The 112,980-nt window shown below is 43.4% G+C and overlaps 1 protein-coding gene across 1 annotated transcript; it reads left to right on the plus strand.

Annotated features, from left to right (window-relative positions):
- Window positions 1-12,282: 12,282 nt before the first annotated feature.
- On the plus strand, window positions 12,283-101,771 carry Col6a5 (collagen type VI alpha 5 chain). Its single transcript, XM_051205706.1, has 40 exons — window positions 12,283-12,384; window positions 14,528-15,187; window positions 18,826-19,458; window positions 21,617-22,177; window positions 23,546-24,100; window positions 26,567-27,142; window positions 29,363-29,938; window positions 31,852-32,192; window positions 32,301-32,382; window positions 35,118-35,260; window positions 37,709-37,801; window positions 39,630-39,683; window positions 41,865-41,936; window positions 42,226-42,252; window positions 42,679-42,723; window positions 42,816-42,869; window positions 45,708-45,770; window positions 47,005-47,070; window positions 47,481-47,534; window positions 50,933-50,968; window positions 51,978-52,040; window positions 53,397-53,459; window positions 54,437-54,499; window positions 56,234-56,296; window positions 58,746-58,796; window positions 58,898-58,933; window positions 60,604-60,666; window positions 62,295-62,357; window positions 65,194-65,229; window positions 65,351-65,387; window positions 68,083-68,094; window positions 68,711-69,198; window positions 75,471-75,564; window positions 76,070-76,726; window positions 79,671-79,764; window positions 82,547-82,755; window positions 93,675-94,361; window positions 95,658-95,754; window positions 96,375-96,610; window positions 100,552-101,771. The coding sequence occupies exons 1-40, from the start codon at window positions 12,318-12,320 to the stop codon at window positions 100,569-100,571; spliced, it is 7,890 nt and encodes a 2,629-aa protein (XP_051061663.1). The 5' UTR covers window positions 12,283-12,317; the 3' UTR covers window positions 100,572-101,771.
- Window positions 101,772-112,980: the final 11,209 nt, after the last annotated feature.

Consider the following 112,980-nt stretch of genomic DNA (forward strand, 5'->3'; position numbering starts at 1 on the left):
TCATCCAATTCAGCAGCTATCAGTGCAGATAGCTTGGGTTCAGGTTAGCATCACAGAGTGTGCTGGCTATGGGCCATGAGGGTAAGAAGACTAACATTAGTTCATTCTTCTGCAATACTGGTAAATTAAGGCACATACCTAAGGGGAGCAGCAGAGACGGAGGACGGAGAACACTGATAACCACATAAGAAGAGATGCCCAAGTGTTTCTGCTCTGATCTCTTGCAACTAAGGGAATCAGAGGGAAAGATGAAGATGAAAACTGAGCTACTCAAGACTGCTGGCTAGGAAATAAATCTAGAAAAAAGCCATATTCATTTGTGTAAAGCAACAGCAAGCACTTAGTGGTACAGTGAGGGGAAATCTCCCATTCCCTGATTCTTCATTTTTTTTGTAGTAATTATGCAGTCAACAATTATGAACGTTAAGTATACAGAACCAACTTTTGTTTCGTTCCTCAATGACCTCCCTACTACAATGTATCCAAAGGCTTCACAGAAAACCCATAGCACCAGAATAAACCTGATCCATAAGTGTTTCAAAACCAACCAAAGCAAACAAGAAAAACCAAACCCACAGGGTTCAAACATTTTTTCTGACACTACAAAGCAGGAAACTTGGTTCATAGTCTAGCAATTGGGACATCTAGTATTTTATCTCTGTAAATTGTGCTGGTTCCTTAAGTGGCTTGATCTCTTTCTCTTTGTGCATAAGACACCTTGGTTTTGGAAAGTGAACTCAAAGGCCCAGTCAAGGTCTATGTGGTGCAGAGAACCATCCTTTTCATGAATCCCAAGAATCTCAGTACCCTCTTCTCCCAGCCAAAGCCAATCACTGGCTCACAGTTGCCAATAGAGTAAAGTTGTTTCTTGCAAAGCTCCCTAGGGCATCTGAAGCTTTCACCACCGTGACCTCTCAACCTCTCAACCCTGTCTTTCCAAATTGTCTTCTAAACCCCCTACATGTCCTGGACACAGCCTACACAGAAGCCTCCAGTTTCCAATACAGATACACACACACACACAGACACAGACACACACATGGACACAGACACACACATGGACACAGACATGGACACACACACGGACACAGACAGGGACACACACACGGACACACATGATAGGCTAAATCTCTGCTCTGGAGAAGTTTGTCACTCAGAGGGGCAAACAAAGAGAACAGAAATTTTTGTGCAATTTTTTTGTGTGTGTCTATTTTCTCCCTGCTAAATCTAAACCAACTTCAACAGTGCCAAGATTATATATAGTAGGCATTCAACATAAGTTTGCCGAGTGGGTAATCTATCAGAAGTATACAGTGTGTGTGTGCATGTGCGTGTGTGTGTGAACACATATGTACATATACATATATGCTTGCATATATAAATATATATATGGACTACATAAAGTTTAGTGACACAACAGAGAAGAAAAGATGGCTGAGTGTAAAGCATGAGTTTTTAAAAGTTGTTTCATGAAAAGACTTGGTCTTTATATTTTTGGTCCTATGTTGCAGGCTAAACTTCCTTCCTGTTTCTCATACCCTGAGCCAGCCTCTTGGCCTCTTTTATTGCAAAGGCAAAGCTAGGATTGTCTGTATGCAACTCCTGCTAGATTGCCCCATGCCCCATGGGTGGGTCAAGAATGGTCCAGTATGCTAGGATGGTATATTAGTTACTTCATTTGCTGATGCGGTAAAACACCTGAAGAGAATCAGCCTCCCCAGTGCTGGGATTACAGCTGCATACTGAAACTGACCTCGGGTCCTCATGCTTGCAATTCATGTGCTTTGGCAACCGAGCTGTCCTTCAGCTCCGTAGTTTCCCCCTTTTATTTGTCCTGGGACTCCAGCCCACCATCTACATCCAGGTGGTCTTCCCACCTCATTTAAACCTCTGAGAAACACCCCCAAAGACAGGCTCAGAGATGAGTTCTTTAGTGATTCTAATCCAGTCAGGTTGACAATGGAGATTACCTATCACATATGGGCTTGGTATGGGATGCTTAACCTGGAGAGTTTGCTTCTCATGCATTGGGCATTGCTTTGTCAATCTCAAGACACTCAAAACAAGTTCTAGAAGTGCCTGGCTTGCTGCAGTTGGAAGCCTGAAAGACCAGTGAGTGGAAATGGCTGGCTGGCTGGAGCCTCTTACTATTTTATGAATAACTAACCCAGTTTAAACATATTTTTCTTCTTTGGTTTTTCAAGACAGGGGTTTGTCTGTGCAACAGCCATTGCTGTCCTGGAACTTGCTCTATAGAACAGGCTGGCCTCACACTCACAGAGATCCACCTGCCTGACTCCCGAGCACCACCATTGCCCAGCTCACGTTTTTCTTGAAAACCCCCTTTTTGTGAGCAGACACTGAACTAGACAATTGAGATTTTCAGTGGTGAGAGTGAGGTAGCCAATCCTGCTGTCAGCAGCCGTGCAGGGTAGGAAGAAGAGATGGGCTGAGAAAAATCCTGTCAAGAGTCACAGTCCATGGCACAGTGAGCCCAGTGTCTGGTAGGAGGATGGACTTGGCTGTCCGAGAAGCTTGGGTGGGCACTGGGTGTGTTGATGGACTTGGGGGTGTAGAGAACTCACACATTCTCTGAGGAGGGGAGCTAGGGAAGAAACAAGAAAACCATGAAAGCCAAAGAGAGCAGAGCCACGTAGCTCCTACAGGAGGACAGGGAAATAAGGCTGGGCCCCTCACTGTTCTACTGACCAAATATGCATTCCCGATGCTCCCAGAGATAGGCCAAAGACCAGAGGCTGTGTGACCTTGGACTTGCCCTTCAACTTCAATAGGCCTCAGATTCCCAGCTGGAAAGCCAGGCATGTGTGGTCTGGGGCTGTCACCAGCTGGACTGTGGTTCCTAAAGTTGTGACCTTTCCCCTTTTGCTTGAGCTCTTCATTCTGGTCCAAGCCTGGCCCTGGTCTGCATGTGGGGGGCATTTGTTCCAAATGAGGACTGTTGAACCAGAAAGAGAGGAGTAAGGTACAGGGAAAGAGACTCGGTGGCAGACGGAAGGGATGGCCTGACTTATTTTCTAGTGTCATTCATTTCTTCTTGTTCCTTAAACTGCAAAAGGAGAGAAAGAAAAAGAAATTAAGCATGGTGGTTCCAGAATGCTATTTAATAAGATGATTTAGAGTTAGGATTTAGCTGAGTAAACTTCCAAGTAACTGTTTACACAAGCAGTTGCAACCCAGAGGATTCAAGACACCAACGCCTTTGTTGTGTTAAGTTATTAACTAATTTCTGGTTTCTTTAGTGTCTGTGTGACTTCTGCCAGAATATTGCAAGCCTGACCATGAGATTTTAAAAAACCTTTTTAAGATTCTCTTTTCCTGATTTACTGAGTCACCTCAAGACCCCAATTGCATGTTATAGAACAGACCACCCCATAGTGTGACAAGAGAGAAGGGCTGGAGAATGAACCATCAGAATTAACGTTTGAGGGAAGCCAGCTGGCAGGGAACCAGCTAGAGAGCCTTCTCAACCTGGGCTTCACACATTACACAGAGCATGCTCAGTCAGTATGAAGGGGAAGCTGGAAGCCTGCCCTCACCTGGGCTTCATCTAATGAACAGAGCATGTCTGAGAAGGCTGAAGTACCAACCAGAGAGCAGGTACTGTATGAAAGTTCTGTAAAGTACTGCCCGCCTTGCAATCAGGGCTTTCTAGGCCGCTTCCTCATCCCACCAGGCCACTGTCATTCTTGGGTATGCTTTCCCTCTCAGATAAGCCATCTCTGTTTCTAACCCTGTCCCTGGTGCAATCCCAGGAACACAAGTTCCTAGACTCGGTGCCCTCTGAACTCAAGACTTTTCCTTTTTCCTTTCTTGAGGTCTTTTTCAGATACTGGCCAAAATCCTGAGCAGGCTTTCCCTGGCAATCCAGTTTCTTTCCTTCTTTCTCAGAAGACTTGCCTCTCCTTTGGCCATTGGTTTCTCTCTCTCCCTTCTTTATCTCTCTCCTCCAGGAAGCTTGTCAAGATTTGTAGTTTTTTTCCCGTTGTTGTTTTGTTAGAGCCCCAATAGAACTGTCCTCTAGCTTCCTCCTGAGTGGGTCTCTAGATTCCTTTATTAATGGGGTGGGGAGCCCAAAAGGAAACATTGGTTTCCCTGGTATCAATAGGAAGTGTAGTTGCTGGTCAGAGCAATCAAATGTATGGACTCTTCTCTCTAGATGTGTGGTTTAACTATTCCTCCTTAAGTGACTTGGGGTCCCCCTCTCAGGGCGATGATGACTGAAATTCCTTCCAGCCTCCCTGAGTTGAAAAGTGTGAGGATGATTGAGTTCTCTTGGGAGCTATTCGAACTTGGCATTTCTTTGAGTCTCCAGTCTGGTTTGGGTTATATCTACTCTAGAGTCAGAAATCTCTAAAATAGAATTAATTTGTTTATGTCACTGTTACAAGTAAGGTTTTCCCCGACGGTCTGGTCCCACCGCCACACCAGCCCCAATTAATGCACACAAACTCTGTATTTGATATTATGCTGATGGCCAGTTACTAGTTTCTTGTCAGCTAGCTCTGTCTTAAATATTAACCTATTTCTATTAATATAAGTACTTCCTCGTGGTCTCATCTTACCGGTCAGAGGGGCTGGCGTTCTGCTCTCTCCGTCTGTCTTCCATCTTGGATCTCCTCCCTACCACTTCCTCTCTCCTCCTTCTCTACTAGTCCCACCTATCTTGCTTTCCTATTGGCCAATAGTGCTTTATTCATTAACCAATAAGAGAAACATATTTACAGAATGACATCTCCCATCATCTCCTCTTTTCTGTCTAAATGAAAAGAAGGGTTTTAACCTTGACATAGCAAAATATATAACAAAACAGTTATCAAATAAGAACCACAGTTAACAATATTTAGTCCATTAACATTTAGCAAGATTTAAATAAAATATTTCATCATCTATCCTATCTTTGTGAGTCTATATGTAACTTAATCTTTAATCCTAACTAAGGAAAACTATAACCATAACTATCGGTCTTTAACTCCATCAAAGACCACAGAAGGATAATATATAAATTCTAGAAATGACAGAGACAACTCACTGCCTGGTCAGTCACCCGAAGTTCTTCTGTAATGTTCCATCTTCAGCCTATAGGCCATAGTGTGTCTGGCAGACTCCTCAGCAAAGCAGGATACTTTAAACTGTCTGCCTGTATTGGCAGTTTGTCAGTCACTTTTCTCTGTGTCCTGCAGAATGTGTGACAGACTCTTTCATAAAGCAGGAACCCTGTAGCAAATGCCCATCTTGTATCAGCAGTCATTTTCCTGTGGGTCCTGCATGTCTAGTTTATAGAGCATAAAGTCAAACAGTCCAGGCAAGAGCAGTTTCTTGCTCAAATGGCTAGTCTTGCCATATTGGGAGTAAACTCCATAGCGTGTTTCCTTCGATGTCTATCTTCCTTTCTGAGGCAGGTGGTGTTGCCAGGAGCAGTTGTGCCTCATTGTTAAGCAAAACCCTAAAGCATTTTAAATGCCATACTCTGTGGGTCTTTGAAGGGTTTGAAGAATGCCTATCCATCTCAAATACATCTTAAATACATCTTGAAAACCTAACTAACTTAACTCTAAGTTTTGACTATCATAGTAACTATCTATAATCTGTGCTAAATTATACATTATATTTCTAAATAAGCTATATAAACATAATACCTAAACAAGAGAAATATACTTATCACAAAATTGACCTTAAATTGTATCAATAAATGAAAATCCATTCCAAAACAAAGTATTCATATCTATAACATAATCCCCTTTTTACCTTTAAAAAGATTGGTTGTGGTCGTTAACCATTTATAACCAACCCCATTTAAATGAAAACATTTATAAACAATATTTGGGAATTTGGGTGTCATTCTTTCCAAACTGCTTCCTGCTGGTCAGGTGCCCTGTCATGGGGATCCGAAGGAGATGCAGAAATCCTGGTTGTAGTCTTGTAGTCTGTAAGGCTGCCTTGTCCTAACTGTTTTGAATGTTGGATCACCTGGGACTCTGTTTCAGGGGGTCTGGCTTGATCAAACCACATTAATCTGGAAGGAATCCACAGCTTTTCATTTTCTGTGGAAACAAAAATAGAAATCCTTTTCCCCCAGTAACCTGTCCTTGAACTTAAATTTTGAAGTCAAAACATTTTTTAAATATATAAATTGGATTGATCCAGTAGTATTTGTTTTAACAGTTGTTATTTCCTCAGCAGTCAAACGATACAAAGGCAATATAATAAATATGGTACAGTATCCAGATTCTCTCCATCTTTACCTGGCTTTTTTTTTTTTAATTACTCTGTTTCTTTTACTTCTGCTTTTTCATTTTTTGAGACAGGGTTTCTCTGTGTAACTCTTATCTGTCCTGGAATTAACTCTGCATACCAGGTTTACTTTGAAATCACAGAGATCTCCTTGCCTCTGTCTCCCAAGTGCTGGGATTAAAGGCGTGTGCCACTACACCCAGCTGTTCTCTGTCTTTTTTATTCTTTTTAAAATCATTTTATCCTTTTTCTTTTTCTCTCCCAAGCCTATGTATATTTTAAAACACACTGTAAACCTTTAGAGGTCTTTCTTAATGTGAATCTGTCTTTACTGTAAATCTTTATCTTTTTCTGGCCAGGAGTCTTTATCTGGTAAACAACATTGCTAAAATGAAAGCCACAGCTGTGTTAGCCACGGTCTATCCAAGATGGCAGCGGGTACTTTTACCGCCAGAACTGAGAGCTGTGCTCACTGCCTTGGTCTATGCTGCCATCCAGCAGCATGCTGCCAGCTTGGAGATGGGGTCAGTGCCATTGCCAGCTCTCATACACAACATTCATTTGTTAGCAGAGCTCTTTAAAAGTCTTGAGGTTTTTTTTTTTTTTTTTTTTTTTTTTTTTGCCGTTTATGCTGAGTCAGGAAACCTCCTTAAAGGAGCCGTGCAAGCCTCTGTTTGTCTTTAGCAAAACAGAGCCCAACTGAGATAAAAGCTTCTACCCTTTTTAAAGCTTTTCTTAAGTTTTAGGTGGAAGCTCTTATTGACCACGTGGGCGCCAACAGTGCTTTATTCATTAACCAATAAGAGAAGCATATTTACAGAATGACATCTCCCATCATGTCACTAAATTCTTTCCAACACGAGTCATTAAAGAATTACAGAAATTTAGAGTTGGGGGAATCTTAGAAATGTAATCAATGCACTCCTAATTACAGAGATCCTGCACTGTGATAGCTTGTTACCAATTGACTGGCTGTATGCAGACAGAAGCTCACCTTCTTTCTTCTTTCATTGTTGGCAAGGTTGGTGCTGAGTCTGGATTGGTGACTCAGAACTCACTTCAAACTGTGAAAGCCAAGGGCTTATTGCTCCATGCTTTAGAAACCAGATAGGCCCTGATACTCAAGTGTTAGGTGTATTGTTCTAGGAGGGGGTGTACCAGCCACAGCTCAGGCTGGCAGCTATTGTCATTCTTGCTTACAGCAGCAGCAGATAACAGCAAGCAGCTCATAAACAGGTATGGGTGTTAGCTCAACAATGACAAGTGTCCTTAGGCCTACCATGCTGTGATCCTTTGACAGTGGCTGGTGAAAGTGGCTGGCCCTTATAGCTCTGAGCCTCTGTGTCTGACACCCTTGGTCATTAAAATTTAGCAGCTCTCTGGGACTTTTCCAGTCATCCCCACTTTGTGTCACCATGGAGGTGGGCTTTGAGGTCTCTCATTCGCAAGATACTTCCCAGTGTTTTAGTCTACTTCCTGTTATCCACATATTAACATGGAGCAGCTCCTTCGCCAGCACCATGTCTGCCTGCATGCCACCATGTTCCCATCACGATGACAATGGACTAAACTTCTAAACGGTAAGCCACTGCCTCAATGAAATGCTTTCTTTTATATGAGTTGCCATGGTCATGGCATCTTTCACAGCAATAGAAATCTTAACTAAGACATCCCCGTTTTCCAGTAGTCTCTTTAGTACATGCTCCTCACAACCTGTTCACTCATGTTCCTATCCTTCACACATGCTGTCCACTTGTGAAACCTCTTCTATTTCCCTTCCCAGGAAGACCCTGGTGTCCCCCTTGAGGCCTCCTTGTTACCTAGTCTTTCTGGGTCTATGGATTGTAGCATATTTTACTACTAATAGCCACTCATGAGCGAGCACATGCCATGTTTGGGTCTGGGGTCTGTGGTACATCACTCAGGATGACTTTTTTCTTAGTTTCATCCAAAACATAAATCTTAAAAAGCATAAGCAACAAAACTCAGACAAATTGGACTTTATAAAATTTGAAATCACTGTGCCTTAATGTATGTCTTAAGAAGGTATAAATATAATCCACAGGATGGGTGGAGTCTTTGCAAGTCATTTATCATCTGCTAAGTGTCTAACATCAGGATATATTAGCATCAATTACCTCTATACAGCAGTAAGAGCCCACTTAAAAAGTGGGCACAGTATCAATGTTTCTGCAGGAAGATATATAAGTGCCCAATATGTATGTGAAAAGATATAATCAGTTTTCATAGGGAAATGCAAATCAACACCACAATGAAATGCCATTTGTGCTTACTAGAATGGGCATATATATTGTCTCATGTAGCTGGGGCTGACTTTGAAATCATTATGTTGAGAATGAACTTGAACACTAGATTCCCTTGCCCTCCCCTCCTAAATTATAGGATCATAGGCATGTGCCACCATACTCAGCAAGTATTTGTTGTTGTTGTTCATTTTATGCATATGGGCATTTTGTTTGTGCTCACGTGTGTATGTGTGTGTGTGTGTGTGTGTGTGTGTGTGTGTGTGTGTGTGTGTGTGTGTACCACTTGAATTCAGTGATCACAGAGGCTAGAAGAAGGTATCAGATCCTCTGGAACTGGAGTTACAAGCCATTGTGAGCTGCCATGTGGGTGCTGGGAATTAAATCCAGGTCCTATGGGAGAGTAACCAGTACTCTTAAATGCTAAACCATCTCTCAAGTCCCTCGGCAAGTTTTTGTTTTTCTATAATAACAAGAATATGGAAAGACTGGAGTGTTTATACCCATACAAAATTTGTACAAAAATGTTCATGACAGCCTTACTCACAATAGTCCAAGTGCCAAAACAATCCAAATGTACAGAACTGGCTGCAGATTTTAGTATCTTCTTAAAGGTATGCCTATTTGAAAGCATTGGTTGTTTTGATTTCTTCTTTTGTCTTTTTTTTTTTTTAAATAAAGAGCAACTCAAATTTGATGGGATTTCTGTGAGATTTTAATTCCCCATGAAGATTTCTGATTAAATGTGAACCAGGTGTAGACAAATGATGAACTTGTATTACTTTAACACTTGCCACGTTGTGGTTTGGATGGGAAACACCCCTGGTTGTACAGGACTAGCCTTTGAGCCAAACTGCTGCTCCTTTCAGGTTTTTCCCCCTCCCAGGAGCATGACAGCTGGGCTTGATGACTGTTGATTCTACTTCTTGGAAAGAGGGAGTGGGAAGGGTCCTTGGACCCTCACCTGAGAATTTAGCCACTCCTGCCAACCAGCTGCATGCAATTCTGCCCAAATCGCAGGGAGCCCTGGGGTCTCTGGGAAGGGGAAGGGGAAGAGACTACAGGTGTGGAAGGGTGAGGAGAGCCAAGGGGATCATCTCCATCCCTGCCAGGTTCAGACCTTCCAGTGTGGCTGCTCCCACCTGTAACCCCTCACCCACTGACCGGTAAGTAATACAGTCATTGGTTCCCCAGAGAAAACTTGGATGGGATCCCATCTTGGTTTGTTGTGGGAACCATAGGAAGAGTCAGTCACTGTTTATGTCTACCCCAGTGATGGAATTTCAGTAAGATCCCCCAAGGCTCACATTTGCACACTTGGTCTGCAGCTGGTGGTGCTATTCGGAAGGTTGTGGAATTTTTGAGAAGTGGGACTTAGCTAGAGGAAGTGTAATGTCTGTGGTTCCGCTGTACTTCCTGTTCCCTCTCTTCCTCCTCGATCACTGAGATGCCAGAACAGAGTTTTATACATGCCTGCCGCACCATGACACCTCACACCACCTCAACCCATGAGTCTAAATACACTCTCCTTCTACTAAGTTCTTATTTGGTTGCAGTGATTAAAAAAAAAAAAAAAAAATTAGCTAGTCAGGACATCAGCAGCAGCTCTGTGCCTTGCCATCTGGCTGGGGTGAGCGGGACCCAACCAGGCATTGTCTCAGGCCACCAGAGAACTGTATGTAGTAAGAGGCTCTGGCATCAGGCAGTTGGGCACTATTATGCTGAGCAAGTACAGGGTGGGGGTTGGAAAAGAGAGAGGTGAAGAACCTGAGGATGCTGAGGAACAGGCTGACATGATGACCTGCCAGCCACCCCAGTCCGAGTTGATGTCCAGGCCTGGGCTCAGGAGGCCTGAGATGATCTCTGTGGCTCCTGTCACCAAGGAGGGCCTTGCAGAGGCCTGTGGTCTAGGCTGCCACCTGGGACCATGTTGGTGTGTGAGGTGACGCTGACACAGGGGTCAAGCCAATCTGAGCGGCCTGTACCGCTACCTGGGGCCGTTGTGACATTTGAGTTCTGGCTGCTTCCTAGGACCATGTCTGGGACTGTGATCCTACTACAGCTGGAGTTTCTATTGACGTCCGTGGCCCATGTTGCCACTAAAGATCACATGGATGCCAGGACGCTAGGCTGCACCCGTGACCATATGGGCTGTGGTGTCATCCTGGCCAGGGCTGCTGCTGAGAGCCATGTCTGGGTCTATGGCCCTTCAGTGGTCAAGGTCTTAGGTGATATGGCTTCTATTACCACTGAGGGCTTTGTGGATGCCCAGCATCTGGTCAGCTGTCAAGATCCTACTGATCTAGGTGGCCTGTGTCGCCACTGGGGCCACGGTGATGTCAGGCCTGAGCAGCTGCTGAGGTCCGTGTCTGGGTGGGTGATCTTGCTGCAGCTGGGGTCTATGCTGATGTCCGTGGCCTGTGTTATCACAAGGGGTCATAGAAACCATGTGTGTTAAAATCTGAGGTCTGCCCTGAGCTGCCATGTCCCTCACTGGCTGGCCCTTCACAGGATAGCTTCCCTTAACAGCTGTAGGTATTTCCTGACTTCCCACAGTCAGGGTACCTTTCTCTCTGGAGCCCTGGTGAGACCCCCTTGTGTGTGACAGAGGACAGACACCTCAGATCAGACCAGTGACTTGTGGCAATGACATTTGTAAGTGTTGCAGATAAAGATGAAAGGACTAGAGGGTGAAATGTGTGACTCATCAGGCCACACCACAGCTTCTAGATTGAGATTCCTCTTCTTTTTCTCTTTTCTTCTTGTTTTTTGGGAAGGTTGCAAGGGCAGAGGGTAGAGGTGTGTGTGTGTGTGTGTGTGTGTGTGTGTGTGTGTGTGTGTGTGTAAAAGGGGGGATCTGGATCCATGATGTGAAATATGCAAAGAATTAATAAAAGTTAATTAAGAAAATTAACCAATACAGTTGATTCCCAGATCCATGAGAACAGTGTTCATAATCATGTGATGGAGAAAACACCAGTCGTTATTGGCTTCTTGGAAAAAGTGATGAGCATAGACAATTATCATTGTCAGAATAAGAACAGAGGATAAAACATAGTGCATGTATAGTTTGTGGAGACCATGCTTTGCATAAGGTTGGTGGCACTGGTGTGAAAAGCCTGGGCATGGTAATCCCTGAATCCGGGGAAACATTCTGGATCTGCCATCTATCAAGTCATTTTGTGCCTCAGTTTCCCTATCTGTCACATAGCTACAGTACTTTCTGAGATGATACTTGGAAAGTGCTGAGGAAGGTTTTGAGCCACATTCAGGGACCAATGATACACACCAACATCTGTTTTCAGCAAATATCCCACACGCTTGATGGATGCTGCATAAATAAACTTGCTTTTTGTTGAAAATACTTCTTTTCAGTATACTGTCCTATAGGTAGTTCCTGGTCTCCAGTATTGCATACTGGTTTGAATGTAATTGGCCCTCATAGGGAGTGGCACTATTAGGAGGTGTGGCTTTCTTGGGGTGGGTGTGGCCTTGTCGGAGGAAGTGTGTCACTGAGGGGGCGGGCTTTTGCTTAAGCTTCATGCAGTGTCACAGTCAGTCAACTTCCTGTCACCTGCAAGATTCTCAGCTCCAGTCTCGTGTTTGCCTGCATGCTCCCTGCCATGATGATGATGGACTGAGTCTCTGAAACTGTAAGCCACTACCCCAAATAAGTGTTTTAAGAGTTGCCATAGTCATGGTGTCTCTTTACAGCAATAGAAATCTTAACTAAGAAACACATAATTCAGATTGAATTTTTTTTTTTAACAGAATAAAAGTTAAGAAAGCCCCACTAACAGAATGAAGCTTCAGATAACTGTGTTTGTCCTAATCCTCTGGACTGAAGTGCTGGCAGATCAGAGCCCAGGTATTAGTATGCTTTTTGTTCATTATTGTTTGGAGACATGTTAATAAAAAGTGCACAACACTTAACAGAAGCCACAGAACATAACATTAAACAGACTTTATAACTTAAGGGTAGAGAAAGCTATGGATTAAAAAAAAATCATGTTATATAACCCTGGATAAAAAAAAAAAACCCAAATAACCAAAAACTATATTCATTGATTTGTATAACTCTCAACATGTCATGTCTCTGTGAATACAGGAAGTCCACTGTGTATTGAGTAGTCTGAGCCTTATCTTCAGAAATGTTGCAGAAATGGTGTCCAGTGAACAACCATGCAGGCACTTGGAAGACAGCAAGAAAACTCAGCTTTTATTTACATGGGCTTGAACCCAAGCTGATGCTTCATCAGGTCTAGCTCCAACCCACAGTTTCTTCCAGCTTTTATAGATTGGCTAACACTGATGAAATCCTTGGTGATGTGAGCATCTGAGGGTGGTCTTTGAAACCTATCTCCACCAAGGGGAATCTCCATCACAATTACACATGATCACAGGAACAAACACTGCAGGTAGAAGAAGTTAAAACATTCCTGCCACTGCAGGCTGGATCTGTGGAGTGAGCAGATATCTGTGGCAATCATTTCTTACTGCACACATTCACCTTCCTAAGAGGAAGGGGCTCCTACAAGGTTGCAGAGCTCAGCATACAACACTATTTCAGAAGTAAACTTCAATCCCTTCTATTCCTTCATTTCCTCTATGTGTCTCCATCAGGGGTTCTGTTCCTGTGATAAAACTCCACTGGCCAACATCACCTTGTGGAGGAAAGCTTACAGTTACACAGCACAACATGTCAACCTAAGGAAGGAACAAAGGGCAGGAACCTGGACACAGATGATGTAGAGGTCGTGGAAGGGAGCTTCTTAGGGCTTTCTAATACTCTGCCCAGCCTACTTTCTTATAGCACCCAGGCCTACAAGCCGGAGAATGACATTGCCTACAGTTAGATAGGCCCTCCCAAGCAATCATCAATTACAAGAATGTACCACAGGCTCAGCCACAGGCCAATCTGGTGGGGCATTCTTTTCAATTGAGATTCCTTGTTCTCAAGTCACTCTGGTTTATGTGGTGTGATGTTGGCACAAAATCAGCTAGCACACTAGGCAAGGATTATTATGGGGCTATCATAATACAGAGTAGTAGTTTGCTTTTCTAGGTGCATATATATAAAGGTAAAATCTATCCATTTATCTCTCTCACTAATACACACACACACACACACACATATATATATGATATATATGTATCATATATATTCTTCCCCTTTAGTAGGTGGAAGACAAAGAATATCACACAGAAAGTATAATGCAAGTGTTTCTGTGACTAAACCATTGCCTCTTCCCCTTTTACACTATGAAATATACATGCTGAGTATCTCCAGTCTGAACATCACCAATTTATAATGGTTCAAGATCCCAAACTCTTTGAGCCCCAGCCTAGCAAAAGATGCAGGTGCACTACAGCCGCTGGCTTTCCCTGAGCTCCTTTACCAAAGAAGCCATAGCTATACTTTTTTCTTCTTTGCATCTGCATGGAATAGCTGTGGCAATTTATGTTTCAGGCACTTTCAGACTAACCCTGGCGATGCACTGGTGACCTCTCTTTGCTCCATGCCATGTCTGATCCCAACTCTCTTGCTCTGTGGGCCTCAGACAATTCCATGCAACTAAAGTCTTTCTTCACTCTGCTCCTAAGTTCTCCAGCCCAAGGCAGCTGCATATTCTGTGCTGTTGCCAAAAATAATTATTAGTCCCGAGACCACATTGCGATCCTCAGACCACATTGGGACCTTCTGGGGTGCTACCACAATGTCATTGATTTTGTAGTACAATATCATAGTTTGGGGCTCTAGAAATAAGAAAAAAAAGTCAATTGCTTTTAGAAATAGGTCTGAGAAAGAAAAATCTGTTGGCTGACTTTACTACTGCCTCCTTGACATGTCAGGCAAAACAAGTGGTTTCTTCTGTTTGACTTCCAGGGAAGAAAACATCTTTGGAGTTAGGATAAAGCCACGAAGGCACAATAACATAGTCACAAGTGAGTAGTGAGTTCTAAAATATGATGGTGGGAATAAAACTGTGCTTGCTGTCTTTATTGCACAGGGCCAGGCCCCGAGTATGCAGATGTGGTGTTCCTGGTAGACAGCTCTGATGACCTGGGGAGTAAGTCCTTCCCGTTTGTGAGAACTTTCCTCAACAAGCTGATCACCAGCCTCCCCATAGAGGCCAGCAAGTACCGTGTGGCCCTGGCCCAGTACAGCGATGCTCTCTACAACGAGTTCCAGCTGGACACCTTCAAGAACAGGAACCCCATGCTGAACCACCTGAAGAAGAACTTGGGGTTCATCGGTGGGTCCCTGAAGATAGGCAACGCCCTGCAAGAGGCCCACAGGACCTATTTCTCCACTCCCACAAATGGAAGAGACAGGAAACAGTTCCCCCCAATCCTGGTGGTGCTGGCTTCAGCAGAGTCTGAGGATGATGTGGAAGAGGCTTCCAAGGCCCTGCGGGAAGATGGGGTGAAAATCATCTCGGTGGGGGTGCAGAAGGCTTCTGAGGAAAACCTGAAGGCCATGGCCACATCCCAGTTCCATTTCAACCTCAGGACTGCCAGAGACCTCAGTGCGTTTGCCCCAAACATGACACAGATCATCAAAGACGTAACTAAATACCGGGAAGGAACAGCTGTGGCCCCATTGACACCTGCAGCCCCAATAACACCTGGAGTCCCAACCACAGCTGCAATCAATGCTAATATGACAGGTAGGAAACCCTTGAAGAGGAGCCCAGTCTCTATGGGCACACTATGTACCCATCCTTACCCATGGCAGCTCTCACCTGATATTTGTGACTAGCTGTATTGTGCTGTTGGGAATTTCCCCATACCGGCTTTTTTCTTTGCCTCTGCGCCATTTCTCTGGCTCCAATCCTATTGCTTTCCTTTGCCTCCCTTTTGGCAGAACAGCTCCATCATTTAAACCTTAACTCTGCCTTCTTCCTATCTGGGAAGCTTTCGTTTTGGGTCCCAGCATTCTTTGGGCACATCTTATGACAGCAATATTTCCCATAATTCTCCACCTCTGTTTGTCCCTGTCCTATAGCCATGATTGGGGAGTGTCACAGGGGTAGAATTGACAGCCGGTGTTAATCACTATATTCTTTGAGCCCAACACAGTAAGCTGGTGTCCTGTTTCATATTATGAATAAACGAAAGTCTGACTGTCACAGACACCAGAAATCCATGTAGGTGATTCCTTTTCTGTCATATTCCTGACGATGTCAGGCTGATGGGCAGTAATTAATTCAGTAAGTGCCAGTCAAATAGCATGTCACAACTAGCATGTCAAAGCTAATGGGTGTGGCATGACAGGCTTGCCAGTACTTGTTCATGCTTGTGCCATACAGGCAGCACGGGGTAGCCCGGCTGGCCACTAGTGTGGTGGGCTGCACTATTGGGCTGTGTATGCCTAGTGGCATAGCCTTCCTGCGCCAGAGTTTGAGTGTCTCTAATGAGTATCAGTACCTGTTCCAGACAAAAAGGCGCTTGTTACCTCTCCAGCCACAGAGTCAGTGTGACTAAATATTTCATATTTTTCATAGATTTAACATTAGAACGTGTTTCTGTAATGCATCAGTGGTGCTTTTAGGGAGGCTCTGAAGTGCTGCTATTATATAACAATGTCTCTCCAAGCAGAATATATCTTTAAACTGAAGAAATACTGGGAATATTTATTGAAGGCTTATTGGCATGAATGAGAGCCAACTGGAAGCAGCTCAAGTTGAATTGGCTCAGTATCTCCCTCACTTTCGTAATTCAAAACCTTAGTCGTTACCCCTTCTATGTGAAATGCTCCCATTTTCTTTCCCAAAGGCCCTCAAGTGCATCTCATGGGACTGCTCCTATCGCTAAAACCCCACCATGCATGCTGACCACTAAGCACATCTCATGGGACTGCTCTTTCCTCTAAGACCCTGCCATCCATGCTCATGTCTACTGCATTCAGAGCTTCTTGGGATCAGCATTACCCCAGCTGACACAGTGTGTCCTTAGAATGGGGTGATGACCCCAGCCATTGCAGCATGTCCTTAGGCCAATTTTGACTTCCATCTCAGAAGCCATCTCTGTTACCTTCCGACTGCCACCTCGCAGGTGCCTGCTCTGCCTTTCCTTCAGCTACCCCAAAGCCCCCATATTCCATGCAGAAACACTCAGGGCCTCTCTTTATTTTGATTCTTGATCCCCTTGGCCCAAAGGAGGAATGCTAATGCCCCACTAGCTCACACCTTATTGAAGGATGCTGTGCTTGCGTCTTAGGTGGGTTTTCTATGACGATTTCAAAGCAGAATACTCTGGAGTCCAATAGTCACTGGGAGGTGGTCCTAGAAAGCATCAGTGAGAAACAAGGAAAACAGGAGGTTGCACATGCAGTGCTGGTGATGAAGCAAATGGACCAGTCACAGTTCTAGGCAGGTGTGTAGCAAGGATGCTGCGCTGGTGAGAAGATTGGCCACATCTCTGGAGTGCGGTAGTAGAATCCTCGGCTGAGTGGACTTCCCTGGAAAGCTCTGACTCTTAGTCTGGTCTATCAGGGACAATGGAGCTTTGCCACCTTTTAGGGGGCCCCATGTACCCATCAGACTTCTCTTACTCCTTCTTATAGTACAAGGCAGGGTACTGTTTAGAAGGACCCCACCCTTGCTTTCTAGAAGGTAAAGCAAGGGCTGTTATTGGTGAGGTCTGAGTTTAAAGTATGTCTGGGCTGCTTAGGACCTTGGGTAGTTTTCTCAACCTGGGAGTTTCTGTTCCTTTCCTTGTAAAGGGAGGAAAATGGTATCTGTCTTCTAACAATGGAAAAATGACTTACATGACTTGTTTACTGCTGTTGATAGTAACAGCTGTTGGCAAATAAATGCTGGGCTTGAGGAGGTCACACAGAGTTTGATTTAGCCCGTGGTGTAGGATTCTAAGTGAGGTTTATAAGAATTAGTTTTAATTAATTCTCTATAAATATTGTTGTTCTCACACCAGGTGCCTGATGGTAGAAGGGCTGGAGATAAGGAAGACATGTTTTCTGTCTTCTGGGGTCAGGGAAACTAATGGGGTAGCTCTTGGCAAGATTAAGCTTGTCTCTTGACTGCCCTTTGCACAGGTGTGATTCATCCTCCTGTGTTTGAGTAGGTGTGAATGTGGTCTACTTTGCCTTAGACTCCAGATTCTTCCAATCAACTGCTCATGTGACATTTCCTCCTGGATCCTCAGTGCTATGTGAAATCTAGCATGTCCGAGATAGAACTCTTGGATCCTATCTGCAACTCATTCCTACTGTCTCAGACAGACAGGCAGACAGACAGACACACTGCCACTATCCATTCATATGTACAAACTCTATCCCTAGGAGTTTCCCCTATTTCTTCTTTTGTATCCAATCATTAAGTTTTCTGCTGTCTCTAGTCATTTATCAGAACAAATCTTGCCGCTCTGGCTTCCTGATGTTCTCCTGTTTAGAATCAGTGTTTCTTTCCTGGACCAGGGCAGTAGCTTGTTGTAACCTTGAATTCTTCATTTCCCTCCATGACTGCAGTGATGCTTACATTGAAATTAAAACAGATTGTGTGCTTTCCAGGTGATCTGGACCTGCTTCCCTCCGACCTCTCCCCCTTGTTCCCCTTCTCCTACTGGATCTAGCCACTACATATTTCTTGCTTATCCCACATGTTGCTGTTCTTTCTACTGAGTTTTCTATGACTGAATCCTATATTCACATTTTATCCAGTGTGATCCTTTGGCCAAACCCAACTTCACATCTCACGTAGGTTTCTCCCCCAACCACATGACCAGCAGAGTCAGTCAAGCCACCTGCTGTTTTCTTTGTAATGATTGTCACCACTTGGAAGAAGCTTGTTGAGGTCAGGAATATGTCTGCCAATCTGTCACCACATGTCAGAGTGTGAGGATGGTAGTGATGAATGTTGTGGCAGCCACGATGGTCACATCGCTGGTAAAAGGTGGGTGTGGGGACCATAGTGGTGGTAATGGAGTCGAGTTTCATGTGCTGGCCAGGGTGATGACTGTGCTGGTGTCTGTGGTCACACTGACGGTAGAAAGTATATTGGCAATGAAGACGGTTCTTGTAGGCATGGTCACAGAGATGACAGTGGCAGTGGTGGCTGTGGCATGTGGCAGGAAAATTGCTAAGTATAGAAAAAAAGTATACATGAAACTTCTGAATTATTGACCTTGTCAGACTTACTCAGAATTTTGACCTTTTGTTTAGTAAGAGGAAGACAGTCTAACCGGGTCTGTGGTAACTCCATTTTCATCAGTGTCTTAGCCATCCTTGAAGTATCCTTCGCTCACACCAGTGGTTTCTTCTAACCTTACCACTTTTCTATCCCCACAGTTCCCTTTCCCACATCCTGTCAGAAGGACTCCCTTGCAGACATTATATTCTTGGTGGATGAGTCAGTGGGGACCACAGAAAATCTGAGGGCCCTGCAGAACTTCCTGGAGAATGTCACCAGCTCTGTGGATGTGAAGGACAATTGCATGCGACTTGGACTGATGAGCTACAGTGACAGGGTTGAGACTATTTCTTCCCTGAAGTCAAGCACCAACCAGTCTGAATTCCAACAGCAAATCCAGAAGCTCTCCCTCCGGTCTGGGGGGTCTAAAGTTGGGGCTGCCATTGAGCAGATGAGGAGAGAAGGCTTCTCAGTGTCCGGTGGCAGCAGAAAGGCACAAGGGGTCCCTCAGATTGCCGTGCTGGTCACCCACAGGCCATCAGATGATGCAGTGCGGAACGCTGCACTGGATCTTCGCTTGGAGGGTGTAACTATGTTTGCTCTGGGCATCCAAGGTGCCAACAACACACAGTTAGAAGACATAGTGTCCTATCCTTCCAAGCAGAGCATTTCCACACACAGCTCCTACAGACACTTGGAATCGTACAGTGGGAACTTCCTGAAGAAGATCCACAATGAAGTCTGGAGCCGAGTTTCTACCCATGCTGAACAAATAGAGCTTGATAAAACTGGTATGTCTAGAAGAATCGTGGTATTACACGTTTAATGGGAATGGTTGCTCAGGGTTGGGACTGAAGCAGGCATTGATCAAAATTCAGTCAGGGGACTTTTATGGGTTGAGATAATGCTAAAAATATTGAATTTGTGCAATGGCTGCATAGCTATAAATATGTCAAAATCTATTGGATAATATACTTACAATGGATTGATTTTATAATGTGCAAATTGTCCCTCCATAAGATGTAATAAAGCCATATACATGATGCATAAAACATTTTTATAGTGTAGATGGATGTGAAGGAGAAAAAGTATGCTGTTGTCCACCTTCAGATAATACTTGACTTTGCCTGTTTGCTGCTCCCTCCACCCCATGCAGGTGCTGAGGATCAAAGTCCTCGCTCCAATGTAGCAAGCACCCTCCTGACTGAGCTCTAGGTTTGTGTATTAAGAACAGCAGCGACCAATGACGAGTGATGCTTGATGTATATGAGGGTAGAGGGCATTCCTGCTGGTGAATGCTTGCTTCTTCATTAGATTATGCATCAGTTCACTGTGCTTGTTTTCAAGGTTTGCAGGACCAGAGCAACACAGTCTTTGCAGATGATTGCAATCTTAGGCAATCTTCCCTCCCTCCCTCCCTCCCTTTTCTTTCTTCCCTTCTCCCTCTTTCTTTCCTTACTTCCTCTTTCTCCCTCCTTCCATCTCACCCTCCCTGCCTATTGCTTACCCTCTCTCCATCCCCCTTCACTCTTCTTCTTCACGTAGCTCAGGCAAGCTTGGAATTATCTATGTAGCTGAAGATGACCCTGAATTCCTGATCCTCCTACTTCCACTTACAGGTTCTTGCCCAGCTAATTTTAACTTCCTCAACAGGTGATCACTTCTCTTTGTAGTCATTGTAGGAAATGAATGACTTACAGTTTTCAAAATGTCAGCTTCATATGCCATTAAGTAAATAGGCCAATCTTTTAAACACAGGGCAACTGGGCCATTGTAGAATTCTTCCTTCATTGGAAACTTTGGGGCAAGTAATGTTCCCTGACATTACTGTAGACTTTCAGCAACTGTTCCTTAAGAAGTAAATGCTACTGGAAATAAGTATGATCCCAAGATTCAGACAAATATTCTATTCCATAGCAGGATGAGAGGTATTTTGTTTAAGCCAGTTGATAAATTTCTGTGATGTGCCAGGCCTATGTAGCAGAAGTAAGGCTTAGGCAGAGCTGTCTGAAAGTGATTTTATGTGATAAGAAACAGGTTATGCTCATGAAAGCAATTCTGGAAAATGCCACAATGAAAAAAGGGTGATAGAGCCATGTGTGGTCATACATGCTCTCTCTTAATCCCAGCACTCAGGAGGTGGATCTCTGTGAGCTCAAGGCCAACCTGGTCTACAGAGTGGGTTCCCTCTCTCTCTCTCTCTCTCTCTCTCTCTCTCTCTCTCTCTCTCTCTCTCTCTCAAAAAGGATAGAAAGTCCAATGTGCTTAACACAGTGAGGGAATTGCTGGAACCAGGGTCAGAGAGAAAGGTAGGAAGTAAGGCTGAATTTTAATTTAAAATTCTAAATGAGTGATAATATCACCAATCTGATTTGGGCTTTACTGTGGTAGTTGCTCAGGGAAGAAGAGGTCATTGGGGAAGAATAGAGGTCACAGCCAAGTATGGGGTTCATGTTTGTAATCCTGCACCTGGGAGGCAGAAGCAGGAGGATCATGAGCTCAAGGCCAGCCTGGGCTGCCTAGAGATTCTGTTGAAAAACAAAGCAAAGCAAAAGCAGGCAGAACAGATGGTTTCCCATACCATGCTGTTTCCCAGGAAACCATTAAGACATAGACTCTAAAGAGGCAAGTGTCAAAGCTCCAAGAGGATTTTCCTTACAGTGTCTGGGGCCTGGGCAATCTGGTCCTTGATCTTCATCTACTGACTGTGTGACCTTAGATAAACCACTGTGCTTTGCTGTGCCAGTGTTTTCCCAAGATGGTGATAGATTTCAAAGGGTAAAATGGATAGAAAGGTGCCGAGGAAGTGTCCCGGCTCCACACAAACACAGAGGCCCTGTTCTTTAGACCTGCACAGGCTCATGCTCCACACAAACCCTGGGAGAAAGTTCCCTCGAGATGCTCTTTGATTGAAAGAGAACACACTTCCCATTCTCTTTCATTTTTTAGGCTGTGTAGATACAAAGGAGGCTGATATCTATTTCCTCATTGATGGCTCGTCCAGCATCCACAAGAAACAGTTTGAGCAAATCCAGATATTTATGTCGTCTGTGATAGACATGTTTCCCGTCGGTCCCAACAATGTCCGAGTTGGAGTCGTGCAGTATTCACATAAGAATGAAGTGGAATTCCCTGCCTCCCTCTACCTGGATGGCATTGCCTTGAAGAAGGCTGTTTTTAACATCAAGCAACTCAAAGGTCGTACATTCACTGGGAAAGCCCTGGACTTCATACTGCCGATAATAAAGAAGGGGAAATCAGAGAGGGCAAATGAAATCCCCTGTTATCTCATTGTACTGACCGATGGGAAGTCAGAAGACAGTGTTCTAGAACCTGCCAACAGAATAAGGGCTGAAGATGTCACCATTCACGCAGTCGGGATTGGCGAGGCGAATAAAACACAACTGCAACAAATTGCTGGGAAAGACGAAAGGGTCAACTTTGGGCAGAATTTTGATTCCCTAAAGAACATAAAAAATGAAATTGTTCACAGCATCTGCTCTGAAAAAGGTAAGAAAACCAAAATGAAACACAGGAAGGGATGCATAAAAGTCACGTGTGATTAGGGATTTGGCTCAGTGGTAGACCGCTTGTCTAGATCAGATGAGCCCCAGCCCTGCAAAGCAAAACAAAAACAATCAGGTGTTGCAGACAGTGGCTAGGTTGTCACTAGAGAGGAAAGAAAAGGCTGCAAAACATGTGTGACTTTTCTGAGCCACTGGGAATAAAATCAAGCAAGCAAATGGGTGGTACTGAAGATGGAATCCCAAATCATAGACTTCATCTTCCTTCTCTCACCTGTTGCTAACAGTTGTACAGTTGGGGTCCATAAGCAAGATGATGAGAAGGAATAGTCTCTATTGTTGACTGCGTTTGATTCCAAGAAAAGGAGAAAGGCTTCAGGAAGCACAATATAGAGTGTACTTTAGGTCCTTCTTTAGAGAAGAAGGCTCTAGACTGATGTGAGGAGGCAAGCATATATTTTGTAGTTTAGGCATCAGTTATTGATCAAGGAAATGAATCCTAAGTAGTGAGTGGAGAGCAGGATGTTGAGAAACCTAAGCCTGCGATGCTCTAAACTGCTAAGCCATCTCTCCAGCTCCAATAGAACTGATTTTCAATAATGTATAGAAGTTGGTCTTATATGTATGTGTATATACATTTATGTATATGTACTTATGCCCAATTCCAATAAGGACCAACTACAAATTTTATGTATAAATAAGGAATAGTCTATTGTGAATAGATATATGTGTGTACTAAAGCATGTAATATCACCACTAAAATATTTTCACTACAATTTTTATGTATTAAATGACTTATTTATCAAGCCATTTAAAATTATCCCAGAAAATAATGCTGCTTTAAGATTAGTTAGAATTATGTTTTTCAAGACTATGATTAAATCCTGAAATATTAGTCCCATAAATGTTGAGAATTGGTTATTTGGGCTCTGATTAATTTTTAAAATCACCATGACATTTTTAATGTTTAACTTGAGGCTTTGTATTCATGTACATTTAAAAGTTATGATGAAAGAATGATGAACGGATGAATGATGAGTGGATAAATGATATATGAATGATAAACTAATGGTGAATGAGAGTTTGTATGTGTGAGGGACTAAGTATAAAGTTTGGAAGTGGCATTTCCTTTTTAAAATTTCTTGGATCATCCTCAGTGAATTTCTGATGCCTGCAGGCTCTGGTCAGAAGGCTTCTTCTACCAAAGTTGCAAATAAAAAAATAAAAATTTCAAACATAACAGCAATTCCCTGAGTTGATTGTGAATGTTTTCTCGTAGATGCATTTGTTATTACTTACTGTTTCCATGTGCTCGGAGAATCACGCCAATTTCTGATCTTTTCCCACGATGCAGGTTGTGAAGATATGAAGGCTGACATCATGTTTTTGGTGGACAGTTCTGGAAGCATAGGGGATACAAATTTTGAGATAATGAAAACCTTCATGAAAAACCTGGTGGGGAAGATTCAGATTGGTGCCAGTAAGAGCCAAGTTGGCGTTGTTCAGTTCAGTGATTATAATAAGGAAGAATTCCAGCTCAATACATTCTTCACACACAAAGACATTTATGCCGCAATAGACAGGATGTCGTCCATCAAGAGAAACACTTTGACCGGAAGTGCACTAACCTTTGTAAATGAGTACTTTGACCTTCCCAAGGGGGGGCGTCCCCAGGTTAGAAAATTTCTCATCCTCCTCACAGATGGGAAAGCCCAAGATGAAGTAGGGGGTCCTGCCATGGCTCTCAGGAACAAAGGTGTGACCATCTTTTCTGTGGGTGTATATGGTGCCAATAGGGCTGAGCTGGAGGAAATCAGTGGGGATGGCAGCCTGGTTTTCCACGTGGAGAACTTTGACCATCTGAAGGCAATAGAGAGTAAACTCATCTTTCGTGTGTGTGCTCTGCATGGTAAGTGTCCCCGTCTCCCTTCAAGACATCAGTGGTCCCCTAATTTCTTATCTATGTTAGTCATATTAAAACTCCTACAACCTGATGAACAATTTGGTAATTAGTTTGGTACAAATTAGTCTTGCTTTTGGTGAATTCAAATCTATTCTGAAAAGGTCTCTAAATATGATGCTACTTCCAGCTCTAATCCTTACAAACCTGGAGTTTTCCATGGTCTGTTTTTTAATATTAAATTATTTTTAAAAATCAGTTTAAGCAGAAAACTATGGAGGGAAGGGAAGGAGGAAGAAAGAGAGAGAGAGAGAGAGAGAGAGAGAGAGAGAGAGAGAGAGAGAGAGAAAGCAGATTGATTTAGTTGAGTGGGCTGACTCAAAGTGAGAAGAGTAGCCACCTCTCATATGATTTATTAAAAGATTGTTTCTTGGCTATGCATAGCCATTGCCAGGCAGAAAGTAATTAGAAGCATAAATGCATCTGCCTTTTAACTATATTAAATGATCCCCTTAACAGCCCCGATCTACCAAAACATTGCTCATATTTTAAATGCATAGTGCATTTTTTAAAAAATTGATTTATATTCTTAACTTCTGGCAACTAGGCATTTGTCTGTTCATGTACTTGTGAAATTTTATGATGGGACTTTCTACCTGATTGCTTGAGGTTACTACTTTTATCTCATAAATCATAATGCTTTAAAAAAAAAATTATTGAGCAATCTTCAGTTGGAGCCATTTTTTTTCGGTGCTGGGAACTGAGCCTCACAGATGCCAGCTCTGCCACTGAGCTGCATCCCCAGCCCTGACACTATCAAGCTCAACATCTCTTGAGCTAGAACTTGCTGCACAAGGACTGAAGACACACACTTGGATGTATCTGATGCTGTTACCTGTTTGGAAACAGCCAAAAGAGCAAATGAAAACATCAGTAAGTGTGTTGTGTGCTCTCCTGGCAGCATAGAAACAGACAGACATTGGTTTCATTCTTCAAAATCATGTGTTTAGGATTTTTAGAAAGTTAACAAATTAATGGCCCCACTGCAAATGGGTTTCAGGTGCTGTCTCAGGACTTTTCTTCCTCTACAGCAGCGATTTCCCAGACTCCATAGGGTTGAGGTGTACTGAAGGGCCAGACCTTCAACTTTAGAGTCTTCCTTTTGATAAATACTAACACTGGCAGCGCCCTGTCTAGAGCATGAGGTGAACTTCAGCTGCCTCATATGGTAGCCAACTCCAGTTGTGCCCTGTCACCAAGTCTCAGGGAAGCCTTTGCCTCAGGCTTTCATGGGGGATAGCTTGAGCTCATCCATGGTGTCTGGGACTTGAAAACTTGATAACCTCGCTGGCAGAAATGAAAACTGGAGAGGTAAAACAGGCTGGTGGGATGTGAAGGAGAAAAGGAACTTTGGATGGCAAATGCCTAGGTTATTGAGGAAAGGAAAAAAAAAAAAAAAAAAAAAAAAAAGACCGAGAGTCTAGATAATCAAGCCCACCGGAGAATGACCTGTTGGCTTTGAGAATGGAAGAGGACTTGGGACCAGGGAAGAGGAGATGAGAGCTTTCACTCTACCCTTACTTGTGTCCATCCCTTTACGAGTTTGAATTCTGGAGGCCTGAGTGGAGTGCACATAAGTGGGCCAATGATGCATGTGGGAGGCTTGGGTACTGGGGACACAGGGCAGCTGGAGCCAGATAGAGTGGAATGCAACCCAACCTATACAATGAGCTCCTGGATTCAAGGCAGCAGTTTGTTTCGGCAAGCTCTAGTAAAACTTGCCATCATATTGTCCTTGAATTGGCTTCTAACGTTACTTTTCTGCTGAAATCTGGTTAGCAAAGGCACCATGAGGCACCAGCAGATCAGTGTGGTGTGGTGCAAGGACCACCAGTCAAAAGGCCCTTTAGGTAAGGGTACAGGTGTCCGTAGAATTCTGTTCTGGTAACTTGCCCTTGAATGTGCTTTGGCCTCTTTCTCTGTAAAATGAAAACAACCACTTTGAACCAAGTGAGACAGGGGCTGGGGAGAATGCTTAGTTGGCAAAGTGCTTGCCACAAGAATATGAAGACCAGAGTTTGATCTCCAGCATCCATTTGAAAAAGCCATATTTTGCCATGTACATGTAATCCCAGTGCAGAGGAAGTGGCGACAGGCAGAGTCTTGGGGCTTGCTAGCCATCTAGTCTTGCCCATTTGGTGGGTTTCAGGCCAGTGAGAGCCCTCGTTTCAAAAACCAAGGTAGTTGGTGTTCTGAGGAATGAAACTCAAGGTTGAATGTTGGCCTCCACATATACACACCTGTGCACATCCATATGCACACACACACATACAAAATGGAAGGGTACCAAGTGAGATGTGGGGGATGAATTGGGAATATAATGTACCTAGAACACTCATGGGAAAGGTTGACAGCTTTCCCTCTTGTGTGTAGGATGCTTGATAGAGTTTATGAGTGACTGTTTATTTTTTTCAGATTGCAAGAGGATCGAACTCTTAGATATTGTGTTTGTGCTGGACCATTCAGGCAGCATAGGTTCACAACAACAAGAGAGCATGATTAACCTCACCATCCACTTGGTGAAGAAGGCAGATGTTGGTAGGGACCGAGTCCAGTTTGGAGCTCTCAAATATTCCAACAATCCTGAGATTCTTTTCTATCTTAACACATACTCAAGCAAATCAGACATCATTGAGCACCTGAGGCGGCCCAGGGCCACCTCAGGGGAAACCTACACTGCCAAGGCTCTTCAGCACTCCAACATCCTGTTCACAGAAGAGCATGGCAGCCGCCTGAAGCAAAATGTGAAACAGCTGATGGTTGTCATCACGGATGGCGTGTCGCATGACCGAGATAAACTCAATGACACAGCGTGGGAACTAAGGGACAAAGGCGTCACCATCTTCGCAGTAGGTGTCGGAGATGCCAACCAAGGTGAACTGGAGACCATGGCAGGGAAGAAAGAAAACACTGTCCATGTAGACAATTTTGACAAACTGAGAGATACTTACCTGCCTCTGCAAGAAACTCTGTGCAATAATTCACAAGAGAGTAAGTTGCTCTATTACTTATATAATAGTTTATTCTTTGAGAGTGACATTGTGTTTTGGTCATGTTCATACCCACTAACTCCTCTCAGATCCCGTCTCACATTTCCGCCCCCAGCTTCATGTCTTCTTTTCCAGTTTGGGTTGCCCATATACTTACAGATGTGGTGTCAACTACTGGAGCTATACCCTTAAAGGAAACTGAGTCCACCTCCCCCAGAAGCTATTTACTGCCAATAGCTTCTCAGTTATAGGGGTAGAAACTTGGGATTTCCTCCCACACCCACAATAGAATGTTGACTGATTGATCTTATGCAAGACTCATGCAGTCACAGCTACTGTAAGTTCAAGAGTATAGTGGTCTTCCCATGTCGGAAAGCCACTGTTTTATATGGTCCTCTTCTACCTCAGGCTCTTAAATCTTTCCACCCCCCCCACTCTATGATGGTGTCTGAGCTTTGTGGAGTGTGACATGTGCATGTGTACTTATTCATCTGTTTGCTCAGGTGTGTGAACCACCCCCTCCCCATCCTGTTGCCATGCAGGTCACTCTCAACAATCTTGCACATACTGGACTGTGTCACACCACTGTGTATAGTGTTTTGGAAGCTTTCTAACTCTATCTAACCGTTATGCACTTCTCCCATCTCACCTGTTGCCCATGCCCTTTTCATGTCTCCTTTATTTTCTAAAAAAATTTCCACATCTTTGTGCACATTGTTCTACCCACTACAAATACTCAAGCCTGTCACCCACTTGCCTGTATCTAATATACCTAACAACTTTAAACTTTTGTTTGCTTCATGTTCTCTAACTCTGGTGCCTTCTATTTCTCTTGGGGTTAACGTTTAAAGTTTATTTTGCTGTCTTCTCATCTCTATCAATCAAAAGACTGAGTTTATTGGGCTCTTGTTCATTTATTGGATTCCCACCAAATCTAGTACGTTACTAAGACTGGTCTTGTCTTAGAAGTAAGGGTACTACTTTATTCTCATCTCCCACATTACCTTTTGGAAGTGGATGCTGAGATGGGATGCATCATGGGATGCATGATGTTTATTAAGGAACCACACTTGGGGAAATAAAAGGAAAGGCAAGGTAGGCACAAGTCAGACAGTGATGCATATCCAATGAAACTATAAACCAGAAGCTCCAGACCAAGCACTTCCCAGGATAATTGCCCAGCATCCCACTAAGATGGCAAGCATGGGGTGAGAAGGGAGTGTGGACTTCTCTGGGGAAGGCACATCATTTGCAAGTCATCTCTGTAAGGAGGTGAATGCTGAAGGAGCTGGAAGCTGGAGGCTCTACTAACTGCAGAGAGCTCTATCTTCCTTGAAGTCCTGTCTGGGCATTGTGGCTTTGTATCTGGCCCTCTGCTTTTCAAGGAATTGTGTGATATTGGGCCACTGGGGATTACCAATTGTGATTACCATTCCACTGTTCCTACCTGAGCCAGGGATTCTGGCTGGAACTTGGAGGAAATTATCCCTTGGGTTTTAGAATATTTCACACTGAACTTCAGGGAGATGAGCCTGTGCCCTATTTCTGAACAATGCACACTTGTCCCATCTACTTCTAATATTGAGGTCATGACATAAAAAACTGCAGTAGAAAAAATTATATTTAAGTTTCTAGAAGTTCAGGTACACTCCTTCCTCCATAGTAATTATTTGTTCTCATGAATTACCCTGAATTCCATTTCTACACATACAAAACTAGAATAATGTGTCATAAACAGGTGTGGGGATACTTACTGTTTTATTACATTCCCAAAGTGTTTGATACATGTGTACTCTGGCAACACCAACACCAGTTAACAATAGGAGTTTCAACAATAAAGTGCTATTGCTACATAGACTATTCTGATCATCTGCAGACATTGAAGAGACTTCCAGGCTCATACAATATCTCTTCAGGAAAATATTCAATCTGTACATATTATCTACTTCCTTTCTGAATAGCCTGCAGTATCTTTTCCCGTAACTCATGCAACTGTAATTACACTTTGAAAAAAATGCCTGCTATCCTACCCTTTCCTGCTGATTTTTCCTTCTCTTTGAGGTTCAATCAGTGTGCCTCTCTTCAGTTAATTTATCTCAATTTGCTCCTAATGCAAAACAATTTAAGTATTTAGCAAAGCAATTTAAGTATCCCAGTAAAGGAACAATCTAGAATGATGCATGAAGAAAATAATTTATTCTTTTTTTCCTTCTTGTTCCAGCCTGTAACCTTCAGGAAGCCGATGTGATTTTCCTTTGTGATGGCTCTGACATGGTGTCTGATTCGGAGTTCGTTACCATGACAACTTTCTTGTCAGACTTAATTGATAATTTTGACATTCAGTCTCAAAGAATGAAAATTGGGATGGCTCAATACGGGAGCCGGTATCAGGAAATTATTGAGTTGGAAAGCTCTCTGAACAAGACTCAGTGGAAGTCTCAGGTCCAAACTGTGGCCAGGAGCAAGGGCTTTCCACGAATTGACTTTGCTCTTAAGCATGTGAGCGACATGTTTCATCCCTCTGTCGGTGGAAGGAGAAACAATGGTGTCCCTCAAACTTTGGTTGTCATCACGTCCAGTCATCCCCGCTATGATGTGGCAAATGCAGTGAAAGTCCTGAAAGACCTCGGCATCTGTGTCCTGGCTTTGGGCATAGGAGATGTTTATAAGGAACAACTCCTGCCCATCACAGGCAGTTCGGAAAAGATAATTACTTTCCGAGACTTTGATAGATTGAAGAGTGTGGATGTGAAGAAAAGGATGGTCCGTGAAATCTGCCAGAGCTGCGGGAAAGCCAGTGAGTGTCCTGCTGTTGTTTAGTGTTATTTGATGGTGACTTCCTTTGCCTCCATTTCCCAATGCTGTTGTATGGGCTAGCCCCTGTAGAACCCATTTAGAATAATGCAGTGAGGTGAGACATTGATTACTGCTTCTCCCTGGAAGCTTGTGCTTAGTCAGCCGTCCTCAGTGACAGGATTGGGAATAGAGCGTGAGGGAGTAGGGTAGGGTTATATCCTGTAGGCATCCCTGTCCCCTCATGATCATTCAGAGTTTATGTTCCTCTCAGTATGGGAGCTCAGTCTCCTGTATTTGCTCCCGTACTTGCAAGTCCTCTGAACAATGTCCTTCATTCAGTAGGGTATAAGGAAAATGAACTTCGCTATTGAAACTTTGTTTCAACATTGTTGACCGAGTGTGTATATGTATATGTGTGTGTGTGCATTTATGTATATGTATATAGTCTTCTTAAAATTTTTAATTTAAAACATTTTGTATATGGTTGTTTTGCCTACATGTATGCCTGTGGACATGTCTGCAGTGACTTTAGAGGCAGAAAAGGGCATGGGCTCTTCTGGAATTTGTGTTTGTGTATGTATGCAGCATGTGGGTGCAGTGCCCACAGATGTCAGAAGAAGGTATCAGATCCCCTGAAACTGGAATTACAAATGGCTATGAGCCAGCATGTGGGTACTGGAAACCGAACCTGGGTCCTCTGCAAGAACAAGCGCTCTTAATTACTGAGCAATCAGTCCAGCCCTATTTTGTTTCGAAGAATAACATCTACATGATTGTAACATACTAAAAATTTCAGTTGTCTTTCCAGGCTTTTCAGCCCACAAATGTAAATGGCTACAAAGTCCTCTTGGATATGGTAGGAGGAGTCAGCTTGACAGGGTGTGACGTCGGCAAACTGGGAAACAGTGATCCATCCAGCCGGCATGCCGATAACCAGCTGCAGCCGGCAGTAGCCACAGGGGCTCAGTTCTATGCACTTGGACCTGTGCAGTGTCTGTGCAGCTGGGAAGGCAGCACTGCAGCAGGTATTCCTCCCTGTGTGGGATTTGTGCACGGGCAGGAACTCCCCGCTACGGCCGTCTTCAGAGCTCCCTCCTCTATGGCATGTGTTAGGCTCTCCAAGGGTTCCAGTTCTTTTATGTCCCTTTGAGTACTTGTGTAGAGGCAAGTGACAGAGGAAGGAAGGGCCCTGGGTCTGGAATTGGAAAGCCAGGGCTCTGGAGTAGAGCCACAACATAAGACTCACTGTTCCTTAGTCTGAACAGGAACAGCTGGCAAGGATCAGAGCAACTTGCTCGTTCCGCTAGCCAGGGGTAACTTGTTAAATTAGTTGACAGCACATACAGACTGGAGACTTTGCACTAAAATATAGATTTGCATTAAGAATGGATTTAACCACATGGGGCTCTGTTTACCACTTGGCCACTCTCAGCTGTTGCTGGGCGTGAACAGGACTGGGATTCAGTCTGCTCTCCAGGTAACTGTCTTCACTTTCTGGCCATTTGACTTCTCTGCAGTATCCACCTGGCCTTTGCAAAACTTCACACTAATGGCTGCTAGACGTCAAATAATCTCCAAGACAGTTCACATGTCTAAAGTGTTATGATTCATAGGACTCAGAATATGTCACCATTGAGAGCAGGAAAATTCACCCATACATATAAAGCTGCTAGCAACGAGCCTAAACCATGATGTGAAGCTCAAATAACTTCTGGAACTTGTTGCATATGAAAGGGGACAGAGGAGAACCCATGCTCTATATTGATAGAGTAGTCAGTACCTTTGTTTTTGAACATAGTCTGGGTACTAGACATCCCTGGGCTCCAGTTCTGGAGCTGACAGAACCTTTTCTCTGCCTCCCCCCATCCTCACTCTGTTTGCTGATTAACCTGGTCTTGTTTCTTTGGTCACCAGATTGCTTTGTGGATGTCGTGATCGGGTTCGACATTTCCACTCACCATCAGGACCAGCCTTTGTTCCAGAGCCATCCCCGCTTAGAATCATACCTCCCAAACATCCTAGAGGACATCACCTCCATCAGAGGTGTGAGCTGTGGAGGAGGTGCGGAGGCACAGGTGAGCCTGGCCTTTAAGGTGAACAGTGACCAAGAGTTCCCAGCCAAGTTCCAAATCTACCAGAAAGCAGTGTTTGACAGCTTGCTGCAAGTCACTGTCCGTGGGCCAACTCATCTGAATGCACAGTTCTTGCAGTCACTGTGGGACATGTTTGAGGATAAATCTTCATCCAGGGGCCAGGTATTCTCCCTACAGTCTTCTCCCCTTTCCTCATCCCCCATCTATTCCTCCTTTCCCAGTTCCACCTCTGGCTCCGCCATCATCCTATTTTCTTCTCTCTTTCTGTAGGTGATGCTTATCTTCTCAGATGGTCTCCATGGTGAAAGCATCACCACTTTGGAGCAGCAGTCAGACAGGCTCAGAGAAGCAGGTATCGAGTTGAAAATGCAAACAGTGGAGATGGGGCATGTGGACAGGTTTCTGCCACGTGTGTTCTCCATCTTAGGATCTGTGCAGCCATTTGCATGAGATGTTGTTGGGGACTTGTGCAAAGTACTTTGATTTACCCCCATTTTTCTCACCTTGAGGCAATGATATAACCAAGCAGTTACACCTGTGACCTTCTAATGACACATACTGTTGCCCAACCCCTGCTGCTTGGACTGAGGCTAGTTTGCTGGTATGACGTAGTTGAGGAAGGAGTTTATTTTGGCTCATGTTTGGGTAGATACAGCCCATCATGGTGGGGAAGGTGTGGTGAAGGCTTCATGGTGGCAGATGCTTGCTCATATCTCACCTGAATAGGAAGCAGAGGATGAAGTCTGGAGAGCAACAGGTTTTCTATTTTTCTCCAGGACATGGGTCCATTAGGTAGAACTGCCTGTCTTCATGGCAGGTCTTCTCACCAACTAGAAACATTCTCTCGAACATACTGTTATTTATTAATCCAATCACATTGACAACAAAGAGTAGCCATTACAGGTGGGGCTAGACTAAGTCCCATTCCAGTGAATGTGGCTCTCAATGATAGAGGCATGCACAAATCCAGTGCTCTTGCCTCAACTGTGTAAACTCTGGCACAGTTAACACTTCAGAGTCTCTCACGACTCAGGCCAAACTGAGTCTTTGCTGAGATAAAACCCTGCCATAGCTTCCCTTTCTCTTCACTGATTTTCCTTCTCAGTAACACACACACACACACACACACACACACACACACACACACACTTTTCCTGCTGTAGGGTGTCTGACCTAAGATGCCTTTGCTGTCTCTTGCCATCCATGTGAAAGGTAGCAATGTGGGCTAGCACAAGCACTTCTCACCCAACATCTATATCTGCCAGTTTTGGACCCGAGGAACCTTCAGTCTGTTAACTGTCAGATGGGGCACATCTTGTAAAGGTGCCTTGAAGGAGCCCCAGCCTGGCTTTTGAGATTCAATCTTCACGACTCACAAAGTTTCCTGCTTTATTGCTGGCTGGTGCCACCTTCCTTGCTTAGATCCCTTCAGCACCCTCTCGTGGTCCTTGGGTTCTGTATCAACTTCCTTACTATGGCGCCCGAGACTGCAGACGCCTATCTCTGCTCCAGCCCCGGCCTGAGCTCATTCCTCATACTTGGTGTTCTAGCACACAGAACTTCCCTTAGTCAAGGTGTTGATATTCTCATTCCTTCCAGTCTTCATTAGTCAGCGTAGCCACCACTGTCTCCAATAATCTTCCATAATCCTGAGAGTGTCCTCTCACAGTGCCCCACGACTGTCTGGAGCATCAAGTAAGACTTTCATTAGTCCCCAATGGTCTCCCCAGAGAACTCAGAATTTTCCGTCTGTCCATCTTATCCATTAGACCGTGAACTCTGACACAGGACGGAATGTGCCTGATCCCCTCACTCATTTTGTCATCCTGGTACAACTGGTACACAATGACAAGGTGGATGAATCAACCAGCTAGTAGATGAAGTAATGAGTGAATGAAATTCATTCATCTGCAATAAGAATCACCCAGAATCTGGGTTCCTGGAGGATAACTTGTTAATATGTATTCCAGTAAATTCAGAACCCCACTCCAGAGATAAACAATGCATTCATAAAAATAATGTTTGAATGCCCAAGAGCTGCATCAGAATGGGTTTGAGATATTGAATATTCCTTTCTGCTGGCTTTGTGTGTGTGTGTTGTATGTGTGTGTGCATGTGTGTGTGTGTGTGTGTGTGTGTGTGTGTGTGTGTGTAGCTTTTTTTTCCTCTTTGGGGGCCTGTCACCCAGAACCCAAATAAAAACACAGAAACTTATTCTTGCTTATGAATGCCTGTTTCTAGTCAGGTTTTCCAAATTAAAATGTTCCGTTTCTCTTTAACTACATTTTGCCTTCGGGCTTTTTGCCTTTCTTATTAATATACCTTATTTTCCTTCTTACTCCATGACTGGCTGTGTGGCTGTGTGGTTATGTGGCTAGCTGTGTGGTTGTATGGTTGTGTGGCTGTGTGGCTGGGTGTGTGGTTGTGTGGCTGTGTGACTGGCTGTGTGGTTGTGTGGCTGTGTGGCTGGCTGTGTAGTTGTGTTGTTGGCTATGTGGTTGTGTGGCTGTCTGTGTGGCTGTGTGGCTGGCTGTGTGGTTGTGTAGCTGTGTGGTTGGAACCTGAGTCCTCATCTCCTTTTCCTTTGCTTGCTCCTCACTCCCACTCTAACTTTCTCATCATATTTATTCTTTGCTCACCAACCCCACCTATTTCTCTCTCCTATGTAGCTATCAACTGTTCAGGTTTTTCTTAGACCACCAGGTGTTTTAGACAGGCAAAGTAACACAGCTTCACAGAGTTAAACAAATGCAGCATAAAAGAATGCAACATGTCTTTGCATCATTAAACAAATATTCCATAGCATAAATGAACATAACATATCTTAAACTAATATTCCACAACATTTTTTCAGCTGAATGGTCATTAGTTTCTCTGTGATGTTTTACTTTGGGGGAATTTCATGTGTTCTCAGAAATGCGGGTGAGTCTGCTGTTGGGTGTTTGCATGTTGAGAATCCTGCTTCCTCTGCTGTTTGCCTTTTCCATTTTCTGGTTCTTTGAATGACATTTATCGAGCAGAAATCTTTTGTTGGGTGAACCTTTTGGTTTCACATGTGTTGTTGTTATTATTATTTTTATTAAATAGGACTTGATGCTCTATTGGTGGTGTCTCTTAACACATTCACAAATGGTGAGTTTTCCAGCTTTGAATTTGGAAAAGGATTTGACTACAGGACCCACCTGGCCATTGGAATGACAGACCTGGGCAAGAAGCTTTCACAGTATCTGGTGAGTTGTCAGTTATCTCAAGTGCTCCAAGAACCAAGTGGGAATTCGGTGTTTCCCAAGACTGCTGCTGTTTGTATGATTAAGTTAAATACATGGTATTTAGGATGTTAAAACATGCAAAAGACCACAACATCATATATTTTCCCCAGTGTTCTGAAGCATTGTAACTGACATGTCTTTGGTTATTAGTAAAACTAGGTTTTTTGTTTTTTTTTTGAAACTACATTTGGGTTTTATTATTATGGTTAAAATGTAGTGTTTATCACCTCAATAATTTGATGTATACACTATATGGTTGTATTAGTTAGTTGTCTGACAAAATTATTTTAAGAATAGAAGGGTTTGTCTGGGCTTGCAGTTGGAGGATACAGCCCATCATGGCAGGGAAGTCAGGCAGTAGGAGCTTGAGTAGGATGCTGCTGTAATTCGATTCCTCTTTTTTATCCAGCCTGTGGAATGGTTCTTCAGCAGACTATGTTTAGTGTGGGTCTTTTCATTGCAGGCTTACTTTCCCACCCACAGGTTCCCAAATAACTGACAGGGATACTCAATATCAATTGTAAATGCCCGGTCCATAGCTAAGGCATGTTAGTAACTAGCTCTTTCAACTTGAATTAACCCATTATATTAATTTACATTCTGCCTCATGGCATTACCTCTTTTCCATCTTGCACCTCCTGTTTTCCTCTCCACATTTCACCAGCGACTCCTCTGACTCTGCCCTTCCTCTTCCCAGTGTCCTTAGTCTGGCTTTCCTGCCTAACCTTATCCTGTCCAGCTATTGGCCAGCCAGCTCCTTTATTAAACCAATCACAGTATAATTTACACAGCACACAGAAGGATTATTCCACAGAATCCCACCTTAATTAACCTAATCTAGAAAATCCCTCAGACATACATGCAAGAGGTTTGTTCCATGGTGATGACAAATCTCGTCAAGTTGACAATCGAGGCTGACCACCACACTAGCTAATGTGCATATTGCAGTCCAGTAGACCTCTAGAAAGTTTTCACTTTATGAGATCGAAACTCTGTAACCCTTCAATTGGCAATGTGAGCCTCTGTGCCCCTGCCCTTGCAGAGCCTGGGACTCTCGACTTCTGTTCCTGAAAAGCTTTTCGACTCAAGATTCCTTATATTGTCATTATGCAGCATTTGTCTGTTTGCCACTGGCTCAGTGTAATGTCCTCAAGGCTCATCCACGTTGTCGCATGTGACAGTATTATTCCCTTCTTTGTTGCACTATCTTTAGCCATTCGTCTCCCAACTGACATTTTTGATCATTTCTACCTTGGAATACACATGCGCAAACATCTCTCCAGGGTCCTGTATCCAGTTCTTTATGTGTTTGCATTCACAAATGGGGTTATGGACTATGCTAATCCTGTTTTTAGTGCCTTGAGAAACACATCTACTGTTTTCAGTCATTCAGGTTTTCCTTTCTCCGCATCTTCCTGGACACTTGATGTGCTTTGTTTCCTCCAGTCTTTGGGGTTTGTTTGTTTTGTTTTTTCTGTGAAGAGACACTTTCACAGAGCATGGTGGCATGTTCCCCTCTTGATAGCCAGGCAGCAGGAAGTCTACTGACTCACTGGGAGGTACCCTGAGCTCAAGAAAGGTCAAAGCCTGCCCCCACAGTGACACACTTCCTCTAACAAGGCCACACCCACTCCAATAAAGCCACACCTCTTTATAGTGCCACTCCCTATGAGATTATGGGGGCCAAATGCATTAAAACTACCACACCTCTCCTCCTTCCTGCTTTCCTTCTTTCCCCTTACTTCTTTCCCTCTCTCCTTCCTGTTCCTGTCCTGCATTCCCTCACTCCTTCCTTTTTGGATAGTAGCCATCCTACCACCTATGAACATTCAAGACTTCTGTCTATCTGAGACAGAATCCCATGTATATCCCTAACTGGCCTGGAATCCTCTATGTAAACCAGGCTGGCCTCAACTCAGCGTGATCTGCCTGCCTTTGACACTTGAATATCCTGTAGTATTAAGGGTTTGATTTGTATTCAAAACATATTTTTTTTTTCTGTTGTCATATTGCTAAATGAATGTACAGGGAACCGAAAGATCAATCAGCCTCTAATGTTATTAAAAAGCTCAAGCTAATTCATACAATAGAAATCCTGGGAGATTGTCAACTAGGAATCAATATGTCTCAAGTCAAATTGGCCTGTGGCCATAAATACACTTGGTGCCCTTTCTAGTAATTGATGTTGTTTCCTTTAGAGAGGGGATGCTGCCCATACCAGTTGTTGGCCTAGTGCCCTTTCTGCAGTGAAGTAATAAAGCCCTCTTATTGCTTGATCCCCTGTCCCAAGCAAAGGCAGAGCCTGGGCTTGTAGGTGGTCTATGATGTGTCTGTGTAGGGTTATTACCTAAGAAACTCCCTGATGATCGTCACTCACCTCTTTGCTATTTTTTCCCTCTCCCTCTCTAGGGAAACATCGCAGAGAGGGCTTGTTGCTGTACATTTTGTAAATGCCCAGGGATTCCAGGACCTCATGGAACCCGGGGACTCCAAGCCTCGAAGGTGCCATTTGACCCTATTTTCTCTAGCATGCCTTGCTTTGTCATGAGTGAGGCTGAAATTGAATAGTTGAATTTGCAACCTTTGCTCCATGTAATGTAATTGCCTTGGGCATCTTGGGTAACTTCCACAGCATAGGAACAGGTTCAGAAGGGTTCACTCTGCCATTGCCACTGAGAAGTGCTCCCCCTTTTCCTCCATGTCCCTGGCAAGGTTGCTTTTTGGGTTTGTAATTTACACTTTCTAAATCTGCTTTAGGCAGTCTGAAAGGTGTTGAAACAGTGGAGAGAGCTGTGGTTTTTCAACAATAAGTGAGATTGAGCTGAAAAATAAAAGAGGAAATTACAGAAGATGAATTATACAGTGATAGAATGGAAAATGCATCATGACATTTTCAATGAAAGACAGTGTCACTGCAAACAGATGAACTACATTCATTAAAAAACATGAATGGATTTTTACCCATGCAATAATGACCAGAGAAAGTAGACAAGACAAAACAGGAGAATATATAGGTAGGATTCCATTTATTAAAATGAAGTTATACTGTCTGAGAATGCAAGTCCTGGAAGTATTATCCTTTGTGTTAACAATGCACTTCTGAGCGGGGCTGGGATAGTGGGTTCTGGGTTCATGTGATGGGGTGGCCCAATGTCTGGGACTGGCAATGTTCCATTTCTTGGCCCTTGGTGATAATTGCACAGATGTCACATATAATTACTGCACAAATCTCACTTTGTAACAATTAAACTGTGCATTTATATAATACTTACTTCGCATGCATTTTCAGATGGATTTTAGGTATCATATAGTAAAGTACTTTTTGTGGTAAATGTATTTTTTCTTCTTAACAACTTGAGCCTGCATTTTCCTTCCTCTTATTACAGAAGGACTTAAATTATTTATTTGGGGGTGGGCATGACTGTGCCACGGTGCACCTGTGGAGGTCAGCGGACAACTCGCAGGAGTCAGCTCCTACTTTGTGGATTCTGGGGATGGAGCACAGATCATTAGGCTAGAACAAACGTGTTTAGTCTTCTCGGTACAAAGCAGAGCGACTGTAATACTTGCTGATGATCTCTGCTTTGTCTATCACTGTTGAAGGCCAATCTATACCCAATGTTTTGCCTGATCATGCTATTCCATTTATTGAACTCTCCTCTTGCATGTCAACAGGCTCATGCTCCAGGGGCTCAGCAAGGATCTGTGTTAGATGCTAGGGAAAACAAACCTCATTGAGATCTTTGCTACAAGTTAAGTTTCGAAGCAGAAGCAGCTAAACTATGGCTCAGAGAAAAGTGACTTAGTTTAACTACTGCTTTCAGAAAAGCAGAGGGTGGTACCACCTACAATGGGCTATCAGTTCCCTTCCTTATCAATCATTAATTAAGAAAATGCCTTATAGGCTTGCCTACAGCCCAGTCTTATAGAGGCATTTTCTCAATGGAGGCTTCCTCCTTTCTGAAGATTTTAGCTTATGCCAAGTTGACATAAAACCAGGCAGCAATACACATAATTAAAATAATAAAAATCCATATTAAAAATGGTGGTCACAGCACTGTGTAAGTCCCTTAGATATGGGAATAGCCCCTCATCCATGAGAGGGTTCCAAGGATCGGTGTCCTGTGTCACTAGGAGGGCATTCTGCAAAGGGGCTTTGAGATGAGTCCCAGGAAAAAGCCCCCTACAGATGTTGGATTCTCCCCCAACTCATGGCTGTATTGGCACAAAGTCAACCAGCAGTCAAGGGAGGGCCTGGGGAGGAATGCTATGGTCTCATGAGTTGCACTGATGGAGCATGATTAAATGTGCCTCTCTCTTTGCCTCCTAGGGTTCTTCAGGCCTCAAAGGCAGCAGAGGACACAGGGGAGAGGATGGAGACCCTGTAAGTTAGGACTTCCTCTCCCATAAATCCACATGCTATTCTTTCCGAAAAGCTTTATGGGGTAGAGGAGTCTTGTGTGTGTTACTTTCCTTTAAAGATGGCGCTGTGGAGGAAAGGGCTGTTTTCCCTTTTCCTTCACTAACCCCAAGCTGTGGACATCAGCGGCTCTCAGGCCAGGGACTGTTTCGTTGTTGTTTTTAAGTCGGTGTTAGGGGTCTGGGATTCTCCTCTGTATCTGTAAGCAGGTTGTAGCAGCTTCCCTGCTAGGGAGCTCCTTTTAGGCCCAGTGCTCTGTGCATGGCTCTAGGCAGGAGCTGGAACATGTGTTCTTCATGTAGAGGAAGTGGGCAGGCTATCCCAGAGTATGACTTCATGATTAAATGCTGCCCAGAGGCTTGGAAGGCTCTTCGCTTGGCTCATCACCCATGAGTAAAACTTGGAGGGAATGAAGCCCCTTGGGTGGCTTCTCTAGGCACGAGGAGTGTTCAGTTCATAATGTTTATATTGTTTAAAGCATGGACTCTGGAAAGAGACTTCTAAGGCCTGACCTAGGGGTGAGACCTTGACCAGGATGTTTAACTTCTTGACAATTCTTCTAGGATCCAAGGCTGACCTAGCTTGTTTTAAAAGCACCACTAAGGGAGTGTACTAAGTGGCTCACTTTGTAGCCTCAGTGGGGTCTCAAACACGACCACACCTGTGTAAGTGTGCTTTTGTGTGTGTTGACTCAGCCCCCCTGCCCTACTGAGGACCCATAGCTGGCTGAAAGTTCAGGCCATGGGAAACTGAAGTCTAAAGTCCTCTCAGCCTCTAGTGAGCGTGGGCAACACACCTTGGGCCTGCAGGACCCTGGTTTTCAGAGTCAAGGAAGTGAGACAGGGAAAGGAGGCTTGCATGTCCCCTCCCTCATGAGGAAGCTGTGTTAGTGGTTTTTCTTGTTCTTCTGAAAAGATACCCCACAAAAGCATCTTAAGAAAGGAAGGGTTTGCATTGGCTTATGATGCGAGGGAGTGGTTCATCAGAGTGAGTAAATCATGGGGCAGGAGCAAATCAGTGCGCAGTCTGTGGGGTGGGACCCTGAGGCGTATGGTTACATTCCAGAGAGGGATGAGTGCCCTGCTCAGCCCCTTCCCCTCTAAATGACATTTCTTAGATAACCCCCCTCTCCAGATAGCCCCCTATCCAGATAGCACCCCCTTCTAGATATCCTTCCCTCCAGATAGCTTTCTCCTCTTCAGATGATAGCTTTCTTCTTTTTATACAGTCCAAGACCCAAGCCCATGGAACGGTACGACCCACATTTAGTTTCTTCTTCTTCTCCTTCTTCTTCTTCTTCTTCTTCTTCTTCTTCTTCTTCTTCTTCTTCTTCTTCTTCTTCTTCTTCTTCTTCTTCTTCTTCTTCTTCTTCTTCTTCTTCTTCTTCTTCTCCTTCTCCTTCTCCTTCTCCTTCTCCTTCTCCTTCTCCTTCTCCTTCTTCTTCTTGTACCCTAATCAAGAATATCCCTGGTTTTTTATTTTTTAAGACAAGGGAATCTCATGGACCTGGAGTTTGTTGGAAGGGGCTGGCCTCTAGCAAGAGCCCCAGGGTTCCACCTGTCCTTATACCCATCCCCAGAGCTGGGATTAGACACATACCACTATTCTTGGATTTTTAAAATGTGGGTTTGGGGATCAAACTCAGATCCTTCTGATCATGCAGAAAGCCCATCCCTGCCTGATCTCTGCAGTCCAAGGAGAGGCTCCCCTGCCTTCATGCTCTGTTCTTGCAGTAATGTGTCTTCCCATCTGTCTCTGCTCAGCTCTAGCCATGGACACTGAATGGCTTTTCTATGTCAGCAGCTCTGCCTTCCCCAGGGTGGCATCAGAGTCCTGGGCATGATACCATGGGGTCACTGAGCAATTAGAACTGTGGCTAGGAGGCAAAGTGGCCTCATTCGCTGATGGGGAGTAAAGAGGTTGAGCTCACGTCAACCCATTTGTGACTTGTGAGGGAACCCTAAAGGCTGACAAGGAAAGTGTGTGAAATGGGGATTGTGGGGGTGTGAGAGGTGGGGGGGGGAGTCTGGGGACTGCAAAGGAGGAATTGCATTGCCACAAGCTGTGGCTCAGTGATCCAAAAGCACACTGCGGACAGCTTCCGGTGAAAGCATCTCTTTGGATTCATGTCTGGTTTCACTTTAGGGAAGACGAGGAGAAATTGGACCTCAAGGAGACAGAGGGATCACAGGATGTCCGGGGACTCGAGGCCAAAAGGTAAGCTTTGCCTGGCTCATTGTGCTCACTCTCCTGTGACACCCTCCTGTCTACTGTAACGCTGTCTGGTGTCCTCTGACCCATCACCTCTTTATCTTTTCTGGTTACATGTGCTAGTTCACCTGTCTGTGGACAAGTCTTGAACATTCACTTATTTCCACCCAGAACCACTATGTGGGTGTGTAGCCAGAAGCAATTAAAGAGACAATGCTCTCAAGGGAGGCAGCCCCTTCCTGCTTCACAGTTAGAATCCCCTTCCGCCTTTGACAATGTCTTAATTTTTTTGCAGGGAGTCAAAGGATTTGCTGGAGCTCAGGTACAGTATTTGCTTCTCAGTCAAGTTTTGTCTCCTAGCTTGGATTCTCATTTCCTAACAAGCGCATGTCAGAGACCTCTGTTGATGAAAGTTTTCTGGCCAGTAGGGTCCCTCTGCCCTTGAGAGCCCCAAATAAACATACATCTATGTATTTCCACGTGGTCTTGGCTTACCGGAGAATGCCTTGCACGTCCTCTCTTCCTGGGCTCTACATGATGACTCCATCTGCTTATGTTTCCCAGAATTCTCCTCATCTCCAAGCCCTGCCTATACTATCTGCCTGGCCAATCAGCCAATCAGTGTTTTATTCATCAACCAATAAGAGAAGCATACATACAGAAGGGCAACCCCCATCAGACCCCCCCCCCGACTGATTCAGTCTTGTATTGTAACCAGTGTTCTTGAGAGCTGTCTGTTGTCCCTCAGGGAGAACACGGAGAAGATGGGCTTGACGGACTGGATGGAGAAGAGGTAAGCCATCTGTCTCCTCTTTTTGAGTTATCATGAAGCCATTATGAGGTTGATTTTTTTTCTAAATGAGGTTTTATTTTATGTTTGTTTAGGGATTTTATGGATTTCGTGGAATAAAGGGGGAAAAAGGTGACCTTGGCTCTCAGGTAACTCTCTTCACTAATGAAGTAGTCCCTGGTGACAGATTTAGCCCTGTTTGCTGTGCTTGAATTTAGGGATAAAATTGACAGGTGACTTCACCACTATCTTAGTTATTTTCTTCAGGCTACACTCAAATACCTGACCTTTCTGGATACCCCCAAATCATCTGGACACCCCCAAAAGCATTCAGACACTTCAAAGCATCTGGATACCTCCAAAGCATCTGGGTACCCCCAAAAGCATCCAAACACCCCCCAATATTTGGACATCCCTCAAAGCATCCAGATACCCTCCAAAACAACTTAAGGGAGAATGTTTATTTTGACTTACTCTTCAGAGGAATGTAGTCTATTTTGGTAGGAGGGTCTTAGTCCATGGCCCTGGCCAGGAAACAGAAGGGGAATGGCCAATGCTCAGCCCTTTCCTTTTTACTCAGTCAAGGACCTCAGCCTCTGGGATGGTGCTGCCTACAATCAGGGTGGATCTTCCTTCCTCAGGGTAAACCTTTTGGGATTGGGGGCAACCCTTACAGAAATACCCAAAGGTGTGTCTCATTAGTGTCCTGAGTGTTTATTAAACTCAAGTTGATAAAATTAACTACCACTCCCAGCACTCGGGAGGCAGAGGCAGGCGGATCTCTGTGAGTTCCACACCAGCCTGGTCTACAAAGCTAGTTCCAGGACAGGCTCCAAAACAATACAGAGAAACCCTGTCTCAAAAAATTAATCACCCCAATCATGCAATGAAAGTCTGTGGCCAACAGATACCATTCTTTGTCTTGGGACTACTGTATTAGTTCTTGTTCTATTGCTATGACAAAATTCCCTGACCAAAAGCAACTTAGGCTTTGTTTTAGTCTATGGTTCCAAAGGGAGAGAGGTCTCATAGTGGGGAAGGCATGGCATGGCAACTGGAGCAGGAAGCTGGCTGATCAAATTTCATCCACATATAGGGAAGAGAGTGAATTGGAAATGGGTGAGACTATAACCTCCCCCCCCACCCCGCTCCAAACCAGGCTCCAGTGATGTACTACCTCCAGCAAGGCCCCGCCTACCAAAGGCTCCGCTTCCTAAAGGCTCCGCCTCCTAAAGGCTCCGCCTCCTAAAGGCTCCGCCTCCTAAAGGCTCCGCCTCCTAAAGGCTCCGCCTCCTAAAGGCTCCGCCTCCTAAAGGCTCCGCTCCTTAAAGGCTCCGCCCCTTAAAGGCTCCATGATCTCCCCAGACAGCCCTGCTAACTGGGGTAGGGACAAGTGTTCAAATATATGAGCCTCTGGGGCACTGAGTTTCTCATTTAAACTGCCATAACTACCATGTCATTTTCAAGAACTTCCAGCTAGAAAAATTCAATGTGTGAGGTCTTTCTGTGCTTATGTTTCTCAGAAGTCTGTAAGTGAACATGTTTGGTCATTATTAGCCTTTGTTTTCTTTCATGATACCAAAAACAGAAAGAATGAAAAAGTTGATTTGGATGCGTTGGAGTTATAAATCATAGTGAAATATTTTGCTTATTGTAAATTCATCCCAACAGATCTACTTATTTATTTATCAAAGGTTTTTGAACATCTGTAACATACCAGACACTGAATTACTTTGTCAAGAAGTCAGAGATTGGAGTGGGACCAGTGTAACCCTCATCCTCAGGGATTCTGTGGTACACAGAAATGTCTGGGATCACTTGGGGTCCTTCTGACACCAGTCAGCTTGGTGGGAGTGTCCAGGGAGTCTTCTGGAAACCAGAAATAGTGAATTGCAATTAGCAAGGTGCAGATGTGGAGGAAGCACATTCTAGACAGAGGGTGAGCAAGTACATGAAACAGTGGTCCACTGGAAGAAACAGAGTGCAGGTGGAGGAAGATGGATTTCAGTAAGAGGCTGTTAGACCGTGTGTGTGTGTGTGTGTGTGTGTGTGTGTGTGTGTGTGTGTATGTTCATGTATGTATGTATCTTGGGAAGGGTTTAAGCAAAAGACAATAAAGATGGTGTTTTAGAAATATTATTCAGACGTAGTTCAGGGACTGTTGGCATTGATATAGATATAAGGAGGGATGAGGGGTAGGTTCATAATAATTGACATGAGATGGGATGAAGCCTTCAGGTAAAGCAGTCTCAGAGAGAACAGACACATGAAATATTAAGGGTATGCAGGGACCAGCCTAGGGTGGGTCAAGTAGGCATGTGGGTATAAGAAGTCACCCTCCAATGTAGAGTGAGGCCCACCTTAGTATTGCTCCCCTAGAAGCCTCTCTTGTCCCATTGTAACCACCCTGGACCAGGGACATATGCTTTGCCAATGTAGGAAAACAGGAAATCGGGGAATCAATCAAAATGTCTCTAGGGACTGTAGTCTGAAAAATTTCACTGGAAAATTGTTTGGGGGTTGCAGTAGAAAACCCATGGGGCCACATTTCTGATGGACATCAAATCGCTAAATTGTTGAAATCATCCAATTAGGACAGCCAATGTCAATGCTTAAATTTAAATTCATTGAAGTGAAAATTCTATTTCACTATTTCTATTTCACTAAACTCATTCCAAGTGTCAGCCTATACAAAGATGCTTAGTGGCTACCATGGAATTTTCCCCCACTACCATGGAGCTTCCCCCTAATTGCCGAAAGTTTCATTGGACAGCCCTATGCTAGACCATGAGTAGGTTTCCTGTGTCTTAGCCTGACCATGGCTTAAACTCGAACTTGGGAAATCTACAGGCACCTGAGGGAGGCATTAAAACATGAAATATTTTATCTGATTGCCTGTCTACTGCTTGGCATTTAACTATAAAAGCCACCTACAGGATAACATGGAAGCTTGTCTTATTTGTCTGTTTATCTGTCTGTATTTTCAGGGCAGCCCAGGTTCCAGAGGTACCCCTGGGGAAAATGGAGAGAAGGGCTTCCCAGGGGATCCCGTAAGTTGTTAGACTTAATTAACTCTGAATTTATCTCAACACAATTCTGCTGTCATTCCCCTTATTGACTCCTACTGAAGTACAGGCACAAGTTGGCCTAGGGAGCTGGACCAGTTGGTGTTTGTTACCTAGGGCTTTTTTATTTGGGGGGAAATCTGATATGGGCTGATTACTTGAAAAGCCCAGAAAAGGCATCTAAAGTTCCATTATATGAGTTCTCACGGTGTGTTGAGACTTCCAACTTTCTGTGGTGTAAACTTCATTTTATTTGTCAGATTTCTAATCTTGCATCCCAGAGCTTGATTTATTTATTTCTTGCTTGTTTGTTGGTTTAACAGTGTCGGGACTGAAACCCTGGTCCCGGTGCCTGCTAGGCGAGCACTCTACCATTGAGCTGAATCCCTCGTGAGAGCCTCTCTCTCAGACTCAATTATAGGAGGCTTTCATTCCGAGTCTGAGGGAATGGCCAGTGCCTTTGCAAAGCCACTGCAGGGAATGTTACTGCGTGGCCAGTGCTCTCAGAAAACTGCTTCAGCTATCAAATTGCATTCAAACTGGGGCAAATGTTCCTTTTAAGAGCTTCAAGTTGGAGATTCCCCGTATACTCCATCTCTTAGCTTGAATTAGCCCAGTGGTTCTCAATCTTCCTAATGCTGTGATGCTTTAATATAGTTCCTCATGTTGTAGTGACCCCTCCAGGCATAAAATTATTTCCGTTGCTGCTTCATAACTGTAATTTTGCTACTGGTATGAATTGTAATGTAAGTATTTTTGGAGATAGAAGTGTGCCAACCCACAAGTTGATAACTGCTGAAGCCTAGCACTTAAATATTATACCATCACACACACACACACACAGAGAGAGAGAGAGAGAGAGAGAGAGCCTGGTGGCACAGGCCTGTAATTCCAGTTACTCAGGTTGCTGAAATAGAGTCTCAGGCCACCTGAGAAACTTCATGAGACCCATCTTAAAAAATCTCCCAGTGATAAGAGATGTTCCTGAGATGCTCAAAGCCCTAGGTTTAACCCCAAATACCACACAGGGAAGGAAAAGAAAAAGAAAACGGAATGGGGCACACACTTGTCATCCTAGAACTCAGAAGGCTGAGGCCAGTGGGTCACAAGGTCAAAGCCAGCCTGGGCGCTATAGCAAAGCTCAGTGTCCGAACCGATGAATGAGCTCCCTCACTCTGATGCTTCTGGGTTCTAAAACATTTCTGAAATCATCTCCTAGGGTAACCCAGGACGAGACAGCACCACCAAAGGCCAGAAGGGCATCAAAGGAGACCGAGGAAGACAAGTAATTGGGTCTATGTTACATAGATAAGTTGACTAATTCCATTTTTGAGCTAAATACGTTTAACATGGTATATGAGCAAACGCCCTCCAAATCATCTATAGTTAAAAGAGAATAAGGCATATCTGAAGTAGGCCATACTTTTGGGGGCATTATTAATTTTTGAGAACATGGTAATATATGTCATTAGTCATCATTTGCTTATGGCACCTTGCTAACCCTGTCCTGGTTGATAGCCCTGTCCTCATGTGCTCATCTTATCAACAATGTCACGATACAGAATGACTCCAGCATGACTCCCTGATTCTGCTGTCTTGATGGCATTTGATGTTTTGTGTTGATGGCTTTATTACGTACTCAGGACTTATAACCTACTTTTGACTTATGGTTTTGGGAAATTATTGTGTTTCTAGGGGAGAACTGGGCAGAAGGGGACACAAGGCAGTTCTAGCCCCAGAGGGAGCAGGGTAAGTATCTCTCAGACACTTGTCTCCTTCCTTATCCCTTGTGATGGACACAGAACCATGGTGATCATCCATGGCTGCTGAGGTAGCACACCCATGGCTGGTGCATTCTGAATCTTGGCACTGCTGACCTTTTGGGACCTGAGAAGTCTTTCTTATGAAGGCATGTCCTGTACCTCATAAGATGCTTGACAACAACCCCAGACTCTGCCTTTCTGCCTACCCATTTGTGACATCCAAAAATGTCTATAGCAGGTTGGCCTGGGAGGCAAAAGTCATCCCTGGCTGAGAAACACTGTGCTGCAATCTGCCCTTGCCTTTCTACCTTCAAGGTGTTTTGAATGCCTTTAAAGAGAGCCAATGGCTTGAACACAAGCACTCTTCTCTCCTAACTTAGCATCGGGGAGTTATGTCAGAACATCATGGACTGGGTAGATAGATGGAATCTCATGTTCTTTACACATTGACAAAGGGGAGGGGGCAGAAATGGCTTCTTCCAGAATGGACTCCCAAGCACTGACTACTAGAGCCAACTTATTGGCAGTCTGGAGGCCCTATGGTAGCTTATAGTGTCATGTGATATGAAGCCTACCTCCCCCCCCCAAAAAAAAAACCCTACTTGATTTCCTTCAGTTTTTAAGGACCAACCAAGAAACCACATCACTTTTCGTGAATTACTGAAGTTAGAGATTATGGTTATTTACTTTTCTGGGGGAAGAGACCTCTATGTTCCCCCAGCTGGCCTAGAAGTCACTACGTAGACCAGGCTGGCCTTAAACTGACAGGAAATCCTCCCCCCCCCCCCACTGCCCTCCGTGTGCTGAGATTGCAGCTGTGTCCATCACACCTGGCTAGAGAGGACATTTGTATTAAAAGCTCCATTTCATACTCAACAGGAATGTGATAACAGAAGACTGCTGAGAACCCTGGACTTGGCCCTAACTCGCTCAGGGGGAATGAAAACCCTTGGCTTTGTTTTCCGGGTGTTGGATTGTTCTCATCCCTTGAAGGCAGCAGTCTGCCGCCCTTTTCCCTGGGAGGTTGCTTTTGAGCCCATCTTGCCTTTGTTTATCCTGAAAGGCAAAGCTCCCAAGCCAGAGGGGCTGGGCTTCTCATGCTTCTGGGACCATTCCCTGGGACCCTGCCTTCCCAGCTCAAGAGGATCAAGATGTAATTGGGGGAAGCAGCAGAGCAGTGAGAAGGGCTAAGTGTTGCACAGTTTAGAGATAAATATCTGTTGGCTTGGGAGAAAAGGGATTTTAGTTTGAAATCAGTTTATAACTGACACATAAATCATGCACTTTAAAAACAGATGTTGGGGAGCAGAGCTGGGATTACTCCTTGGACACACTAGTCAGTGACTTTTAAATAAGGACAGAAGGACCTCAGCCCCTTCCCCACCTTTTACCCATTTTCCAGCTTACTAACTTTTCTTTGGAATTAAATAAGGCAACATTCACATTCATGTTCATAGTCATGTTCAAGCAATCTGGGGCTTTTTTACCCTCTCCCCGACATTTCCAACATAGGCCAGAATTTTGTCATGAGACTCAGAGCATCTTAAGTGGATAATGGATTGTAAACAGCACAGCTCAAACCCAGGCATGGGCTCCCCGTGTGACTAAACTTCAGCCTGCAGAAATTAATCATCACACCAGCTGTTACTAAAACAATGGCTCAACACACTGACAACCACACAGGAGGTCACAGTTCAGGTCACATTTTGGTGGCCACTTGCAAATAGTCCTTATAACACTTGCATTTCTAATATATCACCCATTTTGTACCAGGTCCTGATCTAATCACTTTCAAATACTCGTTTAAAGAAGCTGGCTGGGTGGATTATTATCATTATATTCACACTATACATAAGTAAATCAAGGTGGCTTGGGTAACTTGCCCTAAGTCACAATAGATAGTAAGTGGCTGGGGTTTGAGCTTAGACCACCTCACTTCAGAGTCTATGCTCTTAACCACGGTGTGAGGTTTATTGTGCAATTACTCTGTGCCGCCTACACACAAAGCCATGGAACCAAAGACAAGGCCCTGCCTGTAAGGCCGATGTTGTGCAAAGCTACTATACAGGATGAGCATTATTATTCCTTCCGGCCTGCCTTCTCTAACCACCTCTTCTTCTTTTTGACACAGGGTCTCTCTTATCCTGTAGATCAGGCTGGCATTGAACTTACTATGTTGACCAGGCTGGTCTTGAACTCAAGGTCTTTGTGCCTTGGCCTCTCAAATGATGTGATTATAGGCTTGTACCACTGTGACCAGTTCATCCTTGCTTTCTTTTTTATTTTCCATTTGTGTGAGCATGTATGCGTGTGTGTGTGTGTGTGTGTGTGTGTGTGTGTGTGTGTGTGTGTGTATGTGTGTGCGCACTGGCCATTTACAGGTAGCTGTGAACCATCTGCAAGAGCAGCACACACTCAGCTGGGGGGGGGCACCTCTCCAGCTCCTGTCCTGGCTTTTTCATGGAGACAGTCTGTGAAGTCGTGGCAACAGTATCCTCCACCTTCACTGACTTTTTATCCCCTCTATTTTCCTATGTCAAGAACATCAACTAGTCATAGCCAAACAGCTGACGAGTTACTGAGTAACTTCTCCCAGAGGGTTATTTTAAAAGTCTAATACCCAGTGGAGCTGACATTTGGTTGGATGATTTATCCTGGGGAGGTGGGAAACTGAGAGAAAACAGCAGTTCTGAAATCATTCTTACACAGTAAATGAATACATGCAACTGCTTAAAATAATCATAGTTGGTTATCACATTACGTGTGGATTGGTGGTTGAGAATGTTCTGTAGCCATCGCAGTGAGAGGGGATGTAAGCAGATTTTATTGCGGCAGATTGGGGAAAATAAGTTAGGATCTGGGGGCCTGAGGCGTTGTCCCTCTTGGCCCTTCTCTGTCCCCATAGACATGTGACATGAGCTCCCTCCCAGAGAGTATAGATTTGAGAGCCAGCCTTGCTTTTTGTGATAAACCTAATTAGTAGCATCTAGACCACACAAAGGAGCAGCGAGCAGCAGCCATTTTCTACCTGAGGAATCCTCCGGAGCCAGACTAAATGGGGCCCGAGTGACGATGCCCCCCCCCCCCCGCAATTGTGGGATTGCAGGGAGTGAAAACAATTTCTTCGGGGTGACCCAGACCTCCAAATAGCCCCCTCAATAACTTTCAGAGGCTGTTAGACTGCGGCAAGGTTACAGTGACTTTTACATTGGGTTGCCATTGGTTCCCTAAATGTTAATGTGCAATTAAATAGCCAATGTGAAACCTGCCCTGCCGAGGCTCCCAGGAAACCCCTCTATGAATGGGGACTGGGAAGGGCTGGTTTGCCTCAAGGACGCCCTGTCTGGATATTGACTGATACCTTCCTTGCTTTTGGTGTTTCAGGGAATGGAAGGCCGGAGGGGACCCCCTGGTCCCTCGGTAAGTTTTCTTTACTTCCTGTCCTCTGTGGTAGGGGTCTGAGGGCATTTCTTCTGTGTACACGGGGCTGGGCAAATAGCATTTGACAGGGTGTTCTAGGGATGTCCAGCCATGGCCATGAACCACTAATGAGTGGGAAGCACAAGCAGTTATCCAGTCACCTTCCTGAAATGGGACAGGCCTCACTAAGGCAAAGCCTCCCTCAAGAAAAAAACAAAACAAACAAACAAAAAAAAAAACCTCCCGACAAACAAGGAGAACACAGGCAATCCCAAATGTCACACCCTTGACTCAGTGTCACATGTATTGGGAAGCAGCGTGCAAGAAAGTGAAATTCTTGCTACTGCTTCTATCCAAATTATTATTAGCTATATATTGCTGGCATTCCTTCCATGTTTTTCTTTTTTAAAACTTGTTTCTAATTATCATGCAGGTATTTGGTATCATTTATGGCATTTTCAAAGAAAATTTGTGTCTTAGTTACTGTTCTATTGCTGTGAAGAAACACCATAACCAAGGTAGCTTATAAAAGAAATCACTTAATTGGAGTCTTGCTTACCATTTCTGGAGGTTAGCACATGACCATTGTGGCAGGGAGCATGGCATTGGAGCAGTAGCTAGGAGCTTCATCCTGATCCGAAGGCCCCAGGCTGAGAGAGAATGCCACTGGGCCTGGTGTGAGCTCTAGAAACCTCAAAGCCCACCCCCAGTGACATACTTCTTCCAACAAGGCCACACCTCCTGATCCTTCCAAAATAGTTCCATCACGTGGGAACCAAACACTGAAATACATGAGCATATGTGGGCCATTTTCATCTAAACCACCATAGTTTATTTGAGTCAATTGTCCTTCCCATTCCCATCTTTATGAAAATTAAAAACATACTTGCGTTCACTCATGACAGTTGGAAAAATAAGATCCCAGGCAGTAGAAAGGCAGATGAACCAAATGATATACCTGGGAACCATGCAGAGAAAATCTTAACACTGAAAACTCTTTTTTCCTTAGGGGGAAGCTGGAAACCCGGGGCCTCAAGGTACCCAGGGACTAGAAGGACTGCAAGGCCCACAGGTATGCTGGGTATTTCATAAATATGGGAAAATGGCGTGGAGCCGTTCTGGTGGGAAGAAGACAGGTAGCTCATTATAAAATCACACAACAGAGGGGCTAGAAAGATGGCTCTGTGGTTAAGAGCATGTAATACTCTGCTAAAGACTGGACTTTAAATGTTCAGTACCCAGGTGGAATGATTCACAACAGCCTGTGACAGCAGTTCCAGGGGATCTTACGCCCTCTTCTGGCCTCCCTGAGCACCTGCACTCATGTGCACAGACACACATACTTAAAATAAATAATAAAAATTGAAAAGTATATTCAACTGGTTAATTTTTTATTTTGTTCCACCAAATTTGCTCTAACATGTGCAGCTCATCAATGAGTCTAGAGAGGCAAAAAAATATGCTCTGTGTTCACCTTGCATTGTGCCTAGGTATTGGTAAGAATGGGTAATTAACAGATTTATTATTATTATTATTATTATTATTATTATTGCACACTGGGTTGCTGAAGTCACATCACTCCTTGAGGATGGCTTTGCCACACCTGTGTGTTGAGTCACCATGGATCCCACTCTGTATTGAGCTCATTTTAAACCTGGGCTCATCTGAAAGAGTCTGTGTAGAAATGCCTGTTTTTAAGGCTTTTCAGGAACCTCTTTTTTTTTTTTTTTTTTTCCTCAGAAAGTCTGAGGTTAAAAGTAAACTAATTTAGATTCTCATGAGTATTTCTGTGGCCCAGTACATTCTACAGGTTGGGTATTCTGGGAAACAATCTAGACTTGTCCAGATGTTTTTGGCTGGGTGTGGGATGGCAGTCACTACAGATGCTCTGGGATCCTTTGACACTAGTGGCTTGAGAGTCATTCGGTGACTTCTAGTCTCCCCAGCCATGCAAGAGAACTGTGTGAGTCCTATACATGAAACACGGCAGAGAGAGAAACTTCCCTTTGGCTGGCAGATGACCACTACCCTTTGCTCTTCAGTGCCAACTTGGACCAACTGATTCCTGTATTTTACACATTGAGAAAGCATGTCGGTCCAGAGAGACATCACACAGATATATCTGATGGTTGTTTGTATCTCCATGGGTTTATTTATTTCCCTTTTGATCTATTTTTATCTCTCCCTGTAAAAGAAGGATGAGACTCTTATGTCCAGGTGGGGAATCCCTTAATAAGATCTATGCCACTGTGTCTGGGACCATCCCCAGTTATTCTTCTAAAAAAGATGTATCTCACATCAGGAAGGCTGCTGGGAGGGTAGACCATTGCTCTATCTCCACAGGGGGTGTTTCAAAAGCATCTACTAAGAGGCTGAGTTTCATTGACATCACACACATTGTATTTGTTGTTGTTGTTATCACAAAAAGGGGTCCAGTGGAAATCGCGGCGGGAAAGGAGAAGAAGGAAGTCAAGGGTATCAGGGTCCTCAGGTGAGTGACTTGGAGACTTTAGGGTCAATGACTCCTGACTTTTAGTTTCTCTTATTTCAAAAGTCCTTCATATGTTGTGCATTTCATGTCATTATATGAACGTTTATTTCATTTTTTGAGTTACGACAGATACATTTTTAGCCCAGCTCAAGTCCTTTATGGTCCTTTATACCTCGATGGTTCATTCCTCCTCCTCCTTTGGTGATTTCTTTTCTTTTACTCTGAAAGCACACGCTCACTCCCTCAGCTTAAGAAAGCATTTGGAAGACTAAAAAAGAGCATTTCCACTCTGAATGAATTGTTCTTGTACTTTTAAGTTTTTCTATGCATGCATCTGTCTCTCCATGGACCACAGGCATTTGACTGTACAAAGATCTGGGCTTACACAGTCCTGTTTGATTCTTAAGCCTGGTTTTCACATTCAACATTTGAATGAGTTTCCCAAGTGAGGAACGGGAGTTTGGATGGTGGGGGGTTTGTATGAAGCACTTGATTCTATTGGGTCCTTCACTTCTGCCAGTGAGAGCTCAGAAGGCAGGGGATGCTCGACTATGCTCAGTTATATCGTCCTAATGGGTTGGTGAAGGATCTCATGCCCCGTAGTTTTAGATTGAGACATTGAAATATGCCCTGCACTCCATGATAGATGTGTCCATAGTTCTGTGGTATGTGCACATGGCAGAGATGTGTTGCAGGGAATTTCCCCTCACTTGGAAAGAAGGCTGACTGAGTCAAGGAAGCTTTTAGATCCACCACCACCCCCTCACCCCCGCCAAGGTCTCACATGGAGCAGTGAATTCCTGGCAGATGCAGAGCTGAGGCCCATTGCTTACTCTCTCCCCTGGCTCACTGCCTTTTCTGTTAAGGAGGCTTCTGGGACTGTTGGGATGATGTAAATTAAGTGCCACGTTCCTACAAGGTTTCCAGGAATTGCTGCAGGGGTGGTGCCTTTTGCATCTCTTTTTCTTTGTTTTCAGGGTTCTCCTGGGCCAGCAGGATCTAGAGGGAGTATTGGAAGACCTGGGTTTTGGGGGAGAAAGGTAAACATTATTTCTCATTGGTTTCAAATACTGGGGACAAGAGCAGCTACATTTTCTCCAGAGCTGTGTGGAAATCCCTCACATGACTCAACCCAAGCACCATGCTCAACCACTTGCATGCTGGGAATGTGTTCTCTCCCATCCACTGAGCAGAGAATTCCTTACTGTCTACCTCTGTCTAGGAAGCTATCCCGATTACAAGGAGAGTTACCTGCCCATCCCAGAACACTACTGAGAATCTTCCCAGCTCCATATTCCCTGAGCAGGAGTACATTTGTTGACTGAGCTGAATGAATGGATCTGAACTCAGTTTTTGTGTCAGGCCCGCCATGGCTAAGGTAGCTGTGGTGGAGACGGACAGAGTCAACTACTGTCCTCATGTCAACCTGACCCTCTGCTTTCATTCCTCAGGCTCTGGGGTCTGTGTGGCTACAGAGGAGGCCTGCTGGGTTTGTTGCTCTCTTGTCAAGGCCTCAAAACTCTTTCATATTTGAGCCAAGGACCTAAGGTTTCTTTTTCTACAGAGTCCAGAAAACTACACTGACATTTTCCCATTGGGCAGATCTCAAGTTTAACTGCTAACAAGACAGGGCTGGAGCAGTAGCTCAGTTGGTAAAGGGCTTGCTGTACAACATGGGGACCTGAGTCTGATCCTCTAGAACCACATAGAAATCTGGGCACCGAGGTGCTACCCAGCCAGTCTAGCTGAATTGGTGATCTCCTGGCTCTACAAGACTCTGTTTCACAAAATAAAGTGGAAAGAAACTGAGAAGGTACTTGATGTTGACCTCTGCCCTCACACACATGAACACATGTGTGCATACACAGTTCTGAACATACACAGACATCAACAAGAAAAAACTTCAAACCCAAATGGAAGAGTATTAACAAGTGGTAGTGTGAGATGTGTTAGTTAACGTGGCTGTGGCAGTCATTTCTATACATGTGTATATCTGTGTGTGTCTGTGTGCATGCATGCACACATGCTATCATGTTGTACACCTTCAGCTTACTTACAGTGTTATTTGGCCGTCAACCCTGGGGTTGGGGTGGAAGAGAAGCTCCCTGTTTAATTTCAAGGTTTCTCAACTCAGTTCCCCAAACCCCCCCCCCCCCCACACACACCATCTGCTTTTCCAGAGCCAACCTCTCTCCTCTCCTGGGGTCACTCTTCGGCTTGACTGCTCCTTCCTCAGTCCACACAGAGTCCTTTGTGCCCAGCTTCTTTGTCTCTCATTGGTCGCCTCCCTGGACCCTCAAGTCTCTTCCCTGCTCTCAAAGCAGCCCAGCTTCAACACATGGAGTTCTAACTGTCCACCTCCTTCTTTCTTTCCCTAACCACACTGTGCTTAGTGGGGGCAGGACTACATTGATCATATCAGTCCTTCATTTTCCAGAGCAATAAGCATATATTGTGTGAGTAAATACATTAGCAAACGAGTCCGTTTTCCTAGAGTGAACTTTCTACTCTTCCTTTTGCTTCAGTCTGTTGACACTAGGAAAGCAGGAAACACACTGGAAAACTACAGCCTTAAAAAGTCCTCAGAGCCTAGCCCTGAGCTCTGCGGGGTATGTTCTGCTACCCTCTGGGTAGACTGTATTGTGTATTTTATTCTAGCCCTACTGAGTGCTGGCTGCTCACTGAAGACCTTGTGTCCCCTCCTTCAGGGGACAGAACTGCATGTGGAAGGTTTGCCTTTGCTGACCCAAATGTGTTCTTACCTCTTTTCCTAGGGAGAACCTGGAGTTCCTGGAGACCCAGGACCAGTAGGGCCCCCTGGACATCGAGGAAACCAGGTATGAGGCTTTGCATACTTGGTTCTAAGGCAAGGGGAAAAGGGCAGCAAGAGGAAATGGGGGGCTGCATGGGGTTCAGTACCTGGGGTAGGAAGGCATGAGGCAGTTCTCCACCCGTGGCTGCTTTGCTGTGTGCCTGGCCTTTTTGTCGTGTGTGTGTGTGTGTGTGTGTGTGTGTGTGTGTGTGTGTGTGTGTGTGTGTGTGTGTGTGTAGGGGGGTAGGGAGGTGGGGGGCAGGATGGAGGAGATGAGCTGTAGGCAGAGAAAGTAGGAGGTGACTGAGAGCTGGGCATTTTAGTATTTTAACAACCAGAGAGGCCATGCACATACATTTTGGTTGAAAAAACAAAACAAAACAAAACAAAACAGCTTATCTTTCTCCCCTGTAAAACCCTAGAGTGACAAGAAGCAGAGGAATGGGGTCAAGACACAGGCCACTGCTTTTTAAGGCTTGCACTCAGGCCTAGTTGCTCTACTGAACCAAAATCTTAGCAGCAGAACAGCCAATAGAAGGAGAGTTATTTTATGTTAGTCATTAAATTATATGTGGTTATTAAATAGTAGAAAATTTGCCAAGTATAGCTAAGATGGAATCAACCCAGTGCCCATCTGTGGATGAATGGATAGATTAAAAACGCTGTGGCATATCTATGTGATGAAGTGCCCATCTCTGGATGAATGGATAGATTAAAAACGCTGTGGCATATCTATGTGATGAATATTATTCAGGTTTAAAAATAAGGAGGAAATCCTGCTATATGTGACAACATGGTTGAACCTGAAGGATGGTACATAAACAAAAATAAGGCAGGCAAAAAACATTTTTAAAAATCTAAAAATATGATTAAAGAAACCAAAAGAAGGCAGGCATAACAAGGCAAACACCAGAGCACATAATCTCACATATGAAACGTAAAAAGTTGTACTCAGAAACAAAGTAAAATGCTGGACTACGAGAGACCCCCATTTCAAAATAAAAAGTGCCCTTCTTTTGGGGATTCAGTTTGAAAACACAAATATTCAAAAATAGAGACAGTGTGAGTGCCAAAGTTACATTTTAAGTTTTGATCACTGTGTCATAAAGATCCATGACATTAAAAAAAATGTTTCTGATCTGCAAGCACTTTGCCCAAGGACAGATTGTTCCTGAAGTGCTGGAGGCTATGGTTTATGGGAGATAACAAGCTTTGTGTTTTTACTCCTCTAAACAAGTTTGTTTGATCCATTTGCACCCTATACTCCATCACATGTTGGCGGGAGGTACCTAGCCAGGATATTAGTCAGGATATTTGCTTGCCTCTGATTGGACCTAAAAGGAAATGCAGTGAATTATGATTTCCCTTTTTAAATTTCTGCAAAACTTGATTAGGGGCCATTTATTTCCCCCCCTGGCCAAAGTCTATCCACCTAGCCAGTATTTAATTAAAGCTAGCTTCCAATTTCCTTTAAACTGTGGCAGTGGTCTTATTCTTCATTGGTGGGATTAACAAGAGAAAAAGGGAAAATTTAAGTTTCATAGGCATGAAAATGGGAAGCGATAGAAATATTAACCCGTTTTGAAATACTCACCCTTAACATCCTAGACAAAGCAAAGAGAAAAAGAAAGTGCATCTCTGTCTCCCCTCCTGCCAGCAACTCATTCCCAGCCATTGTGTTCTCTCAACGATACTCCAGTAGTTCCAAAATAATTACTTTGAAGACAACTCCACAGCACATAGAGAGAACCGTTAAAAATGAAAGTAAAGGGATCCTGGAGAATCGTGGTGCACAATGTCAAAACGCTGGAACTTGGTCAAGCAGCAGTGGTTGCCATGGAGTCCACGACAACATTTATTGGTCGTTTACAATTCTTTTTAAAAGGATTTATTTTAATTTTATGTGTTAGTATGCATGCCTGCATATATGACTGTGCACCACGCGCATGCCTGGTGCCTGTGGAGGCCAGACGGCATCAGATCCCTGGAACTGGAGTTAAAGATGGTTGTGAGCCACCTACGAGTGCTGGGTATAGAATCCCGTCCTGTGCAAGAACAGCCAGTGCTCTTACCGCCGAGCTGTTTCTCCAACCCCCATTTTTAAGTCTTCGGTTAAATTCATCAGTAATTTTTTTTTTGTGGATCAACTCCTAATTTTCCAAGTAAGAAACTGGCAAATGGACAAATTCAGAGTGACCGCCCTTCTGCCTTCTGCAGTGATTGTAGAGTGGAGCTGGTCAAAGAAGTAGGAGGGTACACAGCAGGAAGTGAGGGGCTGGGCCTGTAGCTCACTGGTAGGATCTTTGCCTAACATACATGAGGTTCTGGGTTCAATGCCTGGGGGGGGGAAGAAAACCAGAAGTGAGATCCTCCCCCCATCCTCCCCCCCCCATCCAGAGCTCATATTTCCTAATACCACAGTCTCCCCATTGAGACAGCTTTGGAGAAACTGAAAGTAACTGATGTGTTTACAGGGAGAGCATGGCATCCCAGGCTATGGCCAGATGGGACGAAAAGGAGTTAAGGTAAATATGCAAGACAATTATTTTCACAATCAATAAATTAAACCTGGATATATGGAGAATTGGTCTGTTGACTTACATATGTTCTCTGCTGAAAATTACAGGGCCCAACAGGATTCCCTGGGGATCCCGGGCAGAAGGTGAGGCATATAAGAATTTCTTCTTGAGAACTGAGATGAGTCATTGGTTTGACTTTTGAGTCCTCTTGCCTGAGAATCCTCCCTGGCCCCCTATTTCCATCTTGTCTCTGTCAGTTGACCCAAATATCATGTTCACTAAATTTGTACCTCCAAAGTGTAATCTAATTATACTGTCTTCTTGATTTCATATCTTCCAAATTACTCATTGTCTGTTAGATAATCTGTCTTGCATGCTGTAGAGCCAGACATGACTATAATATCAGCAGGAGCCGCCCCCATTACATCTGTGGACTCTAGGGTTCTGCACTATGAATTCCCAAACTCCAGACCGCTTCTGTCCCTGTAAGACCCCAGTCAGGATGAGAAGTCTGGGTCTAAAGTAGAATATCTAATGGACCAACCGCAGGAGAACAGGCAAGTTTCAGAACATCTGAAAAGTGCTCTTCGCCGATGGGCTCCCTGAAGCAGACACAAGTTTAGGAAGAGTTTACATAAACAACTCTCAGAAAAAGAGTTCTCTTTACAGATGATCAATTTTCTGATTTATTGACAAAGGGAGAATGTAACAACTTACTGATCGATGCGAAATGAACATATTAATAAATAACTACTACCAAAGTCAGATTGAATTTCTTTAAATGAACCTTCATGGTTTTTAATTTATTTTTACATCTTATTTTCTTTTTTCCTTCCTTTTCATTGGTTGTTTGAGGTTTTTTTTTTCTCCAGTATATCTTGGTAATATTTACTCCTCCTCCAGTTTCTTTCAGATCCATTCCTCTTTCGTACCCACCAAACTTTGCCCTCCTCTCCCACTTAAAAATCCCATCAAGTACATCCTACACTGTCCTTATACTCTTAGATATGTGTCCTTCCACTGGGGCAGGGTCAACCCACCTCCAGTGACACTCTTAGAGAAAATTGTCTCTCCATCTCTCAAAGGCTATCGATTACCAACAGCTCCTTAGCTAGGGGTGGAACTTCCTGACTACTCTCCCTTCTACTCCATGCTGGGGTTCTATCCTGGCCTGAGTTTGAGCGGGTCTTGTGCACACTGTTACAACTTTTAAATCTTGAACTTAAAAATTTTAGCAATTTGCAGAGGGAGGGATGTTTCCACAGGAGTGGTAGCATTACAGATGCATGCGACTACATCTGGCTTTTTCACATGGATGCTAGGCAATTGAGCTCAGGTCCTCAATCTTGTGCCACTAGCATTTTTACCACTTGGAACATTTCCTTACCCCAAGATTATGTATGTATGCATGCATACATACAAACAGCATATATATATATGTATACATATATACATATATATATATATAATCTTCAACTTTTCTAGATAACTCATAGAACTAGAAAGTCATTCTTTAATACTTTAGGTAGTCAGCATTTCATGTTTTCTAGTATATTCTCTGGTTGTTTTTAGCAACTGGGTGGTTATCGAATTGATGTTTATGTATTGATACTTGGATTATTAGATTATTGAAATAGTTTTAAGAATATGTAACTGTGATAATCATTTAGTTCTGAGTTCATGTCAAGATGCATTTATTGCTGTGTTAGCCTTCATTACAGGATGGTTACAAGATCGGTTTAAGTATTGATTGGAGAGAAGTTTTCCACTTTTTCATAGCAAACATTTTAATATCTTGATCTATATGAATCAGGGTGATGCTGGAGACCCTGGAATTCCTGGGGGACTTGGACCCAAAGGATTCAAGGGATTGACTGTAAGTGGTTCATGATTCTAGAAAGAATACATATTTATTTGTGGTAGACCTCAGTTTTCTTACTGTGATAGTAACGTGGATTGTTGAATCATTCCAAGGGTATTTTAAAAGTCACTAGCTAGTCAGTGACCTTTGGCACACCTTAGGGCCTCTATTTCTAGAATATTAGAACTGAACCTAGTGACATACACTGTCATTTCTGGCTCTGCAATTCTATGGTTCCGTGAGTTTTAAGATTTACACACTGGTGATTGGTTGTTGGAGAAATACCAGTGCCTTGCAGTCTTTTGGAACTGAATCTGATGTTTTCCATATGTCCCAGGGGGCTGCCTGATGGTGCCATTATCCACAAGGTGACTGGATGGAGTATGGTTTTAAGGGGGGGGGGATACTGAAGTGTTCTGATTAGTAACGCAGAGCAGAAGATTGTGCTTTCTTAGGTACACATGGCTGAGATTAGCACCCTTTTATTTTGAAGTCTGAGTGCAATGTCACTGTCACTCTGGGTGTGGAAGAGATATAGTTCAACAGGCCCTTGGGTTTGCCTGCATATAGTTTTCTACTATCTCTCCTTTGATTTTGGGGAATAAACATTGTCCACTCATGTACCATCTTATATGTGGATTTTAAAATACTTATTTTTTATTTTATTAAAATAGTTTTTTTTCATATAATATATCCTGATTACAGTTTCCTCTCCCTCTACTTCTCTCAATTCTTTCCCATATCCTCTCCATCCATATCCACCCTCTTTCTGTCTGCCATTAGAAAACAAACAAGCTTCTAAGGGAATATAATAGATATAATGTAATATAATGCAACAAAAGCAAACACATTGGAATGGGACAAAACAAACACACCTATTTATTTATTTATTTAATGTGTATGAGTGTTTGTTCGCATGTGTGCATGTGTACCATATATGTGCCTGGTGCCCTTGGAGGTCCAAAGAGGGCATTGGATCCTTTGGAATTAGAGTTACAGATAGTTGTGAGATACCATGTTGGTGCCAGGAATGGAACAGCAAGTGCTCTTAGCCTCAGAGTCATCTCTCCAGCCCGTATTATTTGATCTTTATAGATGAAGATTTTTGCACAAACTTTGTGTGCCTTTTTTTGTTAGTACAAGTCCCAGCTTATGACTACTTTAAATTTAATTTTAGAGCCAGTGTCTGAGCACTGTATGCCACTAAATAAATGGTACAAGACAGAAATGGGTGTTTCACCAATGGTTAAGAGTTGTCAACTTGTACTATGAGCGAGGAATTTACCTGGTTGAATAAGATTCTACCTTTTATTTTTAAATTTTATTCATTATCATCATTCTTATTTATGATGCTGAGGATGGAACTCATACATTCTAGGAAAGCTCTCTGAGACGGACATACATGCTTCAGTCCAGCTGTTCTTAAGCACTTAGTGTATAGCTCACAACCACCTGTAACTCCAGTTCTAGGGGATCCAATGTCATCTTGCCTCTGTGGGCGCTGCATGTACACTGTCTCCTTCTACAGATACAGGCAAAACACTGACACACATAATAAAACAAAATAACATTTAAACTGGAGGCAGTCTCCATGGACAGAAAATGTAGAAACTAAACTTCTACTTCTGTGTTCCTGTTTTCAGCTCTCTCAAGGCTTGAAAGGTGAGACTGGACTACCAGGCTCTCAAGGCCCTCCCGGACGGAGAGTGAGTATATGTGGGAACTGACCGATATGTGGTGGTTTCTGGTATACCTAATGGAAAGGATGCAGAATTCAAGACAAAAGCACTGGGTTTGAGAAGCCAGTCGCTGTGTCTCTCAGTCTAATATTAAGATGAAGATGACACATCGCTGCCCTAGCCATAAAGGTAGTTGTGGGGATCAGGCAGCTGAGGGCAAACACTGTTGCTGTGATTGATCACTGAAGCCTTTGTAATATGGATGGGCTTGCCTACGTTTCATAGAGGTCTCTTGACAGAGCTCCAGCATGCAAGGCAGGTTGGCAAATAGAGTTTTCCAGAACCACTTATTGTTGCCCTTTTAGTCTTTATTTGGAGTCTAGAAAGATTTGGAAATGTAACCACACTGGTTCCATTACAAGAGAAATGTCTTCTTTGGAAGCATCTCCAGGCAGAGCCAGGCATGCTTCCCCACTCAGACCTGCATCTGTTTCCCTGCTTGTCACGTGGTTGATGACTCAGTGTCTCTCTCCTCCCCAGCAGAGTCAGGGCAGAGCTAAATACAGCCAGCACCTGGTACATGGGGGAGACCCAGATAACACTGTAAAGAGTGCATGAAACACTTATCTTGTTTTAGGCACTGAAGAATTCTTGAACTTGAGATCTAGCAAAGCAAAACTTGCACATGGTTTATTGGCCAAATTATTCCATAGTAGAATAAAGTAATTATTTGTAAAGGATACTCCACTATAAGTATCACAGATGTGGGAGAAAAGCTAGTCTATGGCTCAGTCATCTCTACTCTGGGCTCATCTCTTTTCCAGGTCCTAAGGCTGTAATGAAGGTATCCAACATCGCCTGTCTTGTGCTTGGTTCAACTGGTCTGAATTGGGGTGTGGTCTTTGTCTTGTGGTTCTGTCTGTCTGTCTGTCTATCTGCCTGCCTGCCTGAGGGTATGTCTGTGCACCATGTTCATACAGCAGCCTGTGGAGGTCAGAAGAGGCCTTGGATACTCCAGAACTGGAGTTAAAGACAGCTGGGCATGGGTGCTGGGATCTAAACCTGGGTCCTCTGCAAGAGCAGCAGGTGCTCCTAACCTCGGAGCCATCTCTCCAGCCCCTGGAGTTACTCTTTCAGAATAAACTCTTCTTCTTCTGACCTTCTGCAAAATGTAGCTCCTATTCTCTATATTATTACCCTGAAACTGTTTCTCTGTGTGACTGTGCATTCTTTCCCATTATCTGTCCTAACCTGAAAGGCAGCGAAGACGCTTAGACGCTTAGTGGTTTCTTCACTGGGTAGAATCATGGATAGTACACAGTTCTGGTTAAATCAGAATAATACCACAGGCTACCCCAGCATTTGGCAGACATTTAACTATTATTGGGCGGCTAAATAGATGTATTGCTAGATAGATGGGTGGTAGATGGTTAGATGGATGGGTGATGGGTAGATGATGGATAAATGATGGATGGATGATGCATGGGTGATGTATAGAAGATGGATTGATGATGGGTAAGTGATGGATGGTCAGACAAGTAACTCAGTTGTCATTTAGAACAGAAGTTGGCTATGCTGACATTTTTGGTTAAACTTATTGGAGGAGTAAGTGCCCAAGGGAATGCTTGAGTTTGAGTATGTAATGCTTTTTTTTTTTTCTTTCTGAAATGAACATACTAGCAAATACATTAAAAACCATGCCCAATGAGAATCCTGATCCTGGAAAGAAAAAGCAAGAGAAGCAAAGGGGAAAAAATCAAATGGAAGAAAACCAGAAATGATGTCTTTCCAGAAGCCATCTCTGCTTGATCTCATCTAGCTACTTATTCCTTTATTTTTATTTCTGAGATCCTAGTATAATTACATTTCTCCTTCCTTTATACCCTCCCAAATATTCCTCCTCATTCTCCTTCAAAATTATGACCTCTATGTTCCTTAATTATTAATTGCACATATAAGTTTATATGTATTCATAATATATGTTGTTATATATATTCCATACATATACATGCAATATATACACACATATGTGTATACACACACACACACACACACACACACACACACACACACACACGTATTTAAATATAACCTGTTCAGACTGTATAATGCTACTTGTATGCATGTCTTGGGGGCTGACTGTTTAGCACTAGACAGCCAATTGGTGTTCTTTCCCTGGGGAGGACTACCTCTCCCACTCCAAGCTTTCTTAATTGTCTATAATTCTTTATGTTGGGTTGAGACTTTATGGGCTTTTCCCATTCACTTTGGAATTGGTTGCCTACCTTTCAGTCATACTTGAGCAGTTGTGTTAGTGAGACTTCATGGGTATAGCTTCTGACATTACAAAGAGATGCACTCTCATAGTAAACCCCTTCCCTAGCTATTTATATTCCTTTGTCCCTCAGTCTTGTGCCATTTATGAACTTAGCATATATATTCTTCTTTTGTAAAAAATCTCATTTGCTATGCAATTGCCTTTGGTTCTTTCACAAATAGTGAGACTTACTGTCATTTGCATTTTAAATGTCTTGATTTGTAAGATAATCTACCTCTGCATGCTCAACCCATCCATCTCCTTTGTTCTACCCTGTGGAGAAAGTCTGCTACATATAATTAGAAAAAAGAAACATAATTAAAAAAAGACTCCTTTAAAAAATGTCTTCTAAGGATTGCATCTTCGATACAAATAAAAAATAATATACACTCTTGATAGGAATGGGAAAAGTTAACTGTAATTGACCTACTGGGCTTAACTACCTCCTATCATTTCTACTTCCAATAAAGGAAAAGGTGTTTAAATTTTTTAAAAATTTCTTACTAAAAACTGTGTTTCACAAACTAATAACTTTTCTCCCCTTAGGGTCCTAAAGGCACAGCAGGGCAGCCTGTGTATTCGGTATGTATCTCTTTATTCTTGAAAACAAACAAAACCACTGCCAGTTCATTGGAACTAAACTCCTCCACTAGAATGTTCGTGTCTATACTCATATTTGTTCTCTGTCTTTTAAACTTTCTAGCCCTGTGATCTGATCCAGTTCCTGCGGAACCACAGTCGTGAGTATCTGGACATTATGGTCAAGAGCCTTAGTGGTTGGTGAGAACATTTGGGACTGAGTGTAGAGTGGGTCTATGGAATCAGGAGGCTGAACTCTCTGGTAAGCAGCCTCTGTAATAGGATTGCCTTGGGACTGGGGGCACATCTCTCATTAAAAATGGAAAGAAAAGTATAAGACCTTGGGCTCATAAGGTGTTATGCATACAAGAAGAGACAACATGTGTATAAGAGATAAGACCAGCTCCATTAATAGTATGACAACTCTAAGCAAAATGATGGGGGGCAGAGTACTCAAGGTATGGACCATGGGCTGTAGATTTAGTTGGTTAACTACTTAACTTTTTAGATATTGGAGTCACTCAAGTGTGGGTAGTCCTTGACACCACAGAGAGAATGATGCTCCCAAGGCTGTGAAACTAGATAGACATGAGTTGAAAAGATGAACTCATGAAGTTGAGAATGAAGAAGGGTCAAGTCACACAGAATGGAGTCCCAAATCTTTTAATAAAAGGAAGTTGACAGCAAGGAAGATATGAGGTATATTGATGCATGGATTAAGATACACGAGACTCGGTTTAATAATATAGGTTTATTAAAATTTTATTTGGGGAGGAGTCACTTACACAAGAAGCCGATGACCCACAAGTTCCTGCTCCAAGGATCTACACCCAGGCTGCTCTCAGCGACCTGACCAGATCCGAGAGAGTGAGCCACCTGTCCAGACCCTAGACTGAAACCCACCCCATCACGTCTGCACCTGTGACCAGGCCCAAACGGGCATGGTCAGTGGTACAGGCAGGGTGGATGTCTCACTACAGAGGTGTTGGGGGGGGGTGGACCAATGGCTAAGAGCACTTGTGTAAAAGCACAAGGACTCGAGTTTGGGTCCTCAGCATCCACATAAGCATAGCTAGGCACTCTGTTATGGGCACACCACAGTTTTGTACATCTGTAACTCTGGAACGAGGGTGTTAGACAAAGAAGATCAAAGAACTTGCTGCTGGTTACCAGCCTGATAAGACAAAAACGAGCTCCAGGTTCAACAAGAGACTTATTCCCAAAGAATAAGGTAGAGAGGAAACGGAAGACACAGGATGTCCCTCACCACCTCCCACTCCCAGCAAGTTTCTGCATGTAAGGGGTGGGTGTACCTGCACATATGCATGCCTGCATGCATGTAGGTCAGGGAGAAGGGTTAGTGTAAATGACCTCAAGAACTCCAAGTCTCTTCAGCACAGGAGAGGAGCAGTGACAGGGAAGTGAGTGATCCGTCTGTCTTAGGCATTGCCAGCTTCCCCAGGAAGACCAGATGTCTTCCCCAGGGAGACCTGGGGTGAGAGGAGGGGTAGTCCCTGGAGAGGTTGAGATTTGGAAGGAGAAGAAGTTTTCCCAGCCAGTAATTAGCTGGAGAAGATGGGTCACATAATCCGGTAGAGAGAGTGGGTTAGCATGGAGCTCCCTCAAAGAATGGGGATAAAAGTTGGGTTTCGGGCCTTTGTGGCTTGGTACAAGGCAGCACCAAGGCTATGTTGAGATCGGAGCCTGGTCTTGCATCTGTGGGTCCCCTGTCCTACACCAGCTCTCTTTTACCCAGCCACTGGGGTCAAGTTCTATACTGGTAGCTGGGACTCTCCTGTGAGAAGAAAATTAATCCAGGAATATGGGGCAGGGTGATGACTGAGAACACAACAGGAAGCTGCAAGTGGTTAGCGCTTTGAGGGGAGCTATATAAGGAGAGTTCTGGGAAAATAAAAAACACACTAAGCAAGGTGAAGTGATTTCCCCCCCCCAAGTCACCCTACTTGCCTGTCTCAGAGGTCTGAAGTCAATACATGGAAAGATGTTTTTAGGGTTAGGATAAGGAGGAGGCTGTCGGCTACATGCACTGTCTGATGACCACAGGATTGAAACAAACACTTGGAGCTCATGTGCTATGGAGTTGGCTTGTCACTGGTGTTAATGAACTTGAGAGAGAGAGAGAGAGAGAGAGAGAGAGAGAGAGAGAGAGAGAGAGAGAGAGAGAGAGAGAGAGAGAGAGATTGGAATGATTCATTTGCTTCCCAGGAAGAAGGGAGTCAACTAAACATGGAAACTGTCAGGCCTGTGGTTTCTTAGATTTTTTTTCAGCATTTCCCTTGATGTGCATTAGATTTACAGTGAGACCAGATGCTGCCCGAAATCCTTGGGGAAACCTCTGGAAGTGAAAAATAGCTGTATTTTTAATCAGAGACAAAGTTTATTGGAAAGCCCCCACCCCCGTGGTTCTACAAATAGAGAGGTTCCCAAGGCATTCATTGGGAAAGAAAATCAGACCCCATATTTTAGCCATGTGTGGCTCAATGAGTCTCTGAAGGCTCTAAGAAGACACAAAGCAAATTGGATTTCAGCTATCTGGCAATTTAATCAGAGCCTCATCTATTCACCTTCTACGACAAGTCATCGGCCTTTCCACTCTGCTGAAGTCGGCCAGCTCTGGCACACAAGGGCAAATGTTCAGAGATGCCCCCAAATCAACACTGTTTCGTGGACAGCTCCCTGGTATTCTAACCATTAGCCTCATTTTAAGGGAGGACCCAAATTGTCAGTTTGGTTGGAATTCTATTGTCTAGATTAATTTTTTTTGGTCCATATTCCAAAAGCATAATTGATTCAACTCTCTTTGTCTTCTTTTTCCTTGTTTTGTTTTTTAAACAGCCTGTTGGAAAGGTGAGTGCTCTGACCATACTGTTCTTGATGACATAGCTGCTGAAGACCAGTTTGAAGATAGCCCCTCCTCCCCCAGGAAAAAAGGACTTCCACCTTCTATGCAGACTTTTCTCTTTTAATGGTGACTGTGCCTGTCGGTGTCATGTTTTTGACCTGAGTGTCAACAGTGACTATGCCACCCCTCACTGTTGTTCTGTCTGGGGCCCATGACAGTTTTCTACTCACTGTTTTTACAGAGCAGCTCCCATCTTTCTGGGAGGCAGGAGGAACTGGAGAATCAGGAATCGGGACTGTAACTCATCTATACTGTCCCCATCAACACTGGCTTCTTTGATGTGTTCAGTGCCCTCCCTCCCTCCCTCTGACTCACCCCTCCCACCGCCACCTGCCTGTCATTTCACTAAGTGCTACCCTGTATAAACCTTACCCTGCCCAGGGATGGTCTTGTTAGGGCCTAAACTGTATAAGAATGTCTGAGTCCTTAGGTCCCTGTATGACACAGCCACTTCAGCCTGGGCTTTACCTTTTCTGAACTAACTTCACTCATGTAAAGGGCAAGGGAATAGCTGTGACTTAGTGAAGTCCTTTAATATTTTTTTGCTTTTCATTTCCATAGAAAAGTGTCCTGTGTATCCGACAGAGGTGACATTTGCTCTGGACCAGTCCTCTGGTATCACAGAGAGGAGATTTAATGAAACAAGAGACATCATCACTTCCATTGTTAATGACCTCAACATCAGGGAGAATAACTGTCCTGTAGGAGCACGGGTGGTTGTAGTTTCCTACGACTCAGATACACGCTATCTCATCCGTGGGTCTGACTACCGGAGCAAGAAACAGCTCCTTCAGCTTCTTTCCCAAATAAAATATCAAGTCCCCCAGAAGGCCAGGGACATTGGCAATGCGATGAGGTTTGTGGCCCGCAATGTTTTCAAGCGGACATCTTCTGGAGCCAACGCCAGAAGAGTTGCAGTGTTCTTCAGCAATGGCCAGCCAACCAGTAGAGAGCCCATCCTCACGGCCACCATGGAGTTCAGTGCCCTGGACATCAGCCTTGCAGTCTTTGCTTATAACGAAAGAGTTTTCCTTGATGAGGCTTTTGGGGTAAGACTGTCCCTTGCTCCTTTTGAGGACTGTGGCTTAGGTAAGGCAGCATGGGAGTGGTGTAGAGTCGGGGTGGAGGAGTGGTCTCCTGATCCCCTTGCAGCTCTTAGTGAGTCAGTAGTAGCAGCAGCAGCCAGTTCGTGAGGCTGCGTTCTATGCCAGGCCCTGGAACTACAGCATAACGTACATGCTCATGGAGTCACAAAACATTGAAGGGGATGCAGGTACAATCTCCACATTAAGACTCAGAGAACAGAGGCCTGGGGCATTTCCGTGTAGCTACCAAGTGCCTAACCGAGATAGTAACTCGGGTCCCTCTGAGATAAAGGTGTGTGAGTGGGTGTTCTGCCGGCTCTGTTGCCTAGTATTTCTCAGAACAGCCAGATGCTCACTATTGTCTCATCAGGCAATGGATCTTAACCTGTAATGGAAAAAGCTCAGGGGAATTCTGAGCTCCTGAAATGGTACAACATACTTAATATATATGACTATTTCTAAAGATATTCTTTCATTTTTTGGACCCACTTATGTTAAAGCAATTAATGTTTCTTTATCCATCCATCTTCCTTCCTTCTTTCTTTTTTTTAAATTTTTTCATTTATATTACAAGCAAGCTTGTTCTCATGCCAATCCCAGCTCCCACTGACCCCCTATCTCATCCCCTTTCTGCTCCCCAGAGAGGGTGAGGCCTTCCATGGGGGAATCTTCAAAGTCTGTCACATCATTTGGAGCAGGGCCTAGGCCCTCCCCCATGTGTCTAGGCTAAGAGAGTATCCCTCTAGGTGGAATTGGCTCCCAAAGTCTATTTGTGCACTAGAGATAAATACTGATCCATTACCAGAGGCCCCATAGACTTCCCAGTCCTCTTAACTGACACCCAATTTCAGGCAGTCTGGGTCAGTCCCATGCTGGTTTCCCAGCTATCAGTCTGGGATCCATGAGCTCCCCCTTGTTCAGATCAGCTGTTTCTGTGAGTTTCCCCAGCCTGGTCTTGACCCATATGCTCATCACTCCTCCCTCTCTGCAACTGGATTCCAGGAGTTCGGCTCAGTGTTTAGCTGTGGGTGTCTGCTTCCTTCAGCTACTGGATGAAGGCTCTTCTTTCTGTTTTAAATAGATTTATTTATTTATTATGTATAATGTTCTGCCTGCATGTATGAATGCATGCCAGAAGAGGGCACCAGATATCATTATAGATGGTTGTGAGCCACCATGTGGTTGCTGGGAATTGAACTCAGGACCTCTGGAAGAGCAGCCAGTGCTCTTAACCTCTGAGCCATTTCTCCAGCCCGTCTATCTTGCTTTCTCATCCAAAACAGATCAACCTACAAAACCCTAAAACTACAGACCCTCTTTGTGTACTGTCCAGTAACTTTCAGTGTATTGACCACTTGTGAAACACGTGAGTGTGTGTGTGTGTGTGTGAGTGAGTGTGTGTGAGTGTGAGTGTGTGTGTGCATGTGTGTGTATGTGTGTGTGAGTGTGTGTGTATGTGTGTGTGTATGTGTGTGTGAGTGTGTGTACTCATAACTGGCAAAGCACCTGACAGGGAGCAACCTAAGGGACACAGGGTTTATCTTGACTTTCAGGCCATAAGGATGCAGTTTGTGTGTTGGGGAAGGCATGGCGGGGAAGCATGAAGCAGCAGGGTCACCACGGCATCTGCAGTGAGGAAAGGGAAAGATGACAGGAAGGGGTGTCCAGCCCGCAAACACCAAGACCCGCTCCCAGGCACTCATTTCTTCCAGCGAGGCTCCACCTCTTAAGAGGTTCAACAGTCTTAACGAAACAGTGTCACCATCTGGAGGCTGTATGTCCAATCGCAGGAGCCAGAATAGAACATCCCACATTCAAACCATAAGAGGCCTCTGGAGCTGGGTGAAGCCATCTCATTGCTCAGGAGGCTATGAAGATCTATTCATATGCATGCGTTTCTATATTAAAAGGTGAGGAGGAGTCAGCTTGCTACACACACACACACACACACACACACACACACACAGAGTTTTCTGGAACTAGGAGCCACAAAAGTTGCTGATAAAACAGATCTTAGAAGTCAAGGGTCTCCTATTCTTAGTTTCTCTTTTCAGGGTTCCCTGCCTCCCTAATTTTGCTCCCTGCAAGAAATGAGTGACATTCCTGCTCTGAGAGCTACCTCTAATTCTAGAATAGAATTGGATGCCAAATCCAGTTTATAGTCTGATGGGACCATACCCAAACCGCACTAGACCTCAGCTGCTCTACAGGGCGCGAACCCTGTGATATTTCTCATAACTGCTCTCACCAGTTAACACTCCCACAAGCTAATTCTAGCCACATGCTTCCTCTAGTTATCTCATGCACACGCCTGCCTCAATGCTCCTCTCCACCCAGGGTTCCTTCTTCCTCTTCCTTAAACCTTCTCTGTGTACTTTGCAACTTTGGAGCTTTATGTGTGTTTAAAATTTTTACCATTATGAGGAGCTGGAGAGATGGCCCAGCAGTTAAGAGCATGTAATGCTCTTGCAGAGGACCTGAGTTCAATCCACAGCACCCGTGTTAGGCAGCTCCCAACCACCTGTTCCTCCAGCTTCCAAGTACTGGGTGCCTCTGGGTCCTGCAGGCATCTGCACTCAGGTCCCCAAACCCACACACAGAAACACACTCACACACATCATTAGCACAATAAAAATATCTTTTACTGGTATGATAAAGAATAGCCAGTATTCCTGTGTGAGGATAAACATTTTAAATGTGGTTTTGGACATTTTCACTTTTCCGAGCCACCTCACACTCCGCATGCCATTTTAAAATAGCTTCTTTTGACAAATCTATTTGAAACACTGTCTCATCTTTTTTTTTTTTTTAAATCTCTGTGTTCTGCCTCAATTGGAGACCAAATTTGCAGCATCCCCCAGATGTTCCAGAAATTTATAAGGCTGTTGCAAGTTTTAGATAGAATCTCTAGAAATCTGTTCTTCTCTACGGCATTTCCTCCCACGAGATGAACAGAATGAACAGTTATTAAGCACTCAGGCATTCCCCGAAAGTGGCAAGTTTATTCTTGCTGGAGTCTCTGTCTATATAGATCATTTGGTCCCTTCTGTCAAATCCTTCTAACCAAGAGAGAAAAAAAAATCTAATTTTCATGGCCCAACTTCTCTCTTTAGTTTTGATCCTATTTTCTTAGCTCCCCATACAACGATTTCTCAAGGGAAATTTGCCTCTGTGCTGTCCACAGCACCGCATTCTCTCCCTCCCTCTCCCCCTCCCTCCCTCCCTCCTTCCCCTCCCTCCTCTGGTTCCTCCCTTCCTCTCTCCCCCCATCTTGACATGCACAGACCCCCACCTGACTCTTACATTCTTTCTTGAGCAAATCCTGTCCACATTGTTACTCCCACTCCTGTCCCCAAAGTGCCCTTCTCAGTCAACAATGTTCTCAGGGTTTCTATACTTAGGGGCTTGTTCCCACACTCCGCCCACATAATTTATTAGCAGGGTTAAGACAGCCATTGGCCCTGTGTCTTCTTGGGAACATTTTCCCCACTGACACCGTACGCGGACAGATGTCTCCTCATCTCAGATAGGACACAAGTGACAAACGAAAGGAACAGCTTGCCTAAGTCTAGCTTAGTGCACCAATGAGTTTATTTGGCTTCCTTACAGGTACACGAGTGAGGGCTGGGGTGGGGTGGATTGAAAAAATGTCAACCGTAGGCGCAGGATTTGGATTCTTGGTCCCCAGATGGTGGCACTGTTTGGGGAGACTATGAAACCCTTGGGCAGTATGGCCTTGCTGGAAGGAAGCCTATCAATGGCTGGCTTTGAAAATTTACACCCGCCCCAAGTGCATTTTGCTCAGTCTCTTGTGTGTTGGGTTGGGATGGGATCTCTCAGCTTCTTGCTCCTGCTGCTAATCTGATGCAGCAATGTGTCCTCACCATTGTGGACTCTAACCCTCTGGAACCACCAGCCAGAGAAAGCCTCCTCCTTCTCTAACTTGCTTTTGGTCATGGTGTTTTATCCTGGCAACAAAACATAACTGACACAAGGGGTTTGCTTACATGTGCGTGGGGGGAAGAACTGCTTAGAGGGGTGTGGGTGACACCCAAACTACTGCATCACTAAGCAGTGTCACCAGGTGTGGATGAACCCTTCTTCATGACTGCATAGATGAGGTCCCTATTCAGTTAGAGGTTCACCTCCTACACAGCTAGCACCTCCCACAACGGTATGCAGCTGGGGCAGAATTATAGCTGGAGTAGGTAATGAGGACAGAGTTTCTGGAATCGCCAGTGTGGTCTAATAACCGCCCTCCCTTCCTCCCTCCTCCTCCTCCTATGAGGAGGGTCAACAGATCCAACCTTAGAGTTGCTTGTGAGTCATCACAGCTACTCTGATTAAGATGATAATGAGTATTACACCAAAGGTCATCTTCCACAGAATCTCATCTTCCTGGCTGCTCTTACCTCATTGCAGTCCCTTCTCAGTCTCTCTCTTGGTGAATTTCATTTAAATGGTACCTAGCCTTTTCCATCCTCACAACCCTACTATGTTTTAAAGGGAAATGATCACCTGTAAACATATTAGATAATATACTTATTTTGATGTTTATGATAGGTCTACCCCACTAGAGCATACTGCAAAGGTATTTTATCTCTTCTGCTTATTTCAATTCCTCTAACATCACAACTGTACCTGTAACATTGTTGGCATCCAATGCATATTTGTTAAGTTCAATCCGTATGTGTTGGATGCATGAACAAATGAATGCAGAGCATGTGGTCCACTCCTGTGAATCAGTTTCTTTGGTTCACTGAGTGAGCATGCATCCTTTAGATGTGAGACCAAAATGGTAGACTGTCAAGTAATGCCCAAATACCCAAGTTCATAAGAGAGGAATAACATCCAACTAAGGCTGAAATGATTGTAAATATGCTCGGACACTCAACACTTTACAGAAAGGCAGAGGGTGTGGCTTTTTTTGACCTTTCTGTGTTCTGGGTGGGGCACAAGCCTGAGCATTGCTGTGGGTTGAAGGGTAGCCTCATCACCCTATGGAAATATATGTCCCTTTCATTAGAATAACATCATCTGCTTTGCATAGGACCATAAACATAAATGTCCTCAAATTAGGTATCAACTTAATGAATTAATGAACCAGCATTGCATATTGCTCATTTTTATGAACATTAAAGCAACATAGTAATCAAGAAACAGAATGAGAACGAGAATAGTTGCTGTGTAATCTTCCTGTACACTGTGAAGATGTGTTGCTCTTATTATTAATAAAAAGCTGATTGGCTGACAACTAGGCAGGATTTTGGGGGCAGAAAGAATGTTGGGAAAAAGGAGGGTAGGGTCAGAGTATCGCAAGTTAGATTCACATAAAGCAGGAGATGAATATGAGATGCTGGAAGAAGGTACTTCCATGTGGCAGAGGGTAGATAAGAAATATGGCTTAATTTAAGTTGTAAGAGCTAGTTAGTAGCAAGCATAAGCTTTCAGTCAAGCTTTTATAATTAATATCAAGTCTCTATATGGCTATTTGGGGAGTGGCTGGCAGGACAAAAAAGTCTGCCTAGAGGTAGTCATAGGAGAGACAATGGAGGATGGAGGAGTTACAAGCAAGCATTTTGAATAAGTACAATGCCTTCAGTCTGTTGCCATTTGAAATAGACTTCATTGGAGTTTATGATTAGAAAGGTCCATGTGACTTCAGGAAGATGAGCCTTTCTGATGGAGTGCAGTAGAAATGGCTCTGATGTCATCACCTAAAGTGACTAATGGAAACTGCAAATGAAAGTTTTCTGAAGGGCCCAACCTTAAAAGCTGGTGGTATGTGTATTCATCATCATGTGGTACATGGAAACATGTTAAAATCAGACCAGCATTGCAGTCATGAAAACAAGAGATGTTATGGCTGGGGCTAGAGAGGTAGTTTGGTGGTTAAGATGACCTGCATTTTATTTGCAATTCCACCCAGGGCCCCAATGCCCTCTTCTTCCCCCAAGGGTACCATGCACCCATGGAGTGTATAGACAGTCATGTGGGTGAAACATCCAGCACATATTAAAAAGAAATCCTCATCGTGAAATAGGGATACTGATGGTGTGTGTGTGTGTGTGTGTGTGTGTGTGTGTGTGTGTGTTACTGAATAAACCAAAGGATTGTAATGGATAGTAATAGTCATAATGGGCATTTTTCAAGCTTTTCTCATGACGAGCACATACTAATTTCCCAATAAAGGCTTAAAGTGTGCAAGTAGCATGTGTTTCTTTTTTTAAATGCAGTTTGATGACACTGGGACATTTCAGGTGATTCCAGTTCCCCCAGTGGGGAATTATGAGCCCCAGGAAAGGCTTCGGCGCTGCACACTTTGCTATGGTAAGACCGTTGGGGAAGGCTGACTGTGCAGGAGGGTTAATGCCTTCCTGGGGAGGTATTGAACTGGGCTTTTGTGGGATATTTCTATTTATTATGGTAGGTTCTATTTTTAGTTTTTAGAAAATGCACTATGTCAGAGCTCCAACCTCTAATGTTTATAGAGTTTCTATAGCACCTGAAAACTGGTTTTGAAAATTACCTAACTGCTGTAGTCTTTTCTATGATAGTGTTGTAGTTTGTATTGAGAGCCTCTGAACTACTGAAAATACTTTCTTCATGATTTTGGACATGATTGTGGACTTCAGAGGTACATGCCACCTAAATCTGTTTCACCATAGACCCCATGATATTAGCTGCTAGTTGCCCCAACATTAATGGGACATTGGCCACTTCTTGTTAATTTACATGATGTGATATAGAAGTATTGATATACACTGATTCTTAGAAGCTCTCCATGTTTTATGCTCACACTAATCCCATGATGCATTTCTCTGTGTGTTTTCAGACAAATGTTTTCCAAATACTTGTGCAGAAGAGACTTTTGTTCCTGAAAACTCATACATGGATGTGGCATTCCTTTTAGACAATTCCCATAATATAGCCAATGATGATTTCCAAGCCATGAAAACATTGGTGAGCTCAGTGATTGACAACTTTCACATCACTTCAAACCCTTCAGTCTCAGACTCTGGTGACAGGATTGCTTTGCTGAGCTATTCTCCCTCAGAGAATTCCAGAAAGAAGCACAGAGTGAAGACAGAGTTTGAGTTTACAACCTACGACAACCTGTCCAGCATGAAGAACTATATTCATACATCCCTCCAACAACTAAATGGAGATGCCGCCATCAGTCTTGGCCTACAGTGGGCCATGGAAGGTCTCTTCCCGGCAACCCCCAATCCAAGAAAACACAAGGTCATCATTGTGGTTTCAGCTGGTGAGAATCATGAGGAGAAGGAGTTTGTGAAGACGGTAGCTTTGAGGGCTAAATGTCAAGGCTATGTTATATTTGTGGTTTCTCTGGGCTCCACACAAAGAGATGGGATGGAACAATTAGCAAGCTACCCACATGATCACCATCTGATACAGCTTGGGAGAATGTACAAGCCAGATATGAATTATATTGTGAAGTTTCTGAAGCCATTTATATATTTTGTCAGACGTAAGTCATTATTTGGTTATTTTCCTTTTGGAGTAGTATCTAGTAGTAGTATTAATAATCTAAGGTCAATACCATGCAGTCTGTAATGAATCCAAATATATACATTAGGTAATGACTGGGAGCAAAGGTAGGGCATGTCCTGAATGTACCCTACTTATGCCTTGGGGGAGACCTTGTTATGGTAGAATATCTCTAGCCAAAATCTGTACAGCAGCAATCACAGAGTGACTGGTGGTCTTCTGGGCTGTATTTGTTCAGCCTGGAAAAGTCCTAACAGCTCTTAAAAAGTATGGTTTGAGCATTTAAATGGGTTTATTTTCTAATCATGGCACATAGTGAAGAGTGTGAGAATATGATGACCCAGTCATGCCCCATAGGAATCCGAAAAACCTGCAGGCAGCTTCCTGTTCGACAGGATTAGGAGTCCGAGACTGTGCCTCGCAGGCACCAGGGTATTGCCAGTGTTGTGGGTCACAGATCACACTTTAAGCAGCATGGCTGCAGTGCTGTGTACAACAATGTGTTACCCTCTGTATACAGGCCAGCCCACAAACTGACCTGTGAGTGCTAAGTTTCAAAATTGAGAGTAAGTACTCTTGAAGGAACTTGACAATGATTGCTGGAGCATACGAGTGCACGATCAGTGGACTCTGTGTCATCAGAAATAATAAAAAGTAACAGCGTTGGTCTGCCAAGGGTTAGAAGTAGTTCCTCGTCCTCTACCACAAATGGTGTGAGAAAACACTTCCCTGAAGAAACAGCTTCTCTCTCTCTCTCCCTCTCTCTCTCTCTTTGTGTGTGTGTGTGTGATATTTTACCTCCAGGAGATAGCTGGAAATGTCCTGGAGAGTTTTCTGATCTGATTCTTAAAAATTTCAAGTGCTATTCATGTCAAGTAGGTAAAATCTAGAGATGCTATTATCATTCTACAAGTCTCGGGATGGATAGCCAGCACCCCCCCCACACACACACACAAAACAAAACAAACCTCAGCCCCCAAGTACAAAGAAGTTAAGTTGAGGAGCCCTTTGTGTTAGTCTGCCTAATACCAAATTAACTCCTAAAGAGGATAGGTTTGGTTTTGATCATGCTTGTGGAGTTTACTGTCCAGAGTTAGGTAGCCTGGAGTTAGGTAGCCTGGAGTTAGGTAGCCTGGAGTTAGGTAGCCTGGTTCTTTGTGCCTTTGACACTTGCATGGCTTGGGTGCAGGGAGAACAAATTTGCTCCCACAAGAAACTAGGAAACAAGACAGAGGAGAAGGGAAGGAGTACATCCCAACAACCTGGAGACCTCCTATTAGGACTACCTCCTAAAGAGTAGGTTATCTGCCAACAACTCTGCCCTTGACACCAAGTCTTATCCTCATGGACTTCTGGGGAACATTTACCCAAACCATGGCACTGTCTTCTGGGAGATTCCTCTAAATGGAGCCAAGCCTGTTCTGTGTGGGACTCTGTCAGGTTTAGAGCAAGGTTTGCATTCTGTTGCCTGGTGTAGAGGGAATGTCCCACAGCAGGAATAGTATCCTCATGGTAAATTCTCCATTGTAAGGAAGCCTCTGCCTATCTCCCATGACTCACATTCAACTGTTGAACTCACTACCTACACTCTTGGGAATGCTAGATTATTGCCTTTAAACATAAAACACGGTCCCATTTGAATGGCATAAAGACGAATCAAAACAATGCTTCCAAATCAATTTTGATACCAACCCTCCCACTGGATTTGAATTTTTTTATTTTATAGTAATTTTTTCAGACATACACCACCGTGTGTCATTCTGGTACATTGATGGGAGGGACACCTGTGCAGCAGACTGCCAGGTCTTAGCCAAACACCTTCTCATCTGAAAGGGACTCTTGCAAACACTAAACATTTCAAATTTTACCTTCTTGACCAGAGGCACGGCTGTGCATTGTTTCCCACAGTGCTGTCCTTTGTGCCATCCAGATGGCTAACCCTGCAGGATTTTAATGGACTCAAAACACCTTGGGTCTGGTCCTGCCGGACTGGACAGTGGCTTTGCAATTGAGCAAATCTGACTTACGTTGACTCCCACCTTTCTCGCCTTCCTGGCCCTATTTCATTTGTCAGAGTTAAATGACGGTTTTGCAGCTGCTGGTTCTTTGAGAACTTTCCCCCAAAGTGCCAGCCCTGGTTGTATGCACTTTTACTTTTCTGTACACAGAGGTAACAGCTGTGTCGTGGTCCCTCCTTCCACCAATAGCCATTGGCAAATGGAGTCAATCAGAATCATATCCTCATTTTAGACAAATGGGGAAAAAATTGTATCCCAGAGTCACAGAGACAAAACTACCTTTGGGATGCTTTTTTAGGGCCTCGGGTCTTCAATAACTAAGGGCCTTGTTTCATTAAAATTTGTTTTCCTGAATGAGAGGGAATTACAGTAGTGTGCAGCTTACAGGTAGTACAGAAAGAGATTAAAGAGATGGATTGTGTTGTCAGTAAGTTAAAATCCTTTCTGCGACTCCTTTTCTCATAGGAAATCAGCGTTTATTGGTGCAGAAGCAGAGAAATAATATCATGTAATAAGACACCGTCTTTTCTATGTTTGAGCTAGTAGTTTCAGTCTGGGAGGAAAAGCCGTAGAGAATCAGGATAGATTGTCTCTCAGATTGTGTTAGCATAGGCATATAGCACTCATGTGTCCCTGTGTCCCTGCATCACAATTAACCCTTCCCTGAACACCTTGAACACTTTCCGATGATCCTAGTAATTCTTTGGCCGCTGAAACTCTCCGAAGCTCAAGTTGTGAATGCTGTTCCTAAAGTTGACAGTGTTTTCCACTCGTACCGCAGACAAATTCTCTTGAAATGTGTTACTAACGTTTATTGCTTTGAGAGGATTTCTGTTGGGGTTCTCATTGCCCAGAAAACCCAATTTCTAGTTTTGACACCAAACCATAACTTTGTTCTCTCCATAGATGGATTCAATCAGTACCCACCACAGATGCTGGAGGGTGATTGCAGGCGCATCCATTCAGAGAGAGGAGATGGGCCACGGCAGCGCAGCCTCCGGTAGGTAGCAGAGCACTTGTATTTACAAGTTCCTGTTAATTGACTGGTGGGTGTGTAACTGGCCATGGCAGGCAATAGGCAAGGTGTCTGAAGTAGAGGCTGTTCATGGATTCCACTTTCTACAGCAGCAGCCATGCATCGAGCACGCTTTCCAGTCTAAGGCATTTTGTTTTATAACAACATCATGAATTTCATTAAACTTTTCCTTTAAAGGCGTGACTTTATTCTACTCTTGAAACAACAACGACAACAAACCTCACAGGTTATCTTCGACCTCACTGCCCAGAGCCTCCCCTTCCTGAGGCCCTGAGTTTTGGTTGCACTGGGCTGGTGTGTGCCTTGTGGTCAGCTGGTTTCTGGTCAGCTGCCTGGGATCCCATTCCTTCTCATAAGGTGCATTCACACTTTGTGGTCATGATTCAAGTGGCCTCCTCTTTGAAACTGATATTTACCCTACACCCTGCTCAAAATCCACGACCTTAGCTGCGTTATGGTGTTGCACTCCTCTGGAATCAGAGACAGGGAAATTGGGAGTTCAAGACCAATCTGGGCTACATAGAGAGACCATGCCATTTAAAAAACATCAACAGACAGTGCTCGTTTATACTTCTGCTAAGGCACTGTGGTAGCTAACTCCAGTGTCTCATCTTACTAAGTCTAGGACTGCCTCTGCGTTGTTTCAACCTCAAAGTGTCCCACAGAAGACCTTCAATACAATACACATGCCAACAATTTTCATGAATGCTGTATCTTTATTTAAAAAACAACAACAACAAAAACTAATTAATTGGCTGACTCTAGCCCCTCAAATACTGTGAGAATATCCCTTATTGGTTGATTTTAGCTGGAGTTACACTAAGCTTGGATCCCTCACTATAGCTGGTCTTGGTCTATAGTTACTTCTCTTTACTGCAAATTGCATTAATCAAGGCATCTTTTCAGAGAAGATATGGCTTCTTCTAGGTATCCAGAAACAACCAGAATTCATACAGACGCATACTCCTCTAATGTCAGATTCTATTCATTGAGTAGTTTAGCAAGGATGTGTCCAACAGCGAACCCCTGGGAAAGACAATGTTAGTGTCAAGTAGGGTGGTTCCTCTTGAATAAGCCATAGACTCTTTTAAATAGGGCTGCAGACAAGTTACATTGTTACTTGAACATGTACAAACACAAGCCTCCTGTAAATGCTATGACATTTGTGATTCTTACCCAACTATTAAACCCAAACAACTTTACACATCAAGTCTAAACCATCAGACAAAAACAGTCTTATACTAACTTCGTGTAATGGATGATTTTGTTTTTCTGAAGCTGAAATTTTGAAGACAAAATGGTGTGATGTGGCACATGCTGTAGATGCACCTGGCCTCTGTTGTTGCATGACAGCCCATGTTCTCACCACAAATCCACACACACAAGTACAAGACCATCATCTATGCAATGTGTCATGATCTCATTTGTCTTTGTGGGCTGTGACAATACTGTTTCATAAGTTATATCTATTTGTTCTGCCCCACAGCTAAATAATACTTCTGGATACCAAACATCAGTATTAAACACAACTACAAATATTGAATTAAAATGATGTTACCAAGAATATGCTTATATATATTTTCTGTTATCATCTGAATAAAATGAATAAATAGTTCTAAAATATATTTCAAGAGCCTCCTTGTAACCTTATCCTTTCGGATCAGGGCTTTGTCCATTAAACGCCCATTTTCTATGATAATTGGTATCAGTCTGAGGTGTAATAAGATTGGTCCAGTGGCTAATTGATGAATGACTTCCTCATCATTTATTGAAAACTCTATTCAAGTAATACTTGGATTATTCCAAAGGAATACTTTATAGGTAATAAGTGAACATGAGGAAAGGAAGGCTAAATGGAGATGAATTGTTTGACTGAAATTAATTTAGAATTTTTACCACCAAATTTTTTCTTTTCTGAGTATATATGTGTGTGCATATATTTGATCAATGTGTGGGTGTACATGTATATGCACGAATGTGAACGTGTGTGTGTGTCTGTGTGAGTGTGTGTGAGTGTGTGTGAGTGTTTGTGTGTGTGAGTGTGTGAGTGTGTGTGAGTGTGTGTGAGCGTGTGAGTGTGTGTGAGTGTGTGTGTGAGTGTGTGAGTGTGTGAGTGTATGAGTGTGTGAGTGTGTGTGTGAGTGTGAGTGTGTGTGAGTGTGAGTGTGTGTGAGAGTGTGTGAGTGTGTGAGTGTGTGAGTGTGTGTGAGTGTGTGTGAGTGTGAGTGTGTGTGAGTGTGTGTGAGTGTGAGTGTGTGAGTGTGAGTGTATGAGTGTGTGTGTGTGAGTGTGTGAGAGTGTGTGTGAGTGTGTGAGTGTGTGTGTGAGTGTGTGAGTGTGTGTGTGTGTGTGTGTGTGTGTGTGTGTGTCGGGCCAGAAGACAACCGTGGTTGTTGTTCCTCAGGTATCATCTACCTTGGTTTTTGGTTTTATTTTTTCACTCAGGGTCTCTCACTGTCCTAGAACTCAGGAAGTAGTCTGTGATAGCTAGCCAGAGAGCCCCAGGAATCCACTCATCTTTTCCTCCTAGTGCTTAGATTCCAAGCAGATATCACTATGGTCAGCTTTTTTATGTGGGTTCTTGGGGATCAAACATAGGTCTTAATGTTTGCAAACCAAGCACTTTTCCAACTGAGGTATCAGCCCAATTTCTTTAATAAGCAATTCAAGAACCATATTAAAATGTTTAGATATTTTATTTGCATCTATTTGGACTCAGCCTAAAACTTTCTTTTTCTCCGTGTAGACTGGCTGCTAAGCTGCATGAGGTTTCTGCAACCAAGAGCAGCCTTCTTAGTCAAGAACTGTCTGCTGGGAAAGGCTCATCGTTTATGTTGGAGAACCATGGAGGTGACCATTTGGTTTACATTCCAAACCAAACGCTGGAACCACACATGCTAGTGAGTCACCATGGAAACGATCAGGAATCTACAGGGATGGCAAGTCTCACTTCTGGTAAGAAGATGAATCAATGATGAAGTGTTTTCAAGTCATCATGAGGTCTGTCTAATAGAGAGTTAAATTAAGGCTGGTATTGGATGCAATGTTGGGTCCTAATTCAGGATAGTGGGTCCGGTGGCTATTATTATTCCAACAGGAATGGTAGCAGATGACAGTCACTACTAAGGGAATCATTGATATAAACTCTCAGAAATGTCCATGATGCACTTAGAGAAACATAAGAAGTCTTTAGAGTATACAATTTAGAAGGTTGCTTTGATACAAAAGAAAAAGAGAATATCAGACCAAAGAATAGATCAAAACACTTAATAAACCTGGCCTGGCCATTGCCCCAGAATTTGTCTTTACATTAGAGGGTTTAAGTTGTATTTTCAAGATACCCAGAAATGACAGAGTGTGAAACACCCATAGATTACTCTCAATATTTTAATCTCAAGATTTAATAGTGTAAAGCAAACTGATATGTAATATAATAAACACATAAGATACAGTTATCTGTATTTTCATTTGAGAGATGACTCCGTGGCAGGGAGCACTCATTGCTCTTGCAGAGGACCTAAGTTTGATTCTTGGTACCCACATGGCAGCTCACAGCCACCTGTAATTTCAGTTTCAGAGAATTGGACACCCTCTTCTGGCATCTGCATGCATAGTACACACATGATGCACAGACATACATGCAAGCAAAATACCCATACACATTTTAAAAAAAAACATATTTAAAATTTTTTAAAAATGTGAAATTTTAAACAGACTACCCAGCCATTCAAACTATGCATCCAGAATCTTCCAAAATCATCATTTGGCCGGAATGTTGGCATTTTAAGTATTGTATCCAGTGTATCATACTTGTGGCTAGAATATGCAAATACAAAAGAAAAAAGGTTGAATTTCACACTATTATGTTGATTCTTAACAGCTTCTTAGATAGCTCTTCCTTTCCTTGGATTTAACATTCATATCCTCATAAGTATTTCATAAGTTTATTTTTAAAATAGCCAAACTAGCTTTTGTGAAATCTGCAGTGAAGAATTATAAAGTCAGTCAATCATTAGTTGAGAAAATAAGATGAGTTAGCTTTAAAAGGAAGAGGCATGATAACTGTGGATGTGTGTCGTCCTGTGATGTATGTGCATTAAACCTGTATGTGACTTCATTAAAACCATTTTAAACTCTCATGTGGGCATAGCCTGAATGCAAGAATTAAATTCCTGCTCTTTTTAATGGATATTGTTGGTTTTGTTTGTTCATTTAATGATGTGGGGATTGTAGTTGTCCTCAAGGCATAGGGATCCTTTCTTGTCTGGCTTATAAAGAAGCATAAAATGCATTTTGGCAGAGGGTTTGAGTGGGAAATTGTCATTCATGATGGCTTTGTTAGAAGTGAGTATTTCCAGGTCTTGGAAGTGGATCAGTGAAAGCAGATGAGAGAGGGAGAGGGAGACTTCACTGAGGCCATCATTACTGACATAATGACAGTGATTCAAGAAGGAAAGAAAAGCTTTACGTTTGGCTTTCCAGATGTTTGAAAAATCTAGACACTTGCAGCCATTGTGAGGTCCAATGTGGTTGAAGAAATACCTGTTCACGTCTCTGTCAGGAGAGTAAACATTAACAGTACCGCACCAAAGTTGTGAAGCATGTGGGGAGTTCCTATGGAGGACTGTGTAGGTTGTGATAGCCTGGGGATAATGTCTCAGACCTGGGGGTGATATGCTTACATCTTTATCTCAATTAACTATCAGTCTCAAATCATATTCCCTCTCTCAGTGTCTTTTCTCTCCTCCTCCTCCCATCACCTCCCATCACCTCCCCTCATGTCCTCTCTTCCATTCCCTCCCCTTTCTCAAATCCTGTGTAGCCAGTTGCCAACAACTGTTAAGAACTTTCCATATAATGTGCTATCCTTCCAGAGTCAGTTGTGACTCCAAACCTCTAGTCACTGGGAGATGAACCTTGATAAGTTCCAGATGCATGATACAAATTAGTTAATAACTTTGATGAGTATCTCCATATGCCATGTTTATTACTCAATTATAATACAATTCCCACAGCTGATGGCTGACCTTTCTGTCCTTGAATGGAAAGCCTTGAGGGAGAGTCAGTGATCTTAACTATTTAAGAATTGCATAGTTCCCTGTGGGCTGGCAGCAAAGATACCCAACCACTCCGGGTGTCGACACCGAGCCTCGCCCTCTATTGCTTCTGCCTGCCCTGGCTTGCACCAGGTTCATCCCTAGTCCCACTCTGTGGGGCTATATGGGTTTCTATATGGTCTCTAGTTAGAGACAACTGTCCAAGGGACTCTCATAGTGAGGTTTCTTCCCCATGGCACCAGCACCTGGGAACGCACTAGAAATGCATCCTGTAAATGTTCATCCTAGACCTATTTGATCACTAGTTTAAGGAGTGGAGCCCCCAAAATGCTGGATTTAAAATTGTAAACTCTGTATTTACTTATTTAGTGTGTGTGTGTGTGTGTGTGTGTGTGTGTGTGTGTGTGTGTGTGTTACAATGACCATTGTGTATGTGGAGGTCAGAGGACAACTCACAGGAGTTGGTTTTCCTCACCCCATGTGGGTTCTGAGGATTTAACTGCAATGTCTGGAACCCTTTTCTATTGTCACAACTGCGGAGTGAATCTGGCATCTGGTGTGAGCAGAGGCCTACAGCATCGACATCTGTCCACTGATGTCCCCATCGTCACTCTAGGATATTTTTTTAAAAAAAATCCTTAAAGGCACCATAGAGTGATAATAAAATTGGAACATAAAACTTCAAACAATTTATCAAACTGAGTTCTTTGCAGTGTTGAATACATTCTTTGTCTTTCCCATAGGCATATTGGTCTTCATAGCTTTGTTCAACTGTGTATCCTATTTCCCACATAATATTGTGTTTAATATTGTCTTATTGCTATACACTATATACTGATTTTTCTATACACTCCTATGATGTCCCCTTCAACGAATGAATATATTTAGCTATTGACTTCTTCTTGAGCATATAGTTTGATTCTAATGTTTTGCTGTCTCAAATTCAACTTGAATATACATGTGCTTATGCTTAACTCTGAATTGGATGACAGGATTGGCTTCGGAGCCAACCCTGAAATGTTAATTAGCTGGTGTTCTGTTGTCACATCAACCCCTCGGTTATCTGCACCGAAGAGCTGACTTTTACCAACGTGTGCCACATGGTTGGTGGTGCCATTTCTTCATTTACAGAATACGAACTATATTCGGTTACCGCACTTGAAATTTAATTCCATCATTCTTTTAGAAAGTTATTTTAAAATAATGTTGGTGGTGCAATTCTGGTATTTAAATTTTTAATTTAATTTTTAAAACTTGCTTGTAGTAAACCTACTTAGAAACCGAAAGCACAGAATAGCATCCTTAAACCCAAAGGGCAAGGTTGCAGGTGCTTTGGGTGTGGCGATCCTCGAAGGATGCCATGCTTTCCTTAGTATGTTGGTCCTTTTCACTGACTCCTGTTTCAGAGCACAACATGGCTCATGAGAGATGTTCTAGCCATCTAAGAGCCACCTCGGAAAAGTAAGTCCGAAAGGAGCATTTGTCCTATCTTTGGGGACAAGGATAAAATCTGTCCTAAACAATTATTTCTACTTATTTAGGCAAAAAAAAAAAAAAAAAAAAAAAAAAAAAAAAAAAGAGAGAGAGAGAGAAGAGGTTCTCACAGGGAAAGGCAAGAGGAATTTTGAGGTTTCGGTTCCCCTTGGCACCTGGTGATATGCACCGCCTGTGCCATGCACACCCTGTGCTGCCCACTCTGCTTTTCCAGCCCTGGAGCCCTAACCAGTGACCTCACCAGACAGAAGGGAGGACAGGCCTGGGCTGCTGGTGCGAAGTGAAGAGGTTCAGGACGTGCTGCCAAGCTATCTGCAGATAAGCAGCACAAGTATGGCAGAGCTGCTGTTTGTGTGGCCCGTGGGAGTGCATCTGTGTGGAAGTTATTCCGCCAGGCTGCATTTTTTTTTCCTTATCAAAATTTTGCAGAATTTACCATCGCTGGAAGGATTTTTGGAGGACTAGGATTTTTTTCTTCTTGTTTACCGATAAAAAATTAAAATTGTGTAGCGCCTTCGATAGATACACCTTGTGAGACTGTAGTGTATTAGCATGGCATTTTATATAGAGAAACTGAGGCTTGGAGAACTGGGACCCTGAATTAACAACAGGTAGAAATAAGAGTCAACATCTTTTAATTTTTTTATTTTTAATTTTTTAAACTGGGTTTCTCTGTGTAGCCCTGGCTGTCCTGGAATAGGTTCTGTAGACCAGAGTGGCCTTGAACTCACAGAGACCCACCTGCCTCTGCCTCTGCCTCTTGAGTGCTGGGATTAAAGGTGTCTAGAACCACTGCTCTACAATGCCCATTGTGTGGGATGGAAGGGAAATTTTATTTAATTTATATAATGACTTACTCTTAGTAGAAAATATTCTCTTGTGGCTTCTGTCAGAAGGAATACTAACGGACTAGACACAACTTTCCTCAAATCAGGCCCTGGGCCTTTTTTGACCCAGTGAGTGTATGCGTTATTCTTTCTGTCCTGTCCCTCATTCTTCTGAGGGAGCCGGACACTAGACAGACCTGGGATTAGACCCCGCCTCTACTTCTTATGGGCATTTTTATTTCCTGGTTAAATCGCTGGCCATCTCCAAGCTTCAGTCTGCTCAGATGTGAAAATCCCATTCTTGTGCCAAAAGGGAGATCTGATGGGAGAAGACATGTGTGTAGAACCGAATACTAGACCTGAAGTGGCTGGGATACTCGATTTAGCACCAGAAAGTAGAAACAGAAAACTCTGTCAGTCTTATGGGCTGGATGTTGAGAAATGTTGAATTTGAAAAATTCTTGCTACAGAGGGATCTAGAGCTGGTGATGTTCAAAATACTTGCTGCTCTTTCAGAGGACCTGGGTTTGGTTCCCAGCACTCACATGGTACTTGCCAGCCAACATTTCCAGGGGATCCTGAACCCTTCTCTGACCTCTGTGAGCACCAGGCATGTGGTAGTAGACACACACACACACACACACACACACACACACACACACACACACACACACACACACAAAGGTAAAATTTTTAAAAAAGAAAATATCAGCTATTGTTCACATGATTGGAACTCCATATATAAATTAGTCTCAGTTGTACACATAGCCTATGAAAAACCCCATGTCTAAGCTGGACTGTGGTGGCGCACACCTTTAATCACAGCACTCAGGAGGCAAAGGCAGGTAGATCTCTGAGTTTGAGGCCAACTTGGTCTGTAGAGTGAGTTCCAGGACAACCAAGGCTACACAGAGAAACCCCATCTCAGAAAAGAAAAGAAATAAGAGAAAAAAGAAAAGAAAACCCCAATGACCAATTTTGGCACTGGTTAAATTGCAAGAGGGCCCGCTAGATAATTCACAAATGTCTTGAGGTCCCCATGAGTGTCATGGCAGATAGCAGTGCTGGCACAGCACACCCAATCTAGTCCAAGGACTCCTGCACCCAAGATTCTCCCTTCCCATGAAATCCGCCCTCCACACCCACTCCCCCCTCCACACCCCGCACCGACACGTGGCTCTATGTGCGCGTCTTTGGGGAAAGTTGGGCTGATCTCTCTAGGGGTGCTTCCTTGGAAATCTGAGTGTATCATTCATTCCATCCAAGTCTTGTGCATGCCAGCTCTCCCTCCTACGCCCTTCAACTCACTGAACCACACAACTAATTGACCATGGAGCCCAAGGCAAGAACTTAGCTCCGTCGACACTTTAAGAGAATATAGAGCTTTCTGCGAGCTGTGTGCATGTTTCAGTTAAGCTTCTGCCAGGTTTTCTTAAAGGAGAAATATTTTTGAAGCCTGAGTCTCCCCAAATAACACAAATTTAGACCCAAAGTAGAACAATCATACCTTGTGTTGGACTAAATTTTAGTTTTCAAGGCACAGTTATCTATATTTAGTTTCTTTGATTTCCATGAAGATCTTCTAAGTACATAAGGAACCTACTTTTAGAGATGTTTCTAGTAGGTGGTTTGTTCCTCTTTAGAAAAGGATACTTTTGCTAGGTACTTGGGTGAAAATGAGATTTTTGTTCATTTATACAAACAAAACAAAACAACTAAAACCAAAGTAGTGATGTTTCTAGGCATGCATGTAAATCATTTTACTACTCAAGTCAGTCAGTCCTTCCTCTTCTACCACAGCATTTATGGAATCATGACCCCTATGTTTATAATAGTTGGCCCTTTTACAAAACTGAAAAACTGTGGTTGGAAAACAGAATCCCTGCTGATGACACAGGTGACAGTTTTTCATATCTGGAACTGTAAATTCCCAAAGGCAGAAGCACCCATGAGTCTCGCACACTCCCGGCTGAGAACTTCAGAGAAGGCTTGGCGGTGATGGGCACTATGGACCACTGACAATGAAGGGCATTACAAGGCACACACCATCATCTTCACTTCTCTATTGCCGATTAGCAGTTTAACCAGGACTTCCATCTGGACCAGAAGTTCAGTGAGAACTTCAAACTGGTTTCTTGGTGGGGAGTGGGGAGACCCATATATTCCAACAAGCTTACAATGTGCAAAGTCCTGTTGGTTAGTATGAATGTTCTAAGAACCTGGCACATGCTCCGAGAGAAGGAAATGATCCTCCCCACACACCCCACCCCCACCACAAGATGATCAGTTTTTCATATAAGAACCTCCTTAGGTAGAATAGAGGGACCAAATCCAAAATCACCAACAGAAAAGCAAAGAACCCACACATGAAGTAATAGTTAAACAACGGACTTTAGGAAGTGAATGCTGACGATACAGGAAGATTGAAGTCAAATGAGGTGCATAGCACGGATACTCCAGTTTCCTGTCTTGGGAGCTTCTAGGTCATGGTGGAGTGGGAGGAATTTCAAATGAGCCTAGTGAGCTTTCAGGGATGAGGAGACAGATCTGAGAGTCCAGGGAGACCAAAATCCAAGGTTCACAGGACAGACGACAGAGATGTACAGACAGAACCCCAGAGATCTCTAGCTAACTCTTCCCACCCTACTCATCAGAATATGGGGTGTGTGGTATGGGTATGTGTATGGTGTGTGTTTGTGGTGTGTGTGTGTGTGTGGTGTGTGTGTGCACGCACATGTGCATGCATGCATGATCACAGAGGAAGATATTTGGTGTCCTGCTCAACCATTCGTTGCCTTACTTCTTTCAGGGTCTCTCACTGATAGAGCCAGGCTGGCAGCCAATGAGCCCCAGACATCTTCCTGTCTCTGCTCTCCACAGTGCTGGGATTACAGGTGCAGCCACATCCAACTTTACCTGGCTGCTGGCCTCCTAACTCATATCCTCATGCCAGTACACCAGGAGCTTTTGTCCACTGAGCATTTCTCTGGTGATCAATGGGATTTGTAGAGACAAAACCCACAGTGTTAGGAAGAACAAAGTACTAGATAGGAGGTTAGGGACAAGCAGTTTGGATTTAACAAAATAATAAACAAACAAACAAAATGGCAGTTCACTTGAAATATAGCAATAGAAATTACTCAAAATGAAAAAGAGATCAGATAATTATAATGAAAAATCACTGAGTCTTTATATTCTCCCCCAATCTCTGATGGAAAAAACAGAAACCAGGCACATTTTTTTTTAGCAACATTACTAGCCAATGTAACATTTGTGGCACCTCCACCCAGAGAAGAATGCACACTTCTCTTTAACTGCTCATGAAACATTTGTCAAAACAGACCATACTGTGGCCTATAAAGACAACACTCAAGAATTTAAAAGAACCCAAGTCATAGCAAGAATATTTTCTGACCCATATAGTGCTAAAGTCAGAAATAATTAGCAGAAAGATCTTTGAAAAATCTCCAAACCTCCATAAAATAAATAAAACACTTTAAAATAATCTACAGTCAAGAGGAAGTTGATGAAAACATTAGAAAGCATTTTGCAGGGAATGAAAATGAAATCAACATTTTAGAATCCTGAGACCCTGCTAGAGCATGATTATGAACGAATTCTGACATTAGATGCTTAGACCAGTGAACAATGAATGGCTTCAAACCAGTGACCTCAATTTCCATCTTCAGAAGCCAGAAACTGACAGACAAGCAATTCCAGAGCTAGGAGAAGAGAGTGATAACATTTAAGGACTAAATGAACAAGAAACGAGATGAATCAATAAAGCCAAGAGTCATATCTCTGAGATCAATAAAACTGATAAAACTATAATCAGACTCACTAGGAAAAGTGGACACAAATAAGCAGTGTTAGCAAAGAGAAAGGAAGCATCTTCCATGTTCTACAACTATTAAAATGGTGACAAGGGAATGTAATAAGGCATTTTTGCATATAAATTAGACACATATTTCTTACAATACAAAAATCACCATAGTTCACTCAAGAAGAAATAACTAACTTGTCAAAATTATTGAATTTGTACATGAAACTGTCTCATGTTTTCACTATAAATTCAATAAAACTTCTGAGGAATGATGAATACTAATTCTTTTTTGTTGTTTTGCTTTGTTTTTTCTTTGTTTTGTTTTGTTTTTTGATACAGGGATTTTCTGTGTAGCCCTGGCTGCCCTGCAACTCCCTCTGTAGATCAGGCTGGCTTTGAACTTAGAGATCTACCTGTCTTTGCCTCCCCAGTCCTGGGATTAAAGGTATGAGGCCACCACCCAGTCATGAACTGACTGATTCTATACAAACTTTTCTAGGGAATTAAAGAGGAAATACTACTCACCAACTCATTCTTTGAAGTCAAATCATGTTGATAACAAAACCCAGACAGAAAATTAAATGAAAACTATATACAACCATTCTTTTTTTTAAAGTTAGACTTATTTATTTGTGTGTATGGGTATCTTGTCTGCATGTATGTATGTGCATAATGTGTGTGCCTGGTACCTGTGGAGGTTGGAAGAGGGTTTCAGATTATCTGGAACTGGAGTTCCAGAGATGGCTGTGCCATCCTGTGGGTGCTTGGAACTGAACCTGCGTCCTATGCAAGAAAAACAAGTGCTCTTAACTAGGTCCTCTGCAAGAAAAACAAGTGCTCTTAACTAGTGAGCCATTTCTCCAGTTACTAGATCTCCATTTTTTTTCTGTGGCTGGTATGTCAGACAAGGTCTCATTATGTAGCTTGGCCTGTGACTCACTTTGTAGACCAGGCTGCCCTTGAACTCATAGAGATCTACTTGCCTCTTGAGTGCCTGGATTAAAGGAGTGCATTACCACACTCAGTCTAGACTACTATTCTTAACAAATATAGACACAAAAATCACTCTAAAAAGTGATTTATCAAGTCAAATCCAAGAATAAAAAAAGGGTAGTGTGGATTTGCCCCAAGAATTCAGGGTTCATTGAACATTCAAAAACTATCTAGTAAAGCACTTCCAGTATTAATAAAGTCACTTGTGGTAAGCATGTATTTGTTGTATTCTGTATTGAATTTTATAGCATTAATCTAATTTTATTGGTTCATTTATTGTTTGGAGGATTAAATAAAACACTAAATGTGCAAATGTCTAGTGAAAGGTTGAGCATACATAGGAACCAACACATATTTTGCCAGTTAGAAAGCTACTTATTGTTTAAGTATGCTTACAAACACACTTCTCCAAGAGAGGAAAAGGACTTGGCTGTCTACTTCCTGTCTTTCTGAGCTGATGGTTCTCACCATATCCCCAGCCAGCCTTCCTTTCCAGGAGTGTAGAAAGCTTTCATAAGCTCATGCATTTAAAGCAGGGTCATTGGGAGTGATGGTTTGCAGCAAAATAGCTTGTCTCAGGATATTAGCTGAGGGTTGTGGAGAGATGGAGCAGTGCCTGCCTTGCAAACATTAGGACCCGAGTCAGATCCCAATACTCACTTAAAAGCTGTACATACCATCACACAGATGTAACACAAGGGTTGGGGTAGGGGGTGGGGTAGAAAAAGGTGGAGACAGGTGGATCCAAGAGTGCTTGAGCCAGCCAGCCAGCCAGCCAGCCAGCCAGCCAGCCAGCCAATCTAGCTACAAAAGCAAGTGGCAGGTTCAATGAGAATCCCTGACTCCAAGAGGTAATGTGGAAGGTAACAAAGGAAGACACCCAATTCTGATCTCTGGCCTCTCTACCTGAACGTACATAGCAAATACACTTATACTCATACATGCATGAGCACACACACATGCACGCAGAGAGAGAATATATAAATTGGGATATTATTTTCTTCATTGTGAAAGTTTTGTTAGAAAGAAATTAATGTTAACTGAACTAGTCAGTGCTTACTGATACTGTTTGACTTTTATCATGGTGTGAGCTCCTTAATCTTGTCATGGGCTGATAACTGCAGATGGCTACTCAGAGAACCCAAGTCTTAGAGTTATGTCATGTCTTATATAGCAGCAAGGTTCTAAAGTCAGTACTGACTTATATCTGCTCTCATGATGTTGCCTTATGGACCCTTTTATCTATACATATATGTAAGTACATGAGTTGTAACTTTGACATCTGTACTTTCTCTTGTGTTTACTCCTTGTAATTAATATTTAGTGCATGGAAATGTGTGCTGTAGGCTTTGAAGCCATGTGGAAGCACTAAAGTAGGCATGTATTTCTCTTCTTGTATTAAGATATTTGGGGTCAAATCAGTCATTTTATAATAAAAACCTGAGACAACATGTGTCAAATGGAAATAACTCTCTTAGCTAAGTAAAGACAAATTTGAAGAATGTATCAGGGAACAAGTACTGAGATTGATTAGTGGTATCTACTATGGCATTGATTAGTGATGTCTGCCATGGTATGGGAATGAAGAATAGTGACACACCATGCCGTGTATTTATATTCATGTTTTAGAGTTTCAAGTTAATCCTTTCATTATCGGTAACTCAAGCTATTCTGTTACAGAACATGAAAAACCTGGCAGAAAAGAATTGGGTCTTGCTGATGAGCTGGAGGATGCTTCTCTTCAAGATTATTACATGGATGTGGCTTTCCTCATAGATACTTCTCAAAGAGTCGGAAATGATGAGTTTAAGGAAATGAGAACCTTGATAACTTCAGTACTGGATTACTTTCACATTGCCCCAGATCCACTGACCTCTGTCTTAGGAGACAGAGTGGCTGTCCTGACCTATTCTCCTCCAGACTATCTGCCAAACACTGAAGAATGTCCAGTCTACCTGGAATTTGATTTGGTCACTTACAACAGGGTACACCAAATGAAACATCATCTCCAAGAGTCTCTTAAGCAGCTCAATGGAGATGTTTTTATTGGCCATGCCCTTCAGTGGACAGTTGACAATGTCTTTGTAGGAACCCCCAACCTGAGGAAAAACAAAGTTATCTTTATAATATCTGCAGGTGAAACCAGCCCTTTAGACAAAGAAGCCTTAAGGAATGCATCTCTGAGAGCCAAGTGCCAAGGCTACTCCATATTTGTATTTTCCTTTGGTCCTGTACACAATGACATAGAGTTAGAAGAATTAGCAAGCCACCCCTTGGATCATCACTTAGTTCAGCTTGGCCGGACACACAAGCCAGATTTGAACTATATAATTAAGTTTGTCAAGCCATTTGTTCATTCAATCAGACGTAAGTCTCTCAAGCTTCTCTCCCTTATTGCCTTATTGATGTCCTCTGCATGCAGTTAATCAGCCTATGTAGTCAAAAGCATCTAGTTTTAGTGGAGAGTGCTGGGGTGTGAACAGGAGGCAGTGGGAGAATCTCAGAGGAAAATCTTGTTGACTTTGGTCATTGCTGCTGTCAAACTTCCAGGCAGGAGGTTCTCAAATATGTGAAAGGGTTCCTTTAAGCCTGACTTCTGGACATTTACTAAGTGTTTGGTTGTCTGAATGACTACATCAGTTAGTCTTCAGCATAGCCCTTAATGGGAAGAACTCAGATTCCTTTTCTATAAAGGAAACACTAAGATTCAGATGTGTTAAATTGCTCAAAAGCTCGTAATTAATGCTTGGTAAATTCTAGAACAACCCCACACATTCTGGCTCTAAGATTATACTCTTTTACACGTTAGTTATGGCACTCTTAACAAAGCAAGCTACTGTAATTAATAAACCCCTCAGTGCCACTACCCCTCCTTTTCCAAGGACATCTGGTCTACCTTGTCATTATTAACCATCCTTCATCCTGACTTAAATTCTTCGATTCATAAATACAGATATTTTCTAGAACCTCTGTTCAAGACATCTAGCTTAAGTGCAACTTCACAGATTTGAAAGGTCTTTCCACTGTGGCACACTGAGCGTAGCTTCTACCCTCAGCATCATATTTTAGGTGGCAGTATAGAATATTTCAAATTCTTAGAGCATTGAGCATGTCCTGGTCTGTGCTGGGAATTGGGGAGGGAAAAAAAGCCACACTGTGTGCTTCTCTGCAGTGGCTGGGAGCTTGATAGGGCTTCCCAGGATTTTAGGGGGTCTGACACACACACAATCCCAGGACTCATGTTAGAGTCAGGAATCCTGGAATTTAGACAATATATTTACTAGTGAGTCAAAACAATGTCTTCTCTCAACTGCAAGGTAGAAATTGAGAAGATAACTTGAATAACCAACAAAGCCTATTAGGAAGAGCCTCCATTTTTTGGGGGTGTAGAGTGAGGGGGAAATAGATAACAGGAGGAATTCAGAGATGTCCTTGACTTGTATCGCAGAGTATGGGAACTTTTAATTCAATTATTGCTGTATCTCATGGACTTGGCAAGAACAAGGTCTTTCAATGCCAGCATGTGGGCTTTGCTAAGGCCCTGAGAAGATTAATTTGTTTTGGGAAAAGATTCCCATCTCCAGGAAAAGATGACCTGGCTTTGGGTGGGAGTCATTATGTGGGAAGGTAAAAACTGAACTAAGAATTCCACTCTGTCTCCAGGTGCTATCAACAAATATCCCACCAGAGACCTGGAAGCCAAGTGTGCGAACATCACCTTCCCCAGCCCAGAGAATGCTGGCACGGAAGATAGTTTATTGTGAGTTAAGAAATATTGAACGTGGGTAGTACAGCCCAGGAAACAGCCCTTAAGAATGTGAAGTTAATGACATTTTCATTTAGGGTGCAAAATTTGGGTTGTGTAAGGGGGTATTCAATGTTGTGCTAGTGATGACATCACCGGCTAGAAGATAGTTATACAGAACCTCATTTTATATTTTAAGCAACCATATCTGTTGCTTAATATCCCATATTAAGAATTAAATAATGCAACTCATTGGCTAGTGCCAAAGTAAAGTTTATGATATCAAAGGCTGGAAGAAAAGCAGGACAAAGAAAGCATCTGCCTTTCAGAAAGCACAGAGTTGCAGAAAATCAGAGTTGTGGGAAGGATTCTAACTTTGTAAGCAAAGCTTTGAGTCCCCAATAAAATTTTAGTATTGAAAATAGTATTGGTTTGGAATCTGAAACTTTTGAGACAAATACGTGTTTAATTTTCTTTTAGAAATTGTCCCTGTAGCAAATTCCATACAAATCCACATTAGGACTCTTCCCATTACATGCATAAGATGGGTTTCCATTCTGATACAGGCTGTATTTGCATTCAGTCTTACAATGGACTTGGCTAACCACCTTAATCTCTTTTGTCCTTCACTCTAGTCTCATCCCGGAGGTGTACAAAATTGAGGCAGGAGATGGAGGTGAGCTGTTTGGAGACTCAGGTTCCCAGGAACAACATTTCTTTATACTAGGGGATGATCATGGTAACCATTCAGGGATCCCTGCTGATTTGATTCAGAAGTTGTATATGCTCTTCTCTTCTGGAGAAGTGATGGTGAATGACAATGAAGGGTCACATCCAGAAGAAACTGCAGCTCCAGTGAATGGCAGACAAGGTAACTTGCATGTCCATGTTGAAGAGCTTGAAGTACCTTAGTCTGGCATGGAGGCAAGTAGAAATGACAGCAGAGGGATAAAAGACGTGCCCCCGAGATGAGGGCAAGGGAGACAATCTCAGTGAAGTAAAAAGGAGGCTGCTTATGTTTAGAGTAGTTCTAAAGGCTTGGTATAGAGTCAGAGAGCTGAGGATTGGGGGGGGGATAAACAAGAATTATAACTTTCCAAGAAGGCTGGAGCTGCACCCCAGGCAGGTGAGGAGCTCCTGGACTCCAAACATTCCAAACATTCCAGGTCTGCCTTTGTAGCCCAGGCTTTCTCAATTTAGATGTTGTCTTGTGCGCACAGGGACACACACACACACACACACACACACACACACACACACACACACACACACACCAGAATGTATACCTATTCACCACAAGTCACACACTAGGGTTTATATACCAGCACTGTTTGTAGTAACTTCTAATTGAAAACAAAAGCACACCTTACACCAGTGAAATCGTTATCTGAAGGTGAGACATAGATGTGGTATTATGTACGAAGCTCCCCAGGTGATTCAGGTCAAGTTTGCAAAATACTGCTGCCATGAATCCTGACTGAATCATTCTTGCTGAATGTCTTATGGCAGTTTGCTGCTCAAAGTGGTCAGATTGAAAGAATCTAGCCCTGGTGACAACAGCAGCACCTAGAACTCACTGGAAATGCAGATTCCCCAGTTCTCCCCTCAAACCTACTGAACTGGAACTCTGTCCACGAGAACCTGCAAGAGATTCTCCTACAGGCTGGCATTTGAGAACCACCCACCTAGTAATGTAGATTCTGAGCATGAAATAGCCTTCTTTAACAAGAGTCCTTCCACTAGATATTGACAGTGTATGAACTCTTATCCTCCTGGGAAATCAGGGTCTGTGTTTGCAGGAGATCTCACTGTCTTTACTGGGTTGGTAGTCACTGAGTCTGAGAGCGTGGTCAAATCAGTGCCATCACAGAACACTGCATGAGGAGCTACCTTGCAGAAAGCTAGGGTTTTATGCCCGAAGTTCTACAGTCACTGAGCATCTAATGTTGGGTGTGTCTCTTAGCCTCTCCATTTCCTCAGCTGCAAAATGAAGACAGTAAAAGAGCTTGTGTCACAGGTTAATGTGACTAACTGGATGTGATGTGCTTCTAGCAGCATGTGGCCTGGAGTGAAAATTCAACGATGCTGCTAGCTCTTTGCAGTTGTGATGAGTGACTTGGGGCTAATGGCTGTGGTGGGAAGCACACCAGTCTGGGAACAAAGGGTCTCAGGTGCCAGTTTGGATTTGGCTGCTGACCTAGCTTTGGATCTGTAAAGTTCACTACTGTGGCACTCTGCCATTACTAATGAGGAGTTTGGGCAAGGCCAGTGTTCTCTTCAGGAGTACAGACACCAGCATCTCTGCTGGGGGCACACAGAGACTTGCTGGAGTGTGGCTATCTAAAAAGCTGGTCTTAGGGAGCATCTATGTGTGTGTATGAAATCTTGGAGGCCTTCTCTCTCATGTCTTATAAATTCCTTGACCCCACCCTCAACACACACACACACACACACACACACACACACACACACACACACACACACGTGCGCGCACACATACAGCATGTCTCTCAGCCATCCTGCATCTGATTATGGTGCTTTAGTCCAAATATAAGATCTTCCTAGGAAGTTTTGGAGGTTGGGTGGAAATGGTCAGGCCAAAAGTAAAAATAATATAAAATTATCCATGTAAGTAATAAATAAATTTCCAATAAAATGTTTACTTTTTCCCTGTTAAAATGATCAAAGTTTACATATATAGGATGTTGCAACAAATTCTAATAATATCCCATCTAGACAAAAATTTAATACCTACAAGTATAGACATAGGTGTTACTAGCATTTTTCCTGCCAGCCTGGCCCCACAGTCATGTCAGCCCCAAATAACACACAGAGACGCTGTATTAGATATAAAGCTGTTGGCCTGTTACTAGTGTTTCTTATTGGCTACCTCTGTCTTAAATATTAACCCATTTCTATTCATCTAAGTATTCCCACATAGTCTTATGCTACCGGAGAGAGGATCAGGACCTTATCCTCAAGTCCCTACAGCTTGAATCCCCACTACTATATCTCCCAGAATCCTTCTTGTTTCCTAGTCCTGCCTAACTTTCATTACTATTGGCTAACAGTGCTTTATTTATTAGCCAATAAGAGAAACATATTTACAGAATGACATCTCCCATCATGTAGGAAATAAACACACACACACACACACACACACACACACACACACACACGCATGTGTGCACATGTGCATCCGAATATTTTCCTCAATGGGAAAAGCATGATCAGGCAAATAATTACAGAGTTTAGAGCATATAAATCTTTTACAGTTGGCGTGAAATTCTACGCCGGAACTGGAACAGAAGTAGAACTTTTAGGACAGAAATGAATACTAAATTATCTGACTTAAACGTGTTTTATATAAGGGATAACTGATATCAAACTACTCTGATATTTAGATTTTGTTGGAAAAGCTAAAAGAGAAAGATGGCCAGGAGTAGTGGCATATGTTTATGATCTAAACACTCAGGAGGCCTAGGCAGGAGGATTAGGAACGCATGGCCAGCCTGGGCAACGTGTAGTCCTATCTGAAAAAAAAAAATATGGAAGTACCATTTTAAAACATTTTCAACTTTGTTGTTGTTGTATGTGTGAGTGTGTATGATGTGAATATGAGGTGTGGGGGGGGGCTGTGTAGAGAGCAGAGAACCCAGTCTCTATTTTTGCCTTGTTTTAAGGAGGAGTACATACTTTGAGTTGGTTTTGCCTGCAAACATCTGGGTAGTCCTGCCTCCTCCCACTTTACCTTAGGAATCCTGGGATTCCAACTGCATGCTGCCACATCAGGCTTTTAAATGTGGATTCCAGCGATTGACCTCAAGTCATGAGGCTTGGCTTTGCCCTTCTGAGTCATCTTTCCAGCCCTCAAGGAGACTTTGTTTTTAAATGCCAGCTTTTAAAGCATGTTGCAATTATATGAATTCAAATTTTTAAGAAAAAAATTAGATGTTAACTTGCCTTTTGTGTAGGATAAGAAGTTCATGATTTTTCATTGGAGACAGGTACTTAGTAAAAATTCCCAAGCCATGTTCAGTTGAAGCTTTCCTTGAGCTGACAACCTATGTTCATGAGATCTGTTCATGAAATAATCATGGAAAAATCCATCAGGCAGTGGAGGAAGTATCCTGGAGAAGGAGTAGAAACCACATGAGGCACCATATCAGCCCAGTAGAGTGTGGCCAAAGCTTGGACCTGGCCAGGAATCGGGCATCTGAGTTAGGAGGCAGGCAGGGAGTGGGTCTGCTCCCTTCCACATCCCTGATGGATGGACCAAGAGCTGCTGTAGGGGAAGGATATATACCCCAGGTCTTCATGGAGTATGTGGTGAAGGCTGCTCCATTGCTCAGCTAGCCCCTGAAGGGTAGTAGGGGCTGGTGTTAACAATCAGAAGCTTACTTGGGAGAAGTCAGGAAGCAGGTGGGTGGGGGTGAGGAGGAGGAATGTTGTCCTGTAAAGGAACATAGGAATTCTGAGCAGAGCCCAGTATCATCATAGACAGTTATCACCCTCTTCAAATGCCTCTATAATAATCCTAGCTAAAGCCAGTAAGCAAGGAATTTCAAATCATGGGTAGTAGACCAGAAAGAATCGTGTCCACAATCAGTATGCATTACTCAGTTTTATCAAAGGTCACATCATTCTCCAAGGACATATTTACTCTGGGTCAGACTTTTAGTTTCACTGTTGAAAATAGCCAAGACTCATTGTGTTTGTCTCACACCTGACACCTGTGAGAGTAGGCTCAGGAGGAAACACTGGTAGTCAATATCATGACATTAAGAGCAGTGTGCGCTCCATGTTTTGCAGATGGTGAGGATTCGAGATGAGCACACAGGACAGTGTCTGCTGACATACTGGACTCCCTATGGTGGCTCCAGCCAGGAAGTGCCAACCATGTATTAGAAGGGTAGGGGCAGGAAACCAGAACTAAACTTAGTTCTCAGTCCCAAATCTGAGGGAGGCTCTTCAGAACAAAGACATGGAAGAGCGGACCTTTGGAAACAGGAATGGCGCTTCATCTCTCAGGAGGGTTAGGAACACTGAGCAAGAAGTAACAGTCTTTCATGGGACAGCTCTGTTCAGTCATGTTGATCAGCTTGCAAGATTATCTGCAAGACATTTGTCATAGTTGTCATTACATCTGTATCTCAAATTAGACCCTGGAGTAAAAACAATTTGTGATTGTCTTTTACCTATTTATACAACTGTAAACTCAGTGGCTTTGGTTCTTCTAGTAGGACCCTGAGATTGTATTGAGCATTCCTGTCTTCTGTAGGTGGATTTTTTCTTTTTGGTTTTGGTTTTTTGATTCAGGGGTTTCTCTGTGTAACTTTGTAGACCAGGCTGGCCTGGAACTCATAGAGATCATCCAGTCTCTGCCTTCAAGTGCTGGGATTAAAGGCTTGCCTGGCTCTCTGTGCATTTTCTTTACCTGAACATTTACAAGGTAACACACTTGTAACAAAGAAAAGGAAGGGGAGGGCTGCTTTATGAACTGCTTGCTCACATTGGGAACGCTTGTTTTCTATTTTAGTGGGCATTGTATGTACTTGGGTTTGCTGCAAACTCTTACTAACTGTAATCTAACTCACACCCTTTAGAATACGAGTCCAGGAAAGCACATATAAATCTACGTGGGGAATACACAATGCAGAATAAGATACAGCGGTAGTGAATTAGTTACCACATCCTTCAGTTTAACATGGCACACACAGGCTGTGGAGTGCTATTTAGACTTAAAGATGAGTAAAGGCATGTCATTTGCAGGAAAATGGGTGGAACTAGAGGTCTTTGTGTTAAATGAGTGCTGTGTTTTCTCTCACATGTGGAATTTGGGGTCTGGGAGGTTGGGAAGGAGACAAAAGCAAAGGAGATTTGGAAGGGGAAAGAAAAATAAAATGAGTAATAGAGGAAAGGAATGTTATCAAAGTGTTTTGCATGCTTGTATGGAAATGTCATAAAGAAACCCATTATTTTGTACGATTAATGCATATTAATAAAATCACTCAATTTGGCTAAGGCATCAATTACCAGATTAATGAGCATGCATTGCATGAAAAATGAAATGAATGTGCTCATCGGATAACACTGAACAATTTTGTATTTGTTCCACATAATTTCCCTTACTCTGTTGTTTACATGATTTAAAAATAATACAGTCAATTAATTTTAAGTAGGCATTTACTACTCTGGGAAGTTCCAAAACAAACTCTATTTATTGAATAGTTTTGTTTTTCTCTGAGAACTTTGTGTGTCTTACTACAAGCATGAAGAATACACCAGATCCCGAAATCTGAACAGGAAAATGGCATCACGAATGTAAACCCACAGACACATTCACACTGCTGGTGGATGCAATATCTGTTATGTTTCTCACCATATCCTTCGGCTCAACAACAGTCCCATCAATAGGTGGCTATATGAAGCTTTCACACATACACACAGGAACCAGATACAGCATGGTGTGTTGAACAGAGCTAAATGCAACCTATATATCCTAATGTGTCATGTGCATATAACAGAATATTACAGGTCAGTCAAACCAATAAAGTAGAGCTGCATTCATAAACGTATATCAGTATCAAAGATAACATTGAGCAGGAGGATACACTGTAGCATCACACATTCTTATACCAGAGAAGCAACACCATGTGTTCTTTATGGTAACTGGGGACTGCAATAAAAGCACAGACAATAATTGAAGAACCCCAGAGTTCCAGCTCCAGAGTCCTTGTAAAACAGCCAGGCATCATGGCAGATGCTGTAATCCCAGCACTGGGGAGATGACAGGCCGATCTTGGGGCTCCCTGGCCACCCAGCCTAGCCTACCAAGTGAGCGCCAGACCAGTGGAAACAAAAGCAACAAACACAAAACAAAAAAGAAAATATAAAGCAGACAGCACCTAAGAAATAATGCCTCAAGTATTCTCTGGCTTTCACATGCACAGCATACATGTGCACACATTCCTGCACATACACAAGTCAAGAAGATGATAATGAGCACATTGTTTCATCAGGCAAGCATTCTGCTATAATTTTCAGGATCTTTCTGAATAAGTATATATTTTGGCCATTTAAGCCAAAATTAAAATCTATTTAAAAATTGTTTACCTGTGTATGTGTGTGTGTGTGTGTGTGTGTGTGTGTGTGTGTGTATTCCTATGAATGTGTGGAAGGGATTATTGTGGCTTACACTTTGAGGATACCTTTATCATGGAAGGCAAAACACATGTTACTAAGAATTGAAGCTATCATACCGGATCTGTAGTCATGAAGCAGAGAGAGACCCATGCTGTTGCTCCTTCTTTTTATTCAGTCTGGAACCCCAGCCCATGTGATAGATGGTCCCATCTGCCTTCAGGGTGGGTCTTCCTACCTCAGTTAAGTCTCTCTGGAGGCATACAGACACACCTGGAGGAGGGTTTCCATGGTGATTCTAAGCCCAGTGAAATTGGCAATGAAGATCAGCCATCACAGTGGAGTATTTCTTGGTCCCTGGACCACTCCCTCCGGGCTCTCACCAGTGTGATAAGGGCCCGTGCACTTGCGGATGTTGCCAGGGGTATCTGTCTCTGCCTGGTTCATTACATTCCCATGGCAGTGCCTGGCACTTACAAGAAATCCTGTGAAGGGGTGGCAGGACAGATTCCTCATAAATGATAAGCATGATTTAGCTGCAAGGGGGAGAGTTGGCATGAACGATGACACAACCCCCCCCCCCAAAGTTAGCACGGTGCATCTGTGTAGCAGAGAGGTGGGAAGTAGGCAGTGTGTGAGCAGGGCTGGCCTGGCAGTCAGTGGAGCTGGCCTGGGAATTCGATGCTGCAGAAAGTATGGTGAGCTGTTGGAAAACGGTTTGTCATTTTGACTTTAAAATGAGCAAACTATCTTTAAAAATCTTGAGTGTCCCACAATATATGACCAATTTGAATTCCCTCAAAAGGAACCATGGCCTGTATATTAAGCACTCATTTACCAGAAAGTTTTTGCAGAAATGACCCTCAAAAGCACTGCAACACTCCACGACAAGAGATGATGCACTTAGAACAGCTGGGCAGAATTACAGATGACTAAGAGTCCTGTGATAGCTCTGGAAAACCTCATTCGACAGGCTAAATGTGATTCCTAACCTTTGATCAGAGTGTGAACATTGGGGTGGGGGGGCAGGTAAAATGCTGACTGGTGTAGCTGGACATTTGTACAGGCTCTGCTCCAAGTGGAAGCCCCTTCCCACCTCTCTAGAGTAAGCCATCTCCTCCAGCACCTCTCACCTGCTGCAGGAACCCTGGAGATCTGACCCCAGAACTCTGGCATTGGCACTGTCTGCCTTCCTCCTGTAGCTCTGCATTGCTCACTGTGAGAACGCCACACTAATCATTAGGAATGCGTGCCTTCGCTGGAAACTTAATAGAGAGCTAATAACAATTCGTCTTCATGCAAAACAAGGCTAAATGGGGAGCCCTATCTTGTGGATTATACTGTTGGTCTCTCTCAAGATTCTAGTCCCCAAATATGAATTCTGTGTTGAGAAAAGTTTTGTTTTGTTCCCTGTTTTATAACACCTAGCACTTGGCCTTCACAGAAGGCTGCTGCTAAGAACGTTTTCATTGTTTTCGATGATGCTGTAGCTTGGGTATTGGATAGCTTCCCAAAGGCCCATGTGGTTCAGGCTTGGCCCCAGCTGTCATAGAAAAGCAAAAGAAGCTTTTAGGGGGTAGAGGCATAGAGGGAGGATGTTAGGTCAGTCCTTGAAGGGGATATTGGGGTGCTGCCTCTTCCTCTTTCTCTTCACCAGCTGCCATGGGGTGAGCAGTTTCCTCTGACACAGCACCTGTTGTGATGTCCTGCTTTGTCACAGGGCCAAAAGCAACACGGACTACTGCTAACAACCTGAAACCTCCATCAATTTTAAGTTGCTTCATCTCGGGTATTTATTCCAGCAACAGAAAGCTGATTAACACAGATGGGGACTGCAGCTGTGCAGGGGACTGGCTCACAAGGGGATGATTATGGTCTCTTTTAAACAAATGAGCAAAAAAAATAGATTAAACTCCAGGATGATGGGTGTTATGGGAATAGACTAATACACAGTACAACTCAACTCTTATAGTTACTGGCCTTCCTGTAAAACAAAATAAAGGAACATACAAATGTCCTAACCACCCAGAGCATATCTAGTGGTCCATGGACCAACATATCTGCATATCTGGGAGCCTGGCAGAAATGAAAAATGTCTGGACTCTACCTCACGTCTATTCTATTCGACTCTGCACTAAATCCAGATCTCCAAGTGATTGGTGTGATCATGGGAGACTGAGATTCACTGGCTTAGACATCATTTGCTTGAAGTCCTATGGAGTAGTGGATGTATGTGTAGCTCTCTAGTTCTACACGGCTTGGGGTGTGAGCATCTACCATGGAGCATGCACTGTGTGGGCAGATTCATGAGCTAAGCAGGAACACTGAATCAGGAAGGAATGGTTGCACTTTAGTGTGGTGACACTATCGTGAAGGTGGCATCTGTGGGACCATGAAGGTGGCTTCTGGAGCCTGAACACCCGGGGGCGGGGGTATTTGGGTTGAATGAAAATGATTAGATATGACTAGGAAAAGCAGATAGTTTTTCCCTAGCTCTTTGTCCTCCAAGAGGATTTTGTCTGAACCACAAACACAGTGTTTTGAAGGGGAGGGGCTGAAGAGGAGGGCAATGGGAGAGGAAGGTGTAGATATAAGCATAGGGCAGTCAGTGAGACCCTTCTGCCCCATTGCAGGTTCTGCTCTGAAGCACTGAGGTCTCCAGGATAGGATGGGGTGAGGCTGGACTTGTTTTGAGGTTCTCATTTGCCTGGTGCAGGGATAGGGAATTGTAGAGGGAGAGAACTAATCACAGGGTTATCAGTTATTCAGATAGGAATGTGTAATGATGTTTAGAATAGAGATGGCTGTCATGTTCAAATGATAAAATTAATGGGATATATTCATTAATTGGTTCGGACAGAGGAGAGAAGACTAGGTGGGTCTTCTCTTGCTCCTGTATCAGATTGTCACAGGTTGCTGGTCCTTCCTCTCAGAGTTTCTGATTCAGAAAGTCTTGGAGTGGCCTTAGCATCTCCGTGTCTAACAAGTTTGAAGAGGATTCTGCTGTGGCTGGCCCCTGGCCCAACTTTGGACCATTTCATTTCATCCAACCAAATGGCTCTCTTCTCACAGCCTACTAGAAGCCCCCAAGGAGTTCTTAGACCATAAATATCAGGACCTCATCTCAGAGATCCTGAATGACCATCTGTAGGAGCAGCTCCATCATGGGCATTGTAAAGTTCCCTATGATTTCAAAGTGCAGCTAAGCACCAGCTGACTCTGGTTTACTATATTAGGGCTACAGGAGAAGGAGGGATTTTTTTTCATTTCTTAGAATTGCTTCTAATATTCTTCTAAGTCCCTCACTTATGTATGTGAATACGTGGTGGTTAAATCTCACATTAGTGTAATATACACTGGTTATTATCTCAGAGAACAGATACTAAAAAGAGTAAATGGACACCATTTCTACACCTTGGACAAAAAGAAAGAGAAAAAGAACAACAACAACAAAAAACATATTTGTTGAGTTCCTACTATGTACCAGATATTGTAATAAGTATTTTATATACACTGTATTTATTTATTGTGTGTTCACGTGCATGAGTACGTATTCATCGATGTGCCTACTTGTGAATATTCAGGCTCCCATGAACAGGGCTAGATTGTGAAGGTCAGGTGACAACATGTAGGAATCAGTTCTCTCCTTCCATTCTGTGAGTCATGAGGATAGAACTCATGTCATCAGGGTTGGCAGCAAGCGTTTCCCCCACCAAGCCGTTTCACCAGCCTGTAGACTTTAATACCAACCAGCAATGGGAAGATATCATCATCCCCATATATGACAGGACCCAGGAAGAGAAGGTTGCACAGTGCACAGTTAAGAAGGATTTAGATGTGGATTTGCCTGGTTCTTCCAAAGATTGTGTTTTTTCCATACACAGAACACAATCTCTGGAATCAGGCTCTCCCTGACTCGAGGAATCACCATGTCACCCGTGAAATGGGGATAAAAGCTCAGCAGAGCTCATGGAATGATGTGAGGAAGTACCCAGCACAGTGCCTGACACATGGAAGGTTCACAGACAACAGGAGCTCTTAGGCCGATCTTCCCCACTGTTACCAGTAAACTGATGGGTTCGCACTAGCCCCCCCCCCCCAAGATTCATTTCTTACTTTCTTCAGCATCTGCTACTACTTTCTGAAATTCTCCAACCAGTGGCTCCATCTTATTTTGGTCCTCACTTAAAAAGAGCCCCTCTCTTTCTACACCCACACCCCACCCCAACAGCAACGGCTGTTCCCCAGCCACCCGTTGCTGCTGCTGAGCTCCATTACATGGTGCATGGTGTCTGCACGGGAGAGTTCTTCTGCCGGGCCAGCAGGACTCTGTCTGGTGAACACATTTACCGGGATAAATGGATCACTCTGCGTTTTCAAAGCTAATGGTTTTTTTTTTTTTTTTTTTTTTCTGTTATTTGACATCCGATAAGCCTTTAGTGATGGGTTCAAGGTGAAGTTTGGAACCAGCAAAAGAGTGCAACTTGTTCTGAAGGTTTGTTATCAGATACGAAACTGTGGCTTTTTACTGGAGCCTCCACTTCTCTCATCTGCAAATTTGGTTTTGCAAGACCCAGCTTGTGCAAAGGGCGTTCTTTCTACAGTGTCTGGCTCAGGACCGCCTGTCTCTGCAGAAGCCGGGAACCACCCTTAATGACTCTCTCTGCGATGCTAATGACAGATAATTCAGGCCAAGGAACTCTGGGGAGGGTTGGTCATGGCTTTTTAGACATTTGCAGCAGATTTTGTCACCATTATGCTTCTGTTATCAGCAGAGTTTGGTGGCACATTTCACTTGAGCTTTTTTTTATTTTTAACTTTTAAATGTTTTTGTGTATTTCTTCTATAAGTACTGTGTTTATATCATTTCACCCACTTTCTCCCCCCAACTCTTGCCATAGTACCCCACTCCCTTTCAAATTCTTGACCTCTTCTTTAATTATTATTACATGTATATTCACATGTATATATATATATATATACATACAGCCTGCTGGGTTCATTTGGTGCCGCTCACATATGTATATGTTCAGTACTGCCCTCTTGGGAATGGATAACTGATCAAGGGCACATTTCTAAAGGAGATGGTGCTCTGTCCATGACAGAGCTCCCCGCACCCAGCAGGTGGCTGCTCCTTCCAAGCATGGGAGTGGCTTTCACTGTCTGCCTGCAAACCTGGCCACTTGAAGACTCATATATTCTCAATCTCTCTCTCTCATCTCTCCCTCCCTCTCTCCTCTGTCTCCCTTTCTCTCTCTTCTTCTTTGGATATGTATATGTATACATGGTTCATATTCATGTGTGTATGTGTATCAACACACATGCATCCTTGGTGTGTGTATGTGTGTGTGTGTGTGTACCTGTGGTGGCCTGAAGTTGATGCTGGGTGTCTGCCATGGTCATTGCCACCTTAATGGTATTGCAGCAATACCATTGGTGAACCCAGTGCTCACCAGTTCTGACTAGCCTAGCTTGTTAGCTTGCTCTGGGACCTCTGGGATCCTGTGTCTCCGCCTCTAAGATGGTGAGAGTACCGGTAGCCCTCACACATGCCTGACTTTTCTGGGGTTCTGGGGGTCCAAACTCAGGTCCTCATGCTTGCACAGCAAGTGGTTTATGTGGCGAGCCATCTCCCCAGCTCCTTTTCAGTTTCTCAGTGAAGGAAGGGTCTTTAATCCGGATCATGGTTTGAGGGTGCAGGTCCATCGTGGCACGGAAGGAGTGTGAGGCATCTGGTCACATTTGAAGACGTTTCCGATGTTGGCATTGAAGTCTGGAGTTTCATCTCTTGCTCTTAGAGCTCAAATAATTTTAATTAGAATGGTTATTCCTTACAAGCCTTTCTGATGCCCACCGTTTATAAGTTTCTCCATTTTGCTGAGAAATGTGTCACTTTCCGTGAGACACTTCTCTTCAAAATAGTTGTGTCAGTTCTCACCTGTGGTTGTGTATCTTCTCATTCTTTTTATTCTTGTGCGTTAACATTTTTGTCATTGGTTTAAAATCATTTTGATAAGGGAGTAATAGGTAACGCTTCACAGGTGAGGTTTGGATCAGGTCATAGTAAATTAGGATGGCCCCTACATCCCACCACTAGTGGCCGTGGAGAAGGCTGGGTAAAGACACAGAGACACACAGTGGGCAAGGAAGGACACATGAAGACAGCAGCAGAGGCTGGAAGATGAGTCTAGAACATGTGGTCTGCTGAGAATCGCTGACAACTACCAGAAGCTGGCAGAGAGACCTGGGGTCTGTTTCCTTCTAGCTGGGTTCTTTTTCCTGCATAGCTTCCTGGGGGAATCTGCCTTTGATCCCTGCTGGTACTTTGAGGCTGGACTTAGGTCTCCAAGAATGACTCTCGGGAGCTTTATTACGGAAGCCCTGGGACACTAACATGTGCCTTGAGTATAAAATGTCAGGTTGAGCATCAGCTGCTTCTACTTTGTGACAGGGATATGCAATGGCATTAGCACTTCCAGTAATGCTCTGTAAAGTCTAATGCTCTTTTCTGTGCATGTGTGCATGCATGTGCACATATGTGTGTGTTCATGTGTGTCTTTGTGTCTGTGTCCATATGTGTGTGCCCTAGAGACCACATAACTGTGTGTCTGCGGAAGCCTGAGATCCATATCTTTGATTACTCTCTACCTTAATTTTTGAGACAGGGTCTCTCACTGAACTTGGAGTTGACCAGTTCAGCAAGACTAGCTGGTCAGCATGCACCAGGGACCCTCCTGTCTCCATCTCCCCCGTGCGAGGAGCTCGGGTATGCACTACCATGCCTGGCTTTCTATGCGAGTGCTGGGGACCCAAACTCAGGTCCTCATGCTTCCTCTGTGACTAAAAGCACCTGTCCAGTCCCTACTGCCAGGTTATTCCCTGTCCCATTGTACCACACATCTCAAACTTGTTTTTTTCTTTTATCTGTCGGATCCTGGGGATCAGCCTGAATGCTAGGCCAGTGCTCTACCACTGCACTACATCTCAACCTTCAAGAGTTTGTCATTGCTTTTCCAAAGTGTCCTAAAACTCACTCGATAAATGTAGTTTACAGAGGGAACCGAGATCTCTTCAGGATCTGTTTTTTTGGTTAACGGGGTAGGAAGACTTAGCCTCAGTGTTGGTCATGTAGACAAATGGAACCGAGTGTTGTCGTTTATCACTCCATGATTTCTGGCTGGTGACACATGTGACCAGCTCCCTCCCCTTCACCCTCCCATGAGGGACTGCATCTTCCCAGCTATAAGCCAAAGTCAACTCTTCCTCTCTTAAATTGCTTCTTATCAAGTATCATGTCACAGCAAGGAGAGAAATAATTAGTACATTCTTTCATTATTTTTCCAGTTTGGCAACCTATGTCCTTTAGTTTGGAGAAAATTTCGTTTAATTGTGCAGATATTTCTTGTGGATTTCAATATTTCCTCCTGGTTGGGTGGGAGGTGGAAGACAGGAAACATATATATGTTTTAGAAGACTCAGAAATGTTCCAGACCTGGGTGATGAGGTAAGGCGGTAGAAACTGGGGAGATGTTTTAGGATAAAATGACCCCAGAGAAGAGTGACCAGTTTTTTCTTGGCTAAAGGGCAAGAATGTCCTTGGGCCTGCCAGCAGCATCTCTGCAGCTGGAGGCAAGAGATGCCAGAAGCATCTAAACTAAAAATGTCCCTTGTTCTACCATGACCAGAGGCTGGACATAGCAGGAGTCTGGATTGTTCTTATCTCTTCCCCTTCTGGGAAAGCCCACAAAGGATATGACTGGAACTGCCAAGCACTTCTGAGTGGAAACTGAACAGATCTACTTACTCTGCCCCTCCCATCCCCTGCCCAAAGGCTTGTTGACTCCAAGGCATTGATGCTCAGCAGTATCCCACTCTTCAGGGACCCTTCTGCTCAAGCTCCCTATAATAACATATTCCTTTCTGTGGTCCATGAATTTCATTCTTAAAACTCATGACACAAGAACCTGAAAGCCTCTGGCTTTGGTGGCCCCTGAGTTTCTAGGACACAAGCCCTCTTAGGGACAATGGAGAGAAGTCCTGTCCCTGTCACAGACAGCCTCATGTTAAGAGGAGGAATCTATAAGCAGTAGATTGTCACCGAGAGGCAGGAGGCTCTCCTGTGAACACTTACCTGCAAGCTGGGCTCCAGCAAGACAGTTTTGAGTCCTCTCCCAAGCCAGGGTGAGACTTTTCAGTGTTCTAGCTGGCTTTGGGTCACTGTAGTGCTGCAAGTGAACCCCCAAAACTCACTGTTGGACTTGGATGAGCTATTTCTTTACTGTTGTTTCCTTCTCCATCTGGTCTGGATGGACTCGCCAGAAAAATAAAATAATGCCAGAGATGTTTCTTTAATATTTTTTTACTTCTCTACTGAGGAAGGTGTTATCTCAAACCGACCTTCCTAAGTTCTAGCCTCTCTTTCTTATGCTCTACTCTGTTTACCTTTTAGAGATTTTTCTGACTTTACCTATATATTCATTCTTCTCTACAGTTGCTACTTCTGTTGGTTTAAGGCTTTCTCATATTGGAACCTTTATTCCAAAGTCCCTGATCTGGGGCTGTCTGTGTTTAGAACTTAGAGGAAATGTCTAACAGGAAACTGAGTGGAGGAGCGGGGGGGGGGGGGGGGGGGGGGGGAATGGCTGACAGGAAAATGAATGGGGAAGTTGGGAGGAAGGAGAAGGAGCTTCAAGGAAAGAAGGGAAATTTAAGAGCCTAACCAGTCTTCAGGCAACATTTCACCCCCCTCAATCAGCTCCACACTTCAAGGCATATCTCTCATGGTGCTTGTTGCTTTAAATACCAGGATTTCCAAAGGTTTTGAAGAAAGACTGATTTAAATTCTCTCTCTCATAAACACTCTCTATAGATATAGATATTTGACATACACCGTTTGCAGCTTTCTCTGCTCTGTTAAGAAAATCACCACCCTAAGAGATTTTTCCCTCATCAGTTCTCATTCCTGGGTCTCTATGTTAACCAATGCTTTCTGTCATTTAAAAGTACTTCAAAAAGAGCTAGCTGTGTGCCTGCCTCATGGAAGCAGACATTTCCTTCCTTATTACACCTATAACTTACAACAAAATTCCGTTGGAACATTTTATTTAGTCAGGACCCCCATACTAGGTTTCCTTGGCCATGATGGAAAATGCTGATGAAGCAACTTAAGAAACGAAAGGTTTATTGTGACTCACAGTTCAAGGTTACAGATCATCACAGCAGGAAAGTCAAGGGAGCAAGCTAGTTGTAGTAGACCCACAGCCACAAAGAGAGTGATGAGTGCTCGTGCTCAGAGCCACTAACTTTCTCCTTTTTATAGTCTGAAATCCCAGCCCAAGGAATGGTGCCACCCATGGTGGTTGGGTGATGGGAGATGTCATTCAGTAAATATGTTTCTCGTATTGGTTAAGGGCGAGTGTTTGGCTAATTCATCAGATGGGTTCAGTTTGGGAAAGTCTTCCCTGGAGGCTAACCCTGGACAACTAATAACTGTCCACTACAAAGGAGTCATAACCTCCCTCTTCCTCTAGGCAAAGTAACTTTTCTACCAGAGCAGGCAGACTGGAAATGAGTGTTTTCCATGGTTTCCAAAGACAGTTTATCTTTTTTATATCTAACTAGAAAGTCCCCCAGGAAAAAGAAAACATGAACTCAGAGCCAGAATTCAAAGAGATAGGGGCAAATTATTCATGGCTCAAGAAAAGAATTCCATAAAGTGTGTGAATAATTGCATTTGAAATGCTAACCAATGTTTGTTCATTCCCACATGTAGATCCTGCTGCCGGATGTCCTCTTCCAGTGGGTACTGCCTAATAAAATGTGATTTCCTCAGTAACCTAGGACAACTGTTCCTGAAAAGCAGAAAAGCCATTTAAAAGCACATGTGGGAACATTTTCAATATTTCTTTCTGGGAAAGATGAGTTGACATGTTCTTTTTGAAATAATATTGTCCTTTATAAAAATACGGTGCCTATTATAGTGGACTCCTCCCCACCTCCATTCTCTACTTTTTCCTTCCATCCCATTCACCCCCTTCCCCCTCCATCCCCCCATGGGCCTGAGACAGCAAATCTATAATCTGTAGCAGCATCAAAATT

Source organism: Phodopus roborovskii, unplaced genomic scaffold (genome assembly GCF_943737965.1).
Source record: "Phodopus roborovskii unplaced genomic scaffold, PHOROB, whole genome shotgun sequence".
Taxonomy (NCBI): domain Eukaryota; kingdom Metazoa; phylum Chordata; class Mammalia; order Rodentia; family Cricetidae; genus Phodopus; species Phodopus roborovskii.

Bases quoted from the DNA above. Each gene is read 5' to 3' on its own strand.
- Col6a5 (XM_051205706.1), top strand. From the start codon at position 12,318: ATGAAGCTTCAGATAACTGTGTTTGTCCTAATCCTCTGGACTGAAGTG. The intron at 29,939-31,851 runs GTGAGTGTCCTG...TTTGGTCACCAG, and splicing joins CCAGAGCTGCGGGAAAGCCA to ATTGCTTTGTGGATGTCGTG. The intron at 69,199-75,470 runs GTAAGACTGTCC...TTTTAAATGCAG, and splicing joins TCCTTGATGAGGCTTTTGGG to TTTGATGACACTGGGACATT.